The sequence below is a fragment of the Dryobates pubescens genome, chromosome 6, assembly GCF_014839835.1.
Source record: "Dryobates pubescens isolate bDryPub1 chromosome 6, bDryPub1.pri, whole genome shotgun sequence".
Lineage (NCBI taxonomy): Eukaryota > Metazoa > Chordata > Aves > Piciformes > Picidae > Dryobates > Dryobates pubescens.
Window position 1 is genome coordinate 32,778,664 of NC_071617.1, and position 144,179 is coordinate 32,922,842.

A 144,179-nucleotide genomic window follows, 5' to 3' on the forward strand; every position below is an offset into this window, starting at 1 on the left:
TGAGGGGTTGGTACTGGAATTGGTACTATTCAATATATTCATCAATGACCTGGATGAGGGAACAGAGTGCACTGTCAGCAATTTTGCTGATGACACAGAACTAGAGGAGTGGCTGACACACTGGAAGGCTGGGCTGCCATTTAGCGAGACCTGGACAGGCTGGAGAGTTGGGCAGGAAGAAATTTAAAGAAATGCAGCAAGGACAAGTGTAGATAGAGTGTTGCAGCTGGGAAAGAACAAGCCCATGTACCAGTATAGGTTGGGGACTGACTTGTTGAAGAGCAGCATAGGGAAAAGGGACATGGGGGTCCCGGTGGACAGAAGGATGACTGAGAACCAGCACCGTGCCCTTGTGGCTAAGAAGGCCAATGGCACCCTGGGGTGCATTAGAAGGGGTGTGGCTAGTAGGTTGAGAGAAGTTCTCCTCCCCCTCTGCTCTGCCGTGGTGAGGCTGCATCTGGAATATTGTGTACAGTTCTTGACCCCTTGGTTCAAGGACAGGGAACTGCTTGAACAAATCCAGCACAGAGCCACAAAGATGATTAAGGGAAAGGAACATCTCTCTTATGAGAGAAGGCTGAGAGACCTCGGTCGCCTGAGCCTGGGGGAGACAAAGGGGATGACCTCATTAATGTTTATAAATATGAAAAAGGTGAGTGTCACAGAGACAGTGCCAGGCCCTTCTCAGTGATGTCCAATGATAGGACAAGGGGCAGTGGGTGCAAGCCAGAGCATAGGAGGTTCCACAAGAACATAAGGAAAAGCTTTTTCACTGTGAGGGTGACATAGCACTAGAACAGGCTGACCAGAGAGGTTGTAAAGTCTTGTTCTCTGGAGACATTAAAAATCTACCTGGATGCGTTCCTGTGTGACCTACTCTATGTGATCCTTCTCTGGCAGGGGGTTTGGACTCAATCTTTTGGGGTCACTTCCATCCCCTTACATTTTGTGATTCTGTGGCTACAAAATAAAACCAAGGCAGTCACTGTCAACGGCACAGTCATCTTGTGGCATCATTCATTCACTGTTTCACTCCCTCTCCATAAACTTTGCTCTCTTAGGCACAAACATGTAGAGAGCAGCTTAGAAAATGTAACCCCCGCTCTGTACTGATCAGGGCAGATTCATACCCTCAACTAAGACTCTCATGAACAGCAGATATATCACAGTTCAGTTTACTTTCCAAACTAATTTAAATTATCATCATTCAAAACAAGATAAAAGCAGCCATGTTTTTCTAGTTTTATTGGTGCAGTCCTGCTGTTTAACTATACATCTTCATTTTGCTTGTAGTTACAGTGTTGCTTAACAAAGACTGGTTTTGTACTCAAGTTTATTAGAGTCTTCACAAAATCACTTACTGTATGACTAATCATTCCAAACACCATAAATCACTGGCATGTCTTCCTAAATAGTGCTAGTTAAGTTCCTACTATTCTTTTTAGATATAAATTTGTAAAGGCAAACAAATTAAATTCACCTTCCAAAGAAAAGAAGTGTGCTAAAAATAGTTTCAGAATGGGTAGAACTCATTTAGGTCTCAGAAAAATCTATGGCTGGCAAAGAGATCTACAATTTGATACTTTCATTAAGACCAAAACAAGCTTTATGAAGAGCTGAAATTATTGTGCAAAATTATTGTGCATTGGTCTGAAAGATTAGGATTGCCTTGATTTTTTTTTTTCTTGTATATATATATTTTAAAAAAAAAAGTTCCCCAGAAATTGGATCACCTTCTAAAAATATTGTACTTAGAGGTTAAGTATTTGTATCTGAACAAAAAGCACTAAAACTAAAAGCATGCAACACTGATACCAAATTGTAGCAGAATACATTTTTAATTGAAAACCAACTCAAAGGATAGTACAAAAGAGTTTCTTCTCCCTAAAGGGATTTTCAGATGCAGGTACTGGAATAATAAGGGGATCTTCTGCAATATGAGCATCACAATAAGCCAATAAATCTGCTGCAGCCTTGGATACCTAATAGGAATGAATAGAGAGAATTACTGTAACACTTAATTCCAAACAATCAGCATTGCACAAGTATTCTTCACGTAACATATGATAATAGGAGTAGATTGGCTTATTCTTTGAATCACTGCAGACTACAACTCTGAATTTACTCTTACTAGGCCTACTAATCCCTATATACATGTTATTTAACAGTGATGTGAGATGGCATCAATTATTATACTTCTAAACTGAACAATTCTAAAGTCTCCAAATTAAAATGTTGGTTTGTGCTTACTGAAAAGTCCTACAAAAATGTGGCAGTGTGTTGGCATACAAGATATTTTGCACAAAACAAAAAAATTAAATGCTAAACCATTTCAGCTGCAGCTGAAATCTTGTAACCTTTGCAGCTTTGTGCCATAAGAACATTGGTGATACTAGGTCCCTCCCACTTACTTATTTTTTCAAGAGTTAAGATTGCATATATGAAATATTTTTGTTCTGCTCAGCTAGCAAGTTATTTAGAACTATCTGTATCTCTTTGTTTAGTTTTTGTGTTTTCAATATTATAGTTAGGAAAGTGAAATAAGAAGTCTTTACAAATATGTCTTTTTTACTGAGCACCATGACAATCAAACACTGAGGTCATCATGTTTGAACAACTATGCAGAAGAGGAAAACCAAATCTGATTTCTGGTATTTTTTCTAGCAGGTGTGTCATCGCTGTTAGCTTTAGCTTACCCACACCCTGCTGGCTTTGGCATGAGTTCAGCCTGTAGTAGGCTTCAGGTTAGACCTATGAAGTCAATGGGTGCTGGGTCAGGATTCACTTGAAATTTAACTTCTGGAAGTAGACAATTATTTGTTTGTTTGGTTTTGTTACTAAATATCCAGGAAAATGTGTCTTTGTAGAATGTTTAAATATACGTAAAGTATTTATGGTTGACAAGCCAGTACAGACTATTTTCTCAGCAGAGGAAGTAAAAGTGCTCAGGTTACTTAGTTTTCTTTTGAATTGGCCTGTAAGACACAAGTGCAGAGACACTGTACGTGAACAACAGATTGCTGGGCCAATGCAAGCAGAATACTGAGCAAATCAGCAGAGATATCAGAAAGACCAGTGCTTCTCAAAAGAACAAACAAAAAACTTAGGAATCTTATCACATTCCAAATTTTCATTTAAATCATATTCTCCAAAGAAAGGCACAATATAGATGAACGATGACAATCCTATCAAGCCCCCAAAAAAGAACAAAATATATAAACCATACTTTTCCTAATGACTGTGCTGTACCTCAGTAAAGTATAAACTAGCAGAAAATGCATCCACTAAAGAGGAGGTTATCGTATTTCCAGTAATGTTAGGAGGAATGTTCCACCACAGCATTTTGGAGAAGCATTTTCAAGTAATGACAGTCATCAGTACAATCATAGTTATTTAACACTTTTCTGTTTTCCTTCAAGCTCAAATTAAGGTAGTTGTATGCTCTAATTAATTTAACACTGGGTCCTGAACTCTTGGATTCAAATAGCAGGTCTAACTCGGAGCCACAGGTGCACACAAAAAGCTCAATGACATTTTCAGTGCTATGGCATAATAAACATTACTGCCCTAAAACCGAATGGAGAGGTAATCTAATTATCTACATCCCAGAGACAGAGTTCATTAAAGATGTCCAGCACATTCCATCTTCAATTACTAGTGTTATGAATAAGAGCATTTTATTCAAGAAACTAACTTTTTTTTTTTAATAGACTGACTCAATAGGAGCAGAGAGCCAACACTAAACTTCAACAGACCCACCTTTTCAAAACTATTTTGTTTGTTCCATATATGGATAAGCTCAAGTGTGTTGCTTTTTATTGCATGGAAGTACATCTGCAACCATCATTCTTAGAAGGGGTAAACCCAGTAAACATAACTTTCTGTTTCTCTACATATTACTGTGCTTTGACATCACGTAACAAGAAAAAGGATTTTCACTAGCAGATAGACAACAACATTTTAATCTAGCTTGTCCTTTAATGCTGGTAGGAATGTCATGAAGCAGAGCAAGCACTTTCTTCAAAATCACAGTGCTTAAATCGCAAATTACTTTGCTTTCAGGCAAACCGTAGCACAATTTAGTAGAAAATAAACCTGCATCAAGGAGGTCTGGGGAGAAGAAAGCCTCCCATTGAGATCATAGTAGTTATAAAACTGAATTATGGCCATTTTTTCACTTAAATAGCTCAGTCTTGTGCAGTAGAACGCTGAGCATAGAGTAAGGGGTGCTAAGTCTGCTGATACATTCCAGAAGCAATGAAAACATTGGTTCCCGTGGCTATGAGCAGCGTCGGCAAAGTCAGAGCTGCGGCCAAAAAACCAGCAAAATACAATGTTGCCTCCAGCAAGTTTCCTGCTCGATGTTATTATTCAGAGCAACAGCAGCGTGAGACCTCTGCGTTGAGCATTGCATTAAGGTTACAGCAGAGATGACTGCTTTAGCCTATGTCAGCACACTGAGAATGCCTCCTAGTCCACACTGTGGTTTGTTACTATACAAAATAATCTACTGACCATCCTCTTTGTGCCACGGAGAAAGTTAAATGAAGGTCGCTTGACCATAGCTTTTATTCACCTTTAGATTTACGTGTAGCTGAATACTGCTGGACAGTTTCATAATAGCTTTTATTAAGAATTAAAATAAGCATATGTAATTTGAATATTCAAATAAAACAAACACATGATTTCAGCTCTCTTATGCAATACAGCTTGGTCTGCAGATTCAAAGTAACGCATACACACTGCAGAAGTGGCTAAAGAAAAAGATCATATTCCAGTTTGATGAATTCTAACAGAAAGTAGGTGGGGTTTTTTTGGTTTGGTTGTTTTGTTTGTTTATTTTAATCTTTTAAGGTGCATAGAGGAGATGGAATGTGCAAATACCACAGCAGTCTCACATTTTATACAATTATTTTAATGCCATAAAAAATACACCTGGTTGTCAAATGACCAAAAGGAAACAAACAAGCCAATAAAAAACAAAACAAACCCCCTTTCTCTCCTCCCTCCCCACCAAAACCCAATACCCCAAAACCAAAACCAAACCTACCAAACAAAAAAAAACCACAAACAAACAAAACCCCCCATCATCCAACCAAAAAACCTGAACCACTCAACTCTCAATGTAGTCTCAGGAGGACTGTGGAATTTACCATTATATTTCAGGATAACAAAGGTGATAAAAACATCCAAAGTAAGAACATAATCCTGTTAGCTGCACTAATAATTATAAGCTTCAATGACAGGGCAAAAAGCTGCAATTACTATGTCGTCTGTCTTGTCATGGATTGTGACTAATTACCATCCTTACTACAACACCCACTCTGCTTATCCTTTACATCTAAAACAAAGAGATTCACACACGTTTATTGGCAATCCCACTGCTTATCTCTCAACACTATTCAGAACCCAGTTAGGAATATTTTCTACCTTCTTATGAAAAAAAAAAAAAAGAAAAAAGAAAATAACCGATACACCAAGACTCTTAAATATCAGAACAGTCCTCCTTGCTTTTCTGCTTGCAGAGAGAAGATGAAGTAGTGATTCATTCTGGGGACAACGCTGATAAAGCGTCAATATTATCTTTGCTTTCTCAACTTTACAGGTAGCATCTTCAGGTGCTGCATTATTCCACTAGTCATAAGGCCACTGCTTGATTTCAGCTGATGTTTCCTAGCTTGGAATCTGCATCTTCTGCTTTCTACTTCTCCATTGTAATACTAGCTGTTACTTCTGCAGCAGAGTATGGCAGGTTCAATTTACAATCCTTCTGGGATTGTTTACAAAAACCCATCACAGTAATACTCCTTCCAACTACTGATCAATAAATCAGTAACTTCATCCTCCCATTTTACACTGTCCTGTTTCACACCTCAACAAGAGGTTGTCTTTGTGGAACATCAAAACACTGCACTGCTTGCTGCTCTGGTTACAGGACTTGATTTTTAAATCAGTTGAAAAACTGAAAACACAGTGGGGAATGTGCAACTATCAGCATACTTCTAACTACAAATTTTTAATTGAACAGACCAAACTCCTGATGGTTACAGCAGCTACTGTGCATAGAAAACAAAGCACCTCTGTAGTAGAAAAATTAGCTGGAATTTCTGATTTCCCTAGTCAATAAGGAAGGCACCTTTTCAATGTTAACAATGTGGTCTTGTGTGTTATAACTACCTGGCTATAGCTGTTTGCAAAACTGTTAAATTATTTGGAAAGCACTGCTCTTTTGTTTAATTAGATAGCTTTGGCAGATACAAAACATCAGAAAAAAATCAAGTTAATTTCTCTGCCTTTGCAGTTATGAACCAAGAACTCAAAATCTCCAGTTGAAACCACTGGGAAGTCTCTTGGTAAAATCTGTCTATACTGAAACACACTTAACTGCTTCAAGATTAGAAGGGAATAAAAGGACCACTAACCTCTTCTCACAATCCCTCATATACTTGTTCAAAGAAATTCTAGAAATCCAGACATAAATATTTTGCAGATTGGATCTGGTTTATGTTTGTACAGGAACCTTTAGAATACTAAAAGACATTAGATGTTCTTTAGTGTGTTTTTAATCCTAAGCTGTTTTGAAAGTTGAAACAATTGCCCTCTCAAGCTATCTGTTTTTTAGGTCTGCCATGCTTGCTAATAACTTTGGGGTTTTTTTAAGTAAACTAACTGTAAAAATAACCTATGTCCTTATTTATTAATTATTAACTTATATATAACATTCTTAATTACAGAAAGACGTCTAACTAATGAAGCTATCTGCATAACTGAGCTAAATATGTGGTATGTGAAAGTTACTGCTGTTTATATAAAAGCAATCTATTTAGTATCAACAATATCAAACCCCATAAACCAGGACCTGTTTTTTTCCAACCCTTTCCTCTGCCACTCATGCATGCGTGTTCCTTCTTGTCAGTTCTTTTTGTGCAGCTGCAGCCTTATTTGAATCAGGGGACTAACTGCATGGATCACTGAAAAGGCAAGCCCTTCCTTCATTGAAGGAAATGCCTGTCTCTGTGAACAGGCATCTATTACGTGCTGAATTTGCCAAGACGCTGTACAAGACAGAAACCATAGTTTTGCAAATGCAGTGGTCTTACAAGACATTGCTAAAAACTGTAACAAACCGCAGAAACTGAAATGTCTGTTTTCATATAGCAAAATAAGACTATTCAGGTGAATTTCACTAATGTTTCTGAATTATAAATACTATATTTCTGATTAACAAGTTTATGATACTATTAAAATCATAGTTATGCCCTCATGCCAACTGCAGGCAGAATTTCAGTGCAGACCAGGCAAAGAGACTTTAAGACTACATGAAGAATTTAATGTACAATATTTCTAAACTGTCTTACTGAGTTTATAACCTCAGCTACCAACAGTTTGTAGCAACTCAGTTACAGATGTTTGCATAAAAATGGCTTATTTAAATGGATTCCTTTTTCTAGTCATTCCATCTTTCAACTCCAAATAATTATTTGCTGTTTTCAGAGGCAGAGAGAAACCACACAAATGAGATGAGCATTGCTTCCTTAAAACTTTCTATTACAGTATTAGTATTTAGGTACTTGATTTATTCACAGAATTTTAGCCTAGTAGAAGGCAGAATGACAAGCAAGAATAATCCACAAGCATTTCTAGATAAAAATGTTGAGAACTTCTGTTTAATGGGGCCTTTAGTTAAAATATTTAATCCACATAGGCATGACAAACCCAAAATGTCACCTACAACAGGCTATGAAGTGTGAAGAACTGTAACTCTGTGTTGCAATCATACTTTTTGTGTGTGTGTGCATGCAATGACATCTATGCTATAGCAAAACAAATCAAAGCAATTCAGCTTGTTTCATCATTAGTCAAAAGTATTGTAATATCTTAAGACTTCTTCCAGTCCTTCAGGAAGTGTCAAGAAACCTTGGCTGCACTTTTATTCAACTACATGTGACAAAGAAGAGCACCTGTGGATCTGCCAGACCATTTAAAATATTTCACAACATACCACTTCTGACAGATGTAAAAGGCAGTATAGAAGCAGACTAGAAGCTCATCTTTTGAAATTGCTTCACTAGAATCAAGCAGTTAGTATGTAACTTATTCACAGTATTGAATATGGTTTTATAGCTCAAAATAATTTTTGTATTTCAGCTGATCAACTCTTTCTGCAGTATTAAAGGGAGGCTGTACCACAAACTAGTGAGTGAATTCAAAATATCAACAGTAAGTCTAAGTTTACCTTCATCCTATCCATGTATGCTTCCATTTTTAATTGCTCCACAGCTTTTCTGGCTTGAGATATATTGGTTGTACTGTTTGACACTAGTTCCTTCATTTTGTTTTTCCTAAAAGAGACAAAGTTGAGACAATTTACAAGTACAGGTAGCAAATACAGCAGTCAACGAGAGGACAGTGACCTGAAATCTAACCTCCAGCCATTGCATTGACACTACAGGTTGTAGGCTACAAATACAAACCAGGCACCACTTATTTCTGTTCTCTTGTTCAATAGCATCTCATCACATCAGAAATTTGCTCCCTTCACTGCCAGCGTTCAATCTAATTTCTGCAAACAACATACAAATGCGGAGTATGTGGCCATTATTTCAGAGTACCATGGCTGCCCCGGTTCAGACTGACAATGCAGAACAGCTGCTCACAAGCAGACCTTGCAGCCATTACCCAGTTACACCTAGTAATATTAAAACATGCTGAAACGTGCTGCACTCACCAAGCATCAGAAAAAGAGACTTTTTAAGACAGAGGATGAATAAAAATTCTGACTACAGATTTAAGGAGTTTAGAAGGGAAGTAATGAATTAAGAAATAATGTAGTGTTTTCCAACTTTTTACTTGTGCCTCCCCAGTGAAGTCTAAAGATGACTGAAAGCCAGTACACTATACTATACAGTATAGGAATGCCTTATTTTTTTTTTAAAGCTCTGCAGCTCATGGGAAAGGACATCTACTTAAGGTATGGCAGTGTTTGGTTTTCTTGTATTGCTACTCCCTGAGGTCTTAGGGGCATGTCAACTCATCATCATGCAGTTCCCAGCATTGTTACCAGATCAATCAAGATGACTACATTCAAACCTTGAATAAACTTGCAATGTATACGCCCTAGGTGGTACATATGTTAGGAGTTTGTGCTGACACTGTTACGCAGTGCTGGTCTAACACAAGTAACAGCTGCTATTTTGAAGTTGGTGGAAGCTGGGCTAAACCTGCATGAAGAAAGAGAAAAGAAGACACAGAGGACCTAGACTGGTCCTGGCCTAGGTAGGTGCTGAAGTTTGGATCGGCCAAAACATTGGTCTGTGGTTCTGTATATCTGCTATCCCACAAGTGCCACCTGAAGCAACATCAGTCTAGTATAGAGTGTTAGAAACCATAGTTAGGCAGTGCAAATGACACAGGGTGTGAGAAGCAGATGGGATGCAGAAGGAAACACATGAAAGCAGGCATTTTGCATTGCTACTGAAGTTTTAGGCTCAAGTCTTTCAAAATTAAGATCTATAGCTTATTTCTGGACAAGAAATGAACATCTTGAACTACACAGATTTAATTTCTTGAACCTCAGTAGCTTACCTGATAGCCAATTCCTGAAGCATAAAATAGAAACCAAAAATTTGGTAGGAGGTAGGAAATACATTTGTAAAAAACCCCAAAAAACAATATTAAAAAAATTTATATACCATGTCTTAAGCATGTTAGAGTCAATAGGAGTTCACAACCCAGGGCACAAAAAGGATGAAGGAGTAACTTTTAAATTCCTTTTATTGTGGAAAAAATGCAGATGCTCAAAACAAGGCAAAGACAGCTGTTTCTTCTCCTTTATAAAACTGGTCACCTGTGCTGCAAAATGGGATGGTGGAATACCAATACAATAGTGAGCCATGCACAACACCAATTTGAAAAAACAAACCAAACTTTTTCAGCATTTGAAGTGTAGGCAGGGGAAATGCTACCTTAAAATATTAATTCTGCCAAATAAAGCAAGAGCTTTCACGTATGCCAAGACAAATAAAAGGTTTTCTGTACGTGTATGTCATTTGAATGGAACACAAGTCTCCCACTTGCATGCACTCTGACTAATTAAAATCGTGTCAGAACACAGTAGCTTTTCTTGTTTGTCTTGGTTTACAATCTTTTAACTCAAAGTCCTCACAAGGGACAGGATTAAATACATGTGGAGGAACTGGCTTTTGTACAATACCATGTACAGTACAGTACAAAAACCCACCAGCAACCAGCAGGCTCCAAACAATTTCCAGACATGTTTTGACTTGCAGTGAACAAGTGTAAGGGATAAAAGGCATTCACATGAGCACGAGATTCTCAGCTCATCTCTGGACTTTTTGTTTAAAAACCCTAGTTTGTAAGTTTTGGCTTATTAATAAAGACATGAATAAACACATATGTCTTTGTTTACATAAAGATATCCCCACAAGTATGAATCATTTAGATTTTGTTATCATGTCCACAGAGCCAGAAAAGTCAAAGCTAAATGAAGTCACACAGCTATTTCTATGTTTGCCACAACCCAAGTCCAGAAGCAAATGAGAAATCTAATTTTGAATAATACATTTAAGTTAAAATGAGTTAAACAACTGAAACTTCATGAACAGTACAGAGAATCCCAAGCTATTGTGGCGATTAATTCACTCAAACCTTAAAAGTTGTAAACATTACAGATGGACAATTTGAACTGTCACTGACTGCATCAAAGCTAGCAAGAACACTTTTTCTAGTGCTTCCAGCTAGTTTTTAAGTACCTACTGAATAAGAGTTAAGATCATAATGGTGTTCTGAAAAGGCTACTAGGCATAAAAATGCTTTCAAAAAATTGTTTGTTTGTTTCTTAAAATCGACAACGCATTTCCAAACCAAACTCACCCCCACAGCATGTCTTTACCTATATTCTGAAGCAGCAAACAAGGGAAAAAAATTAAAAAATAAAAACGTGGTGTTCTTCTCTAGTGAACTAGTTCAAGGTGTCAGAAACAACCAGAACAAGAGGCTTCACACAATAAACATTTAAAAAAAAAAAAATCTAGCACAAGGTGTTTCAGCCACTGGAGAAAATTCCCACTTATCTGGAGGAAAAGATTTGTTCATACTCTGAAGCATAAACGTTCGTCCTGTTGCAAAATCCTGCTCCTTAAATACCTAACTACCGTATTTCTGAAAGCACTTTGCATCCATTTAATTATCTCATTTCTTGTTTTTATACAGACAGGCCTGGTTCCAGAACTTTTTAAGACAGATTTCTCCCGTTACACATTTCACTTCCTAAACTACATATATCCTTGCCTTATCTTACTCTCTGCAAATATAGTATGTATCATATTTGAACATCTGTTAAGGCTCTACTACCTAGGCAGTGATGTTGACAATCAGAATTGTACTCCCTTTCAAACCAGGCTGTGATAAGGTATTCCTCTTTGAAGACAATGCTTTGGTTGAGGCCTATTTCTGCTTTCCTGAAGACCTGTAATACCGTTTAATGTTACTAATGTTCTTTAATGATATAATATTGTTATTTAGAAATACAGCACTGGAGAAAATTTTAGTAAGAGAATCTATTACACATTCTCCTTGAACAAGCATCCCCTGAGATGTGAGGAAGTCTCCTCCCTCAAACATCCTCTTGTGGGGTCTCTCTCCAAGTCTCCTTTGTGGCTGCAGCCTGGTGAATGGCTCCAACTCACTCTCCAACAACAGCTCATTTTAAACAGTTGAGTATTTTCAAGGCCTTCAGGAACACAGAATTAGCTTTGTACTGTATCTTGCAGGGGGGGAGTGGGTGCAGCCTACAGAGTCATAGAATAATAGAATAAACTTGGTTGGAAGGGACCTTTAAACATCATCTAGTCAAAACTCCCTACAACAAGCAGGGCCACCATTAATGAGATGAAGCTGCACAGAGCCCTCTCCAACCTGACCTTGAATGTTTCCAGGGACAGGAGGCATCTACCACCCTCTGGGCAACTTGTTTCCCTGTTTCACCCTCATCATAAAAAAATTTCTTCTTCACATGCAGTCTAAATCTATTAGTTTAAAAACATTACCCCTTCTTCTGCCACTAAAGGCCCTACTAAAAAGACTGTCCTCATCTTTCTCATAGGCCCTCTAAGTATTGAAAAGGCCACAATAAGGTCTCCCTGGAGCCTTCTTTTCTCCAGGTTGAACAACCCTAACTCTCTCAGCTTGTCTTCACAGGAAAGGTGTTCCAGTCCTCTGATCATTGTCGAGACCCTCTTCTGGATGTGCTCCAATAGGTCCACATCCTCCTTGGGCTGAGAACTCCAGACACACACAGTACTCCAGGTGGGGACTTACCAGCATGGAGTAGATGAGGAGAGTCACCTCAATCTGCTGGCCAAACTTCTTTTGATGTTCAAAAGGAGTAATTTCTATCTTTTAAATTACCTAAAAAGCTTTGAATCGGAAACGACTTAGATGTGTTCACTACTGTCGATTCCTGGTTGTGTTTCCAGCAACCCCCTATTAAGTTAGGTTGATACAAATGTACAGAGATCCTGACAATCATCGATACAGTAACAGACTACATGCAATTTACACGTTACTGATGCACGCCAGCAGCCCTGGATTATATAGGAGCTCAATTATCCAGGGTATTTTTATGCAGCACAGTGAGCTAGTGTCTGTGACTCTTTACGGGGAAGGCTGATTGCATTATAATAAAACAGTGACAGCAGCTACATGGCCTTTTTCAGCCAAGTAGTTTCTGCTGACTGGTACACTATGCTAGCCAGCCATTTCCTAAAGTAATGGGCAGTGACAGCCTCCTGGGAAGCTGCACCCTTTTTCTGGGTGAAGCTAACACATTTTTGCCAATGATCTTAATGTCCAGCGCTCATAAAAGTGCTCTTGAAGAGCAACTTTTCTTTATTTGTTTTTAGGATAGATTAGGTTGTACCAAACAGCACTTCAAAGGCCAACTTATGATAACCCAGGAAGTTGCATAAATATTTGCAGGTACAGCTTGACCTTGCATAGGGTTAAGAAGTGCAACCTCCATTTACCAAACTTTATGAACATATGTTAGTCAAGTGCAGAAAAAGTCTGAAAATGTAAGTAACGTGGAAGCAAAATATATTCTTCAAGCTCTTCAATCCAGATTTCTACAAGCAAGAGAGATGAAAAGATGCACTGCAATTTTTTCCACTCCACTTCCAAGTACAACCTTAAAGTGCCATATCAAAAGAGTAACCTGTGGAATTCAATCTAAAAAGCCCTAAACTCAATTGTTGCCATCTATTTTATTTCAGCAATCTGAAGTGACGGGCCTGAAATTGCTAGACTAGTGAACCTGAGGTTCACAACTCTGAAGAACACCTTCCACACAAGCTACCACAATACAAAAGTTTAACCCCATCACAAAACTAGGTCCCAGAAACATTAGTGAAAATCATTCCTGGATAATGACCTGCAAGCCACATTCTCAATTGTGGAAAGATCCCCACATTTCATTATCCTCTTGCAAACACATCTCAAATATAAGCAGCAAAACTTACCACCTCACAGATGTTTGATGCCAAAGAGGCATATCAAAAGAATTTCAGGTGAACTTAAAAAAAGAATAATTAAAAAATTGTTCAGTTGCCATTGAGGTAAGAGAAACTTAAGAAATACCCTTGTGCTAAGAGCAGGAGCTATCTGAGCTAGCATCACTATCGCAGCTCTTACTCTTGAGATTTACCACACCTGATGTTGCACTGTAAACAGAGGGAGGCTAAGGAATCCCTTGGCTTTCTGTATACTAATGGCTGCAGAGATAATAGAAAACTGCCAGAGCTTTATACTCCATCCTCTAAGGAGAAGCTTAGTGGTAGAGAAGAAATGATTAAAGGCAAGAGTATTGTTCACGATAAGGAGACAGTATAATTTTCATTCCATAAATGGGGGGCCTTCAAAAATAACTGACCACAAAAACGGAAAACAGGCCAACTTACAGTTTGGTTTTCATCGTGTACTAGTCCAACTGTAAAGTTCCAAAAACTCTTGCCACTGTGCCTAAATCTTTTTATCAAAGAATATCACCTTGCTTCTCCACATTGAAAAATCTCAGGAAACAATGGCTGAACCAGTGTGACATTATACAAGGACACTCTTTGTATGCAATATATTTATCGTCAGCATACAGGTTATGTGCACGTACAGTCAAGCAAGCCGTAAGAGATCCAGAAAGCCTGAGCCAGAAAGATGATTCCTACTTACTATTTTACCTCTTTGACTCCAAAAAACAGTCCTGACCTCTTAAAAGGGGAAGTTTGATTATCCCATTTAAATTTTGTTTAAAGTACATTTGAACTGAATGGTAACATAAAAACTAGACAGAATACTTCTGAGACTCTTGGCACTTCTTTGCCTGCAGGCCAGTAACATTGTTGAAGTTATTACTCCAAGCTTTCTGTCTCACTGTGCTACCTTATTTTGCTGTGCAGTACTCTACAGCACCGCACCTTAACAATGATCGCCAGCAGCAGCTGGGCAGTAAGATTTATTATTCCCTCAGTGCAAACCAGTCAGCAGGAAGAAGCCACTTTCTCGCCTCTTCACACCAGCCTGCTGAAGGAGAAGGATGAATGAGCCGCCAGCGAGAAAGCGTACCTGCTGTTCCGGAGAAAGACGAACCCCTCGAAGCCAACAACAACGAAACCCAAAGCCCGACGCTGACTTTTGAGGACGATCGAGGAGCTTCACAACGCGCGGCCACCAGCGTATGAGCGCCGTTGTTTACCAACGGCCAGCGGGGCGGCGAGCCGGCGGCCGAAGGGAGCCGCGAGTTTCCCAGGACACCAGAGCCGTCGCAGACACAGAGAAAGCCTCGGTGCAGAGGTGTCGTTGCCAGCCCACCCGCCAGGCTTAACGCCCCGACCCGGTCTGCGCTGCGGTGCGCGCACCCGCGGCCGCCTTAACGGCCCTCATCCCGGCACCTGACACCTTCTCCCTCCTCCCGGTCAGAGGCGGGGTCTCGCCCGGCGCCGCCGGAGCGCTCACCGTAAGGCTACAGGCAGGGAGGGCAGCTGCTGGCAGCCCCGCTCGGCGCGCGGCGGCAGCACATGGCGCGGCCAGCGCTGACGGGCGGGGCGGCCGCGGCCAAGGCTACCACCACCCTCGCGCCAGCGCCCGACTCCTCGCGGCGGATGCGGCCGTTAACGGCCGTGAGGGACGCCTGAGGCACCGTCCTCCGTCCCGGGCAGCAGCACCTGTCGGCAGCGTCGATTTTACTGCGACAGCCACGTACGCCCCCACTTCCAGCAGACGGGGAATTCATAAAACATTGAGCCGGGAAAGCTTATGGACACAGGGAGTTGAGGTAAGAGCCCCTAGTCCCTTCCTCACACCGGACGAGTGAAGGAGGAAGTAAAACAGAAAGAGCTCTGTGAGAAAAAGGAACCACTGCTGCAAGAGGAGTGCTAGGATTCATCCACCTTGTCAAAGCTACTACGCCAGAACAGACTGATTTTTATATATTAATTATTTATAATATATCGATTTTTATATTTACTTATCCCTTAAACATTTGAGAGTCAACCATGAAGGTGAGCAGTGATTAAAGTGCCAATTACCGATTCTAAGTGAAAAAAATGTTTGCCCCAATAATTAACACGTGGGCATCACCAAAATTCCATTGATTCTGTCCATTGATTCCATTGATTTGTCACCTTTTTCCCCCCTCTTACCCTGCTCTCCGCACTTCTGTGCATTCCCTCTTGGCAAAAGCATTTCCACGTCGCATTTATATGCTAAATAAAGCGAAGAGGGAAGGGAGTCCCATTTTTAAAGGCGATTTGGGGCAAGAGCAGACACTTCAAAGACTGAGTCAATGGCTTTTGAGCTGGTTGCTAGAGAGAAGAAAATGTAGCAGTAAGCAGGTGAACATTGCTGAATATAAATGGGCAAGTCCATAAGCTCACCTTAACCTGCATTCCAGAAAATGACTGGAAACCTCACTGGCCCATGCTGCTGCTGTTTCATTCACATTTGATTGCATCATCATTTTACAAGAGGCTCTATTTACCAGACAAAGGATTTACATGCTATTACACAAAGAAAATGTACTATACACTTCAAATAATCCGACAGTTATCATTAATGCACACTATATTCTTATCACTGGCTTTTAACAGTTTTATTATTTAATCTAAAATATAAGGGGGAAAGGGATGTTTTAAAATGTATTTTTATCATGTATTATATAAACTTTTAATTTTTATTTTTTTTTTAATTTGCAAAATCACCTGTTCCACCACAACCAGGAGTTTCCTACCAGAGCTGGCCTAGATGCTCTGAATGTAGTATCTTTAGTATGGAGTTCTGTGTCTTGAATCTACATGAACTAGTCTCTAATGAGGCTTTTATAGGCTTTATTCAACTGCCTTAGAGAATCTCTGAGGTTGGTTTGGTTTTGGTTGGGTTTGTTTGGTTTTTTTGGTGGTTGTTGTTTCTTGTTTTGTTTTTAGGCATGCTAGGTCAAAGCTGGAAACACTGAACAAGCTTATGTTTTTATTCAACTACTTTCTGCTGGGCAGCCCAGGGTAGTTTCAGAGTCCGATTAGACTAGTCACACAGTTTTTAATTCTCCTTCATAAGTGACCTGCCCAAATTATGAAATATATGACACAGCCTATTACAGAAGTCCAGGTGACTCCACTCCAGAGCATTAATGGCAAGTAAACCTCTACACAGAAGTCATTTGTCACTAGTTTGTAACTTACTACAGCAGCAGGGCTGACTATACCTCTAGATCCTGGATATTACTTGGTTTCTATTTTTGTGCTTTAAGAAAACTAAGAGTTCATTGGCAGCAAAGCAGGTGATATATTCACCACAGAATCCTTGAAGTGGCGTAAATGCACCCATGAATGTCTCCCAAACCCTGACTTCTAACAGGAAGTGCTTTGTATCAGATGGCTTGCATTGATGCCAGTCATCCAATTACCACCCAGCACCTTTTTTGCTTCCTTCATAGAAACTAGAGTTGCTTTTCTGACTTTCCCCATCTTAGTCAAGTTTTCATTGAATCACACAATGGTAGGGGCTGGAAGGGACTTCTGGGGATCATCTAAGTCCAACTCCTCTACCAGAGCAGGTGCACCTAGAACAAGTTGCACAGGACTGGGTCCAGTCGGGTTTTGAATGACTCCAGAGATGGAGAATCCACCACCTCTTTGGGTAGCCCACTCCAGTGCCCCCAAAGTAAAGAAGTTCCTTCTCCTGTGTAGGTGGAACTTCCTATGTTCAAGTATGTGTCTGTTACATCCTGACCTGTCACTTGCCCTCACAGTATCACCAAGGTTGGAAGAGACCTCAAAGATCATCGAGTCCAACCTGTCACCACAGACCTCATAACTAGACCATGGCACCAAGTGCCATGTCCAATCTCCTCTTGAACAACTCCAGGGACGGTGACTTCACCACCTCCCTGGGCAGCCCATTCCAATGACGAACGACTCTCAGTGAAGAACTTTCTCCTCACCTCGAGCCTAAACCTCCCCTGGCACAGCTTGAGACTGTGTCCCCTTGTTCTGGTGCTGGTTGCCTGCAAGAAGAGACCAACCCCTTCCTGGCTACAATCACCTTTCAGGTAGTTGTAGAGGGCAGTGAGGTCACCCCTAAGCCTCCTCTTCTCCAGGTTAAACAATCCCAGCTCGCTCAGCCTCTCCTCATAGGGCTTGTGCTCAAGGCCTCTCCCCAGCCTTGTTGCCCTTCTCTGGACACGTTCAAGTGTCTCAATGTCCTTCTTAAACTGAGGGGCCCAGAACTGAACACAGTACTCAAGGTGTGGCCTAACCAATGCAGAGTACAGGGGCACAATGACCTCCCTGCTCCTTCTGGTCACACTATTCCTAATGCAGGCCAGGATGCCATTGGCCCTCTTGGCCACCTGGGCACACTGCTGGCTCATGTTTAGGTGGCTGTCAATCAGTACACCCCCAGGTCCCTGTCTGTTTGGCAGCTCTCCAGCCACTCCAACCCCAGCCTGTAGCTCTGCATAGGGTTGCCGTGGCCAAGTGCAGCACCCAGCACTTGGACTTGTTGAATGCCATCCCATTGGACTCTGCCCATCTGTCCAGTCGGTCGAGGTCCCTCTGCAGAGCCCTTCCACTCTCTAAATGACCAGCATCTGCTCCCAACTTGGTGTCATCTGCAAATTTGCTGATGACTGTCTCAATCCCCTCATCCAGATCATCGATGAAGATATTAAAGAGGATGGGGCCCAGCACTGATCCCTGGGCCCTGGTGACTGGCCGCCAGCTGGATGTGGCACCATTCACCACGACTCTCTGGGTTCGGCCCTCCAGCCAGTTCTCAACCCAGCAGAGTGCTGCTGTCCAAGCCATAAGCTGACAGCTTAGCCAGCAGTTTGCTGTGGGGGATGGTGTCAAAGGCCTTGCTGAAGTCGAGGTAGACCACATCCACAGGCTTCCCCCCTTCCACCACCCACTTCAGTGATGAGGCAGCTGTAGTCTAGCATCCTATGTGAAGAAAGGACATGTGCACAGTGGTATGCCTAGGGTTTCCCACTTTCAATCTTGTTATTTTCCCCTGCTCTCAGTTTGACAGCCACCTGATGTAGTCCATAAACAGAACTTCCTCGCTTCATGATTTAAAATACCGAAGAACCAGGAAAAACTGATCTGGAGTGAAGTGTACAAGATCTCTAAAAGAAGAAAAGTAACATTAACTCCAAAGCATGTTTATAATCATTCCAGTTTGGTACAAAGAGTTGTTTATTATGCAACAATGTGACAATGTATATACAAAGATAGTGTGGAATGTGACATTTACATGAAATTTCAGTACATCATGCACAGATACTTCTGCAATGTTATTTTAATAGTTCCAGAATGTTAAGCTGAATAAATATTCCTTGCCTCAAAAAATCTTTTACATAAAAATATAATATTGCACTCTTCACAAGGCCAGCAACTTGCATATTGGTTTGTAACAAGTGGAATTCTAATTTAGAAAAATAAGACTTTTTGAGCAACACCTTAAACCAGGCCCACAAAAGCACCCCAAACCAACAATATTTTTCATTTGTCTCTTACATAAAGCACATCAACACGAGCCAGGAAGCTTTCAGTTTGTATTTGGGCCTCACATTAACATTTAGACAATGAAAACATGACTAAAGCCATCCCATACAATGCTGCTACAAAATATGCAATTTGGAAGTCCTATAGTATGTAGCCACTTCCTTGGTTTAACCAAAGATCAGCCTCTGTGTCATGGACAATGAGAATATTTTTGAAAGGTTTCTCTAGTTTGAAATGTTCTCCAATCAGGAAGTTTCAACAATTTCTGAAAAGTGCTTGCAGTTTTCAAAACAGATATAATGATTTCTTGTGAGTGTGTCAGCTTCATCACAAGTTTACTCTCTTGTATACAGTGTTCTGAACACTTAAACATGAGAAAGACAGCAGTTTGTGTGTATGGCAGTAACAGAATGTTCCCAACATGAAAAAGCAAAGCAATTTAAAAGAACAATGTAACTGCATTTTGCTTGTGTAGCATTCCTGTTTGACCAGTCACATGACTAGTAGGCACTCATTCAATGGTGTCAGGTTAGAGGTTTTCAAAACCATTACCTGAAATGTTGATTTTTATTCTGGCCTAAGAATTTGAATTTAAGCCTTTCACAACAGAGGCTTATTTCTTTCCTCTCCAAAACAGCATCTAGGAATGAACAACAATTTATAAACCATAACTGTGCAAACTCTTCAAAATCATCTGATGCCTATAAACATTGATTATTCAAGCAGTCAGATTCCAGCATTTTACAGTGTATTGAACATCAATGACACTAGATCATGAGAACATCTGTGCCTTTATCAACTTACTTTAGAGCTCTGGAAGATAAGTTTTATGAGTATGTAACATTTATTCTGCTACAAAATGTTAGATGGTAAAAAGGGAGTGAATACCACAAAACTGAAACATGATCTAATTTGTTTCACTTTTGCTATGAGGTGTCTTTGAGTTTTGCCTGTTGTAAAGACCTGTACTACAGAAAAGATGGCAAAAGTTACAAATATAAATTCAATTTTTAGCATTACAATACCATAAAATGGTGCAAAAAGCACCTACTAAATTCTTTGCTCCTCAAAAAAAGCAATTTTAAGTGGTCTTGGATTTTTAAGTTTTGGGTTGCTTATCCCAGAGCTAACTATTTCATGCTCAGCTCCTCAGATATACATATGCTGACATTGTAGTACATATTTACAGAACTTTATGCTGCTGCTATTTTACAACACAAGAGGGTAAATACGCACGAGCCATCCGTTTTTAAAAATGCTTCATTCCATGAAGGGGTTTTGAAAAGAATGATTATGTTTTATATTGCAGCATTTTGACTTGTATGTTAGAGCATTTATGAGTCACTTTGCTGGTATTGGAGTATATGACCAGAGCTTCCTGGTGACCTGTATATGCTTCAAGTTTGTGCATGCACATATGCAATTTTACAACCAACTTAGACTGCTCTTAAAAAAACCCCAATCTGTTCAGTCATTCTAGAGACATTCAAACTACTTCAAAATCCAGTTAAATAAGAGATTCTAGAATCTATTTCAGATTTAAAGTGCATCAGAGACATGAGTTAGCAGCAAAAATAGTTGTCACCCAGCTGCATAGCTGCTAAGGAATGAATAGAACATGGGTAACTTCAGGCGCTGCTGGTCCTTACGACACCAAGCTATAACATTTCCATCACTATTAGCTGTGAACAAGTGATGACCATCACAGGAAAATGTAAGGCTGAAAAAGAAGATGACAATATATTTTCATATCATATTTGGCTATTTAAAATGCTAAAAAAACATTCAAACCCTGTAAGAGTCTAGCCAAAGATTAGCTCTCTTGTGAGCCCCACTGAGTACATTAACATAGTCATGTTTGCATATATCTTCTTACTCATTTTTGTAACAAAAGAGGCTGAACTACAGCTTTGTCTGGCACTTTGACATGCCATGCACTTTAGTACTCATTTCCTGCTACTTCAAAGAAAAGGGTAGGGCAAATATCAGCAGAAGCTGCCCCTTCCACTGAGAGGAAGACTTTCCAGCAATGCAACTCAGTGCCCTCTGAACTTGCTTGCTAACAAAGCAGAAACGAAATCCATCACATTTCAGGGCACATCACAGAACTTATGTTCAGCCATTTCTTGAGTTTTAATAATAGTAAAGCTCTTCATACATATCATGGGTAATGTTACAGAGCATGAAGGTCAGCATCCATTTTCTGTCTCATTTAAGCAGAAAACTTTAAATTACTCAATAGCTACTAAATCGTTATCAACAAGCTTTGTGAAATATGCTTCTTAAAGGATTTAGAGACAACAGCTGCTATCAGACAATGGTTTTTTAGTTCTAAAAATGGTGATTAGTGGCTTGGATACTAAATTATATTTCATCAATGGTCAAAAAAGATTTTCAGAGTGATTTGTTACTATGCTAACATGAAGATGATAACATCTTGGCATAACTGTAAGACCTCTGTGCGGACTGCTATATCACTGGGGATATGAAAGACTCAATCCTTTGTCTGTTTTCAAAATACAGAATTGAGATGGCTTAAGAATAATACTGCTTATATAAATCATCATGGTGACTCAAAATTAGACAAGCACTCCAAAACAGGAGCTTCCAGGCTCCTCGGCAGTCCTCTTTACTCCCTTCTCCACAGTTTCCCTCCAGCATGAGAAAGGAAAAAAAGTCATGGAAAATGCAGTGTTGTCGTTTACTTCTGAGAAAGGAAAAAACTATTTGAGTCTCACAAAGGTAAGATTATCCTATGATTTTTTTTCCTCGCAGACCCTGGGGAAAAATATTAAACTTAAGAAAAGTAGTTACTGTTCACTTCAAGGGAATCCTGCTAATTTCTATCTGCCAGCAGCAGAACCTAGTTATTACTGTCATTCCAAATACAGTACCCTTGTGCTCATTTTGCTTTCATGAATAATTAGTAGGATTGCATTTCTGTTTTTAGACATGGGTGTTTACCTCTTGTTCTCATGTCAAATCCACATTCAACACTGAAAGCTATTTTGTTGTGGTTTTGTTTTGTTGGTTTGTGAGTTGTGGTGGTGGTGGTAATTTTTTCTTTCAATTTTCTTTTTTGTTTATTTGTTTGGAGGGGGTTTTGTTGTTTGTTTTTGTTTGTGGTTTCCCCCCACCCCCCAAATTGAAAAATTCATTTTTTGTCTACTTGAGATCTTTTTACCTTATAATAGGTTTGGCTGACTTCGAAAATGTTATTTCTCGTACTGGTTTCAAGTCCCATGTACTCCAGAGTCTGAAAGAAAAAGGCATTTTTCTTACAATTTAATTTTACAAATATTTCAGTGATAAACATAACCTATTTACCAACTACTAAGATTGAAAACTGAACAACAGTTGCTCCACCTTCTGTATCTCAGCATATCTGGCTACATGCTCTCAAACTGTGAGCCTGAGTTATAAAGCATTTTAGTAAGTAAAAGTGTCAAAATACTTACCTTACAACTCCATTTTCAAGCCCCCCTGCAATCACGTTGACAGACACTCCTTCAGGCTGGTTAGAGAATGCAACAGAGCAAATACTTTCCCTGCAGTGTACATGTCCCACGAGATCACCATTAACTGTCCAGAGTCTCAAATCACTACCCCCTCCAACTGTAACAGAACACAATATGGGAGTATTAAAATGTAAACCTAGACCACAGCTAGGTCTACGCTGCAGAACCTTTCAGTGCTGAAGAGTTTCACCTCTTGAAAGATCAAAAGGTTTAAATAATGGAGTGATGTGTGCCCCAGGAAACAATTACTTCTTCCCTCCTTTTGTGACAGGGAATCTGCAAACCATGAAGCCGCTGCAGTGATTTAGAAGACATGCAATGTTATGGAACATTATACTTACAAAATGCTATACAAATTTACTCTTAAATGACCAATTTCCATGCACTAACAGGGAAGCACTAAGGGGCAATTCATACTATCAACTTTGAACAGCTGGTTCTTGTACTCTGGCTTGCATTTAAAGCAAAGTATTTCAAGTATCAAGCACAGTTAACCTTATTATCCAGGATTATTAGAGTCTATCAGACTTATACTCTAGCTACTGCTTTAAAACCCATTCCTTCCCACACAGTCAGTCTGGTCCTTTTGAGTATTTCAGAGCATTCTCAAATAGAATGCTCAAATAGATCTTTATGCTCTCATGCAGAAACAGTACTATGTGGAAAATACGATAGTATCAAAATTTGCTTTTAAGTAAGATGGAGGAGAATCTGTTTGCTTCTGGGGGTATGGAAGCATTTAAAGTGATAGAACCAGCAACAATAATTCTGTTGTCCTGTAATATACTGTACTCCTCAGAAGCACTGTAGCTTCAATAATTTCTGTTAAAATGAAAGCAGCCAGCTTCACGGAATTTGGGTCTCCCGGCAATCTGTTGAAAGTTCAAGTCCATTTATGAAGAGATCCAAGCTGTTAGCTTTTATATCTCTACATTTTACTCAAACATCTGCCTAATCATTTCCACAGAAATGTTTATGTTGCTAGGCAAGAACATTGACCAAACACATTCAGATGATCAGCACACACTCAGTAACTAATTTAATAGCAAGTCTCACAACTTATTTGGTTTGCAAGTCAAAACAGCTTTCTTGACTGCCAAATATACCTGAATCACAGACTGTTGCAATATCACCAGTTGTTTCGCTAGCTGAAACTGCAGTAACAGGACTCTTGTGTCCAGCCAGGCTCTGGACATAGCACAGCCTGAAAACAAAAAGAACAAGTTTGAAGTTCAGACTCAAATAGTTTCCTCCAGAACCTTTTCTAAGAGTTACATTGATTTCAGTCAACATTTTGCACAATGATGGTATTCTTCGTATTCCGGAATTTCAGTACCCTTCATGGAAGAAAAAAAAAATAGTAAGGGTTTGGACTTCACAGTAAGATATACATGGAACAAATTCAGTTAACTTTAAGAGGGTAAAGATACCCAAAAGCTGGAAAACATGTGCTTAAAAAAAGCCATTGGAAAATATTTGTACCTGTTACATGTATACTCGTACCTGTTCAAATCCCATATGATACAGGTTCCATCTTTGCTGACACTTATCATTATGCTGTATGGTTTGCACACAAACAAGCTTGTTATTTCTGCTGTGTGACCATACAGATGGACTTGAGACTCCATTTCGATTTCTGAAGGCTGAAAAACAGCAAGATGAAACATGAAGTTTAATTCTTAGATTCAAATAAATGGTTGCCACTGCTTTTAATGTTTTCCGTTTAGCAACATTGTTAATGCTTTATTATGTTTAATGCTCTATAATGCAATAAGGCATACATACTATTAATGTTCAACTTTTTGCTTCCAGTGCTTTAGTCTGAGCAAACATTTTGATGCTGTCCACTGAATTAAAATGAAGAGATTTGTACTTGTGTCTCAGTTACACATCTTGATACCAGCTGATTTGTTTTCTGCAGGACTGTTTTTATCACATGACAGCAAATTGACAGTCCTCAATATTTTTGCATTGAGAGGAAGCACTTGGAAACACAGAAGGAAAACTCAGCTCAGCAGTAATCACTGTGTACAATAAATCAGTGGGAATTCCTCAAGTTCATGCTCAGTCTTTTGGTGATACCAAATCAGAAAAATATGCAGCAAATCACATTTAAATATAGAAAATTCTGGATAAAAATGAAAGCAGCAAATGACACTTGAAATGATTCAGAACTTGCAAACTGCTTAATGAGAATATGCTTTAACTAAGACAACTCGCTGTACAGGAATTAGAATCATCTTTGTGAAAGAAATGAAAAGTTTTCTGCTTATTTCCTCACATGTCAGAGCACACTGTCTGCATTTTTATGAGGTGTGCATTTAGCAGGTCTACCATAAGTTTGGAAGCAGAAGTACATGTATATTTTTATCTTATCTGTTTAACTCTGTCAAAAATTTACATGCTTTCCTGCACTAAAAAGGACACTATAATCTATATAACGTTGCAAAGGTCAATATACTTTTTGGCAACAAGACGACCTGCTGCTTTGCTCTTGCTGCTAAGCATTTTGTCCAAGACAGATACACTTAAGTATCCAGATGTCATTCTCAGAACAGTGTGGCATCTCACACAGATGGCAGATACGTCTTTAATCCTTGCTCAGTTCAGTGAAAAATTATACCTTTTTTCCCCGTAAGAGTAACATGCAAGACGTCCAATTACCTGAAGACCTGACTTGGTAACTCTTTTAAAGGAAATGGGAGGAGCACTGTAAGTGTTTGCTGCTGTACTGCATTTCAACACTTGAACTGAAATTAGGATTCCCCTTCAACAGACTCTCTCAATAGTATTAATAGCAAAGGCTTATTGATTTTTTTCACTGTGTTACTGTAGTTTTGTAATGAGACAAACCAGAATTTTAGCACCAATTGTATTCAGGTCTAATAAGCTATGAAATAATTACCACATTACTAACATATCTTCCTCTTTATACTTCCCACTTGCTTTTAGATGCCAGCCCCTAAACCAGTATGTAGATGTGGAAGAACATGCAGGTATGTATGTATCTACCTTCTAAAGTAGTTCTTTCTGCTGGCTACTCCAAATGATCACCTACAGCACTTGAGCGGGGAATTTATCATCATTGCCCAATTTTACTCTAACAAATCATTACCTTAAAAACAGAACTGAGCACTGTAACTTTAGTAGTCAGCAAGTGAAGGCTGGAATAATTTTTACAACCAGAAACGCTTGGCTGAGGTTTTCATGAAGGTATGACTTATTTTTCAAGACAGATCACAGCAGTACTTTGTTTCCTGACTATCTTAAATAAAAGCTAGGAAAAACAGAGCATCTTAAGTACAACATGGAAGCATTTTTGAATTCTGACAGCATGCCAACAACATGGTAACTGGTTTATGCCTACACATTGAATTTACATAAATGGGAAACAAGGCAAAATACTCATGTTTCAAATACAGCATTATAACAAACTGTCCACTTTATCACCAAACAGCTGACAAGATGCATACAGAACAGATGCTAGGAAGCATGTTTGCATTCCCTGCAGCCCTAACTTGGGTAACTGACTCAACAGAAGCTACAAAAATTGGCATAAGGTCAGTCTGCCTGGGGCATGTAAAACTGACAGTGCTGAGAAATTCAGTTGTCTCAAAGACAACATCTGTGCAGTTGGGGGGAAAAAAAAAAATCACTTTTGTCTAGGAAATGCAGGGAACTTAATCAGAGCCCCAGTTTCTTTTTAGCACTACAGAAAGCAAGTATATTGTGTTTGTGTTTTAGCATCTCAGAAAAATTTAACCAGACTCCAGATCTCAGTACAGGTTATTTAAAAATTCACTATGCTGGGTAGCATTTAAGGTGCCTGACTTAAGACTCAACTGACAAGATTGCAGGCTTCAAGCTCTACTCCAAGTGCTGCTGAGCTAAGGAATTGAGTGGCAGAAACTGGAAGAAAGCCAAGGAGAAAAATCACTCTGTTTGTAGTATTTCCAGTCTAAGCACCAGGTGTATGCCACTGCTGGAAGCAGGAAACTGGGCAGGCATAGCAGGTCATGCCAAGGGTCCTCTAAGCCCATGCTAATGTAGTGATTCAAGAGCACCAAGGAGTGCAATACTAGAAATGCATTTACCAATACTCGTATCTGTAATCAAGTGAAACTTGAGAAATCAGTTCAGTTTAGTTGTTGTGATGGGTAATCCTGTAGACACAGGATGATTTGTCAACAAAGTTGCAAACTCTTAAAACTATGAGAAGCAAAAGTTACTGCTGGAGAAAGTTAGACTGAAAAGCCCAGAAATTCAGATAATGAATTTAAAGTTCTGTTTATACTTTCATACCATACACATTACCACATAGCATCAGGGCAGTTTCTACTAATAGCTCAGTATCTTTCAATCATGCATTAAACAAATGCATCTTACTTTTCTCCCTTCCTTCCTCACAACTTATTCCCTTGAGGAATAACACAAAGCAAAGAGGCTTAGTGGTTAATATACATACTGTGGAAGGTTTCATCCTAGTTCTCTGCAATATAAGTGCCTTCTGCATTTGAAGTGTTATTTACTTTGGGGCAATGCATTCCACAGATTCGGTTAAGGATTTGAAAGGCTCACTCATCACAGAAAGTTACTCTTTAATGAGGGGAGCTTCATTGTGTAAGAAAGCTTCAGTTCCAGGCAGTACTGAGTATAGTCAGAGCTCTATGTACCAAGGTGATGAGGGCTGACTAAAGGCTAGTAGTGTGTGCAGCAGCTTAATAACAAACAAATGAACATGCTGAGATAAATCTATTTAGCAATATCAAAGAGGATCCTTTGAAAATAAGCAGGAACTTGAAATTGTCCTGAGTCTAATATAACCCCCTTTGCTCACATTGCCTTTTTTAAACAAGATGACTAATAGTGAGTACAGTTGTTTAATACAAGTACTAACCAAAGGAACTTACTGTGTTGCTAGTGAATCTGTTCATATATGCTGTGATGACACCAGATTTACTCCCTGTGAACAGCTGACAACTGTCTGGCACCCAAGCACAACTTGTTACCTTGGAAAGACAAAGGCAGGGGAAAAACAAACAAACATTAGAACACATGTTTTTCTAAATAGGCCAGAGCTTTTGGTCAGACCAATTCTTTATTGGTTATCTTAAGATAGCCAATAGGTCATATTTTTTATCACTTAAGAAACAAAGTACAGGGAGAAATTCTGTGTAGCACAGAATTCAGAGCTAAAGAGAAGTAAACTACTGCAGACTTCTAGATCTACGGCCACATTACCAGTCAAAATAGTTTTGGTGGAATATCACCAGCCACTGGAATGTAATGGAGATTATGCAGTGTTCCATAACAACCTTTCAGGCAATCTTTTTCAGAAGAATCCTAAACTACAGTGCAGTTCTGCTTCTAATGCTAGGCATCTAGAGTTTTCAGGTATCCATTTTTCTTGGCCCAGAACATAAGCTTTTAGAAACCCATACCAATATTCCATAGGAAGGAAAAGCTACAAAAATCAAATACATTTGGTTGGGGTGTTAACCTGGTAGAGAAAAACATCCAGGAACAAGATACGCTGGAACAATAAGGTACACATTCCAAAGGAGAATCAAAGAGATTAAAACCAATTAATTGTTGGATGCTCATGTCCAAGATGAATGAACATACTGCCAAGTCAGGCCCCCACTTAAACTAGCAATATTAAATTGAAAACCAACAGCCTGATTTTTTTCACCTGATGGAACTGAGAACTCTGTATAAAATTTACTGGAGGTTCACTCTGCTTGCTTTTCAGTCGTAAAATGTTATCCGCATATCCCCAGCTCAGGATAGCTGACCACTGAATGTCAGTACTATGCATGCTTCTCACACCTGGAGGAAGGCATATAATATTGTGTCACATATGCACACTTCAACAGTCAACAAGAAACATTTCAGGTCCATGTTTTACTATAAGATATGATATAAAACCCCCTGAACTTTCAAAAGAAGGTATATTCTGTTAGGCTATGGCTTTAAACTGTTCATAATACATGACAGATTAAGAGCAGTGTTCTCCAGAGAGCTTACAAAAAATGTTTCATCTGTTGAGTGGAGAGAAGGGGAAGAAGCTGACAACATATCCCAGATAGAGAAATGACTGTTGATAATCGTGAAGAAGAATGTTACTTATTTTCATTGGCTAAAAGTGAAGCCATTTATTTTTAAAAAAACTTTCACTAGTACATATTATGAACAACCCAGGGGTATGAGAACCTGTTTCTACATTATCAATAGGAATCTCTCACAGTGTTTATCTGAGAGCAGAAGATCCTTCAACCTCTGCCTTTTACTGGTAACTTTCCTCATTCTTAGCCTCTGAAAAGAGTCCCTTTAATTTTCCTTTCTGTTGCCACATGTTCTTTTCATCTGTTCTTAGGTTCTTCTTGGACTGAAACCACTGGCAAATTCTGAAGTTGCATCCTCATGCTTCAGTCACTTTGATGAAAACCATCAACTTAATTACAGGATGCTGCCTCTATGTAGTTTTGTAATTTTCAAAGTACACAAAATCCAACCTCCAGGAAAGATACCACACATGTGGAAGCTGTTACTGGATTTATAAATCAGTCTTTAGCAAAAGTGGCTAAATGTGGCAAGTTTGCTGGAGAATAATAGTAGCATTTAATTTAGTTTTCACATGCATTGTGCATGTATAGAATAAACACAAATTCATACCTTGCTCCTTGCTGTATATCATCAAAAGGCAAAACTTGCGAGACAAACCACAGATAGCTTTAGTTGGTAAAGCCTGGAGAGAGCCAAACCTTTCTCCATGAGGCTGGCTAAAGCAGACAACAGGATCTGGAGCACTTGGGGAACCAACATATTCTCCCCACTTCAACCCTTTTATCCATGGTAATGGACTCTAAAACAAGCACAAACAAGGTTCAAATTAGAAGGTGGAAAAATACTTTTCAGAAAGTATAACCTCATTAGTAAGGGAAGTTTATATTCATATCAGTCCTATAAGGAGCCACAAGGTAAAGACTGCTGAAGCATTCTAAAAACACTACCAAATAAGAAGCACTGTAGTATTACCAACTAAACAATTAGTCTTAAGGACATTCTCACACTTTAAAGGTTGAGATAAGCTTGTAGTTCAGGCGGTTTAGTGAAAAATACAGGTTTCTTCTAAACACAAGAATTTAGTTTCTCACTGGACTTCAGGGAAAACAATTGTTTGAAGTAAAGAAAGTGGATCTGTCCTACGGACAATGAAATAGTTGAGGATGCAAGAAAGCATATTATGTGTTTACCTGCTACAGGTTTTCACACAAATGGCAGAATTCATCATTGAAAGGTGAAATGCCTTCCAAAACCTATTTGCTATAACTGGATGTATATGTCACTGTCACTTTAAGTGATAGTGAAACCACAAAATTTAATTCCAGTATCACTTTAATTATGATTGTGTGGCTTTTGTTCGCTTAGTACAATATAAGTAGTAAGTCCACTTTTAGGAAGGAAACTAAGCATAATGGTACAGTAATTACAGCATATGAATGTTAATGAAACCATCTTGCAAATCAAAAAGACGTACTGGATACATTATTTCTTTAGTGTGTTCTCTGGTTTCTCTGAAAGCAAATTGCACTAGTAATCCCATGGCAGCAGGAAGTTCGCCTTCCATGATAATCCTGGACCCAGGTCTGCTAACATGTGCAGCATGGAACAGCTGGCGAGGTGTTTGCCCATAGGTTTTTATCATTGTTTCAAGGGCTCTTCTCTGAACAGGATCCTCAACAGCAGAAACATCCATTCCAAAATAGGTCTATAGAGGAGAAAAAAAGAAAGGAGGATAAGCAAGAATAAGGTTGTCCAATTTGTCTTTGGGAAGATTTGTCAACATGTGCACGCAAATTTAGAGGCTAGACTCTTCGGTTTGGTTAAGGCTTGAGCCAGAAGCCATCCCACAATGGCTGTGCTAACTGGAGACCCACTGAGACCAGTAACTTTGTCACCCCTTCTTTATTTGTGATAAATATGACTAGGATTTATCATGGGAGCTGCTCCTACATATATTCCATGACTAGTTTCTGTCAAAGGGGTTTTCTTAGTAAACCTTTACTAACCTGTGCAAAAGCAGAAGGGCTGCTGATAATAATAAAAATCAAAAAAGGTTGTTTTCTCTATCTCTTTTTAATTAACATATTAAAGCACTGGTTTGGGGTGGAGAAGGAGGAAGCTTCATGTTTCAGGAGAGTGTAAATTCTTTCCTGTCACTGCTTATCATGCCTCCCTAATTGTGTACCACACATGTTTCCTCAGTTTCACTGAAAAATGCCTTGACTTGTCACTTACCAAAAAATTTAAAAATGAACACTCAAATATAATACTTGAAATTTAAGATATTAACTAAATCAATACTTAAGCACAAAGAAAGGAAAAAGAAAGCAAGCATTTGGGTGGCCTCTTGAAAAGGAAAAGGCACCACTACCAAAGACTGTTATAGCTCTTCCAGCTATAGAAAAAACACTAAATGCACAAAACGCATTTGAAACCAGGACCGCGTGGCTGAGCAATCCTTCTCATAGTAAGGATCAAAGCCATCCATGTTATAATCAAGTAGTTAAACTCCAGAAGTCTTTATGTTAAATGAAAGCTTGAAATTAAATTTACTGGAGGAGAAAATGCCCATTAGAGGAACAAAACAAGATGTATATGAAGGGAAGAATACAAATAATGAGCTTGGGACAAACTCAACTATTGTAAATCATATCAAAAGCTGCAACACAATCTAAATGCAAAGCTTCTTTTGAATAAGACAGACAAGTATGCACAAACACAATACCCATAACACCACTGAAATCAGCTACCCAGAAAATAAATTCCATAGCTAATCATCCATCATGCCGGTGTCAAGGGAAGAAAAACAAATTCACTAAGTTCCACAACAGTTCACTCCCTGGGAACTTATCAATTCTGCACTGAAATAGCAAAAGCCTTCAAGTAAGGGATCTTGCTCCAGGCTGGAAGTTTTCCAAGCAAGTCAGGCTGGACTTTTCCGTATTAAGTTACTAAGCAGGATGAACAAAAAGGTACTGCTTAACAAATACTTACTGCAGGATGGAAGACATTAATAGCCTGAACAGAGGCCTTCCCTTTTTGCTTATAACCAAACACTAAGTCAATCCAGTGACAGATTGTCTGGGAAACATGGTCAGACTCCAAAGCCTGACGATGAATCAAGATGAATAGACGAGGATCATTGCGGGCCCAAGGTGGAAGATTGACATGGTTAACTCTGTCACCATTTTGACGTACTCCAAAATCAAAGCCTAGAAAACAGGAGAGTAAACATTCCAACATTTTAGTTGACATTAAGCTCACAAAAAGATTTCAGAGTTCCGTGAAAGCTAACCACTAAGCACAGTGACTGCCAAAATGAACAAAGTAGCACCATTATGAAGTCCCCCTCAAACACATTGAAGCTGTGCATATTCAGACCACAGGAGGCTCCTTTGCACCTCTCTGACATCATTATGAAGAACCTTCTCTTAAGGCCTACATAACAACGCCAGATTTCTCCCATGCATCTACTACTTTAACATATTCAGTCAAGGGATATAAATAAGCCTATGGATTGAAACTGAGAAAAACTATAGAGATGTTTTTGACAGTTATCCTCTTAGTATACCTTCTCTGTTGACTAGAAAGTCGGGAAGGTAGAAAAATTCTGGGATAAGCTCCTTTACATCAGTCATTGATTCATACGAAGAAAGTCGCCAGGTTGTATTGGTAGAGTGAAAAGTTCTGTCTGGGATGTCAAAACTTTGATCTGGAAAGAAGTACAAACTGAATTTGTTACCTCGATGATGGTCACAATAACAGTTACACAGCTGCACCTTCAAGTAGTTAACTGCTCTCCAGTTAGCTGAGAACATTTAGAATTCTTCCGTCTCAATTACTGTGTTACACATGGACTTCAAGTCAAACATAGGTCAGCTTTTTATTCCACACAAACTGAGGTATAAATACAATCTGTACAGCTTTATGGTCTAGCTTGATAACTTCAGAATGGGTCTACTGTGAAAACATAACAGATTTAATTTTACTGAACTCAGCTATTTAATTGATAAACTATGCTAAATACAGTAACAGAGCATTCCTGGGTCACTGGGAAAAGCCCAATGGTGAAGTGCAGTGGAAGCAAAAGTAACATTACCTTGATAGGCTAAAAACATTTTAGTAAAAGGTGGCAGCCTAACTAGGAAATGAAGCACAGTTCCACTGTTGGAATAATGAGATCCATAGTGATATGGTTGTACAGGGGGCATTGGATCATCCTCCCGTGCTCCTTTACGATACTCTTCTTCCAAATACTAGAAAAATAGTAGGGGGGAAACAAACACAAGTTAAAAAAAAAAAATAAATCTTACTTAGCATTCCAGTAATGAAAATAAGAGCTTGCCTGAGTTTTTTAGGAATAAGCCCTCAAGTTTTTAGTTTAAAAGCAATTTGGAATCAAATACACTGTCTAAAGACAATCGCTTTTACAATGCAGTTAGGTATCAATCTTAAGCCAATTCAAATGACAGTCATTACATTGCCTTTTCAATACTAAATGGAAAAAAAAAAACACAACACTACTAGATCATGATGATACAGACATAAATTTGAAGGTCCAGCCGCATTCATTGCCCAGCATATAGCTATTTCCTACAACCTTTAAAACATTCCGAAGACAAAGAGGTTCTAAGTATGTTACAAAACAATTCCCAGGAAACACAGCATATGCAGAATGAAAATTCCATAGACATAACACACTGGATTTGTGGTTTCTCTTACACCACCACCCTGCCCCCCATCAATAGATGTTAAAGAAATTAAAGCCTCCATATCATTTACACACAGAAGAAATGCAAGAAGCAAAAACGTTATCCAGACTACCTTATAAGTATCCACATAACGATCTTCCTTTTCTTTAGACTGCACAGCTATTGGTTTGACCAGATTTCTGTAACAGAAATAGCACTTATAGCTTGTCATTTTTACAAAGATATTGCTTCACATCATTTAGTAATGCATTACTAAGAATAATGCCTTTAATATAATGAAAAGGGCAAGCAAAACTTAATAGCACTTTGCAAGAGAGTTCAGAAAATAAAAAGGCAAAAGGCCACTTTTAGTTAGTTCTATGGGCAAACTCCAATCCAAAAGCTACTCCACAGCCCAGTAACAGGCAAGCAAATGCAAAATGCCTTTGTCAAACACTTTATACATACAAGTGTTAAACTGGCTTAACGGAAATCTATCAAGGGGGGGGGCAAGTCACTTGGATCTGTCCACAATGGAGACAATATAATTTGTAACTGGACAAATAATTTATAATATTATTTTCTTTTGTATTTAACGTTCACTAATTGGCCTGGACATCTTTAACCACATGAATTTAAACATACATGTGGACTAGGCATTAAAGTCCAATTCCTAGCATCCTTTGAATATATACACTCAGTGCCAGCATTTTATTTGAACATCTGAGGTGAAGCAGCCACTTAATGTAAAATGCCCAAGTTACTCTGGATGAGAAATGCCCTTGAATAGTTCCATTCATGTATTATGTGGAGTTTAGTAGAATAAAGTTAAAAAGCTAAACTGGATGATCAGCTCAGTTATTTGGAAATAACCCATTCTAAATATTTCATATTACCTATATACTGATGGATCATTTAGGTCCAGCGTTTCACTGGTGTAGTCAGAAAGTATAAAAGGAAATACTGGATATTGCATGAGGTCATTGAAGGAACGGCCCGCGTGTTTGTTTAAATGAGTCAAGTATTCAAAGTTAGTAATCTGTCCTGTGCACCACAGGTGTGTCAAAGCAGTAATGTTTCCATATTCCAAAAGGTTAGGCAAATTGTTAGTTAAGATGTTGTGGTACACATCATCACGGACCTAGAAGAAAATACCATAGATTTAATCATATAATTTTAAAAGCTTCAAACTACCAAGACTCAGTAAGTTCCTCTCATTTCACTAATTTCCAGATATCTGCTGTAGGTGAAAAATGTTTAGCATCACTAAGATTCTGAATGAATTCATACAGAGATGTGTTTTACAACATGATTGTGTTTGTCTACAAACAAAAAATGCAGAAAGTTTTTTCAAATGTATTAGGCAGAACCTAAATTAGTCCATGCAACAAGTCTCCTTAAAGTAATACACGATTTCATATGTTGTGAAGACACAGCAAAATGCTTTGATATACTGTTATGCATCAGTGCCACATTACCTTTGTATTATCAAAAGCCAAGAGTAAAGTTCTGCCATTTGTTAGAAATATTTCCACAGCATTGTCTCTCAATTGCCACCAGCGCTTATGAACTTCCTTAATTTCCTCATAGGTCCAAGAAAATGATGCTGGTTCAGTTTCCCCATGAAAACTCTGCAGAATTTGCAATTGAAGAAGTTATTTTTAAATAATAGATTTTCTAAACAAACCCTTTGATGCAGCCAGTTTATAACCACAGAGCACACTGTAAAGCAAACCTTAATTTTGCTGTGATCTACAGATTGGATGGGGTTGGACCCTCAAAGGTCATCTTGTCCAACCACCCTGCAGTGAGCAGGGACACTTCCAACTAGATCAGGCTGCCCAGGGCCACATCGGGTCTTCAAGATGTGATTTTCTTCACATGTTTCCCCTATCTCCTTAAAGCTGTGGGCAGGACATCATCACATGCTCCTCCGCTGCTCCAGTTCCCCATCCAACACTAGCAAGCAATGCCATACTTTCACTGGCTCTTCAGCTAAAATACTGGACAGTCCATCAGAGCAACCAAAGTGTTGCCATGAATTCTAGTTCTGACAGTTCTACAAAGGACAAAGGAGCAGAACAGTTGTTAACATCTTAAACCACAGGAACTCTGTGTTTATTGGATGCAAGGAAGAACTCCCTGAAAATAGTTCACAACTTTCAGCAGTATAACCCCTATCTTAGTTATTTCTTTCTAAATGTCTTTTGATTGTATTAACATAATTAGTACATCAGAGTCTTTGCGTATCAGAAGGATTAGATCAATTCTAGTATCCCCCAGGGCACAGTCCTCTCTAGCATATGGTAAGGGGGAAGCTAGAACAATCCTACATAACAGCAAATCCAAGAATCAGATTCTGTGGAGTACACCACCATTCATACAGTTGTGGGTTTCTGTGCTTCCTAGTGCTCCGGCTTATCAGTAAGGCAAGTCATAGAATCAATAAGGTTGGAAGAGACCTCAAGGATCATCAAGTCCAACCTGTCACCACAGACCTCATGAATACTAAACCATGGCACCAAGTGCCATGTCCAATCCCCTCTTGAACATCTCCAGGGATGGTGACTTCCACCTCCCTGGGCAGCCCATTCCAACAGCTAACAACTCTCTCTGAAGAACTTTCTCCTCACCTTGAGCCTAAACTTTCCCCAGAGCAGCTTGAGACTGTGTCCTCTAAAGTCATTTCAGGTGAACATCAAAGCAAGCTCTGCACATGCAGATACCTGCCATACCACCCCTGCTCATTCCCTTGCAGCCCCAGGCCTGCATCTTTGTCTGCTGCTGTCACCACAGATTCCACCAACAGAGGAAAGAGAAGTAACACTGAACCCAAATTGATCAGTTTAGAGTTAGAGGTCCCTGGACAAGGCCAACTATTCTGGCAAATCTCAGTGACAGTAGACAAGTTACTTACGGTCATAGTTTGGAAAACTTAAAGCTGGACAAAATGCTTTTCAGGCTTACCGAATTTTCCATTGTGTCTGAAGCATTGTCTTCAACAAAATACATGCCACATTTTCCTGGAGGAAAAAACAGTTGCAAGAAAGTACATGATAATACTATTTGTATAACGCCTCTTATTGTTATATGAACAGTGTCCAGGAGTCAAGACTACCAAAGACTAGTACCGGAGGAAGACAGTGTTTGGAAGAATTTATCATACCACATATTTTAGCAAGTGCTCTGCAACTTTAAAACTTAACTACATTCCAAACACCTCTCATGTAAACAATGTGCAAGAAATACTTCCTATATCAGTCTGCCTAACACACTTAAGTCAGCCAACAGCATAATTGCTTGAAAAAACCCAACCCAAACAACAAAAAACCCTAAATCACACCAACCAAGTTTATATATACACAGCAAAATCTTTTTAAAAAGTGTATTAATAGGGACTGGGAATTCTTCTTACCTAGCAGCAGTTCACCAGCAGTCTCTCTAGAAGGTGCAACGCTTATACATCTTCTATTAACTCTGAAATATTTCAAAGTATTATAGCTTATGCATTTATGCACCTTTCACCATACATCTACAACTAACAGCCTCAAAGGCTAATGATGAAGAACAACTTTTTAACACCATAACTCCAAAGGTTCAAATGCCAAGAGAAAGAACATAGAACTTCAATTAGAACTTCAATTTTCTGGACTGGCACATTAGTGTATTTGTATTGATTTCTTTGTGTCCTCTGCAGTTATTTTAGGCAGTTCCTGTTGTAGGTGGTAAAGTGACACATCCACAGAGTTGAGTAAAACAATGGTAAGGGCAGAGGATGAAAACACTATCTGCTTTTGAACACTGATGGAAATACCTACCAGAATTGCATGTCTTAATTTCAGTAACCAAGGATAAAGAAATTCCATCAGATTATCCTACAGAAGTTCCACCCCTATATCACACCTGATAGTACTTCTTTTTACCAATTTTTGAAGTCACAGAGATAAGTCTTGTTTTAAGACTCCAAAAACATCCAGCTCTGAGTTTTTCCTTATGAGTACAGCAAAAAACCTATCATTTTTCATATTTGTCTCTTATGTCACTTGATATGCAAGTATTGTTTCATTTAAATGGGAAAGTGAGAAAGTGAGGGGTTAACCAAATCTTACCTTATATGTTCACTTGCAGCTTTGTCCTTTACAGTAGAAGAGTGAGAAGAATGTGTTTTGTCTTCAAATAGGTAAGACAGTGGAGTTTTTATCACACCTATTAAAAACACAAAGAATGCACTAGTAGTCATCATTACAATTCAGATATACTCTTAGAAGAGGTTATAATTACCTTCCTGTTTCTGCCTGTCAGGGAGAAGGTACTTATTTGGAATAGTAAGGTAGCACCTCTGCAAGCGGCGCCTCTCTCTGTTAGGGCCCTCTGTTGGATCCAGCTGCCAAGAAGTTGGGTAATAGACTGGATCATACCAGAGTGCTCTGAAAAAACAAACAAACAAACCCCACAAAATAGGTCAGAGTTTGGCAGCAGAGGCAGTATATATGCTTATTCCTTCTGGTTTTCTTTAAATAGTAGAAAGCTAGAAGTTTCACAGTAGTACTTCTTCAGAAGTAACTGCCCAGTGTATCAAAAGATTGAATTCTGTAGGTTATTTTCATGAGCTATCCCACTGACTACTCTAAAGCTGTTACTGTAGGACTGCTCTTGAAGTTATTAACTCTGATTAAAACAGCAATACTATGCACCCAGTCTTGAAAACTGCTGCTGCAAACATGACACAAACCCAGCTGTGCAGTGGTAAAAAGGATTTTGTTTTGTTTTGTTTTTTTTCTTGAGACTTAACATCTTTTACTGTATGCAGATCAGCCTGGATGCTAACATAACATTACAAAGTTTTGTTAGTCTGTCAATGCAAGATATTAAAAACTTTGTAACATTCTTCATTCTGTTAGGTACAGCAAAACACATCTGACAAAAAACCTGTCTAAAAAGGCTTAGAAATAGTACTTAGCTTGTCACCCTAGAAAATACAAGAATAAATCAAGCATATTTTTAACCATTGAATGATTAGCAAAACTAAGTCATCCTAATTTTAAAGAGGCACATGAAATGTAGATGGTAAGTAGCATGTGAAGTGCATGTCTGGCATTGATACTCTCCTGCTTTGTCACCAAGATGACAGAACAACTTACCGATCATGAGTAAGCTGCTGAACAAGTTCCTGCCAATGTCTGCTGGCACTTAGCTCTGCCTTATACAGCCCCCTGATGTGCTGAATTACTTTCTTCCTTTCCATTCCTTGTGACAGAGAGACAGCTTGTGTGATGTCTCCAGCTATTTTAGAGATGTCTTTAGATTTTATATCCAGACGTTGAAAGAGACTGAAAAAGAGGTGTGTTTTAAAATGTCCAATAAACACACTGAAAGGGTGTTTAAGACACCCAAAACTCTTACAAAACACATTATCATGCGTCAATATAAAATGTTTGGTGGTAGTTCTTGTTATAGCAGATGCAGAGCAACTTAGCCAACACAATTTTCACAAGAGACTCATGAACACCTTTTGCTTCTTATCCTTCAAAAAAGCTATTACTTGTGGCCAATCAGATGTATCAGCATACCTCACTAATTACTGAATACTCATGACAACAAAAATCTGAAGTAAGAACAGTAATTTATCAATACTCAAATCTCTTAAGTTAGCCAACATTTAGTTGTCTTATTGCATATCTGGACAGACTCGACTACACTGAACTTTTCAGCTACTACAGCTGCCTCCATTGAAGCAGCCTCTGTGTCTGTATTTCAGAGCTGACATTTCAGGGTTTGACATAAAAATAAGTTAATGGAAAGAACCTTTTAATCTACCACAGGCTACTGAAATTTACATTATGCCAAGCAGCATTGATTTCATGTACCTCATACAATGTTCAAACACTATGCTGAATATAATATTTTATTTGTTGAATAGCACAGTTAGTTGCAGGGACATTTGCCTTACATTGAATTGCCTGGACCACAGCAACAAAAGAAGTGACTGACCAGATACAACAGCTGTAAAACTGCATGGGAAATGCCAAAAAATTATTCAGTATTTTGAAGTTTACACAACGCCATTTATTATACAACTTATCCAAATGCATATACCTGCCATCAAGCTGTTTTTTAAATGGTAAAATAAAAACAATTCTGAAAGCTGAGTAATGCTGTTAGTTTGAAAAAGCATCCATAATATGGGCAGCTTGGAAGGGCCTATGCCAAACAGCTAACTCCTAGACTTCTTGCAGCCCCATTAAGAAGGCACTTACTTTTGGCGATTATTACTCATTGTCTTCTCCCATGCAGCTTTGTTTACCCCTTCTTCCATTTCATATTTCTTCTGATCCTGAATGGAAATTTTATATATTACTTTCCAAATGGAAAAAAATAAGCAAGCAGAGGTTAAAGGACATGCTAGTTAAAAAAAAAGAAGGCTAGCAAAACTGTTCAATTGATATCTTCACAGCATTTAAAACTATCAAGACATTTCAGTTAGTAAAGTTTTATCATTTTCAGATATATTTTTCTGCAAGGATCCATATAAGTTATTTTTCCTAACAATGCAACATACTAGTAGCTTATTATCAATTCTCACCTTTGCCAGGGTTAAGTAATATGCTTAACCAAGAAGCATTAATAACGAGTTTGCTGTGAAGTGCTGAGTGCACGTGACAGTCAGAACCCAAAGAGAATCCCCCTAAAGCATAAGCCATGCACTAACAAAGGAAAACAGATGTTTGCAGTAGAACTCTGACTCCATGTAACAGACAGTTGTCTCAGAAATACCCAGTTTTTGAAGTAGTATTTATTCACAAACCTCTTTCAAAGCTTTTATTAGATCTGGTTTTGGTTGTGGGCTCAGGGGAATGCATTTATAACCACAACATTTCAAGGTATTCACAAAGTCTCCTGCTACTGTTTGTTCTTCTTTGGTCATTTCATCACTGTGATTGTACATTAAGTCGTGTAAGTAGAGCATCAGTTTAGGTCCATGCTAAAGGAAGAAGAGAAGAGAAGAGGGGAAAACAGGTGCATGGCCATTCTCATTTCCACAATACAAAACTGAACAGGCTTTTTTCCTCCCTCCACCTTATTCCCTTTTCTTGTCAGACTGGACAGATTTCTTCTACTATTTTTTCTGTGATTTTAAAAAAAAAAAAAAAATGGTTGCGTTAAGATAAACTTTTACAAAACTAAAGAGATTATGATCAACTTAATCCTCCACTTGAAAAATTTCCCCCCAGCATCTTCTAACTTTTTTATGGCTTACAAGACAGCTGTATTTATCCTACAAGGACTCAGCTCCTGCAGCCTTGTTTCATACTTCAGGAAACATGTGCCAGAGACTCCTAATTTTGCCTGCCAAGAATGCCGCACCCTGTTTGATTAATCAAATTAAAGCTCACAGATAATGAAGTTAAGCAGACAGGTCATGAGTGTACTCAGCACCATACTCACCTAAAGAAGCAATTACTATTAGAGCAGCTCCTTCCTTACTGGTGAAAGTGTTAATTCAAATCAATAATGTATGTGATCAGAAACACCCAACTGTCATGTGTTCATTGACTAAGAACTTTCTCTCCGTAGTGTACAGTGACTGTGGCACACCTTACATAATTCATGTCATTCTTTCATTCCCTGAAGATCTCCAACAGCAACATTCCTACCCAATTTCTGATCATGGCTCTAAAGAAAAAAGTGTTCTCTCTAGCTTACAAAATACAGTTAAAGATTTTTTTTCTGAAAAGCCAGAAAAGCAGAAACTGATCAGCTACTTGAGATAAGAGCATAGGATATACAACCCAAATTTAAGAATTAATAAAGGCTAAAAAACAGAAGATAGAGTACTACTTGATTGAGAACTTGGCTGCCAATCAATTCTTCCAAGATTCAGGAAGTCTGCAGTTAGAGTCACAAGGCAAGAGTAGTTCCTTCACTAATCTGCTTTTTCAGGATACCGTAAGTTCTACTATGCTTGGTAAAATTCTTCATTTTAAAACTAGCACCAACTTTCGCTTTCATACTACACTGAAGATGTGATGCTTGATGTGCTACAGTCGGCATACCAGACACTCTTATCTTGCCTCTTACACAACACTGTCTACCCTCAGGATATGGCAATTGCAGGGCTACACACAGGCATTTGGTATGACATAACTTTGTCACTACAGTAAACACTTAAACCAGCAGTGAACAACTTGAGCCACACGCAGTTCTAAATAACTGTAAACTTTAAAGAGAAAACTTGAATGCAAGTGTTAAACTTCTTTCAAACTTTTGAGCTTACTTGCAAAGTTGGGCTAAGACACTCGCGCATAATCTCTTGATAGTTTACTTCATGTACCATCTCCAAAGCCTGCTTTCTCTCTTGAAGTCGCCTTGCTGGAGAGAAGTGGTGCACAAGAAGCCTCCCAAGTTGTGTACGGAATGTGTCCTTACAAGACACGAGGATTCTTTTCCACTGGTGCTTGGGTGTGTTCGTTCTGCTGGTGCCCTGAGTGAAACAGACAATTCTTTGATGTTATAGAGTTAGGGCTTCCTTTTTGCAAGTTTTTCACATTGCAAAATAAATCACAGATAATATGATTAAAAGGTAAGACAGACTTAATTTTAGTCTATTGATTATTTCTATAGATTAAAAAGCATTCTACTAAAACTGAAAGAAGGGTTGTTCATTCTACTAAAATAAGCATATTTTTCCCAATCTGCAAATATTAGGAATACAGCTTGTGGCTAAACTAGATATTCAGTTAGAGGGACTATGCAAAAATCCAGAAAGTGACAACTGATGCAGAGGGTTTAAAAACCAAAAGGTTGGTTTTGTTTGCTTACTTTAATGACTAGCCCTTCTAGATCAGCTAGTATTTCTGAATGGATTACCCTAAATCATGAAAAAACAGGCACTGGACTCACAAATAAACTGCCATCTTTGAGAATTACTTCAAGTATAGCATAATGGAAAGATAACAGACCCAACAAACTGAATTTTCCAGAGCTAGAAAGAAAATTAGGTCAAGCTACTTTTTGTAAAGAATTTAAGAGCAATAAAGAGACAAGAAGCTGTATAAAATCATCCAAGTGAAACCTGATCACCTTAGAAAAGTTGACAGGCTAGTACTTGTATGCCGAAAAAGAAAGCTCTCAGCCCTTTGGCAACAATTGAAACAAGACAATGTTCCCCTTCCCAACTCCAAAATATATTACAGATACGAATTGCTCAAGCTGTCCATCACCTGGGAATGCACAGTAGTTTTTTTGAGCTGCAAACATAAACCTTGAGATTTAAGAGGCAACACAAATTTGTGGACTGCACAGGAGTCTATTTAACATTTGTCTGCTTGTTAAAGAAGGAGAATTTTGCTAAACGTTAAGGTAAAAATCAGAACATATGCATTTATTGTTTTAAAACTGCAGAATAACTGGGAAGCTAAACAGAGATTTTAATGTCACAGCTGAATTAAAATGCAGTAAGAAAGGCATCTATGGACAGAAGACTATGTATGAAAACTTCCTAATAAGGGAGCCTTATGAAATATACTTTAAATGTGGACAGTATCTAATTACTTACAATGGATACTTTGATTCCTTCCACCAACATTTTGAACATTTCTTTAAGAAAAGGATTTCCTCTGCTAAGTAGTTCTTGCTGGCTTTCCTCTTCAGGAACATCCATCTGTGATGCTCCAAGTCTGCTCTGACTTCCATGTTCAGTTATACCCAGTACATCAAGGCACTCTTCGGTAGATGCTAGAAATTTAAAAGGCACATATGAATTAGTATCATCTCAAGTAAGACAATCCTATGATCCTTCAGTTGGCATTAAATCAAATACTGCCTTTCTTACTGTACTTTCTCTTGCCCCTGTAGAACCTGAACTAACCCCCCCAAATCATCACGTCTTGCTAACAAACACAGCCATTTTATAGAAACATGCAAACTAATGCATTGTGAGAGAGCAGATGCTCCCTTTGACAGACTTAAATCTTCAGGTAATAATTCAGGCAGTTAACACATGAATGGGCTAACAGAATTAAAACAACTTGTTCAGTTCAGATAACAACTGTATCGGTATTATGTAACTGAGAATCTGGAGAGACGAATCAGAGTTAAATTCATTAAACTGGTGTCAATGGTATTATTTTCCTCTCAAACATTTCATTAAAAGCAAGAATCCATTTTTCACATAGAATTCATATTTTCATATAGCATTCCATTAGCTTCATCCAAACAAACCAACCAACCCCAAAATACTACCTAAATATATGAGCCTGTTCACCGCTAGAACAGTCAGCCTCTGTAACCGTTGCACAAACTCAGCCTCAGTGGCTTGGACAGGATTTTCTTGGCTCATTCTCCGCTGCATCATCATGTTGAATTCCTCACTTGCTAGTGAGCGCATCTTCATCAGTAGAGCATCAGACTGAGCAAGTGAAAACCTTCTGGAGCCTTTAAGTAGAAAAGTATTAACAGCATACTGCTAAAATGCACAGAAAATTAATCAGCAACTGCTTTCATCCAAAGAGTCTTCATCATTTAAGGAAACCAAGCATTTTAAATACATTCATATTGAAGGGAACATAACTAGCATCTGGGTGCTTGTCTCTTAAAACTTTTCCTATTTGAAAATAAACGTATAAAATTCTAAGAGTCATACCATGAAACAAGTTCATCTCAGCATCAGATTTATTGTAGCATTTACATATTTGTGTAGATTCTTTGAAAGCTTTATTCCTGGTTTTACCGTATGATTAGGACAAAGTATTTAAAATTAATGATATAAAAATTATTGCATATCAGAAAGTAGCTTCAGTGGCACGAATGAGGAATCAATTACAATAACAGATTACAAATAAACAATAACTTTGTTGGAACTTACAAGCATAACCCTTAAAACTTCCTTGAAATTAACTGGTGAGCCTTAATGGTACCTAGTTTTATTTTTTTTTTCCCAGAGATAACTATTGTTATTTATTGGTAGTACCTTCCAGATTCAGTAATAAAAATATTTTCACTACATTTACTAGGCTGATGGAGAGTAGCCTCAAAAGCTGACCATATCAAGAGAAACATTCCCATAGTTAGCAGGAAATAAGCAGTTTGTTTGGGTTAAAACCAACCAAAAAACCCACCAACAAAAACAACCAAGTCAAATGAAAAAACAACCAACCAAAAACCCACCAGAAAATTCACATACATATCAGACTTGAAATTCTATCTTCTACAAAGTCTTAAATGAAGCCTCATTTATATGAGAGAGAAAAAAACATAAAAATCAGTGTCTAGCCAGAAGACTCCAGGCCTATTACAGAATGATTCACCAGCTATCATATACAGAACAGTATTACTGCTAAAGCTAGAACTTCTACAAATGTTTTACAAGCACAACTACAGTGGAAACTAGGTATCTCACATTTCCAATTACGGATTTGTAGTGCCGTGTATTTAGTTCATGATGATCAGTAACTAAAACTTGTGCGACAATGTAGTCCCCACTTCATAGCCTTATTAAGGTTACAAGTGCTAATTTTATTTGGCTACTTCTTTACTATGAAGTTGGCTTTTGAAACCACTATGAATTATTTAAAAACATCTTCACTAAGCAACTCATGAATCCCAAGAAGGTAATGTCTGGCTTTAGACACTGCAGGAAGAATAAGGTGACTGAGATGTTATTTTAATACCTCACTCCTTCCTCCAACACAAAAGCCCCACAAGTTCAAATATATTTATAAAGCAAATCCACAGAAACACCAAAGCAATAGGACCCATTTGTTGTATCACTGAAATTACAGTTTAAGTACCACATACAGCAGCGCTGCTACTCACCAGCAATGCCTTTCCGCTTTTGGAACATCGCGCGATGTGGCGCAGGTGATGGGACTGAACTGGCCTGCTCCTGAGCATCTTGGCTAGCTGTAGTTTTTATTAATTCAATAGCTGCTTGAAGAACTCTTAACTGCAGAACAACTGCCATATCTACAGGGAGAGGCAGACAAAGGATATGTGACATTCTTTACAGGTCTTCAAGAATGTTTTACCAGGTATATGTAAAAAGTAAAACACAAGATGTGTCAAAAGCCACAGAACTCTCAACTCCAATGTAGTCACACAGAGCATCACCTCACTATTCCACAGATACAGATAGCACACAAGGAAGTTCTCATGAGAAAGTCACTGAATTTGAGGATTCTAAAATGAGCTAAACTGAACTGCAGAGAACATTTCCATTTAAATTTCCTTATTGATCTTTTATGGTCACTGATCCGACTGGCAGTACACAATTCTTTACCATAAGGCAGACTCCTGAGGAAAACTAATACTTTGAGAATCATTTAGAAAAAGATGATCTATCACCAAGCAACTCCCCCTTCTCCCTTGGCAGGAATGTTAATTTAACCAAAAATCAGTGTTGATGGAATTTAGTCCTCCAGTCCCGTGACCCCAAGAATAAACAGGTAACTTACTTTGCATCCTTGCATTTTTACTATTTTGAAGATGACCCAGCAGCACAATGAGGTCTTCAATAACACGAAAATATTGAGAACCTGAGGAGCTGCAGGCATGAATTGCAACTGCTACCAGCAGCTGTTGTATATCGCATGCAAGTAACTTGTAGTCATTCAAGGGAATGCTGCAAACAAAGTTGTAGTTACCAGAAACATGACAACTCTTGCAGATTGTAATCCATAACAAGACCCATTTCTATTCCCCTTTCTACTTCTGTTAACCCTACCTAATGTAGTATTTCACTTAATAGAAAAAATGTTACTGCTGAAGGCTAGAAAAACTGTAATCAAAGACATCTCTTTAGTGTTATCTTTGGCAGATTGGATGCCTGCAAATCTTTGAGACATTCTAACATTATGATTTTAATGAAGCTCTATTGGAAGAGCAGAAATATATTATCACATTTATAAGAAGAGGTCTAAAATCCTGTATTGCTAAAAACAAAGGCTCAGGGTAATCTCATTTCATAGCCATGAAGCTATACAATACTGGAGTAAAAAGAAAAACTTTCTATTTCTTCAGAATATCAACTAATGAAATAAATTGACAAACCTCCAACTCTCCTTCCTCCATTATATAACTTTTCTTAAAGTACAGAATATTTGTAACTAAATCTTTTAAGTTACTCAAAATCTCAGCTATTAAATCACAGGCAGTACAGGAAAAGACCAGCTCCTGAACCTTTATCTCACTGTTCTAGTGAGCTTTATTAGAAAAAGCATTCAGAGTGCACAATGTGAAAAGCTTTCATTTTAAACTGTCATTTCACTTACAGATACAATTAAAGCTGAAAAACCCCAAGAACAGTGTTATGTACGTGCTCTCTGAAAACTTTACAAAGTAGAGCAAATAAATACAATAACTTTTGCTAGATTGAAGGTTGTGGCTGGACCATTGTATAACAAGTGATACGATACTCACTTTGTTTCCAGTCCATTGAGAGCAGCCAGTGTATTACACAGCACATAGAGCAAACCATTATCAAGTAGTAGGTCTGCAACTTTTGAGCAGGAATTTATGACTTGCAGCAGGAGACAGAAGCAGTTATGAAGCAGAACATTATCATACAGAGAGTTCTCTATAAGACCCAGAACAGGAACGACACACCATTTTTTAAATAGTCCAACATTCTTGACATCTTCCAGATCAAATCTATTAACAGAAACATAAGTGAGTAACATTCCTAAAATAGCAACCTGGTACACGCAACTGCAATACCAGTCTATGCCAGTATTGTGGCAAAAGTGTAGATGACAATTTACTACGTTTCACTGGAGTAACAGTGCCTGTCTACTCAGGAAAGAAGGGCAAAACAAACACCTCAAATACACTTTAGGCACTTCATTTCCTTGTGGCTAGCTGAAGTTTCAGCTAAATATCAGCAGTCTACATTACAGATTTCATTTAAACAGAGTTATTTTAAGTATCAAAAAATATGATGCAATCTTTCCTGTTGTAGTACTACTAGCACAGACAATCAATAAACCAGTTAAGTTTGTCATCAGTATAACATAATATTGACTGACAACAGATTTTATATTCTACACCCATTACTGCTGCAGTTTAAGTTTGCCAATTTCTGACTTACTGCAATTGCAGAATTCAGGACAATGTTTCAGACCCTGTATTACTTATGGATTAAGATAATGGATTACTATTAAAAGATTACCAGCCTAAGCCACAATGATTATATGCAATAAGAACCCCAAGACATCATAATTTCCTTTCCATCCCCATAAATCAGTCCTGAGGAAGCAACAGTTCTTGGCTTTGGGGCTATTTAAGCACCCTGGTTTAAGTCTTGCAGTTAAATGGGAGTATTTTTGGGGGGGATGAAGATCAGGCCAACAGGAAAAGTAATTTGACTACAAATCCTGCAGAGGCAACAACTGAGAAGGAGATTTTTGCAGGTGTTTTGCACTGTTAACTGCATCTTCTCTCTGCACAACTGTTAAGTAGTCAGATTACTACAAAAATCCCCCACACATTTACTTGGACAATTGTTTGCTTAGAGATAAGCTCCCTTCCTGTCAATATGAGGTGGCTCTTTGGCTCAAGGATAAGGCGTATCTGTGGATGGGAATCTAAAGTAATGGCCAAGCCAAAGAAGCAGCTGTGGCATCAAACTTTTTCCTTAATCACCTACCAAAATCCAGCAGCAGAAGTCTACTGAAAACTTCTAAGAACATACATCAGAGTTTCATGTAGAATAAAAAAGAACCAGGAAGAGTTAAACTGATAATTTGAAGTGCAAGTGTCTCAGAAGAGCTGAGGGTTTAGAAGAACCCAGCTGACAGCACCCATCAGACAACTCACTTACAAGCACCTTCAGGCACATACAACAGTCCTGGGAAGTTTAGCACATTTAAATGTTAAAGCTACAATCAAAACAGTTTGGAAAGCACTATCTTCATGCTTGTTGAGTAGTGCACTGCCTGCAGTTGCAATATTTAGTTACAGGATGTAAAAGCAAAGCATTACTTACTCTTCATCCAAGCCTACAGAGCGTCCAAAGAGCATTTCCAGAAAGCACTCTATGACTTCCTGAGTGCCCTGGTGAAGGTACAGCTGGTTGGCTAGCAAGGAGAAACCACGATTCTTTAAGAATTTCTCCTTCTGCTCCCTCCTTGCTCTGTTGAAATATGCATCCAACAGCTAAAAATAAATGCATAATTATGATGTAAGATTAAAACCTTGAAAGTTGTTGTCATTTGAAGAGTCTGAAAATTTATTTTCAAATTTCAGATTAAAACCATCAATTGCAGTATTGAAATTGTTATCTACACTGCCCTTGTTCCAACCAACAGCTGACTTTTAATGTGAAGACTCAGGTTTTTAGTGAAGTTTGGTGTAGATGGAATCACACACATCAGAATGCATTGAAAAATACATTTGATTTTATACTTGCTAAACTCAGCACTTTGGTGTGCATGCAGGACTTTTTGGATAATTGTGCTAACAAAGCTGTATAATTTTAAGCTTTCTTCAGAGAAACAGATTCTCAAAGCTTTTCATCTACATAATGTTATCATCAAGGAACACTGTATCTGAAAACATTTTGATGCCTCAAGTTCATTCTCAGGCCAGAAATATAGGAACAGCTCCCCAGAATAACTGAAAGTCAACCATACTGGAAGTCAAAACATAGTGCATTGTGTGTTTAACACTGAATATGTGGTTACCAACTTTATTCACGGTTGTCTCTATTTACATCAGTAATGCTCTCATATACCCCTAAGGCCTCTGACTTTGATCACAGACTATGTTTATATATTGAAAGATTCTACATTTGTGTGGTGATGTTTGGTGGGTTTTTTTAATGTCTGTGGGGGTAGAAACATCTTAAAACTCAGAAGTAAACCTAGAAAACTGAAGAACGCAAAATAAAGAAATATTACCAATACTTCATGTTTCCCCACACTTTAACTATGCTACTTCACAGCTTTTTAGCCAAAACCATTTTCTATAGCCTTACTTTAATGACTCCTTGTTGTATAAGAGGAGATGGGTGGTTCACAAGAACTATAAGATAATCTGGTTGGATAAGTTTGTCCATCACATCTTCTAGCATGATATCTGGTAGGATGAGGAGAACTCCACGCAAAAGATCATATAATCCACAACAGATAAGCACAAGACAGTCTTCTGTATGTCTGAAAACAGAGGAATGTTTTACCACAGTGTCTTGTTTAAAACAGGAAACATTAAAAAAAAAAAAAAAAAAGAGTATAATTGCTAGCTAATTTGGGGGATGGGAGGAAGAGGAAATCTCACAAATATTTCTCCAATACTCTTATTACAACTCTTCATTAACACTTGTTTGTGCATGCCAGATACCAAACAAAGATGACCTGACCAGATCTACTTCCTTGAGATGTTCTGTGAGCTACCATAATTTTATGACAGCCAAAGACAACTTCAGTTTTCAGACTTCCAGTTTTTGTAGAATAGTAAATCAAGATGAAGAACTGTGAAATTAAAGCTCATACTTAGCTACTGGTATTTTATTTATACGTTTACCCGTCATCAGGGCTTTCAAATGGATTTTGAGGATTCTCATCAGCTGAAGAGAAAGCAAGGTTCTCCCAGTCTTCGGGAAGTACATTCTTGTCAGCAAAGCTTGGCCAGCGAGCAACAGCTGATGATCCTCCATGAATGGAAAATGCCAAACCCAACCCTGCAAAATTACTCTGACCCTTCTGAAATGAAGGCACTCCTTTCAGGCTGTCTGGACGACGTAGTGATGACTCAGCTGCAGCGGCACCACCACCTTCACCACATTTCAGGTCTACATCTGCTTTCTTACACTCAAATGCATTTTCTGGTAACTCTTCTTTTGCACTTTCTTCAAATGTTTCAGCAGATGTTAACTCCGAGTCACAAACTGTCTTTGCTGACTCACAACTGCTAAGAAACATCTCTTCTTGTACTCTCTTCATGGTTTCAGAACTTCCTACAAAACCAGTTCTACCCTGGAGATCAATGTAGTCAAGCTTGCCAATAATCTGCAGGTCATCAACACTTGTTCCTATTCTTTCACTTAGTCTTTTTTTATGAACTTCAGGTGAGGAAGTAGGAGATGTTGGCAAACTTTTGCATAGCCTTTTAGGTGTCTGAGAGCTTATCTTCTGCTGTACAGTAGACTTGGAAATGTCCCCTAGAGAGATAAGATTATCTTTAGCATTCCATTTACACTAGAAACATGCTTTTCCCACAATGTTGCAGTCTACATATATTTAACACAGTGATGACCCAAGCTAATTTTGTGACTAAACTGATTCAACACCTGCAATAGTTCAGATTAGACCCACCAAGTAGAGATAGTAAAATATTGTGCAGCCATATATTTCACAAGTCACAAATATGAAAGATAAAAATTGCAAAATATTTTTAATGTATATATTGGAATTTCTAGATTTATATTATGATCTAACCCTAAGCAGGAATTTGTACAGAATCATAAAGTTACTGATGGTGGAAAGCACCTCTGGAAACTGACTACCCCAACCATCTTGCTCAAAGCATGGTCAGATAGATCAGGTTGCTCTGACTTGGCGCATTTGTGTAAGAGGTCCAATCTACCAACATGTTTCAGTGCAGATTGAAATACTATTCACTAACCCTTTTCTACAAAGGCTTTACATGTACTTAAGATTTATAACAAATCATTGCATATCTTATTTAACAGGGCTTCCTTTTATGCATAGCTTTTAACCTGAGACAGTCTAACCTTCACAACACATTGCAGATGCTTTACATAAAATACATTTTTAAGAGGGTAAGTATCTGACTGGTAGAAGATGACTGTGTTCCTTCAGAAGTATTTTGAAAACTATGTGCCAGTTAGTACTAATGCAATGATAATGCATCAGGAATATGTATTTTTTTTAAATGAGATATGTATAAAACATGTACATATATACACACACCTACACATGTGCAAACATAGCCAGAACAAGCTGGCCTTCAAACAACAGAAAGAACCTGTATAGCTGCAACCACCTTACAGCCATGCTTGCCCCCACACATTAGCAAGTAGTAAACCAAACTGTAAATCCACATGCAGGTAGCAAGTTACCTAATGAGTGTGTGATTTTAAATATTTATCCCAATTTAGAAATTCAAATTCAGAACCACAATACTCATCTATTTTCACAAAAAATTATGCTAAGTATTCCTCTGCAATACATGAATCCTCTTTTATCAAGAACAGTTTTACATTCTTGATAGAAAAAAAAGTACTCAGTTTGGAAGAGTAAAGTTTCACACACAATCCATGTGGGAAAATTACTAATTCCATACACAGTTCAGTACTGTGGTATGCTCTTCATATCACTGCTATGCTAAAAAGTACTTGAACTAACAGTTTCAACTGAAGTAGTGCTTGAAGACTCAGTTTGCCTTTCCTAAGCAGAGTAGCAAGATGATGTTAATTGTAAATGGAAGTACGTTGGTGATGCACAGAACATAGCCAAGTCATACACGGTCTGAAATATACAACAGCTCAATTACAGAATCAGGGTTGGAAGGGACCACAAGGATCATCTAATTCCAACCCCCCTGCCATGGGCAGGGACACCTCACACTAGATCAGGCTGGCCAGAACCAGATCACAGTAATTGGTTTCCACCCCAATTTTGCATATATTGGTTAACTTGCTTAGATTATGCATTTTTATTTAGATTTTATTTCTTATTGTCAATATGGTTAAATAAAGGGTGAGGCATAAGTGAAGTTTTAGATTGTGTCTTGCAGGTGATATTTGTTGATTGCCTATGCAAACATGTGTAAAAAGTGTGATTAAAAATCTAATTCTGTAATGATTCAAAAATTTCACACTTGCAGCACATCAACTGAAAAAAAGTTACCAGCTTGAATTAATAACTTCACAGCACTTCAGCTTCTATAGCAGAGGAATGCAAAACTGATTAAAGCAATTATCTTTATAGTCCCCAACTTGTTTATCATGCCATATAACGACACTTCCTAGAAAACCACTCAATTTTAATTTATATAAGCAAGCCTCGCTATTTCAACCACTGCCCAGTTAGGGCATTCTCACAGATCTCTAGCAGGTCTGTTTAATAAATGCCTTTGTTCAGCTATCTGGTCCACTTCACTGCCTGAGCCATCAGTGTGGAACTTTGTCCCAATTTGAGCACGGAGGACAATTAAGATAGCACATTCAATTCCATCCTTCTTACTCTGCTCTCAAGGGGTCAAGCTCCAAGGGGCAGAGAGAGCTTTGTAAGAAACTTCTGCAGGGAAATAACACTTTACAGCTCTCTATTCAGCTGCCAAAGCACTGTGTCTGTGCCTTAAGGTCTTGGTTTTTCCAGCATCATTTTACCTCCCAATGGTAAAGCTGTAAATCCAGTTGGAGTTGTAATCACAAATGCAGAGCTGTCTACTGACTTCCCACCACTGCTGGAATTTCTCAGGTATTTAAGTGATTCAACTTTCTCTTGAAAAATTTTGCCATCTAGAAAGAAAAGATAAGAAAAAAAGTTTTATAAAAGTTTAAGTCTTCATTTTTGACATACTCAGATTCACAGAAGCAAAGTTACATTTCAAGCCGATGGCTGAAGGCTCATGAGAAACACTCAACTCACAAACACGTGAGAAAAAGCACTTATGAACAAGTTTTTAGTGATGTATCTTTAACATTTACTTCAGAACACTGAAATTATGATGTTCTGAAGCAATTATATTTAAAGACAGTCATTCCCTTCAGGCATACAGGCAGTAGTACCTTGGACTTTCTGCCATGTCAAAAACAGGTGACTGTTCTCAAATTAAATCTAATAAGGCTCAAAGTATCAAAAAGTGCATTCCTACTCTTATTTGGAATTTTACATCTCTTAGTATTGGAGGACAGATACAGGTAAGCTGTATGGCCATTGCAACTATGGCCATTGCAACTGATCTGTGAAAAAAGAAAACATTTCACACTTGGATGATGCTTTCCATATTCCTGAGTTATGCCTAAGGTTGTACAATGCTAATATTGAAGCATGATACCAGTTTCTCATTTTTTTAGAGGAAGGAGAAACAAAATTCAAAGCTCACAGCACTCACTTCGCCAAAGTGATCATCTAGTACACGTATATTAAAGACAGTTGTCCTAGAGCTGCACTCCTCAAAGCACATACATACTTTCAGTAACTTGCATGCAATGCACTGATGGTGCTTGCCAATAGCATCTTGCAGTGCAACTGATCATTTGCTAAAAGTGCTCCTCAGGTCTTTCATTTTCCCAGGAATTCAGTAACAGGAAACAAGAAAGCAAGATGGAGACAGGACAATATACACATTTCTGAAGAAACTTCATTTATAGGCAAGTTATACAAAGTCTAACTATAATGTCTCTCAACACTGTAAATTACTTCTACTTTAAGTCCCAATAGTTTGATAATTTATATTTAGTTATCACAATACAGCAAAGATTATACTAATAGAATAATAATAATTTATAAGAGCAAAAGAGGGCAAGTCAATATTAATTTGTGACTAGATTGTCATGTTTACTTCTTGTTAACTGTGATATATGTACCTATGTGCAGGGAAAAGTAGAAATTGGTAGGATTGTGACAGACATATGTATTAGTGGGTGGGTGAACTGCTAGGAGGAAATTGAAGACCAGTGTCAGCAATTCCAGGTCTGGAGGAGATCCAAGTACTTCTTCAATTATTTTCACAAATGACCTGCAAACCTCCGGAGGCAGGGATGCAAAGTGGCCTTCTTTATGCTCCTAGAAAGGAAGAGCAGTACAAGTCTAAGTTATTTGTATTTTCAATTTGACAGAAATTGTCTATTTTTACTTTTTTTCAATTGTCATGCTAGTAGAACAAATAAGAAAAAAGCTTGAGTAGTAAAGTCTGTATTGAGAGGAGCTATTGTATCTCTTCAATGTTACTCAAGTCCAGCACACTCAACATTCAAGCACAGACCAAATATTGCAGATGTTATAGTTAATTTTCTAAAAGTAAATTGGATATCGGTCTGACTTGAGATGCTGGAGTCTTTAGACGTGATTCACAATTGAAAGCTTAGTTTACTGTAGTTGTATTACATATTTGGAGAGAAATTAAAATAGCTGCTGATACAAAGAAATAAAAAAAAAAATAGAGCAATGAGAACTATCAAAAGACTTTTGGGGAAAAAAAAAATCATTAGAAGACAGAAAAGCAATGAAATGCATTTGTGTTAGAGTGAAAAACCCCACATAAAATGGAACGTAAGCGAGAAAGGGAGGATTGCAACACCTATTTTCAAAAGCATATGTACTATGAACAGGAAACTGTTTCAAAACAGTGTTCCCAAGAAGTGTATGTCAAATGTCTGACGCTGCCCTCATAGCTCTCTTGAGACAAATGACAGTTTCTTCGTTTCTTCTACTTGCACAGTATCTCTGTTTTTCAGTAATGAAGACCTGAGCTAGAAAGAGACACACCAGTTCTTTTATAAAAGGGTCACAGTTCATTCATTTCAGCTTCTAGCCACATATGGATTGTACAAGTAAACGAGGTTTTCAAATAGTACCAAGTGGCTAAAATCACTTGCTCCTTCTGTCCAGCAGGAAATAGAGTGTCCAGTAGGGAACTGTCTACAGCAACAATGCCTGCCTACGGTAAAAGCACAGAGGAAGCACAGAGGACAACAACATCTACTGCACTAGCTTTCCCTATAGCATTTAGTCTCTTCCACACCACAAACAAAACTCAGTATTTGCCAAACAATGTGCAGTTTCAAAATGAAAGTACCTGCAGAACCTGACAAGTTAACAGGAAGTGATGTACCACTTGAGCTTTCAGTAGTTGTTTAATGTTAAACATCTGTTGGGGATGGTTAGCTCTGATAAGGATTTCTAGAGCTGCTAAGAGAGTTTCCCAAACACCTTGCTGAAAAATAAAGCAAAACAGGAATACGGCTTAAAAACTATACTTCTGGGTCCACATATTGATAATAAAACCCCCCAAATTCTTTAGGAACATAACCAAGTCATGGTAGTTTTGCATCTAAGAAAAAACACTAAATGACTGCAAATGGTCAGGTCAGATCCAAAAAATATCAGACAAAAAAACCTCATGCTTACACAACATGAAGAATAGTTCTATGATGAATCTACCCCCAAAAATGTTACTTTTCATCTAAAACTAGTTTTGCTGTATTAACACTGGACAGTTATTTTCAACAGTTCAACTGCAGAGGGAAGCAAATCTTCCTCAGTCTTAAAAAGTTGTCATTAAAAAAAATTCCATTCAACTAACAAATCCTTTATGCACGCTGCATTTACAGAACTTAAGACACTATGGCTACCTGTATCAGGTTGGACTTGAGGTCTTTGAGGTCTCTTGAGGTCTCTTCCAACCTTGGTGATTCTGTGATAATGGCAACTTGATGCCACTAACAGCTAATTACTGACCTCTAACTGGAAAAATTATTTTCTGACTGCGTAATACTTTACCACTTTCTAAAACAGAAAACATTTTACTGTTCAACTTAAAATCCAACATGAAAGTTATTACCTTTGCTTTAGACCATATCTTCCAGTCAAGCAGCAGCTTTTCTAACAACTGAACATCTTGGATAACTGCAGTAGAATCCGTGTCAAGCATGAATTGCCCATTTTCATTTATATAAAGGATCTCATCACTGCAGCACCCTTCAAGAAGAGTCTTAAAGGAAGGGGAAATTATTTTGAATGTCATATGCTCAAAGGAGTACAGTTGTCCTATCAAATTCATCAAAAATTTTTAAAGAGACATTGATAGATATCTATACTTTCCATCTTGTCAGCTTCAAATAGCTGCTGAATTTAGTAACCCCACTAGAAGCATTGGAGATGCTTCGTTCACTAGTATAAAAGTTTATTGGAAAAGGTTTGAGTGTATTCAAATTTTTACTAATTGCTTACGAGTTTAAAGCTTACTTAAGATCTTTCTCAGAAAAAAAGTTGCTCCCTTCTCTGCATCTCCCGTGAAATCAGGGTCTTTCAACACTTCCTTTTTCTCCCTTACCTATCAAGAATTTGTAGTTCAAGGCAAAAACACTTAGACCACAAATTTGCTCCAAATCACTGTTCTGCCTTTCTGAAGGCAGCTTTCAATATAGAATTAAAATTAGAGGCAAGCTAACTTAGAACAAAATATCAGGTTTAAAGAGCATTACCTTCAGCATGCGAAATCCAACAATGCATTTTGGTTTGATCAACACTCGATGAATCATAGAATAGCCATTACAACTGCCCATCTCCTGTATTCTCTGTTGATTGTATTTTGTTAAAGATAGTATAAGTTGTAGTGCTAAAGCTTGAGTGTCTTCACAGCTGCTAATCTCTACAACCTGGAGAAAAGGAAAATTTAATAAAGCAGTTTAAATGAGATAAATTTAGCAAAAAGCCTTAAAAATACTTTGTTATAGTCTTAAACTGTAATTTCTGGATTAAAACTGCTTTAAAAAATTTGAGATTATGTACATAGCCTTCATTTTGCCTAACTGTGTACATTCAGATATTTTATCTGAAATGATAAAACTTACTGTGCTAAGAAAGTAAAAGTTTGATTACAGGAATCCCTTTTTCACAAGAAAACTACAACAACCCTGTTATAAATAAAATTTAAGTAGAAGGCACCAATATATTCTCACTCTACTACAAAGTCACAAGTTCATGACACATGTAAACCACTAGTAAGGATCAACTCTAGTCTGCCTGGAAAAGTATGTTTCCTATAATGTTTAAGGGAAGCTTTAAATTAAGATCCCTGAAGGTCTAGACTATCTCTGCCTGTAAGCATCAAACATTAGTTTTATTTTGTCTATAAAGAGAGAAGCAATTTCATAGATGCAGACCATGGATCATTTTCCCTTTTTCCTTCCTAAAATTCCTGAATTATTATTTTTACCAAAAATGTACAAGGAGGAAATCTTATATTAATGGAATTTCAGTTTGTACAGGTTATCTTACTGTTCACCTGTTAATTCTGCTGCACTCAGTTATACACATGTATACCTGTATTTTTTGACAGTTCTAGTGTTTGCTTGCTTTACTAAAGAGTCTACAGCATGAAATGTAGCACATACTTAGCATAAATTTACATAATACAGTCACATGAATAAGGATTTTTTCCTCAGATCTCACTACTAATGTTAAAATTATAGCAGGCAGTGTCTTCATAACCAGATATCTGTACACTTGACTGTCTCTAGTCCACACACCTTTCAGAACACTACTGTTGCCAGAGACATACAAAACAAACACGTTTTAGGGTTATCAATACATTAATACTTTGAATTAACCGTAGCACTTCAGAGACTCCTAGCACAAATAGTAGCCTCTCCATGTAAAGATTACAGTTAAATAGTAACTAACTTAAGGCTCATACCCTTAATACTTTTGTAATTACAATTACCCTTAGACAGAATAAGCCTTTAAACATGGCTGAATATTTCTATCAGAAAAGCTCTATTTATTACACTATGTAGCTGAACATTTATTCATATTTGTGTTGTGAATATCCCCCATCTAGAGATATGCAGTGATATACAATGCCCCTAAAAATAAATCTTTTGACATTTAGAAACCCCATCTCTAAATCAGAATGCAACACAATTATGTAAGAACATTATATAATCCATTTCAAACAATCACAATTCTAACAGCATCTGTATGATGCAGTCTGTGTTATGCCACAGGTATTTTCCATAAATTGTCTTTTTCTTAAAGAAATCAATTGCTTACTACAGCAAGGCAGTCAGAATATGTGATTTTGTACTCAAGATCCAAGGAAAATATTACATGGGAGAACACATGCATACCGCCCTTCTTCAATCTCCTTACCCTAGCAAAGAGGAATACAAATGCACCAGTTCCTCCTATTTCATGCAGTACACCCTGGAGAGTTTTATATTCAACAGGCTGAAGTGTTTTCAGGTGATGAGAGTCCAACACATTGCTCTGAACTTCTTTTGAACTGAAAGGTCTTTGAGAAGGTACAGTTTTAACTTGACCTTTCAGTCTAATTACAGGTTCATATATGGTGTACTGACCAGGGCAGCATGTGGTATAAACAACAGCAAGATTCTCCTGAAAGAAAAGAAGTTTAATTTTTTTTCCTCCCCCCAAAAAAGTTAAACAAACCAATACCCCCACTGCAAAAGACTAAATGCCACACACAAGAGCCACCCAACAGCAAGTAGCAGCCACTTTGGCAGTTCAATTCTACTTTACCATCAGCATGCTCTGAAGTTTCATGTGGATGCCAAAGGATTCCTAATTTTTAGCAAATGATGGAATAGCTACAGGACAGAACGATAAGAACTAAAAATCCACCAAGGACCTCCCTCTCACCCCCCAAAGAACTGCAACTATTATGACTAAAAACAGAGTTACAGAAAATTTCAAAGAAAATGCGGTATTGACAAATGGTTTCTCTTTCTAGGTGGTGAAGCCAAAATGCTATGCTTTCCAGAGTTCTCTAATTTTTTAAGTCTATCCTTTAATGAGCTTTGTCATAAGAGGATCTCAATGGTAAGTTTGATTACCGATGAAGGGGCTTAGATAGGTCAAAAATCAAAGCTTCTACAGAAAGTAACAGACTTACTTTCATGGAAAAAATGCAAAATAGTAATATTTGGGAAGCTATTTAAAATAGAGAAGTAATTGTATTTAAGGTACTGTCATTCTACACAAAAGCACAGAGATTAAGTCATCACTCAAGCCCACAATTCTCTCAGGTTACTTGGTATTTTCTAAAGCAAAATAAGCTTAAATGTTGCATGAGGAATTTGTTGGGCTTTTTACTTGTTCTATTCCTTCCTTCTTAACCTATTCAAAACTTAGTACCATTGTTTACATGGACCATACCCAGCCAGAATGACCCTTTGACTACAGCTACAGAACTGTTGTAGGACAAGATCTCTCTAGTGGAAACAATTCATACAGCAGGAATTAGCAGTGCATGAAGGCAATTCCCCAAACACATCAGGCTCCACTGATAGGAGAGGTTTATTTTGTTTGGGTTTTTTTTTCATATTTACACCTGCATCTGGCATAGCTGTTTCAGTCAGGAATGATGAGAAAAGCTAAGGTCTGCCAGATGGAAGTCTTTTGCTTTATTAAAGCCAGGTGAAACCTTTCTCCTCTCAGTTTTAACATTAAAAGGTTAACTTAACTGTCCTTGGTTACCTTCACACTAATGCAGAAAATAGTTATATATTCATCCTACAGCATTTGGAGGTGTCTGCTTATCTGATGGATTGAATATGCAGCATGCTCAAATATCTAGAAGTTGTCAGAATCCAATGCAAAGCAGGTCGAAATGGCCACCCAGGATGGAGTTCAGCTACCACTGGGATAAGTGGTAAGAACCCTGCACTGATTATAATGAGAGCTGGATTTTCTCCTGCCTGGTTTGAGGAAGTGAACAACTTTGGAAGGCAGCAGGAAATGTCTTCCCAATTTCATAGTTCTAAGACATTTAAAACCATTTAAAAAGTAGAAGCTTACAATTAAAGGCCCAACATCCACTTCCTTTTTTGCCATGAAGAGCTCCTTAATTTGTTCACATTGTAGAATCTCTTTACTTATGTACTTAGAACAATCAGTCGATGTTTTGCCATATTTACAAGGCATTACAGATGTGAAGTCTGGCCCACACGTGTACAAGTAAAATGCTTCCTCTGGTCCAATCTTTGCACCTAAAAGCCAGCAAAGAAGCTGTTAACTGTTCAGTGCAACAGAGCAAAAAAATCACACATTGGCTAGTAGAGTGCATCAGAGATCACTGGCTGTTTTTCATAGTCCCTGCTGATGGAAAACAAGCCCAGTATTTTCTGTTAGCTGCTGTAGATCAGTGACTTCTGACATATCACAGGCCAAATCGATTCAGTGGCAACCAAGACCAAGTCAGGAGAATGATCTGTACCAACTGTACATGGAATGCAAAGTCAAGAGTGGTACACAGAAGGAGCCTAATCTGCAATGTACAGATATGTGACAAGTATAGAGCAGTAAATCATATGCCCTCTGGATATATCAATTATGCTGGCTGTAGGCACATGGCAATCAGACCATGTATATTCACCAGGTGGAGCTTACATTCATGACAAGTGCCTCACCTACAGCCTGCACAAATACACTGCATGTACACACACAATGCCTGCATGCACCACAGACTTGCAAACTGATTTCACTTCTGTAGTAGTGCTGAAGTTCTTCACCATGAGTGTGGTGAGACACTAGAACAGGTTGCCCAGGGAAGTGGTGGAAGCCCCATCCCTGGAGGTTTTTAAGGCCAGGCTGGATGTGGCACTGAGCAACCTGATCTAGTGTGAGGTGTCCCTGCCCATGTTAGGGGGGTTGGAACTAGATGATCCTTGAGGTCCCTTCCAACCCTGACAATTCTATGACAGGACCACTGCACATGAATAAATGCCTGATGACGACCAGCAATGTTCCAGCCTTCAGCACTAAGCAAACACTCAGAAGTCCTGGACAAAGCTTTCCAAAGAGGGAGGTGAACTATACCTCTAAGAAAACCCCAAAGTAACTCCATCAGTTTCAGGAACAAGCATGCTTAACTCAAGAGTATTCAGGAGTTAAGACATATTTTAAAGCACACACAAAATTTAAAGTAATTTGAAACTAGCAGTTTAGAAGCAGATATGTGAAATCAATTTTCCAGTTGGGAGAGATTAAGTCCTTAAGAAAAAAAACAGAATAAGTACACTCTCTCAGGTATTAGTTAAAAAAAAAAAAAAATTAAAAAATGAAAACAACAGTGAAATAACTGGAACTGCCAATCCCAGCACTGAAGAAAGCAGAAGGATAGTGCCAGAGGATCACACTCGAGAAGTGCCAAATAGTGAAACATTTGCCTACTTCTCCCTATATATTATGCTTGTAAGAGATGTACTGTTCCTTTCATTTTTTTAAAATAAGCTATTAGAGTAAAACCAAATTAAACCTTTGATTGTGAAGATGGAAGAGTAAATGAAGACTTATTCAAGGAAAAAAAGCATACAAAAGTACCATTAAATAGAAGCAGATTTCCAAGATCCCATCTACCCGATAACCGAAGCAGTTCTTCTTGAGATGTACAATGGCCAATCATACAAAAGGTTTTATTGCTGTCAGATGACAAGCTTGATTTCCTTGGTAGTGAGTAATCTAAATTAATCTCACATTTCCTAAAAACACACATAAAGAAACAAGTTTAAGAAGTGATCAGAAGAGCTACAGTAGTTATCTTAGACTTAGGATAGATTTCTATATTTAGTAGATAAGAGGCCATGCTGTACCAACATTAGATTAGTAATATCAACTTAAAGTCCTAGGCATCTTAAAACTCGGTTACATAATAATATATGTATTAAAATATTGAACAGAAGAGTCGCAACTAGCTTTGCCATACAGTGAAGATTTTCTGGATCTGAAGTTCCTGCATCCTTCCCTCCCTCCTCAAAGAAGAGGCTGTATATAACACTATGCACACTTCTAAAATATCATAAATCTTCAAGAATTTCTATTATTTCTAAAAAGCCTTTGACTATGCTAATGCACATCATGAAAACTGTTGGTAACGTATGCTGGAAAATACCATGCTGAGGATTTGCTCATACCAGGGAACATTGTCAGTAGGCATTTACATAAATAGACCAATTGTACTGTAAAGGCCATTTGAAGCTTCCTGGAAGACCCTAACTTGGTAAACTGGCAAATACCTCTCTTAGTATAAAGGGGCCTCATTAACTGCAAGGGTGGAGAACATTGTAGTAGTATTAGTTCCCCTTTTATCTCCATATTTGGATTTCATTGCATATCAGCATGCACAGGCAGGGCAGAAATCAAGTTGCTTAAACACTAACTCCACATAGTTTCCAGAACAAAGTGAAACGAGTTTTATACTTCATAATTCCAGCTTTAACTGATGGAAGAAAAACTGCACAACAGCTTTTTTCTGCCCCCTAGATGTAGCTTTAGGATTGCTTTTCATAATGTTGCCTGATTACTAACCAAATTCTAGAAGAATAGTAAAGAGTTTTGCATCTGATTGTTTTACCACATAGCATTTTGACCACCAGCTTCGTATCTGGGACACGAAGGAAGTCTTAGTCTGGACTCCAGCAACAAATGATAAAAACTGTGATATTGAATGAATTCCTTTTTCTCTAGCCAATTAGTATTTCATGCAGGCACAGGCCTGCCCAGCCTTGCATCAGGTACCTAATTTTTGAGCATGGACCTTAAGTTTTCAGTGGATGAAGTAGTACTTTCTTGTCCAAAATATTTTAACTTCTCCCTATTTCTCTCAGTGGAGCAAAACACCTGCCTTCTCTCCATCTCCTCTTCATTCCTACTTTTCAACAATATCTAGCTATATCATAATTCAGATTCTTAACCAGAAACATTGTGCCTACTACCAATTCATATCATAGCTTTATTTAGATCTTACCCAAAATAAAGAGAATTTCTACAATAATTTACATGTGATGGAAAAAAAACCCCACTGATGTCCATGGTATGAACTAAAGATTCTCCAAGCAATCACAACAATTCTGGATATTTCTAGGGAATTCTGGAGTAAGGCCCTTCCCCTACCCCCAGGAGACTACTCAACCATAACTTCAAATTGCACCAACACACTGCAGATGTTTTTCTACCACAGAACATCTTTTTTAAAAGGTAAGTACCTAGGTGCAACCAGTGTATACTTTACCTGTGACCAGAAATCCATAGCAACAGTTTTCCATGGATATTTTTCTTGCCTTCTGGCTGCTGCAGGTAGGTTACTGCCAAATGCTGCCACCTACCCACAAGGAAAACATTCTCTGGAGATTCAGCTTGTGCTAGTAGACCAGCTTTCATCTCATCATTTGGATCCATGCACATGCTATGAATACAACAGAGAAGGAAAAAAGCAGTTTGTGTGTGTTTCCAAATTTGCATTTTAAGCTCCAAACCTGATTTAAAAAAAAATTTTTTTTAAACCTCAGTGACCAAGACTGCATTCTTTAACTTACAGAGAAAATATTTTTTGTCACAATTTTATACATAGAGTGCTCAGCATAACCTAGGGAATTGCTCACATTAGCGTTTCAGCTTATTTAGTTTGTTTGCATGAATCTAATTACATTTAAGATACGGATATTAGCTTTGTTTTACAAAGAAGTTAATTTTCAGTTTATTGAAACAATGTTGTGAAACAGTGTTCTGAAGCTGCAGCTTTAGATGCATTTTATGAGAGCAAAATTTGGGCCAAAATATGTTCAGAAGATTAAAACTGAAATTGTCACTTACAGCAGATTCCACACCTGGGGTGTGAAAAAACTACGGCTACAAAAGCATTTATCTTCACACATTTGTGTTGTTTCATTAATACTTGAATTGCTACTTTGCATTGCTTTGGTTTTGACTGATCTTTCATCTTACTGCAGACAAGTGTTCATATACAGCTGCAGGAAACATCCAAGACTAGAGTCTAACATTTTAAGCAAGTACTCATGTAAAATGGTATGCAATAAACTTGCTTGATGTTGCCATAGCTGTACAAGCTGACTCAATTGAAAAAAGATTATTTCTCTGCTCTCCCCAGTATTATCTGTAAGCTGCTACTGGAAGTAACAATGCATATGTTCACAAGACTGCTTTTAGACTAATACACCATACCGAAATATGAACGCTCCAGTGTTCAAGTCTGCCCAGACTTGTATCATCAGTGCCTTGGAACCCAGTGAAATTATATGAACACAGCCATCTTTAACGAGTTTGTCTCCCAGGCTTAGGTATTCCATTCCTAGAGACTTCACTTCTTCTAGAAAAATAAACATGTTTATACAGAATTACAATCCAATAAAACAATGCCTATTCTACTAGCTATCAAGTTTGAAAAGAAATATTTCAGGTACTGCAAAGTATTGGTTGAGAATTGTTTTGTTTAGTTGGGAGGTTGTGGGTTGGGTTTTTTTGTTTGTTCATTTTGTACTGGGGAGGGGAGGAGGATTGTTTTTTGTGTTTTGGTTGGTTTTTTCCAAGTGAGCTGACTAAAGCCCCTCCTCTTACTCAAATACAGTAAAAAAGTACAGTAAAAGGTATTCCAAGTCTTGTCACTGGGAGGTATTTTAAGTAATTGAAGGAATTTTCCCTCCTGTGAATTCTAATCCAAAAGATTCTATTCAGAAGAGTTTGGGAGCAAGGAGGTCTCTACAAAAGCATAAGCAGAGAAACGTAAAGCTATTGACATAGACTGACACACACACAAGAAAAGTCACAGAGGATTTACACCGAGTCAGCCTCAGGCTCTGACTTGGTAGATTCAGAGCATCTTTAACTAGAGTTCCAAGACTTAAACCCTAAATCACAGAGATTTACTAGATCTGATAAAGAGAAAGAAAACGTAAACACTTCTTTCATCAATCAACAAGACCAATAAACTGGAGAGCAGTCTTGTTCCATGATCTTTCAGCTGCAGCATTTAATATTGTCTTCATCAAAAGAGGAAGTAGCATAAAAAGACATTCTATTTGTTCACAAATTAAATGAGAACACTAGATTTCTAAGGAAGTAGGAATTAATCTAACCTAAGGACAAAGGCTGGAAAATATTACCTTGAAAAAAAGATTACAACTCCTGTTTAATATCTTAAGAAAAAACAAGATGTTTGAAAAAAATAATAAATCAACCTTTCGCATATGGCACATCGATTAGTAATACTTGCAACCAGAATCCTCCAGTGCTGCCTAAATAGAAACAGGAACTTCTGTATCCTCACCTGTGCTGTCAAAGCTGTTCTCTCTTACAGTTATCACTCTGCTTTTTCTCTTGAATTTTTTCCCTTGTTCTGCTGTATTTTCTGTTTCATGAGCATACTCCAGATGAAACCACAGTGAGAAACTGAAGCCTTCAGACATGTGCGGCCAACAGTTTTGTCCAACTAAAGGTAAGTGAATTGGGGCTACATGCCAAGACGAAAGCAGCTGGTGACTCAAGTTTTCACCATCTGCCTCTTTCTTATTTTGTAAAAATTTAGTTTTTTTTAACAGTCCAGTAGTTTTGCTGTTGGAATTGCTAGCAGCTTTTTGTGATGAACTACTACTCAAGTTTGCGCCATGTAGCAAAGGAAAGGCAAGGTACTGTAATGGGTTCATATAAATATTAGCTTCTATGATCTTCAATACACCCTTGAGCAGTATCTCCTAGAAGAAATAAACAAATGAGAATAGAATAAAATAAAACAAACTGTTTATACAACGTAGTCAAATGTCATCTAACTGAACTGAACCCCAGTCTTCATTTGAGTTTGGAGGTTTTCCCAAGGGAGCGGGATTCCACATCCAAACATGCACAATTACAAAGTAGGGAGCAGCAACATTGACAGGCATAACCTAACAGTTCTGAGGATTTAGTCAGGGCAAATCAATCTTTAAGTCGCTATCCTTAGGAAGCAGCTCAACCACAGTAGGTGGTCGTTCCACAATCTCATCTCACATTTGTTATGTGCCAACAGATTAATTTACACCTCAGCAACAGACTACACCTTCTACCCCATGTTTGAGACTGGTCATGAATGCACACAGGCCAGCACTTTATTGCACCATCAGTAACAAAAACAGCTGAGCCCTTGAAATTAAATAAATAAGAGTCTCTAGCTACTTAACCACTTATTTCAAGAAACTTTGAAAGGCTGAATTCTGTCTCCTTGCTTGTTTTGGTACTATTTCAGACTTCACAGTATTATGGTTTTTATTTCCTTCCACTCTTTTTTTGAGTGTTTCTTACAGACTTACACACAAACCAACAGATAGATATTTCAGCAGCATATCCCACAACAGCAGTAGATTCCAGAATGACATAAACCAGCTTAAGAGTTTTGAAGTCATTCTTGCTGCTAAAGCATTGCTGAAACAGCACGATGCCTTATAACTTTGAAGGAATGACTTAGAATTCTACAATACTACAATGTTCTGTCATCAGAGGACACAGTCTCAGGCTGCACCAGGGGAGGTTTAGGTTGGATGTTAGTAAGAAGTTCTATACAGAGAGAGTGATTGCCCATTGGAATGGGCTTCCCGGCGAGCTGGTGGAGTCATCATCATTGGAGGTGTTCAGGAGGAGAGTTGATGGGGTGCTTGGTGCCATGGTTTAGTTGTTTAGGTGGGTTGGATGCGATGATCTTGAAGGTCTCTTCCAACCTGGTTTATTATTATTATTGTCCATAACCACAGTGCCAGTCTCCTCAATCAGAATCTTATTTTTCTGTGTTGTAAAGTGCCCAGGACTTTAAAGGCACTTCAAACCCCTCTCATCTCCTATGTTTTTTTTTTATACTTTAAGAATTATTTCAGAAACTAAGTTTTGTTTTGATCAGTTAGAATGTTGCTCTAGTATTGTCTTTATTTTTCTCAAATACTTAGATACAGAAGGATTCTTTTTTTTGCTTTTGTTTCAGTTTTCTCAGCGAGCCTCTGAGTTTTGCTATGTGCTACTCCATACATACCGTACAAGGTGTCTTCTCCAAAAATATCCTCAGAAGAAGAGTTAGCTCCTCTGAACTGGTCTGTGAACTCATCAATGAGACTAACAAATCTACCAGCACCATTTGACAGGCTAAAAGTAAGGAGACAAAATAATAATCTTGAAAAACATTTTTAAAAGTCTTCACACATAATACTAAAGAATATGATTTTTTAAAGACTAACTTTGAATTCAGAGTATTTATGAAAATATTTCAAATTCAGGAAGCAGTAGCAATTACAAGAGGAATTCTACAGAGATCCAACAGTAGACCCTGACACTGTAGTTCAAAATTTCTTTGAAAGCATCCAGATGGCTATACAAAGTCTGGCTCCTAGGTTTGCAAAGTGGAGTCTGAAAGTCTGGGAACCTAGCATCTGCATTGCAAAGGCTCTCCCCACAAAGCCAGAGATCAAAGTCCTGGAATGGGTTTACATCATCTGCTATGGAGCAACCTCATTATGTGAAGCTACCTTAGGGCAAGCTTTCATTTGCTTCCACATCCTTGGATTAGATAGCTGTTCTCTCTCGATGAGAAATAAGACATCACTAAGACTTCTGTCGCAAAGAAAATTTCAAATAGAAAGTTACATTGTGAGTCTGATGCTATCAGTGAGAAATGATACTTTTTAAGCCATGATTGTTAACATCGTCACCCTAGGGTTTACGATTTCAACTATCATTTTCAGATTTGCCAGTATGTGTTTAAATAGCAGATTTCCACTAGCTCAGAAATGTCTCCGTATTTACACATCAGTTGAGCCCTTGTCACAGGTTAAAGAAGCAGCTGCATAAATTCACACATGCCATTGTGTGTACACATTGAGTTATAAAAAACAGTATTTAAGTTGTTTAAACCTTTAACTCACCGTGAAAACTAGGCTCTGTTTGTGTCAATATATTCAGAAATCCTCCCAACAGATGTTTAACAGCTCCCTGTTAAAAACAGTACAGGGAAAATTATCTGAAGGATATACAGCAGCTCAAAGAATCAAGAAATATTTTCTTGCAAACTATTGTCTACTATCATGTTTTTTTAACATTTGCTAATGAATATTCTTTCATGTTCTGTACAATTCAGTTGCAGAAGAGACTTTGAAATCCAAATTATTCTAGAAAGAAACCTTTGAGCCATCATCAGTTCAGCAGCTGAGATCTCCCTCCTGCACTCTAACAAAATTACAGGATTTGACAGGTTGTGACAAAACAGAGCATGTTGGTATGTAGTGGTGCAATACTGAAAGAAAATTCTACCTTTTAACAAAGGATTACTTTAAAGAATAACTACCCAAAAAATAAAGAATAACCCCCCCACACACAAAAAAAATCATCCTGCCAAAAACACATCTTAGTTATGGGTAATTGGAGAAATCCTTAATTAAAGACATGCAAAATCTCTAAACTGATTGGTTTGATAGCTTGATCTCTCTAAATGATACTGAAGAACAATGAAAAGGAGATTATTTTGGCTGTAAGTAATTTCATGTGTTGAAATTCAGAAAAAAGGGAAGGTGTGCTAGTGATTAAAGCTAATAATTCACACAAAGAACTGAAGAACTAGAATAAAATAATGTTTTCCTTTCCTATCTTTAGTTTAGGCTGCAAAACACTAACTTTGCTTCCCAAATAACTGTATAAACAAGCCCCTCAAGCTTAGATTACTTAGCCATATTTTTCTCTTCTTCAAAAGAGGTATATGCAATTATTAAAAAGGAAAAGCCTACTAACCATGAGAAATTCTGAAGAAGGAAGATATCAACATATGCATAAATAATTTCTAATAGGAAGGATAAAAGCATGAAGTGTTTTTGAGGTACATCAGAGTTTTAAAAGGCACATCCTGAATACCTGTACATTTAGAATATTTACATATAAACATGCAGAAGGTGGTATGGGGTTTTTTTACTGTTGTTTGTTTGAGGTTTCTGGAGTGTGAGGTTTTTTTGTGTGTGTTTGAGGTTGTTTTTTTTTGCTGCAGTTGTTCTGGTTTATTGGTGTTTTTTCCAGTGGCCTGATGGTCATTAAATCTGTGTCTATAGATTTAGTGTTTGAACAGCCTCTGTAAGCTAAGCTAACTGTGAAACGCACAAGCTTTGCGGATCAGATATCTTTCAATACATTAGTTAACTGTAATGTCTGGAAATTATTGCCAGCTGCACTGCATTTATCAGTCATTTATATTTTTTTCAGGTCTTACCAAGTGTCGTACATACCAAGTGAGAATATTTCTGAGATCACTCTAGTAGGTATAATTTAAAACTAAAAGGTATACAAATGCTGTCCCCCTTGTTTAATATTTTTACCTGTTCTATAAGTAGAGTGGCGTTGCTCTCCTTCTGGGTGATGATTTTCAGGCAGCTTTGGAAGACGTGAGCAAGCACCTCTAAACTTGCATTACCAGCTGAAAGCAAGTTTAATTCTAGCATGCATATTTCAGGATACATTAATTCTCCTTGATTGATGTTTTCAGCTAGGTTATTAAAATAACCTGAAGGACCAGTACATCCTGGTTCTGCCTTTGTGTCTGCTCCTGAAAGAAGACGTTTGTCTCAGTGAAACTTACTCAGTTGAATACAGTTAGCATGATTAAAGTAGAATATCCAACAACATACTATCTTCAACTTTCTCACTGGTACTAAACAAAAACAGTCACTAGCTTCTAATCAGTTTTCAGAAGTTAGCATAATCTTCTATTCTGCTTTGGATTTTCAAGTTTTTTTCTGCTGATACAGAAGGGGAAGGATGCAGTTTCTCCCATTACATGCTCTTAAATTATGTGCCTTCATTTCCTGGGAACTGGAGACATGGTAACAGTGAAATATACAAATCTTGAAACATGACCCTAAAATCATTGTGATGGAGCCTCGAGCTTCTACACAAAAACTTTGAGCTTGCCAAGGAAAAAATAAAATAATTGAAGCTTTTCTCCTATGTAAAAAGGTTGGGGGAAACACTTGTCTACTTATTTGACTCAGAAAATGCATGTGATAGCATAGGATAGAATATCTGCGAGACAGTCAAAAAAAAGTCTACACCATTTAAGCCTCTCTTGTTACATCTTGGAAAGGCTTTAAAACACCAGTTACAAAATGTATTTGGTACAGACATGTCTTATGCAAACATTTCATGGGAGTATTTCAGGTTAAACTTCTAATTTAGAAATGCTTTTAAAATGTTTTATATCTGTTGATAAGGCCTAGTCAAACAGCAACAGATGAATTAAGCACTATTAAAGGCCGGTTTGGCTCATGCTGACCTCACACAAAAGTGTAAGTATCCAAATATTCATCACAAAGGAAAAAAAATTGAAACAAATCCATGCTCAAAATGAATTACATGAACAATACAGCAGGAGGTGTGCACATCAGTTGTTGAATGATTACAAGAGAGGTGTTTTCTATCACAAGGGTGCTATCACAAGTCAAACAAAGCACACAATTGGGAAAAGCCAGCACAGATTCACCAAAGGCAAATAGTGCTTGACAAACCTGATCATCTTCTACAACAAAGTCACCTTCTGAGCCGATGTGGAGGGGTGAACATCTACCTGGATTTCTCCACAGCCTCCCTCCACAGAAACTCACGTGTTAGTCTAGACAAGGGGTCTGCACAGTGGTTGGGGTTCTGGCAATCTGTCACAAATGTGGTCAGGGGATTAATAGTGTGCCCAACGATGTTTAATATCTTCAGAAGTGATCTGGATGATGGGATCAAGCGTACTTTGATGAAGTTTGACAATTATACTAAACAGTGGGGAAGTGAACGCTTTACAAGGGAAAGCCACCCTGCAGAAAGACCTAGATAGGTTGGAACAGTGGGCTAACAAGAACCTTATGAAGTTCAGTGAGAGCAAGAATAAAGTCTTGCACCTAGGAAGACATAATCCAAGAGTGTAGCACAGGCTGGAATCTACTTGCTTAGGAAGTCTAGAGAGCAGCTGTAGATAGGGACCTGAGGGTCCTGGAGGACAATGAACTCCAGGGAAAAGCATGTTGCTGCAGCAAAGAAAGCCAAAAAGCTGCCAAGAAACAAACAAAGACATGCTAGAGCGTGTAGAGAAATGCTATGTAAATGATCAAAGAATCAATGAACAGTAGAGGCTGGAAAGGACCTACAGAGACCATTTACTCAAACCCTTCTGCTAAAGCAAGGTCACCTAGATCAGGTTGCATAGGAACACAAACAAGTGGGTTGTGAAAGTCTCCAGAAAAAGGAGACTCCACAACCTCTCTATCATCCATTGCTCTGTAACCCTCAGTTAAAGTTTTTCCTTATGTTTAAGTGAAAAGGACTGGAAAGCCTGCTGAGAAAAGTGGATTTGTTCAACCCTGAGAAAAGGCTTAGCAGAGACCTTATGACCATGTTCCAGTATTTAAAGGGTGGTTACAAAGAAGATGGAGATAGCCTTTTTACAAGGAGTCACATAGCAAAGACAAAAGCTAATGGGTAAAAGTTACTCATGGAATAACTTGATTGGAGACAACAGGAAGGTTTTCCACAATGATAACAATCAGTTATTGAAACAATCTCTCCAGGGAAGTGGTGAATTCCCCAGCACTGGGCACTTTTACCAAGCAGCTGGACAGGGTGAGAGGCTACTATGTCTAGACCATCCTTTAGCCAAGAACAGTTGGTCCATATGATGCCAGTATTCTATAATGCCTTCCAACCTTACATTCTGTGATATAGTTAGACTTGTACTTTTTTTACAAGATTGTTACAATATTGAATATTAAATTCAGCATTGGTTTTCAAACAAACTACTAATAAGCAACACTGAAGAAAACTGCTGCCAGACCACAATAACACATTTGAGCTTCAGGACTTCAGAGCAGTCATAAGTCAAGACAACCAAGGCAGAACAGCTCCTGTAACACTCAGGAAGAATATTCTACATCTCTTTATCTGTAGCTGCATTTTACTGGAAGTAAAGAAGTTAAACTATTTCTATCTTTTATATGCCTCTGATGCTCACTTTATTTCTGTACATCTCAGAAGACAAGCAAGCTTTGCTATGTCATAAAGACAGCTTATTTATTTATTTGGAAAGTTCCTATTTACCTTCATTCTTGGTTTCACTGTCATCAGGGTTACTTTCACTATCTGCTTCATATCCTTCCTCTTCAGCAAAGAGTTTAAGACTACAGCATTGTGATTCTTCAGTTTCTTCGGAAATGTCTCCAGGCTGTAACACAGGCTCCTTTTCAGTGTAATGGCTCTGTATAACACATCAAGCATATTTACCACCTTCAGTCAGAAAAGCAACTAATTTAGAACCTTTCAGATCTCTATTTTCTCCAAATCTACAAACAACAAACCCAACTGAGCAAACAGTGAGGGTGGTAAGACACTGGAACAGGTTGCCCACATGTTCAAGGCCAGGTTGGACAGGGCCTTGAGCAACCTAGTCTAGTGAAAGGTGTCCCTGCCCACAGCAGGTGGGCTGGAACTATGTGACCTTTGAGGTCCCTTCCAACCCAAGCCATTCAAACATCCAGAATTCAACTAGTTGGTGCTTCATACCTTTTCTGGTTTTTCTTCAGAATGATCCAGATCATCAGCAAAAGAGCCCAATGCAACACGAAGTAATGAATCAAACAGAGGCTTTGCCAAGTCAGTTTCTATGACTTTTGATTGAGCAAGCTGCTCTCTTACTTGAAGCAAGATATCACTCACACTGGTATTCTGTATTTTGGAAGAGACAAACATTTTGATTCATGCTATTCTGTTTCGGCTACCACAAGTGATCTAATACTTGCATTTAAGACTTTCCCTCATCCACTCACACTAATCTGATTCCTCAGCTAGAACCATCAAATTTATCCAGTACCTTGCAATAAATGCTCTCTAGAACTACCTGAAAGGAAGCTGTAATGAGGTGGGGGTTGGTCTCTTCTTCCTTTCTCTCACTTGATACTAGGGAAAAAATGGCCTGAAATTATGGCAGGGATGGTTTAGATTTTGGATCAATAAAGTAAGCAAGGTAAAAATCTCATCCATCCTGGACCAATTTGTCCCTCTGGAAGGCTTTCTCCCAGCCTCCAAGAAGCAGGGAACTGACATAAATACAGATCCAGCCCAAAAGAACAGAAGACAAAGGTCATGTTGAAGAACAAGCAAAGGGGTCAAGATACTCACTAGCATCCTACTGAATATAAAATTGACAAGTGTGAAAATTCTTCTTCAGAAACAGCAGCTGCCAGTTTGTTTGTCCACCCATTTCCGCCTTTTCATGCCTGCTGACCACTACTAAACACGTCATTTAATTGTGTGCCTTCACTGCTACACAAAAAATATAGTACCTTAGCAACAGCATAAGCTTTTTCCATCTCAGAGAACTTTTGCCTAAGTTACTGTTAAAATAGTGCATGTAATAAATATGACTAAAGCAAACCAAGGGAAGTTGCACAGTACCTGGTGAAACGTCTCCACTTCCGTCTTCTGCTGCATGGTGCTTGCACTGTGCAAGCATATTGTCAGCAGGGCTTCTAGCAGTCTGATACCTTGAAGTGCCCACTCAGTCTCATCTCTTACAAAAGTCTTTATCCCTTCAAGATTGTCAACTGCAGTAAATGAAGAGTGTTCTCTACTCAAAGAGCTGTCACAGGAAACGCATTCAGGCACCAGCTGTTCTTCACCAGCAAGAATGTCAGAACTATCAAGTTCCAATTGTGTCACCTCTCCACTTTTAGCCAACTGAACAGAGTCATCCTTGCTGAGAAGATCACCATGTAAACTTCTGCTGCTTTCACTCAACACCTTCTTCTTTTCTAGTTCCACTTCCTTGCTTTTTGCAAGTTTCTGAATCACCAGAATTAGTAGTCTATAGCATGCTTGAAAGCCTCCAAGTCTATGGAACTGTCTCTGGAAAACTGAACTATACAAGTAGATGCGACGACACATGGTCCAAATATCTGCAGCCCTGTGAATATGTTCCAGAGAGGGCAAAGTGAGGCTTTCCAGGGACAGATATGGTAATTTGTGGCCTAATGGTTCGCTAGCTGTACTGTCATACCCTGAAGTATCCTCAGAGTCATTAGCTGAATCCAGGTCACCATCTGCTTCTTTACTGACACACAAAAAAGCAACACAGAGGAACAGGTTTATTGTGTTGATGTGTATATCTTGGCTTGCAAACTTTTTCTTTTTTGGGTAAGCCTCTTTCAATCCTGCATAAAACTTGCTTAGGCTTTGAGGAACTTCTGAAACAGCATGCTGGCTACAAAAAGAAGCAGGCAAGTCAGGCACAGACTCCTTTTGATCACTCTTCAGGTCTTCCAGTTCTGGTATCACTTGCTCTTTCTCCTGATCACCAAGGCAGAGCATCAGAGTCTCTAAGACTTTCAAAGAATGGCTCCTCAAAGCATCTATGTAGTTTAACTCAGTCATTTGGTTCACTCCATTACAACTCAGAAACAAGTCTCTAATCAGCCTGCAAGAGAAAGCAAATAAATTAGCCACAAATTGATATAGTTTAGACGACATACATTATTCAAAAATAACATTCTGTTGTACATACCTAAGTAACACCAAGGACTACAGTAAGTGCTATAAATTACTGTAAACTGTAAATTAAAGAGAGGAGGGACTTGTTTGTAGTACTCTAGATTCAAGTAAGCATCATCCAGCTGGTAGCAGAAATTCAAAATTCTACTTACTCAAGATATATGTAGGAAACACTAATTAAGCTCTAAAATGCAGACCATAGATGTATGGCATTCAAAACATTAAAAGTGTTCAAGCTTTGTGACACTCGTTAGCAGTACTTCTTTCCCCTACCTTCTTATGAACAATTAAAACCAGTAAACTTCTTTATTTCTCCCAGTTTTATGACTTCACCAGAAAGTGGAGATTCTTTTGCCAATAAACTCTTAAGTTTTAAGGCATTTTAATAGGTGCAGTATATTTCAGATGGAATTCAGGAATACCTTGCAAGCACAGATTTATTTGTGCAATTGTTATGCCAGGATGTCCAATGTTAAAAATAATTAAATCCATATTTGTTTCCAAGTATTTTTCCCTTATTTCTGCTCCTCAAAAAGAGTTAATACAGAATTTGGAGTATGGATGTGTAAGATTCTTAGTGTACTATGTTTGCTCGCAAGCATGCACACTCCTTACCCTTCCATCTCCTTCCCACAGGGTCAGCTTTTACTCTAGCAAAGTTACACACTCTAGAATGAAAGGAATCATGTATTTGTGAATTCCTATGTAAGCCAGTAGGAAACAGGATCTTAAGCTTTTTTCCTTGCCTCTCTGCCACTAAGTACACTTTCAAAAAATGAACTGCTTCTGATTTGGTCAGGTAGCATAAGAGTTAAAAAGTGTATTAACTATAGTGTATTGGATTGCCCAGGGAGGTGGTGGAGTCACCATCTCTGGAGATGTTCAAGAAACATGTGGACATGGCACTTCAGGATATGGTTTAACAGCCACGGTGGTGTTAACAGTTGGACTCCATGATCTTAGATGTCTTTTTTCCAATTGAAACAATTATATGATTATTCAGTTATGAATAGAAGAGATCAGAATCTTTCCTGGACAAAAAGACACATTCATATTCAGAACAAACTTCTATGTATTGTATTAAACCATTTCATCAATTCAGAAATAAACAGTAAAATTCGTTTCATGCCTTGGAATAATGCTTGTGGGTATGTTTCTTGGGGGTTTCCCCCCCCCTTTTTTTTATGCCTTGGAGGTGCTAACAGCTAACCCAAGCAACTAGGTATAAATGAACATGATTTAGTAACGTAGGAAAGTTATTTCAGGACAGGTAAATATCTTGAGCCTTATTTTTTAAATATGGTTTCTATGGAGAATATTTTTAGAACGAAAAGTGAAATTGTTCGGGAAACAAAGTAGTTTTATTTCCAAAGCAAAGTGACGTGTCAATCTGTTAAACACTCCTGAGAATAGAAAGGATGTCACATTGGACAAGGTTGGGGTTTTTTTAAATATCTGTTTCTACACACCTCAGCTACTTAAAGATCATCAGTAGGGAGCCCTCTCTTTCTAAAGTTTATGAACCCACGATTACATTTCACATTATTCAAGCATTTATATTGTTGCCAACCCTATAATATCCAAGTGCTGCCCAGAGTCCAAATAAAACTCATGTTCTGATTATTAAAAAATACACAAAGCTCTACACATAATTAGCATGCTTTTCATTAACAAGCAGAAAACCAACCAACCTGGATTTAAGCAACACAGGTAGCACTTGCAAGTAAGTCTGAAGTACTTCAGATGGCAAACCCTGGCTATGGTAACTGCATGTGTGTTTATCTGCTGTAGTTAGTCCGAGTTGTTGAGCATGGCAAGCTAGTTCAACTCCTCTCTGAAGAATTGGATTATAGATACAGTTATATAGTTTCCACTGGACCACAGCATTTCCCTTTTGAATTAAGTAATAAATATGGTTTGCAATCTGCACGCCACGTAGCTTGTCTTCTTCAAAAACGATGTCTTGATAAGCCTCCAATGCGTCCCATCGCAACAACATATCATCAGATCCACTGCTAGGCAGAATCCCCTGAGCTCTGCAAGAGGAATTCGATGCCAGACCAACATCACTAGAGTTGCCCTGCAAGGTATCCTCCAGCTGAGCGAGCTGATCACAGTCAACAGTACATATATTGCATGATGCCTGTATAATTTTTGGAGAAACTTCTGCTCCACCGAGTTGATCCAATATAAACTTGTTAAGGATGTTCAATATGTGCTGTTGGAAGTTTTTTAGTATTGGCAATTGGGAAGCATGAAGCAATGGGACAATCACAGACTTTGGATCCATGCAACAACATATGCCTACATTATGGACACCAGAGAGAATCTGAACACAGGTACTGCTCAAAGAAACTTTTAGTAACAAGTGCAAACACTGGTGTGCACAAACAGCAATGCAACAGCATCTGTCAGGATAATGAACTTCGCCATCAGCAGTTTCAAAAGGATTTTTTGAAGCTTGGTTTTTAAAAGCAGATACAGGAAGTCCAGAGAGATCTCTGTGGTGATGCATGAAGTGAGAGTATTCACATCGTCTGTGTCTCTTCCTTGTACACATTGATTGATGGAGCTGCTCTGATTTAACATTTTTGACGGAGCTGATTATTTTCATGATGCTGTTGATTAGGGCTTTCAGATGGTCTGAGGCTTCCCCAGCCACTCTCTCATTCTTTGTACACAGCCATTCCATTTGAAGCACTGTTACTTCAAACAGCTTAAATCCCTGATGCTGTATGAACTCATGAACCAGATCTATAGCTTGGCTAAAGTAGAATGGATTAGAGGCCGCACTCTGCAGGCAGCAGATCAAAATCTGCAAAATCCCTTCTATAACTTCAGGTAGAAGCAAGGCTCTGTGGTGATACCTGGAAAATATGTAGTCATCCTGAATGGGCTGCTGTAGTGTTCTCTCATGTCCTGCAGCAGAAGGATCAGGTTGCTTTTCCAAGTAAATTCTGATTTTCAGTGCTGCTTTAAGTAGATCAGTTAAATTTCTTCGCAAATTCTCAGGCATTGTTTCTGTATTGCTAATGTCTAAAGACATCAACTGCAGCACTGTTCGAAAAAGCATCCTTTGAATCAGAGCCACAGGTTCTTCTGTCCAGCCTGCAGAAACAACTTCACTTTCTGTGTTACCACTTACAGTGCAACAGTCTCCAAATCCTGTTAAGAATTCTGTTAATGTGGGCACCACACCAGCTGAAAGAGCAGAACTATGATTCAAAGTAATATCAAATCTGCACACTTTCTCTAGGAGAGACAGTAAGACATGGCATAAGTCAAAAGGAGAGTTATCTATGTTGCTCTCAGCAGTTCCTGCAGCTGGTTCATTCAAAATCTCTGGATTTAGCTCATGTGTTGGAATAATTTTGCTGGAGTTTTCCAGATCAGGGGCATCAGGATTGACATTTGGTACCACTTCTGCAGGTAGGGGATCAATTCTACCTATAGGGTAGGTGTCCCTAACTGGCTTTGTTAAAAAAGGCTGCAGTAACTGGGAGCATCTGTGTTTCATTACTACAGTAGTCTTATCATCAGAATTGCCTTCTGAATCTGAAGTGGAGAGCTGAGATCTTCTTGCATCTCGCACAGAATAGCGATGGGTGGGTTTGCGAAAGCGTCCGCCTTTTCGAGATCGAGGATGCAGCTTCACGGAAGTCTGCAGGGACGAACGAGTGCTTCCCTCCAAACCTAGCTTCTCCCGAGCACATTTCACGGAGCTGGAATTATTCTCTTTGGTCAGGCATATGTCTACTGTAAAGGGTATTTTGAAATCTGTTGAAGCAGAAAGATAACAAAGAAACATTACAATACACCGAAGGGTTTTTCCTAGTTGTAGTTTAATACTTCCAGCTCAACAATAACTGTTTAAAAAGTTGTATCTTAATAGGTCATGGGTTTGCCTGTATCAGATTCTGATACCAAACAATGTATTTGCTAAGGAATGCAGCCTGCTTCTATTCATAATCATCCAGTATTCTTTGATTTTACAGAGCCTGCCTCCCTGATAACACTGCATTTCTTTCATACTCTGCTGTTTACTGTTGGACTTTAAGCTCATTCTCTGCTTCCCATTGCTTCAATTTTTGGAAGAAAAAGTTTGACTAATCTCTTGGCAGCATGTATCACTTTTTGGTTTTGTTTTTAAAAGAATCAGTCAGTTTCCCCCTTCTACTCATCCCAAAACACATTAGCAGAAATACCACACAGTCTTTCAAATCACTTATCCCCCACAAGTCACCTGAAAGGAAATAAAAAGAAAATAAAGAAATCTTTCCACTAAGTTCAGCTATACAGAAGCAAGTGTTGCCCTTCACATTGATCAAGAGCCTTTACCTTCTCTATATAGTTTTGATCTTTGTCAGCTGACATAACATGGGTATTTTTGAGTTTAAATTTCTCTGCAGAATCTATATCTGCATTCCATGGTAACAGGATATGTATTACCATGAACTACTACTACTCTTTAGAGGAAGTCTTAGGTAAGTAACTTTTTATGCCCTTCATGCTGCAAGCAATAAAACATACCTATTGCTTTTTCTTCTTGGACAGGGATTTTCCACACCAGTGGCAGAAGTGACAGGAGGAGGGTCAGAAGTTCTTCCCGACACGTCAGCTCCTATGTTAAAAATTAAATTGAAACAAAAGTTTCCATGATTTTGATATCTTTGTTTTACAAAGCTATTCAGCATTTGTGGCACTGAAAAAAATGGCCTAACTGCAAAGAGTGCCATAATCATTAACAATAGCCAATCATAAAGTCTAAGATATTTATTACACTTCTGCAACTGTTTCTATATGAAACTCTCCTAATCCCTCTTACTGAAGGAATTCCTCACCCAAAGAGCAAATTAGAAGTCAAAAGCAAGTAAGCTGTTGATTCAGGCAAAGCTAACAAAGCCTGAGACAAGTCTGACATGTCTGTTACAAAATCGTAACTTCCAAGAACATTATGGGAAAGCTTCTACTTCCTCAAAAATGGCATCTTTAAGCAAATGAAAAAGCTTACATTTGCCAAACAATGAAGTTTTATGGAAGGAAGAGTGAAGGCCATTTCTATTTAAAAAAACAAACAAAACCATACAACCAAAAACCACAACAGAACAAACACTAAAACAACCTTAGTCCTACTAGGCTTGTAAGACTGCAACACTAAGAATTTCAGAGCAGAGAGGGACACAGAATTCAAACGCAGCTCTTTCACTGGGTGCTACGCAGCACTATCAGAATGATTTCACTCCTATGGATAAACTAACATGTAGTTTTCAAGCACATAATTAACTCAATACATTGTACCACAAAGGAAGACAAGAAAGCCAGCACCAAGAACAACATCAGCTGGACAAATGCACACAGTCAAAGGACAATATGAAAAATGATAGCCAGGTAAGAAAAACTATTACCTGATCAATAATGGAGTTCAGTGTGGTAAGCAAAACAAACCCACGGCCTTGAACCAAATATTGTCCCAGTGCTGCCATATGAGTTTCTTCCTCTTCATCTTCCCTGGCCTCTGCCCTCTGGACCACTGCATTGCACAGTCTGTTGACATCTGTCAAGAATTCTCGTGCCAGTGAGTTACTGGCACTGCTCATGTCTGAGCTGAGTAGAGGAAAATACAGAAATTAAACCCATCAGAAAATACATTCCTTATGGGAAAAAGAAGGGGAGAAAAAGAGCAATTTTTTCCCTGTATCACTCCCTCCCCTCTGCAAAGAACAGGGTGCCTGTAGGACTGAGAGATCAATCTATCAATCATGGGTGGAAGGGAATGAAGCAGACAAGCCCGGGGATGTCAGCTCATTTCACTTAAACTTTAACGACCCACAACCCCTAACACTCATTTTGTAAAGCTATCGGGTAAAAGCCCATGACACACATCATTCCCCACACTGCATAAACAAAAGCTAAGAACTTGATTTAGGCCTTTCTTTGTAACCTGGTTGTGAACAACCTCCATGGTGCTCTCTTTCAAGCAAGGTTGATCGGGTGGCAGTCACTACAGTAGTACAGTTAACACAAAATACAATTCTAGATGTATTCAGGAGAAAAATCATAGAATCAGTCAGGGTTGGAAGGGACCACAAGGATCATCTAGTTCCAACCCCCCTGCCATGGGCAGGGACACCTCACACTAGATCAGCCCGGCCAGAGCCTCATCCGGCCTGGTCTTAAAACACCTCCAGGGATGGGGCCTCAACCACCTCCCTGGACAACCCATTCCAGGGCTTCACCACTCTCATGGTGAAGAACTTCTTCCTCAGGTCCAGTCTGAAATGCCAAAAGCTGATTCCCAAACTGATTGATTTTACTTTAGATCATGCACACAAGGCACACTTTTTGTTTGTTCTTTCTTTCTTATAAACACACTTTTTTGTCTTCTCCGATGTTATACCACATTACACAGTCAGCACTAGCACATGCGGAAAACTTGAACAAATAAAATGAAAAGAAGACCCCACAAAAATGCATGTCAAGAAACACTAGAAAGCTGTCAAGAAGATCACTGAAGAAGACAAAACAAAACCAAGAATCAGTGATGGCAACTACACAAAGCAAACATTTAATCCACATAAAACCCACTTAATATTACATTATTAACTCTTTGTATAAACAGCTGAAGTAGCATGTTCCAAAGACAAGTATTTTCATCATGTCCAAGCACAGAACATGCAAAAAGGCAGCCAAATAGCTTTCCATATAATATTTAAATGTAACAGGTGGATTAATACTGCTTGAACAAGAAACATCTACATGATTATTTGGTAAAACAAATCAGATCTTGTGAGAAAGAGCAAGTTCAACATTAATGGTACTGAAAGCTCCTTTTAGTGTCAAGGCAGTGAGTACTGACATGTATAACAACATTCTCTGTAGGAGTAACAAGAATATTCTTACCAGAATTATTTTGCCAGTTTAACACATTTATCTTCTATTTGGAAGAAAAAGAAAATTCTGTTCTGGAAATACCACCTTTGGTTCACCTGTTTAAAAAAATAAAAAGGAGAAAAAAAAAATCATGGTTAATTAGCAATTCATTTGGTTTTAAAATTCATTTTCTGCTATCTCAAATTTATGAATAGTCTTTGAGAGGTTTAGGGATTTCTACTGAGTAAAGCTCTAGATTTCACTGTTAGCTGTAAGCTAAACTGTCAAAGGGTTTATTAATTTTTCATTTGAAAACTGAAGAGCTCCTAGTTATTACACTTCCCTTCTTTAGACTATATTCCATCTAAGAAAGAGAAAAGCTATTTTAATCCTCAAAAAATACTCTTAAGCATTTTTTGCTCTCATTTTCCAGTCTTGAACAAGTGGCCATTATTAAACCATTGAGTGTTACCAGGACTCTGCCAGTCTTCCTTACAGTTAATTTCCATTTTTTAAACTACTGTTAGAACATTTGTATTTGGTGCCATTGAGTACATCTTAGCTGAGTCCCGTTTCTAACAAAGTCCTAAAATTCACAGAAGCTATATCAACCGACACATACACAGAGATGAACTGTCCAAACCCATTTTTACTGAAGTGCCTGCAAATTGGGGCGCTTCAGTTGCAAGCTAATTTACATGCTAAAACTTCCTTCTCTAAACATGGTAAAGAGCCAAAAATGCATTTGCTATCAATGGGAATACAAAGCATGGTAGCCAAGACAAGCCTCAAACATCACACTACAAAGTCACTGGATGAGTGCTCATCCACAATTAATTGTGGGGAAAGATACAGGAAAGGAGAGAACAAAAAAAAAATTACTAAATTTATTATTTTAATCTTGTCAGAGGGCCAATTAAATAAACACTTCAACTTTAAACTTAAACTTGTGATGAGCATGAACATTACATGAAAGATCTCCTTAAGGAAGGAAACAGTAAGTTCCCAAATAGTGGCCCCGCTGATGCCACAGCCTCACAGAACAGTAACTTACCCACAGCGCTAACATTCGCAATTCATTGCAGCTGAACAGCTAAAGCAGCTAGTGTTTTTTCACCAACCTTTATTAGAACATGAAAATATACTATCCATCATGTTTTAGTGCCCTTCCAACTGAAACCTCATACCCAAGCTTTCCTGCATTGCTTGCACTTTTAGATGGACTTAACGTATATTGCCATATTCTAACAGAAGGGCAAATTCTCAACATCCACAATAAGAAAGTAGTATTTTCTTGATGCTAATGCAAAGAGACACCAAGCATGTCTTCTGAATGCAAGAATATATAATTGGTAAGGAATTAAGATGCTCTCATCCTCAGTGCAGAAAAAAATAAGGAGATACCATGCTGGATAATTAAGCACTGTGACCGTTTTAGGCTGTGCCTTTAAGAAAGGGACAGTTACTGGAACGCTCTGGCTGAATGTTTTGGTGTAAAAATGAAAACAAAGATACTCTAAATGAATTTCATTAGTAGATTGGTAGAATGCAACTTCAAATTTTTAGCTTTAGTTCAGTTTGAATCTCAGTCAGTTCAGTCTGTCTTTTTCAGTCTCTTTGAGCAGCTGCTGTCTTTCCTCTGTGCTGGCGGGAGTTGACCTTGAACTAACTGAGCTAACCAGTTAAAAAACTAATTCTTCCATATGCATTGAGCTAACAGAATTTCCTCCTTAATAATTACCTTTTCTCTTTCTAACCCTTTTTGGGAAAAAGGGAGGAAGGGGGATTGTGGGGATTGTGGGGACCCCTCCTCTCTGGAGGAAGGAAAGGTTTTGTGTGTTACATTCTTTGCTGTATATTTCTGTATATACATTTTAAATACTGTATATTGTGTATATATTCATCTGCACTTCATCCTGCTTGTAAATATAGCTTATCCATACTTTTGCTTCTCTGACTGAGTTAGCCATGGTTTCTTTGTGTGTGTGGGAGAACTGAACCTCTCACCACCACAAGCACTTAAAGGACTTGTTCCAAAAAGTGCTGGCTACTTCTCAGTCATACCTATTTCTTTTTCTGCAATTAACTTCTCAAGCAGACTGATAGCACAAATGTATCTTTGGAAACAGGATGAGTAACGAGGTTATCTGAACCTATCTTGAAGCTACAGACAGAGCAATACAAGAACTGAGAAATAATTATGATGCTTAGGGGGAAAAAAGCAAGCTCCATATGCACAGAACCTTCTTCCTTTTCATATTTGTTTCCCAAAAAGATTTTGAACATTTAAAGCCCACTGCTTTTCAAAAAAGCTAGTGAATAACTTGCTGATGCTGTAACAAACACTCTGCAGAGGTGTGGAGGTTTGTGGTTTGTTTTAACAACAACAAATCCACCCCCACTCTAAGGTTTCAGCTTGCTTGTCACCTCTTTCCATTGCAGGTTGAGGTATGCTGATACTACACTCTACACAGCATAGCATTTCATCTTACTTCAAGAAAGTATGCCAACCAATCTGACTGAAGCAGGAACTACTCTACAGCAGAATTTTCCTTTTTCTTTATAAGTAACATTCTTTAATTGCTGGGGTGCCTGGTAATCTGCAAACAGATGCTGCATGTAAGACCTTGGACTTCAGGGATGTCATCTTAACTATGGAGAAAACACACAAAAAAACCAACACAAACAAACAAAACAAAACCACCCAACCCTGCAGTATCACATTAACTAAGCCATAAGGGAGCAGAATCTCAATTCACCACTGCTGTGCAAAATCCCAATGGGGCAGTTACAGTTCTTGCAATGTACTAGGGCTTAAGACAGCTAGCCCTGAAAACTCACATTCTCGTATTCCATTTCACACCCTCTAGAAGAATGATTAGCATATTAAATAAAAATTACCTCAAATAGAATACTTACTTCTAAAATGAAAAAGAAAATATATCTATAAACTTTCTGAAAATAAATAAGTTACTGAACTATAAATGATCCAACATTCACATATAATCTGCTCTCTTCATGTCCATCTTTATGATCCTCAATTCAATTTGCATCATGTGTGTGTTCTGGCCCCTTTCTGCACCATCTCTTGAGGAACTTACATTTGCTGCTGTGGGATAAATCCATTTTCTGCACTTGAAACATCTATTTTGTCTGAACTTCTTTTATGAAGTTGTTCATCACCTGAGCATCTTTGAGCCTAGGAAAGTCTTTTACTTACTTCAGCAGACTAAGTCTTTAAAAGAAAATACCAATAGGCCAAAGTAGTGTTTGGATTAAAAAAAAAAGAAAGAAAGGAAAAAAGAAGAGTTGTGGGGAGCTAGGTTTAAGATTTTTTGGTTTAGAAATTTTATAGTAGTAGTGAAAAAGAAGCTACTTAAACCACCTCTATTTGTTGTGAAATGGATATCAAATTTCTTCCAATTTCTCATTAGTAAATAGTTATATCAGTCTAAAATGACTATGCTACTGAGTGCTGTTCATACAGCTGCTTATGCAGGCCTGCATGCCAGAGTAAAACAAAGGGGTAATGTACCTAAGAAGGTATGCATGGTACATGAAAGTCACCTGCAAGCCTTAATTTCTCATAGCTCACTATGCTATCTTCAGTAAAAGCAGTCTTGTCTACCAGGTTATGCAAGTATAACACTCCACTAATGGAGTGCTAGCCATACTCACAATAAAAATAAAATTACAAGAAGCTACTTTACAGATTATGTAGAGAGGAGTATAGAATGTGTATCTATATGAAGTTTGTTTACCTTCCCTCTTTTTCTGTTTCAGATAAGAGACAAATGTTGACCAGCTATGGCAAGTCCTTTTGAGTACAGAGTACAAGACAGCTGCATTTTCAGTGGATATTAAAACTGACACTTAAAGAAATCTTGTACTTTCTCTACACATCATTGTACAGTACAGTTATTCCTGGCCTCAAATTTAAAGCTTTCTACCCTTTCACCTCTTCTCTAGAGTAAAGTGTATGGGAAAACAAGTCACCACTGGCCAACAGAGGCTACACTTACTTTATACAGTATTAGTTCCACTTGGTAAATATTTGTCCCAGTCTCATTGCTAGTATATAACATTTATGCTCTGGAGAACATGCTTGCAACCTCTTCAATGACTGACATTAATGACTGCATCAACAATTACATGAATCAGATTTACTTTAGAGTTAAACTTTTGATTTACGTTCAGACTTCTGCTAGCAGAGGACAAGAAAGCAATGGCACATTATTAACACCAAAGGCACTCTGTTGCTTTTACAACTGTAGCGCAGACTGCAAGGTGTTATGGAAACTAAATTTATCTGTTTGTAATAAACAACAAATTCAACTGTCTTCTGTTTTGAAAAAAACCCCAGCTTGTTAACAATGAAATTAAGGGAATACTATGACCAGTTTCTCTGTGCAAACGGAGTAAGGGAAAGAAAGTAGAGCATGAGAGAATGCAAGGCAGAAATACAGACCAAGCATGGCCAGGAACAAAACTGGAACATATCTTACAGTGCTTCCTAGAAGTCTCTACTTGGTAGTAAAATCCAAGTATGTGCCTCAAACTAATGAGTCAACAAAGTCAGTATTATTCTTTTTTTTATCCTTTTGATATCATTCAAAGCTTCAAACAGGTTAGAAAGCAATACACAACTGACCTTGCCAAAATAGTTTACAGAGCAGGAGCAACACAAGTCTTTTAAGAAACCAGGAACCTGCGATTCAAGCAGAGCATCAACAAAACTTGGGACACTTTGATACCTTGTTTTATCAATGCAGGACAATCAGCCAAGAGCAATGCATATTTGTTAATCATCTAACAATTCTGATACTCAAAACATGAGCAAACAAGACACTTCAAGTTTGGTTCATTTTCAAAACAGACATACCAGACAATCAGCTTCACAGAAGACCTCTTATTTACTTTATCTCCATCCACTTTCTGATCTGTCCTTCACTACTACTTGTAAACTATTTAGGGTTACAGAAACAGACATCCTATTAAAATGTACTAAGGCAGCATCATTCCAGCCATTAGGCTGCAGATGAAAAGCAACTTCTTAACATAGAGAATTGATCACAAGACTGCTGGTAGATGCCAACTTTCTTAGCACAGCTCTATTTCTGACAGTCCTTAGTCTTCTGTGTAATCTACTAGATCAATATTATTTCCAAACAAGTTGTTCAGAGTCCCTCCCCAAAACAAAGGGAAAAAAAAACAAGTGCTTAGTAGTTCTGGAAAAAATAACACATACACTGTTGTTTTAACTGACTAAGATGACAAGATGGTAAACAAGTTATTTTAATGAACACTGAAGAGCATGTTAACTTTCAGAGCAATGGTCTTGCTGTTCATACAGGCATGTTTTTGTATGTATAACCTCAGTAATGCCACTTAAGTAAAATTAAAACTACATTTAACTCTCCTCACCTGTGAGGGATGCCTGTCTTGCAATACTCAAAGTCTGAAAGTCCTGCTTCTACAAGTATCTTAAGCCTCCTACAAGTGTGCAGTCTATTGATGTTTTACTGCCTAGGTATTACAGCAAAATTTAATCCATAAAGCTCAGTGTTTATATATAAAACCTGATAATTAGAAAGTTTCTGCCTTTAACTGGATGTTAAAGTTTTATATCCTACACTGAAAACAAGCGGCTGAATTTTAAGGAATTGTATTATTTGTGCTTTCTGGAAAAGCAAAGCAAAACAACAAAGATACAAAACCACAATACAAACCCCCGAACATATGTGTTTAACCTTTGGAATTACAGACCTCTAAAACATCACATGAGCTGCATATGTTCAGCTTCATTTGTAGGTCTCTGGTGCAGTGCTTATGTGGAAAAGTTTGCAGTTAGTGTGCTTTTGGGGCACTTGCATCCTGCATCACTTGCTCCTTTCTTACCAAGATCTATCTCCTGGGTTAACGCCTGACAGGGCTTTTACAAGTACAGCTTATGATATTGCTAGAATTTCCGAATGCTTAAAAATCAAACTTGTTAAACTTCAGCACAAATAGGTTTTGCTGGGTCTACATCTGTAAATATTTACTTCTTCAAAAGTACCCCAAGGTAACAGACCTTGGAGACTAGAATTAAATGCCAACTGGCTACTTCACCAACACACTGTCAAAAATCTTAATGACATGTTCTGTTATGTAAGAAAGCTGAAGGGAAAATCTGTTGGCAGAAAAATAGCACATTTTAGTTCCATGTCATCCTAGATTTTCAACATATAAACATCTGCTTGATATATCTGACCCTTATTTAGAAGAAATACTACATTAGATTAGAATTGCTTAGAGTCTTTAGTGCAAAGTTCTAAGAACTGTTTCCTACAAAGATTACCAATGCAAGCTGTTGTAATGAAACAGAGCAATGTAATACCAACTGTGTGCTAAGAAGCTGGCACCAAGGATTAAGTGATCAATGCTAGAAAAGTTCTTCTTGCTAAAGTTCAGCAGGTTATCAGGTTCTAGCTTGAGTTAAGATATGCATCCCCTTTAGAAATTAGCAGATCGTCAATGTTTTCTTCCTTAGGAGTCTGAATGAAATATCTTTGAGACAAATTTAATGGCAAAGAATCCCACAGGCTAGCTGCGCATTATACAAGTGCTTTAAGACAGCTTTTGAACATCAGATTTTGTTTAGTCAAACAATGTGAAACACCTGGGTAAGCCTTCTTGTTGAGCCCGCAATCAGCCTAAAAGATGAGACGATTCATCTACAAGACAAAGTACAGCACTAATGAAAGGTTCTCGAACACCTCCACTCAAGTAATGCATTAATTCTATACATATGCCATACTCCAGTACATTATGAATTATATTGTAGTTACTGGATTTTAGCAAGTAGTAACTACAGTATAATCAAGTACAGTATACAGTAACTACAATATAATCAAGTCAGTAACTACAATATAGTTGTTAGCCACACTAAATCCATCACATAAAGTTAAATTGTGCATATTTCAGATCTGTGCATGCAGACAGACAATAAACATTGTTTAGATTAGGCATGGGGAAAGCTGGAGACAGTCAAAGACAATCATTGCAACATTAACTGTGTTAGGAACAAATCTGCTTGCTGTCATGGAAATTAGCTAGAATACACCGAATACCACCAAGCTGTTAGCAATACTGTGAAAAGATCTGTTCCAGATCTTATCTGAAGTGCCAGAGGACACATTGAAGAAACACGGTACTAGAGAAAACACATACCGACAATATCCCACCATAGGACAGACCACATAGAAAAGCAGCTATGGAAGACCAGTACGTTATTCAAAAAGAAAAATGAAGGATTAAGATCACTTGCAAAATATTCAGCTGTGAAAAAACTGAAATAGAAGAGCTTCCAAGTGAGCTTTGTACTGAACACTTCTCACAAGTGCTAATAGGGTCTTCCCCCAAATTGAAACATGACTCCTAAATGTTCTTCTAAGCTTTAGATGTGATACTTGCAAAGCAAGCCTTGACAGTTATGGTTACACAGTAATCACTAGTAACAAACTCTAAAGATCAAGAATTACCTTCACAGACTCTGCAGAGCAAAGAAAACTACAGAAGGTAAGTCAGAAGCTCAGGACCTCTCCGATAACAAGCATACCCAGACTAGACCTTGCAAGACCAGGCAGACTTCATGAATACTCTTCCATCAGACTGCAGTATAGCAGATAGTGTCACTGGTGCATCTGGGAAATCACTGTAGTTGTGACCACCCTACAAGTATGCCTCTACTTGGAGGTTATTTTAACAACAAATGTACCACTCAAATCATGATCTGAAGAACCACACAAACCTTTCTGTAATGTATAAAATTACATTTTGATTGCAGAGAGATAGAATAGGTAAAAAGTTAAGCATTATCTTGAGGCACTCTTGCTGAGGGGATACAAACCAGTAAAAGCTATTCCTGAAACTGAAAGCTTAGTAATTACAGAATTAAAACTAGAAAGTCAAGCGGTGAAGATAAATTCTGGCATTGTGTCTAAAGTACCCAGTTACATAAGAGAGGAAGGTCAGTGATCAGAGTTAAAATAAGACACCATTAATAGGCAGAAAACCAGCTCTGCTTCTGGAAGTCCATAGTTTCCATTAGCAGCGAGATGCAGATGAGAGGGCAGGTAGTATTCTGAAAATCATAGTGAAAAATAAAATAAATGTACCTAAACATTTGAGAGTTTCATACACTTATTTCTGTTAAGCTCAGTCTCACAGCTTCTTCAGTTTTCATTGCTCTAGGAAGCAGACCCTGGATTTCTCCCAGGCCTTATAGCAGTTATTTGCTCCAGCTGTGCTGACACTTCTTGCACGTAAGTGGGCCCAGAAGGCCCAGTCAACAAATCAGGCAAAATGACTCACATAACCTCTCACTTCAGCTAGGTCTTCTCCAGTGGAAATGCAAATAAGGAACAGCTAGGATTTTTATTTTATACTTGAAGTTTAAACAGCACTCAAAATTAGTCAAGCGCCACAGATTCCAACAGAAAAACTATAATCAATAGCTATACTAAATTTCACATAATAAAGAGTAAAGCTATGAAGTTTCCCATTATACCTAGTAATAGAGGAATGGTAAAGAAAATCCCAAACCACTGGAGAAAAATCTAAATCCATACACAGTGCAAAAAAGTACCCAAATTGTTGAAGAAGTCCCCAAACTGCAGATGTCCATCACAGGTTGTGGTGGTGAGAGAAAGTTCATTTCTCCCCCACACACAAAGAAACCACATGCAAACAAGATTTTGCACTGCTGAGAATTAGTTGAGGCGTCTAAAATAATTCAAGGTTAATTAGGAGTTGAAAAGACATGACACACAGCATTTAATCTATATATCCAGACACAAAGGAAACTCTGCTTTTCTTTGATCTTTTGTTGGTGCTTACAAATCAAGAATTACAGTAACACTCTTCAGTGACTCAAATCTCCCTTACAATTGAAAGATATGAGTAATACAAACAGATACCTCAGGTAGCCCACGAACCTTTACACATTGAGGCTTTTGTTTTGATTTCTCAACAGCAAGCCCTAAGAATGTCTGCTCTCAATTCTTTGAAATCAGGGGGTTTAAACTCTCTTGCCTTCCATTAGAAAGGTAATAGGTTACATGATTTTGCCATTTATCACACAAAACACACAAATCTTCAGTAAACGCCTCCACAACGCTTAACAGGAAGTTGCCATTCATTTTAATGTTTCCAATGAAGCCTTGTATTTGGTACTACCTGGCAGTAATTCCTTCTGTTATTTCATCTTCCCAATTTTCTTTTTGTCAGAAGTTTGAAGAAGCAGCAACTCTCCTCACACCTCACATTTAGTACTTCATGCTCCCATACTTTTTCATGGAGCATGGTGATGCTTTTGACTGAAGTCAAGGAGCTCAGCTTTCTGGGTGCAGGAAAAGAAGGCAATGAACACATAAATGAAAGGATTATCTGAGACTGTCAGATGCTTGCTCAACCACTCTACAACAGATACAGGTACAGTTTAACAGGCATTCATCTTCCACAAACCACCATTCATCACTTTTGCCCTCTGCTTCCCCCTTTTTTGTTATCCAGAAAGCAGAGAAAAGCTCTTGCACAAAGCAATAGTAATTATCACAGTGCCTCAACTCCATACAGTTTAAAATCCCCAGAGAAACACAAGTGTCAAGAGGCAAGATCTAGATGCCTGCACTGAAGTACACAAGCACAGAAGACAGCTCTTTCAGTGCATATCCACTGTGTGGCCACTGCAAAATCCTACTCACAGTAATGATGGGGGGTAGCAAGTTATTTATGGGGGGAGAAGAGGACTAAGTAGTATCAGGCCAGAACAGTAGAATACCAGAAATCTTGGTCTTTTCCAACACACAAATATGCAGTGGTGATTGGAGGAAAAAAGAAAAGGGGGAAAAAAAGGCAAGCTAGTGGAATATAAGGGAAGTATCCAGAACAAAGACACAATAGAAGTTTCAGTATTTACAGGTACCAAGACACAGCACTACTCCAGGACTTCACTGCATTGATCGTAGCACTATACACCTATCCATCTTCAACATACATAAGCTAATGAATATTGTATTTATTTTTTCTGTCTTGCTCTTGCAGTCAACATCAGATTTAAGCTATAATCCTCACAGAGCATAGCACAGTTACCCAAGAATCACACTAGCAAGACTCACTTCTACTGTGTTAGTACCAAAAATCCCTGACTTCCCAGAGAAATGGGACCTTAATCACACTCCAGGCTGCAAACGTGAACTATCATGAGCTACTACCAAGAAAAACTTCAATGTACATAGCATCTTTTCCTCTGTTCCCTTCACACATTCCAGTATCACTTCTGTATGGAGTGCTTTATCTGGAGGCAAGACATTTCCATGTGCTTGTTTCCACAAGTCCTGAAAAATATGTTCAAATGCAAGACCTGTATGTGAACAGGGGAAAAGAAAATCTGGATCCAGGGCATACAAAAGGTATCAAATATAAGCAAAAGCCTCCACCTCCTGAGGAGTAGCTAGGGTACAGCTAAACAAGACAGCTCAGCTCACCTGACAACTCATGACCAGCAAGAAGGTGTCTCTGTTCCTTCCCAGCAACTATTCCCTTCCTTTTCCTTCAGCACTGTGCTCATTCAATTCCTTCCCAATGTGACTCACCTCCACAGGTTTACAGAAAGCTGTTTTTTTTCAGATGACTTTTTTTTTTTTTAATTGCTATGTTGAGGGAACAGGCAGTTATCACTGCCAGGAAACAGAAGACAGAAAAGAGATATCTCCCTCTTCAGCAGTAACATGCTGCTCAATCAGCTTAACCAGCTCAGACAAATCAGCCCAGGTTAAGGAACAGAAACAACCACAGATCTCTTGTACCTGATCTTGTCCAGGTAAAAAAAAAAAACAGGTAAATCATCTCCAGATCAGCGCTATCACAGGAGGTGATAGCTTTGATTGCACCAGCTCAATTACTTGCTATTGTCTAAAGGCCTGTAAATGTTCATCAAGCAGTAATTTGCCAGAGTAACTGACAGTCTCACAACTGTCTCTGAATTGAAAAGAAAACAAGAGTCAAAGTAATCCCAGACATGTACACAGAGCCCTCCCTCCATTGCACATTACAATTCTTGTCCAATATTATAACCCAATTTTCCAACAAACTAAAAAAAGATGACCTTAAAGTTAAATCAACAATATGAAGCAGTGACAATCTCAGGCAACAGCTACTTCAGTTCTTCATTAAGGAAACTCATGGAGCCTGATAATCCCCAAAGGAGTAAAACAGATATGAGTGAGGTCTTGTTGATGACAGCTATACATTCCAAAAGAACTTAAATTCGCCTGCAAAGGACAAGCAAGCATGTTCTGGACAGCAAGCACTTCCTAGTGTGACAGAATAATCATTTCATCCTACATTCCCTCTGCTCCCTTCTGCCTGCAAAAGGCAAGGATCAAATACAGTTTTGCTTTAGAATTCCTCTGCATGCAAGGCTATCTTATTTGAAAAGAGATCACCATGACAGTAGCAAAACTGTCAAATGCAAAGAATACAAATACAACAAGAAAAGAATCTAAGCATCTTGTCATTAACTGCACACACACACAGTTATGTGGAGGCACATGAAAAAAAATAAATCTGCCAGGGACTAAGAGAGAAGATGAAGCAAAAGAACTGCTTAAGAAGAATCTTAATTAAATGGTTACTAACCTAACAGAAAAACTTCTAATAAAGATTTTTGATTGAAAGTGGTCTTTGAGGACAGAAAACAAACAAACAAAAAAAAAGGACAGTGGGAAAGTAGGGAGACACTAAGAAATCTGCATACAGCCTTACAAACTAAGTGAGGACTGACTCCCTGAGGTCTCATTTACTGTTAACTTTGAGTTTAGAAGTAAGGCATTGAAAGTTACTTGCTTTCAGTTTGCTAGATCCTCTGTCTAAAGTATAAAGAGAAAGAAAGGAAAATAAAATTATGATACCTCAAAAAAAATTGGCCTTTTCTTATCTATGACAATATATGTAAGTATTCTCATGCTTCACTCACTTTTAAGCATCCACTAGAAACTCTCAGAGTGTCTGAACTACAGATTTTCTAAGGTATCTAAGAGGATGCCTTCCTTCTTTGTACTGTTGGTCTGTGAGCCTCGAGTTAAAGGCAAGAAAGACTCAGATTTTCCCAACTCCTCACCATACTACAGCGCCATTATGATAAAAACTCCATCCAGATTTTCTTTTCTAGCCAGCTCCAATTTATAACCACATTAAATATTTTTCCAACTCCTAGCTCACCACATTCAGTCACTTGACCCTCTTTATGAATTTCCTCAATTGGTCTGCTTTCTCTTATACAAGAAGTAATATTCTCAGTTCCAGTGATGCACCTGTTTTCCCTGACTTCTCACTGACTGCACAGGTAAGTAAAAGGGAGCTCTTCAGTTCATTTGGGGATAACAGGATTTAGTCTTTTTTTTTTTTTTTTTTTTTCCTTTGGAAGAGCATCTTTCACACATTTCCCCGTGCTCTGAGCATATCTGAAAGAGTTCTCATTGCTCCTCTGTCCACTCCTTTTAATAGATTAAAATAGGTGCTAAAGTGCTGCGACTTGCACTCCACATCCATCGACACTATTGCATTTCCGTGAACAGCCCACATTTGCTTTTCTTCAGACCTTATCTCCTATCTTCAACAAACGGCTTGTTGACAGCGAGGCTTTGTGCTCCAGTTTTGCACAAAAACCTCACAAAGCACAGCCTAGCACAGCCTACCGTAACACACAGCCCACAGCATCCCGGTATCACATAAAGGAACGGAAAACAACCTCGCACGCACCATCTGTACACGCACACCGAGTATTAAATGTAGCCTTTCGGTAAAAGCAGAGGCCACAAGTTAGGAAGAAGCACTCCGGGCTACAAACCGCCCCATACAAAGCCACCGAGCGCACGGAGCCAGCCTCTCCACTTCCCGACTTCTGCCTCTCCGAACACGCGGGCCCTGAGCGCACATCCACCCTCCTGCCGCCGCCGTCACTAGCCACCAAGGCCCGGTCCGGTCCTTGCCCACGGAGGCCCGCGGCGAAGAGGGCCACGCCTGCGCCATCGGCGGCTGCTTCTTCCGCCTCCCACAGCCTCCACCGCCAAGCCCGTCAACCTGCCCTGAGCCACCAGCAGCGATCAGCGGGTATCTTCACACCACCGAAAAGGCAGGCGTCGGGTGACAGCTCGCCCCGGCCCACGCACTGCGGCTCCCGGCGCCGGGCTCGGTCCACGGCGGGGAGCCCCCACGCCGAAACGTGCCGCAGAGTCCTATGCCCACCGAGCTGCCCGCCTCCCCCCCAACCCGGCGCTGCCCGGTGGGCCTTCCAAAACCCTAGAATGGAAGCAGCCGTGCGATGGAGTGCCTTCCCCGCCCTTACCCGTTCCTCGCCCGGCAGGAACGGGCATACCTGGCAGCCCGCTCCGCTCTTATCCCCCTGACAGCGTCCCGGTAGCCCATGACGGGAGGGCCCGGCCCGGCCCGGCCCCACCGCGCCGCCCGCCCGCCCCTGTCGTCCGGGTAACGCAGCGCCCGCCCCGTCCCGCCTCTCTCCCCACCTGACTCCTCCGCTCCCGCCGCCACCGGCACCGGCGCGAGGCTGAGAGGCGGGCGGTATCACGCGCGCACCCCCAGCCAATCGGCAGCGCCGCCTGGCCGAGCGGGGGCGGGGCACCGCCCCTGGGCGGCCCCGTGCTATCCCTGGGCAGCTTCGTGCCCGCCCCATGCCACGGCGGCCGGGCGGAGTGGGAGAGGGACGTGAGTGGGGGGCAGCAGCAGATGGGTTCTCTTGGAAGCACTACTGTGTGCCTGGGACTGGCGGCGCCGTTTGCTCCTGAGGTCAGGTTGTTACAGTGCGTGCGGCCGGTGAGTGCTACCTGGGCAGCCCGCCTGCCCGCAGCTCCTGCTCAGAAGCCCAGAGGGCAGGGGTCCGCACCTGGTGGCTCAGCCTGTTCAGACCACCTCCATCCGTACTCCCCCAGCTGTAAAGCCAACATATTAGAACGCCGTTTGCACATGTGTCACGTATTTATACCCAAAGCGCACGCTGGCGTCTGTACCAGCGCTGCCCGTGCCACGTACCAGGTATTGCCTAGGTACTCTGGCCCCCTTCCCGAGTTACCAGTATTGGGTTATTTATTTCATGATGAAGGGACCTGGATGTAAAGGGATTTGCAAGCAGCAGGAGAGCTTGCTTTCCACTTTGCTATTTGCTCTCAGTAAATTCTTGTAGCCGATTTACAACTTCAGAGCTAGGCTTTGGCATTTGGCTGAGGTGCCTGGAAGAAAGGATTGTCCCAAATGCTGCTCAATCAGCTCCCTGTCAGAGCTGGCTTGTGTGTGCAAATAAATCAATAATGTGTCTGGACTCCATGTCACTGTTCTTACTCTCTCCAGTAGTTCACCTTGCCTGGCCGGGGCACACACATATTTTCTGAAAGCAACAGTGATGTTAAAAAGCATGCACTTCATACACCCACGTGTCATGGTTTAGCATAACCTTACTGATTCTTATGAAAAGGTATGCAGGGTGCACAAATGTCCTTGCATTAGGGCATCCTGCTCACACCCTTACACCTCTTCCTGGTGCATTGTTGTCCTACTCCCTGCCCGCTCTGTGCGTGCTCTGTGATTACATCTCAGCTATTATACCCAGTGGCTACCTCAGTGGCATGTTGAGATTGTGAAGCTTAAGCCAGGCTGCCTACAAGAGCCAAATCCTGGGAATGCTTCAGACTGCAGGATCCCAGGACCCGCCTGCCAAAGTAAGTTTAGATACACACGAGGTAGCAGTGGTTAAGTCTTTTGCAAATATAAACTTAGATCTGCCTGTACACCCTGTGTCTTTTACTCTTTCCCATGGCATCTATCTATGGTGGTGTTTCCTATTTTTTCCCTTGGCACCTGCTTTTGGCTGTTGTTCATTCTGGTGCTCACCTTATCAACAGGAAGCAACTTCTCTCTGTCAGATGGATACTGTGCAAAATGGACCTCTGGTCCAAGCCAAGAGAGCAACTTCCCTTCAAAGGCCAACTGTGCCCCAAGATGGTGCCTTTCTCTGAAAGTTAGGCACCTAGACAACTCTCCTGAACTTAAAATTTCTTAAATCCTTGAAAAAAATTATAGTCCTAGGCAAGTGACGCTGGTATTTTACTAAAACCTGAAAGGGCAAGGAGTCCACCATGCCACCATACTGGAGCTGCAGGCATGGGAGCCCCAGTGGCACCCCTGGTTAGATGCTCACCCTTTGGAATGCCAGCTCTCATCTCAGAGAGACAAGTTGCTTTCAAAGGCACTCAGCTTTCTTCAGTGGCTACAGATAACTCAGGGACTTCAGGAAAACTATTTATTTCACTTGATGCCCTGAAGTATAGATGCCCAGTAGTTGCTAATTCAGGCAGACTAGTTCCTACTTTCAAGCCAGTTTATTTTAGATTCTTGGAGAACATGGTAAGATTTGGTCCAGCCAAGAGTTAACACTATTTTATCTTTCTTTCAGATCTTCCAGCTGCCAAAGGATGACTATATGTACATGTCCTTCCTCACTGCTGGCAGCAGCAGGAAAATTGAGGTTTCTGCTGGCCTCTTCTATATATGGTTTTCTCAAAGAGACCAGTGAAACTAAGCAGCCTATACATTTCCTTGTCTGGTTGTATGGCAGAACTGAAACAGCAGCCGTGAAAACAAAGTCAACAGCCTAGAGTACATCAACTCACCCTTGGAATGTTAGCTTTTAAAGTGCAATGAACAGGAGCATTTCAGATTGACAATGTACATTTTACTGAAACAGATGAGAATTAGCCATCACATGCAAATTTTTGCAAGGTGCCTGTTAAAACCTTTGGAAGGGAAGTTACCCTTAGCCTAAATTGAAATGCACAGAAGCAGCTGTGATTGTGCATGCTTAAAAATAAACAAACCATTAACTGTTTGGATCACAAAATGTTGAGAAAGGTAAGAAGGTGCAAGTAAAGATTTGATGAGAACAGTAATGTTCTCTCTTGAATGCTTAAAAGTGCAACTTGTGCTTCAGGTCATGAGGATTTTCTTCAATCATAGTAACTAAAGCTCCTGCTAAAGATATGACTGCATGCCTGTCGTTAATTTTAAATGTGAGTTTTTCATAAAGTACTATTCATTCTGAATTCATGTACATCAGTATAAATTTATAGCAGCTCCATGAAAGTGAGTAGTATGGTACTGGTTCATGCCATAGTAGCTTTATGTCTGGTTCTTCATCTCAACATTGGCTCACTGATAAGTGTTTTTATTCTACATACAGTATCTGAGTCTCACTTGGATGTTTTCCAGCAGAATTCTTCTTGAATTTCTACTACAATTTGCTCTCTTCTGCATACATGTAGAAGGCAGTAAGATGGAAAACAAGCAAGAAAAAAGGATACAAATGGTATTTCCCTACTGTTCTCCTGGACTATAGAACAAGACCAAAGCACTGAGGCCTGCAGAGGTCACACTGATAGTCAGATTCTTCAGCATGTTCACACACATTCAGCATTCACAGACACAGGATTTAGATCAGTGGTTCCAAAATTTTAAGGGTCATTGAGCCACTGTCCATTCCCAGAACTTCTTAAGTACTACTGCACATTTTTCACAAGTCTCCGTCTACATTCATGAAAGTTTCATCTGAAAGCATTACAAAGATAATGTAAGGCCTAGATTTTGCAGGCCACTTTTCACAGTCTCATTCTCTCTCCTTTCCAGTGTTTATTTACCTGGCTAGCAAAATGTGCCTATGTTTAATTGGTATAGTAAGGTCAATGATAAAAACTATGGAGTAATACATACAATACATGAGCTGTCTCAAATCCATGATCTTAAATTAGAGAGGTTTGTGAAAAGGGCATCCTTTGTCAGCTGAGATTACAGTATTTCAGTGGGGAATGAATAGAGGTCTGTTTTCCCATGGAAGCACTTAAATTCATTTTTTCCCTGTGCTACTATAAAATATCTGAAAGAGTGAATAAAATAGCAGAACAGTTTTGTGCTTATGGAATCAATGACTGGTCTGAATAATTCATTAAAAAAACCCACCATACTAGTTTAGACATGGGTCTATTCTATATCAGGAGGAGAAAAAGTGTGTGAGTAGATGCATCTCCAGATCCATGCTGGAGGAGAATAAATTCAAGGAAAACCTAATTCAGGCTGGTCACACTTCATGTCTGCATTTTTCATGTTTGACTAGTTGACTACAGTGGTATAGAAAGACCGGAGAGAAAACGGAAACATAATTCAGCATCTAGACCCAAAGGTGGCATAAAATGCTTCTAAAAGGAAGTTGAAGCACAGGAGTTGTGGGAAGCCTTCCCTAGTTATGTGTAATGCTTGTTTAGGCTTGACTACTGCAAGCAGGGCTTGATTCCCAGTGATGCTTGATTTTTCATTGCAGTAATTACTGGTCAGCACTCAGTGATACAAGGATGTATTTATTTACTGATTATTCTAGTTTCTCTTTGCATAATAGAACAGGTAGTGATATAGCCAGGCTGTAACACATTGCATGACTCCTAAATTTGTCCAGTGTCTAATCTAGATGAGAGAATTGAAGAAGAATGACATCATCAGTTTTAAGTCTGCTTTGACCAGCCTTGGTTTTCCCATTTGGAAGGAATTAATCTAGTTTAAAGTTAACGCAAAGCCAATTAAGATAAATTACTAGGTGCAGTGTATGATGATATGATGAACTGAAAGTACATTGGGTTTAGTGCAGTGAGTTTGGAAGACATAACAACATGACTGAAGTTGATTTCTATAGAAGTGATTGAAACTAGAATAATTCTCACTACAAAGAATGAAAGAAGCATGAGAATGAGAAATACAAATGGTATAAAAAATAGTTACAAGACTTTGAGCTGTAATTTGCACCTTCTTATGGCTCTCAAATGTATGAATTACACCAGATCATAGTCAGTTACACATTGTCATGTGTCTGCAATAATGTCATAGAAACAGAAACATTCAGGTTGGAAAAGACCCTCAGGATCAACAAGTCCAACTGATAGCCCTACACTACAAGGTTCACTCTTAAACCATATCCCCAAGCACCACATCCAAACTACCCTTAAACACATCTTGGGTTGGTGACTCAATCACCTCCCTGGGCAGCACATTCCAATGCCTGACCACTCTTTCCATGAAAAAAATTTCCTGATATCCAGTCTAAACCTACCCAGTCACAGCTGGAGGCCATTCCCTCTTGTTCTATCACTAATTACCTTAGAGAAGAGACCAGCACCAGCCTCTCTAAAATGTCCCTTCAGGCACTTGTAGAGAGTGATGAAGTCTCTCCTCAGCCTCCTCTTTTTCCAACTAAACAGCCCCTGCTCCTTCAGTTGCTCTTCACAAGATTTAGTCTCCAGGCCCTTCTCCAGCTCCATTGCCCTCCTCTGCACTCACTCCAGCACCTTCACATCTTTCTTGTGTTGAGGTGCCCAAAACTGAACACAGTACTCAACGTGTGGCCTCACCAGTGCTGAGTACAAGGGGACAATCACCTCCCTACTCCTGCTGGACACAGCATTTCTGATACAAGCCAGGATGCCATTGGCTTTCTTGGCCTCCTGGGCACACTGCTCATATTCTGTTGCTTGTCAATCAGAACCCCCAGGTCACTTTCTGCCAGACAGCTTTCCAGCCACACTTCCCCAAGCCTGTAGCATTGCTTGGGGTTGTTGTGACCCAAGTGCAGGACCTGGCATTTAGCCTTGTTGAAGCTCATCCCATTAACGTTGGTCTATTGATCCAATCTATCCAAGTCCCTCTGGAGAGCCTCCTTACCCCTGTGCACATCAACACTCCCACCTAACTTGGTCTCATTTGCAAACTTACTGATAATGCTCCATGTTTTCATCAAGGTCATCAATAAAGATGTTAAACAGAAGTGGTCCCAACCCTGAGCCCTGAGGAACACCACTTGTGACTGGCTGCCAGCTGGATTTAACTCCATTGACCACCGCTCTTTGGGCCCTTTCACCCAGCCAGTGCTTTATCCAGCAGAGTGTGTGCTCATCCAAGCCAAGAGCAGCCAGTTTGTCCATGAGAATTCTGTGGGGAACAGTGTCAAAGGCTTACCAAAAGTCTAGGTAGACAATATCCACGGTCAAATAATTTGTCATAGTGTCCCTGTGATTAGTCATCTTGTCATAGAAAGAGATCAGGTTGGTCAGGCAGGACCTGCCCTTCATAAATCCATGCTGACTGGGCCTGATCCTCTGGTTGTTCTCTGTATGGCATGTAATGGGGCTTGAGATGATCTGGTCCCTGACCTTCCCTGGTACTGACGTCAGACTGACAGGTCTATAGTTTCCTGGATCTTCCTTTCTTCCTTTCTTGTTGATTGGTGTTACATTTGCTACCCTCCGAACCATTGGACCACCCCCAGGTAGCCAGGACTGCAGGAAAGTAATGGAAAGTGGCTTGGCAAGCACATTGGCCAACAACCTCAGCACCCTTGGCTGTAGCCCATCTGGCCCCATGACTTGTGTGCCTGTAAGTGGCATAGCAGATCACTGACCACTGCCTCACTTATTGTGATGACCTCATTCTGATTCCCCTTCCGGACTCCCATGAGGCTGGGTGTCCAGGGAACAGCTGGTTTCAGTGCTAAAGACTGAGGCAAAGTAGGCATTGAGCACCTCAGCCTTCTCCTTATCCTCAGTCACTATGTTTCCCTCTGTATCTAAGAAAGGATGAAGCTTTTCCCTAGTCCTCCTTTTGTTGTTAATGGGTTTATAGAAACATTTTTTATTATCCTTAACAGCTGTAGCTAGGCTGAGCTCTAGCTGTGCTTTGGCTTTCCTAATTTTCTCTGTGCATATCTTCACTACATCATTACAGTCCTCATAAGAGACCTGTCCCCTTTTCCAAAGGCCATAGATTCTCCTTTTGTTCTTGAGGTCCAGCCAAAGGTCCCTATTCAGCCAGGCTGGATGCCTTCCCCACCGACTCGTTTTTCAGCACACAGGGACATCCTGGACCTGTCCCTTTAGGACCTCCCTCTTGAAGGATGTCCTGCCTTCCTGGACTCCTAAATCCTTCATGGTGGCCTCCCACCTGCAATTCATAATAACAAACACTTTATATTTAACTTTTCCTGACAAAAGCTAGGAAATCAGCACTCATAGGAAGGGGAGTGGTGGTGTAAGTGTGTCATTTTGCTGTTCATTGTTGTTTGTTTTAAACATTTTTGTTCATAGGAGAAGCTCTAGTAGATTTTTATATATACCATTTCTGAATGTTTTGCTGTGTCAATGACTGTGTACCATTTGCATTGGCTTTCTTGCCCTTCTGTGAACCTCTTCTTGTTCTTTCCAGTATGAGAGAACTGGAGCTGCAGACAACATTCACCATACATTTCCTGCATACTACACTTATGCTTTCCTCCCTGTTCTTTCCTTAATAATTCCTAATGTTATAGTCCCTTTCCTCCTGCACCCCTGAGCCCTGGTCTGACAATTTCATAAAACTGTGTGTCATAACTCAGGGTTCTCTTCTACCCAAGTAATAGGATTTCTCTCTTCAGCACTTCTCTCTCTGCATGAAGTTAGGGTTGTTTTAAATGGAGTGCATTCCTTTGCAGTTATCAGCATTGATGTTTTTCCCTGACATTTCATCCCATCAGCTTGTAGCTTGAAAACCTTTTCCTGGCTGACTTTCAGTTTTTCTACCTAGAATAACTCGCCACCAGGAAATTCTCTCACCACAAATTATACTTTTTGCAGATAATATCTATGTCTATGTTAGTTTTTGTTAGTTTTTGTTTGTAAAGGAAAACAGATAAACCAGATCAACAACACAGAGTTGTTAATCACACAACACTGCAAATAAATTATGACATAAACACAATCATTTTCTGGCAACCTGACCATGATTTTTACAACTATACTAATGCTACATAACAATACACAAGCCAACCCATTTAAAACATTTATGCTCCTGCATGGGGCTCATATCACATTTCTCCCTGTGATTAGCAATCTAGTAGTTTTGTTTCCAGCCCAACCATTAATTCATTAATTAATTATCTTTTCTGAAAGGGAATTCAGCAAAGGAAAATGTTCAATATTTACAAACACTACTTGTTTTGTTTTGTTTTGTGTTTTGTTTTTTGTTTCCTTCCTGGTTAGAGAATTGTCTCAATCTTCAGAAGCAGTAAGCTACATCCATGCATAGAATGCTAAGGAACATTTGGGGTGCTCCCCATCTGTCAGTAAAGGACTCACAAAGCAATCACATGGCTGCCCTCGAATCTCCAATACTGTGTAGCTGTTCCCCCCCCATACAGGAGGTACTGGCATGATGTCAGGGGGAGGTGAGGAGCAGGTTCAGTGCCTATTCCCCACCTGTCATTGTGTTCATTGAAGCATGTGTCAATGCTCAAAATGGGACATTTCCTTAGGGCTGCTCTACTGGGGACAAACTGCTCCTCGCAGACTGGTGGGTCCAGAGAATGGGCGTTTGAGGCACTTTGTTCCCTGTTGGTACACATACTAGCTTCAGCTCTGGCACAGTGCGAGGATCTGACAAGAGGAATGATGATGCTGAGCAAGCAAAAGGGTGCAAGAGAGAGCCTATATGATATGCAGGGTTTACATTGCCTGCTTTGGTATAAGCTAAGCACATGAACTAATGACTGCAAGAACACCTAGCCTCTATGCTCTTCTGCTTTTCTTTAGGTGCTGTCTCCAAATCAGCAATTTTTACCAGCACTCTCTGAAGACTCAATGGGGGAGAAAGCCAACTGTTTTTTCCAGACACCACCATTTCCCCATAACCAGCAGCAGTCCATGCTTTGGACTGACCCTGACTGTGTGGTCAGTTGCCTTCTGTGCTCAGGTTACTACATTTTCTATTTTTCACCAAGTTTCTTGAGGATTGCTCCAAACCACACATTTGATGCTATAATACAGCGTTCATAAAGAAAAAATAGCGTTGCTTCAATGCAAGGGAAGGAGCTACTTTTGCAGTTTTATGCAGCTCCTCAGAGCTTACTTAGTTGCATTGAATAATTCAGTGGGGAGGCTGACTGAAACACAACAGCCTCTTTGTTTTTTGTGAAAGTTGATGCGTGCTTGCAGAGCATCAGACATCTATCCAGCAACCAGCATAGGCTTCTTTAGAAACACATGCATTTATGCATTCAGAGACTAGCTCCCAGCACTCCTCCTGGCCCTCTGCCAAATCTTCTCTTTTTCATATTGTAAGGACAAATCCTGTTTATATTTTGTCAGCATTACTATACTACTTTCAGCAGTTAACCTCAGATTCACAAATGCGTTTCCTGTAATCTTCAGTGTTTCCCCAACCCAGCACACACCATCCTAAAGCCTCTCCCTGAACTGGCCAGTAGCACTCCCCTCTCTGTTGACCTCACACACAAGCTGATGCACAGGTACCAAATCATAAATATCAGTCCTCAGTTCTGAACAGTTCCCAGACAAGCACTAAAACTTGTACAGCTTCTACTCACTCCTGAGCCCTTACACCAGACCTCACTCACAACCTGCACCCTATCCAAATGCTCCAGGCTAGCTCTGCTCAGGCTAGCTTTCCTGCACCTCCTCTCACAGGAAACTTGACTGCTACTACTCCACAGCAAGGTGAATGGCCCACCATGGGGACCTTTCTTTCTCTCACCAATCTTCCCCATTTCCATGCAGCTTACCCTTCTGTTGGAAATCAGGCATTACCCAAAGAAATGAAAACAATTAAAAAACCTGTAGAGCATACCTGGTTTCCCCAGAGTTGCAACTAAAAAGCAAGGGGGCAGTGACACAGAATTACATGGGCATCCTCCTTCTGAGGACTCTTCTGCTAGCATTTGACACAGACCTCGTCAAAGGGATGCTGCTGCATCTACACAGATTGCTGCAATGAAGCCTTGGAATTTCTGTCAGGCTGATGTCAGCTTTCTTCCTGGTATGCATTGGCTCATTTTCAGCTTCACCCAAGGAGCCTGTCCTGAAGAGGTTTGGAATTTGAAGGTTGATTTAGTTTGTTTTGATTTGAGTTGGTTTTGCTGCTATGTCTGCAGTGCTGCAGAAAAGGGGGGGGAGGGGGGAAGGGGGAGGGAGAAAAGAAAGAAATTCATGCAGGCTTTTAACTGTCTGCTGCAGGAGGATAAGTAAACAATGCAGAGGGCTAAAAAAAGATGTTGCTAAGTGTTGCAAGAGACTAAAAGCTTTCCAATATGCCATTCCATTGTGTTTGCTTGAGTACTGTATTTAAGTATATAAAAAGGGAACACTTCAGCTTTAGGGCCACATTCACGAACAGAGATGACTATGTGAAGAACTTGAAACTGTCTGTTCCAAAAAAACCAAAACCAACCAACCAAACAAAAAGAACAAACCCAATGCACTGTCAGTGAGCAAATCTGAGCTGATTGAATTAAAAAAAACGTTAAAAAAGTCCTGGTCATCAACTGATGCTGTTTCTCTAAGCACAACCTTAATAAAAGGGTGATCAAACCATGTAATCCCCTTATTCTAGTCGCAGATAAAATATATATGTATATATTTGTTCTGAAATACTAAATTACTTGATCTAAATGTGAGTGATCATAACTTCATAGGCACCAAGTCTCATGGCTAACTGGTGTGCTGAAGAAGAGATCTAGAGACAGGAGCCTTTTATGACAGGGATCTGCCTTTGCTCTGTGAACACACTGCAGCAGCCAGGAGCCAAAGCACAGCTAGAACTGGAAGTCACTAACTCTTGATGAACCTCCCAGAGCACTGAGCTGAGCTGTCAATGTAGTATTTGTGTTTCCTTTGAAAAATTGATAGTTTGGGCTGTTTCTTTGAGCTTCCCTGCCACATATCACCATGCCACTTTACTCATTAGTCTTAATATACTGAATTACCTTTATGGCTTCTCCTGACAGTACAATATAGTCTTGGGATTTGACTCAAATATTTGCTGGGCACATTAATTTTTTACTTTATGTCTAGTCACAGCTACATCTCAAGGCACAGTTTCATAAAGCCCAGGCACTGAAAAGGGAATGGTTCTGTTTGTCAGATGTTGCAATCAGCTGGAGAAGCCCACTGACCTAGCTGGAAAAAAATCCACTCTTTTTCTAGGGCAAGGTTTCACCCAGATCAGCTTGCTGACCTATTTGATGGCATAGTCACGAGTACTGTGACAACACAAGGGAGAAGGGGGACATGAACCTGCAAGATAATAGGTAGCAGCCTCCATTTTGATTTGTCTTCATGTTAGTGTCTTAAGGCTCACTATGAAGGCAAAGTTTAGCATACACTCACTGAATGTCTGGATGTGTTCCTGTACAACCCAATCTAGGTGAACCTGTTTTAGCAGTGTGGTTGGACTAGATGATCCTCAGAGGTTCCTTCCAACCCCTACCTAGTATTCTGTGATTATGTGAACAACACAGGTGCTGCCTACACACATTTATATTATGCTTGAGTCTTTATTTATAGTCACCAGACAACTACTGAGGGATCTACTCCACATTTATGGTTTTCTGAAGGTTAATTCAGACAATCTCTGTGGATCATGGTTTGTCAGGGTGTCTTTAAAAAAACCCAAAAACACAGAGTTGAGACCTCCAGGAGGTCCAGGGAGACAGTCCAGCCCAGTGGGTGGACACAGGAAATTATGTTATTTCATTCTCATAAAGCCCTGCATCTCCAATATAAAAATGGCTTCAATGACAGTCTCTACCCCTTCTCTTCTCCCTTGTTCCCCTTTTCCCTTTTTCCCTTTCCTCTCTCTCTCCCTTCCCAATGCTTCTCCCTTATCATTGCAGGGGAGTGAGGCCTAGAGCAGCCTTGGCAGGGGCCTGAAGCTGATGAGATGAATGTTAGCTGCATCACAAAGGTTCAGTAATGGGGGTGCAGAGAGGCTTGATATGGGGGGTGTTTGAGACCTGAATTTTTCGCCTGGTTGGTGGAGGTTTGGAGAAGACTTTGGCCTAATGAGGTTCTGTGTATGGATTCTGACTATGGATTTGGTGTATTTTATATACTTTGTACCACAGATTGTAGTTATGAATAGCACTTCCATTTAACCTTCCAATATATTATGTATGTCTATCCAATCCATGTACAGAGTCTTCTTTAACCACTTTGAGAGTAGTTTCAGAGCCTGTCTTCCTCCACTGCCTAAACAAAGACACTGTGCAAGGAGCAGCTTGTATGAAGGAAGAAGATAGAGATCACTGCCAGTGCAATGTTGCTGAAAACAAGTAATCACTACTTAATTTGACTTCTCGGTTATTGCAGACTCTTGGAATTTCTCCAGACATAGAAGTCCTTCCTATTCCTATATTCCTATACTAAGAGAAAGCTGCTTCACAATTTCAAGAAGGCAAAATCTGTCATAGGAGGCTATGAAATAGTACAATGGAATTTTCTGTCTGACACAGAAACTTAAAAACAATTCCTGCATTTGTGCTGTAATACCTCTGTGTCGTAAGATGACCGGGAAATCTGTTTGTGCATCTGCCTGGACAATTATAACAGTTTTGATGACTCTTCTGAGTTTTACTTGGAAGTTGGACTCCTGCAATAGGCAGATGAGGCTTGAGGTTTGTTTCATCTAACTTCTCCCCCCAATAAATTAGATTGTTGTTTTAAACAAAATTCTTACATTGTCAGTGGGAAGAGATAGGAACCTCCAGAAGAAAAATTAGTCCATCCTACCTAACACAGGTAGGCTACAGAAATGGGGTGAAAGTGCCCTTCTCTTTCCCTTTCTTGATGATGGAAGAAATCATCTACCCTAAACTGATGAGGGAAGGGAACTTCTCTGGGATCACTAAAGGACTGGTGTGAACCAAAGAAAACTCATTCATGAGGGTGAAGTGGGTTGTGAGGGTAATCTAGAGGTGTGTCCTTCAGGTGCTAAGCTGCACAGAGGTTTGTCAGAAACTCGTAGAAGCCTATTTTCTTCTAACTTCTTGAAATATCATTTTTCTATGAAACAGTAAAACAGAACATCCATAGGGTTTGTGTTCTGGTACAGGGTGTATTTAGGCCACTGGGAAGTCCCAGCATCCATGCAGTTATACTAGGGTGGGAAGTAGGGGCCTGCTCTCTCGCATATGATTGCTGTGGGCAAAAGAACTACATAGATCATAGAACAGTCTGGGTTGGAAGGGACCTCCAAAGGTCATCTAGTCCAACTCCCTCTGCAGTAAGCAGGGGCACCCTTCACTAGATCAGTTTCCCCAAAGCTCTGTCCAGCATCACCTTGAATATCTCCAGGGATGGGGCCTCAACTACATCCCTAGAAAACCTGTTACAGTGTTCCACAACCCTCATGGTAAAGAACTTGCTCCTAACATCCAGTCTAAATCGACTCTTCTCTAGTTTGAAACCATTGCCCCTCATCCTATCACTACAGGCCTTTATAAACAGTCTCTGTCCATCCTTCTTGTAAGCCCCCTTCAGATACTGGGTGGTCATTATTAGGTGTCTCTGAAGCCTTCTCTTCTCCAGGCTGAACCCCAGCTCCCTCAGGCTGTCTTTATAGTAGAGGTGCTCCAGAACCCTGATCATTATTGTGGCCCTCCTCTGGACCTGCTCCATCAGGTCCATGTCCTTCCTGTGTTGAGGGCTCCAGAGCTCGATGAAGTACTCCAGGTGACGTCTTACCAGAGCAGAGCAAAGTGGCAGAATCACCTCTTTCAATCTGCTGGTCATGCTTCTTTTGATGCAGCCCAGGATACAATTTCCTTCTGGGCTGCAAGCACACACTGTCTACTACATGCCAAGTTGGAGTGCAGAGGTCAGAAGCCAAGGTAGAGCTCAGATACTGCTCACCCTGAGGTTGTGCCCAACATACTGAGAGACAAGCTCCAGAAGTCTGCAGCACCTTTAAGTCTGGAAATGCTCTTCTGGCAGAGTGAGAACATCAGGCCTTCAAGCCTATATGCATGCTGTACAAAGTCAATTTGTCACTTGCTGGATACAGTCCAGATAGGACCTAAATCCTTCCATGAATACAATTTTAAACAGACACTTCTTGTTGGGTCATATTGCAAGTATGTGTAATTTTGGAACAGAAGAGCCTAAACACTCACACACTCAGCACTAAAACACTACCATTTCCACATCCTGCCTGTGCTGCAGCTGATGGCAATGGATTCTTAAGTGAAGGAAATGGCTTCCTCCAGGCAGAGCAGGTTTGTTGCTGTGCTACTTCTGAGCCCTCTGCTTACTTCTCTTACTGGAAATCATTTATGTTAGTTTCTAAATCTGTTTGTATTGATTAACACTTAGTAAGTGGCTTCATGGTTTAATATAATGATCATAGCTCTTGCTCCTTTTGTTATTCCTGATGCGCAGAAGACTGTTGTTTCTATTTTTAGTTGCAGGATGTTCTCTTTAGCTCGGCTTAGCACTGTGTGTACTTTATAGCCCAGGGTATTTGGGATTTTCTTTTGAAATATTTTACACTGGCAATAAACAGAAAATGAAGTGTGTATTACACATTTTAAATGAAACTATGACTGTCCACCAAAACATTAATGAGGTATATAATATTACATAGGACGTCAGGTTTTATTTGCTAGGTATTTTGTTGGCTGTCTTTATTACAGAAAATGCTTGGGTTTCCCACAAGTATATTATTTACACTCAGAAATATTTTTGGTTCATACTACTTGTAAGTCTACACTTCAACTGAAAAATAAAGTTGATCTTTTATTAGAGGAGTCCACTAATATTTACCTTTAAATGCATTCATTATAAGTATCACATTATACAATTATTATTACCTGGCAAGCTGCTGGATTCTCTATGTACTGGTTTTCTGACTGTGGCACTACAATTTTTGTGATTGTATCTCTAAATAACCTTTACTTAACTCATGCATTCCAGGTCATTTCCTGAAAAGAAACACAAACCCTTGTATTAGATTTTAGTTATTGATTATAGACATTTATTCGGTCATTTTCTTCAGCACTTAGTACTAGTAAGAGGGTTACTTGAAAACCCAAGTAAAATTATATGTGGTTACACAAGTGGTCAAAAGTAATTCTCATCAATTTTTGTTGTATATGTTCAGTCAGATGCTCAGCAAGATGGTAACAACAGCTTCAGTGTAGTTCAGTGGAAAGACAGTATATGGGTTATTATTGTATGCAGCATGTCCAGTCATGTGATATTCATGTCCTAGTCCTTTCCACAATAGCCCTCTAACATCTGCGTCACCACAGATCAGTTTAAGTTATGATTCTCCAGGGTCTGTTGGGAAGAGGATCAAAGATGAAAGAGATGGTTTAAGTTCTTGTTGAGGTTTCTTAGGGAACTCTCCTACCTGCATTTTCCAGGAGCGCTACTGTATTGTTCACCTCTGCCTTCAAACACTGCAGCAGTGCCTGCTGAATGTTTCTGAGACACAACCCACTGCTTGTGCTAAGGGGAAAAGAGAAATTTCAAGGCGGCCACCACTGTGATCCATTTCAAACTGGTAGAGCTGAGAAGCAGTAGTGCCAAGCTCCTGATGGGGACACAGATAGACTTCTTTCCCCATCTTAAAGTTCTGCAGTGGCTATTCTTCATTTTGGGACCCAGGAACATCACTTTAGGGTCAGAGTCTGGATCTAAAACAGGTTGCAAAGACCTGTTTTAGGTGCAGCATGGAGGCAGCCTGTCAGGATGCTGCTCAAAGGTGTTTAACAATATAATGAATTTTCAGAGCCATCTTTGAGTCTTTGGCTCTCCCTGTGCAGTTCTGGCATGTCCTGAAATAAACACAGCTATTTCTCAGCTATTCATGAGAGCAGGAAATGAAAGCTGATCATTTACCTTCATCTCTCTTCTGAGAAAAGGACTTTAAACTCATGCTCGCATGGCGGGGACTGAGTTGGGTAGCCTAGCAGATTATAATAGTGCTTCATTCTCTCTCATTGTACAACAGGGCTCCTGTTTGAAAACTCACAAGAAGTTACTGCTTCAGGTAACTGAGATTGGTGTCCAGGTCACCATGACTACAGATAGAACTGATATGAACATTGTGGAGATGGAAGGAAGGCCCTTGCACCTGAAATAATGTCTTTACAGTGCATAAGTGAGGCCAATTTTGCTTATGCTGAAGGTGATCTATCTACCAGATCAATTCTGGAATATCTCTTTTTCACAAGGCAATAGTGGAGACAGGGGCCATGTGGAGAGCAGTCTGTGCCAGCTGCTTTAATATACCCACCTTTTACTGAACACATTCAGTAACACTTCAGATGTCACAGGGAGCATCACCTCAGTAGCACTAATGCTGTCCCAACCAGTGACAGCAATGCTTAAGAAAGCTAAATACCAGTTTATGTTAACACAAGATCTCTAAGAGATGAATGAGATTACAAAAATTAGAAGGTTACACACATAGACAGCTGGTGCTGGTTTAGCTGCACCATAGGACAATTTTTAGTCATCCTTCAAAGGATGCTAATCTTTATCTTGGCAGGCTGATAAATTAAACCACAATCACAGGATACACAAATGACTCATCCCAGAGGACTCTGCTTCTTCAGTGCCAGTGTGATGTTCCACCTAAACCACGTAAATGCAGAAAGCCATTTAAGAGTCAAAAAAGGCTGGGGGTAATAGCCTTAGCTCTATGTTCTGCTGCTGTCACAGCAGCCTCCCCCCGGTCCTGTGTAAAGTGTAACAGCCCTATTTTCTGCTGAGAAAACTGTAAAAGCAGCACAATGAATCTCAGTCACAGGTGGAGGCTGTCATTTTGATAATTAAATCATGCATGTACATTCAAAGATATATCTCCTTTTGAAAGGAGATGCTAATAAAGGTCCCTTCCTTAACTTCACTCTGATCTAAAATAAAAACAGACAGCAACCTATTCCTAATCTTAATGTTTAAGTGTGTTCCCATGAAAGAGAGGCATTTTTGTCTCATTTCATTCTGGTTTTGTTTTCTGATTTTTATTACTACAATGGGAGGAGGGACAGTCTTGTGATTATAGTCTCAGGCTACAAGTCAGGAGATCAGCATTCGGCTTTTCAAACTTTTCCTCAGTAGCTTTGGTCTCTGTTCACCCTCAGGAGGAGTGAGTGACATGATTCCTTAACTTACAGGATTGTAAGAACTTTTTAAGAGAAAAAAAAAAGTGCTTTCAAGGTCTCTGTCTACAATGCTATGTCTTTAATGTGGTAAAGCCCTTGGTTTCATAAGCAAAGTTTTCACAAACAAACTACTTTGGTCTGAAAAGTCAAGCCTGTAACACAAAAATGAAATGCTAGTGATCCAGGGGAAAGCCTGTTCTTTGACTGCATCACAGATGTTCCAGAAGAGTTAGTTGATGAAAACATCATCAGTGATTCTACCACCAAAATCAGAGTCAAAAATGATGAAGACATTGTGATCAACACTAGGGAAACTAGATTATATACAAGATCTATCCACAAACTCTTTGGAGCCAGCATGGTGTAATGTTATTACCTGTTATTAATCTGCTCAGACAAGCCAAAACCTGCCATGTGTTTGGAGACATGTATCCCAAGGGATACAAAACATGCCCTTGTCCTCCAAGGTTTGCCTCACATACTTACAAAGAAATATGCACCATCATGCAGGATCCCCTCTTGTCCATCCCTGTCTTGTCCCCTGCTACATGTGCAGTGCGTCTGTGCTGTTATAAAGCAGCAGTTTCATGCAAAAGGTGAGCCTGGTACGTAAACCTTAACTACAACTGATGCAAGATAAGAAGTCACTGGACACTGTACAACAATCAGCTTTTTTCCTGCTTTCTGTAATAATGGCCATTGTTGGCCAAACTGTTCTTTGAAGAGATCTTTAAATCATTCTTTCAATTGAGCTGCAAAAGGTCAGGAGCCATTTTGATATAAAAAAATGCTGGCTTTAAAGAGTGATGATTGGATCAAATTTTGGGTAAGTAGATCTAATTACATTTCCAGAAGAAAATTTGGCTAAATGAATGTTCTGTTTGCAGCTAAATCACTGTGGCTGCTCATCTTGCAAGCACACTTGGAGTAAGCATTCTGCAGCATACCAACTGATGCATCTCAAGGTCTCATTGTGCCAGGTGTGGTACAAAGGAATGACCTCCTTCCTTAAAGCAGGTTGCAATGTTTGGAGGCAGGGGAAATCTTACTGTATTCCCTGTAGAATTATATGCTCTGTCTGACAATGTTCATCACTTTGTGGGAAATTTACAAATAGAGCCACCTAAAGGGCTGCTGCTTATAAAAAAACATTGCAAGCCAGAAATGAGACAGCCCTGCGAGTGAATTCTGGCTGCCTCAAGCTGTTGGAAACTTCTGAGAGGGCAGGCTGTGGCAGGAAATAAAAAAGCACATTGAATAAATCACTTGATGCTCTGATTAAGAGGCATGGGACTGTGTATCATGTGATAGTTAAAGCCATAAGCTCCAGCCTTCAAGATATTATTTGGTACACGAGCAGTCTGAATGGGCAGATGGCATTCATGAGCAGGATTACTATTTCTAGCAAAACAGGTCAAGCCAAGTCATTTAGAAATGAAATTAAAATTTAAAGATTGCTATCTCTGAAGGTGTATGACTTTAAAAGAGAGAACTAATGAATCAAGCTCATTATAACTGTGTCATTTTAAACAACAAAATAATTCTGTGTAATAGAGAAAAGCTTTGCTGTTGTTTCCTTTCTGTCAGCTAACCACACACGCATTTTCCAGCATGAAATTTGCCTCCACATAGGGCTGGTACTAACCAAAAGTATTCATTTTCCTGAACTACCCAATAAGGCCACAGGCTGAGTGACACTGTGTCATGAGTAAAAGCAAACACACAGGTAGAGTGTGGCTCAGACACAGTAATGCCTGCCTCAAGCAAAACCCAGCCTCACTTTCCCATGGATTTTCTGTAAGCAGGCTCATTGATGGCCAGCTGGTCTGAAGCAGGGGTTAAAGCGGGGCACACAGGCAGCTCAGGGACAAGACTCTGCCCCACTGAGGTGCAGAATCATTAAGATCAACCACGTGGAAGCAGTGCAAGACAGGCACAGGGCTCACATTAATTCTTATGGCAGCAAGGGGACAACTTTGCTACCACTGGCTGCTGGCTAGTCTGGAGCCACAGGTAAAAGGAACTGCTTTTGCATGCAGAGGTTTGCAAATATAGGTTTGAAGTCCAGTAGCCCCTCAAAAAAAAACAGTCTCTTCACACTGAGGCATGAGAAATGACAGAGATCTTGGGCATCAAGAGCCAGGCAGCTGCTTACAGAGGGGCAGGATGACAAGCAAAGTCCCTGCAAAGGACTGGAAGGTACTTTGAAAAGGTGACATCCTTCTGACTTCTGCCTTTTCTGTATGGCATCATCAATCTGGGACCATTTCTTATAGATTAATTTCCACAATTTTCTTTACTGTAAGACTCCCCAAATCTCAGAACATTAATAGAGTATTAGCAGGAAATCAGTATCTTGATTAATTTTAATGAACCCCAAACACCTGGGCATTTTAATCCCTCTGCTTTGCTTTCCTGAGCCTGGGTGCATGAGACCCTGCTCAGTGCCTCTTCTCCCCTGGGGGAATCTTCAAAACTCTTTGGCATCATCTGACATTAGGCTCCTGAGGCAAGCCTGGGAATTCTTGTCTGAGCCCATGTCTTGCCCCAGAAGCCTGCAGATGGGCAGTGAGTGGCAGCCAGCACTGTCACAGGGTGCTGGGGGTTGAGAGGCAGAGCTGGCCCCACAGCTTGCAGGCAAAGGCACTGCTGGCCCCTGTCTCCCAGCACTGCTCTGGCAGGTTGGGCTAGTCAGGGCTGTTGAAGCAGGCAGGCAGCTCCCTTGCCTCTGGCTGGGGAGGAGGCAGTAGGCCACAGCCTTCCAAGCCTAAGCAGAAAGACACCACCAGCCTGGGACAGTCTGCTGCTTGTGAGAAACAGCGTGGCTTATCCCCATTCTTTCCATGTAATATCCATCACCAGTCCTAGGAGTGTGAGGAAACTAGATCTGGGGCTGTCACCAAGCCTGTGAAGACTTGAGGAAGGAAACAGAATGCACCTTGCTCCACTAGCTGTGGGAGGTATGGTATGGAAAAGCCATGGAGTTGCAGGAGAGCAGAGGTGGGGTAAAAGAGAGACTTAAAGGAGTTGTTACAGATTTAATTCTTGCTTGAAGAAGATGCTCACCATATAGCAGCTCATGTATGAGCCATCAAAGACAGCATTTGCAGCAGGGGACAAAATTACCTTGTTACATCCATGCAGGAGGGAGGGCACTACCATCTTTACACAGCAAATGGGCTGGTTAGGCAACACCAAGAAGGCCCAGACTGCACTGGGATATTTGCATGCCAGGCAGTGCACAAACTCACAGGAAGGCAGCCATTCCTCCAAGAGGCTTACACTGCAGATAGGTCCAATAGTAGAAAGATGAAGGAAAGAGGTGACAACAGCCTATCACAATTTTATCTCTGTGAGGAAAGGAAGTACAGGCAGAAAGGGACCTGGGGGTACTGGTCAATGGTAAGCTGAACATGAGCCAGCAGTCTGCCCAGTTGGCCAAGAAGGCCTGGATCAGGAATAGTGCGGCCAGCAGGAGCAGGGAGGTCATTGTACCCCTGTACTCAGAACTGGTTAGGCCACACCTTGAATACTGTGTCCAGTTCTGGGCCCCTCAGTTTAGGAAGGATGTTGACTTGCTGGAACGCATCCAGAGAAGGGCAACAAAGCTGGTGAGGGGTTTGGAGCACAAGCCTTATGAGGAGAGGCTGAGGGAGCTGGGGTTGCTTAGCCTGGAGAGGAGAAGGCTCAGAGGAGACCTTATTGCTGTCTACAACTACATGAAGGGAGGTTGTAGCCAGGTGGGGGTTGGTCTCTTCTCCCAGGCAAACAGCACCAGAACAAGAGGACACAGTCTCAAGCTGTGCCAGAGGTGTTTTAGGCTGGATGTTAGGAAGTTCTATACAGAGAGAGTGATTGGCCATTGGAATTGACTGCCCAGGGAGGTCGTGGAGTCACCATCACTGGAGGTGTTTAGGCGTTTAGGAAGAGACTGGATGGGGCGCTTGGTGCCATGGTTTAGTTCACTAGATGGTGTTGGATGATAGGTAGGACTCGATGATCTTGAAAGTCTATTCTATTCTATTCTATTCTATTCTATTCTATTCTATTCTACAGTGGGAAACAAAGGCTGAAGGTCGTAAGACATGGATGAAGGACAGGAGGAATAACAGGAAGTGAAGCTGGCAGAAAGTGAAGGGAGTAGGAGGAAGGGATTGCAAAGAGTTTGGCTCAAGAGCTGATCTGCAGACATGACAGGTAGGGACACAGCACAGTTCAAGCACAATGTCAGATGGTTGTGCCTCTCTGCCTTTTCTTAAATTAATTCCCTGTATTGGCCAGCTCTTCCCCTGCAAGAGTGCAAGAGAGACAGAGATTGGTATGTGCACAACAGATGAGGGGCAGCGTGACCCTGAAGAGAAAGATTGTGTTAGATCACATCTATTTCTGTGCCAGAAGGTGCAAAGCAAACTACATATTTTGGCTGATTGCTATATATAAAAGGTTTTTATATATGGAAGGTTTTACATATGTATAAAACCTTGGTCCCAAAGTAGGGGTACAGCTCATTCTGCAGTGACACTTTTATTCCAAGCCTCAGCCTCTTCTGCAACTAATTAAAGTGTGCTTTTTGTTTCTTCTACCCATGCTCACATACAAATTTGTGAAAGCAAAGCTATTTGTTTAACCACAAGATACCTTCAGCATAAGGTGGCCCTTTAACATGCCTCATACACCTATTTGGCCCATGGAGTATGGGGACAAAGGCACTGCAGCAGTTTACCTCTTACAGGCACCCTTTATTTCTCTGTGCTGAGCTCTGGTGGTGCCTCTGCAGCATCCATTGATCAATGGCTGTTTTTATTTTAAAGTTCCAGCTAAAGGACATTTATTGATTCTTTGGTTTTTATGTCTTTCTGTTTTTTTAAATTTTTTTTTTTCTCCTTTGCTTTTTCATAGATATGGAGAACAAGAACTAGTAAATGGACATCGGTGACATTCCTTTCTGGCTCCTGGAAATCTGAAAAGTTTCCAATTGGTAGGTAAATATGCAAAGAACTGAACCTAAGCACCCCTATTTGAAGCTGTAGACAGGATTTAAATACTGTATTGGCCTTGTGACTTCTCTTTGGACTTCTATCCATGCATATCCATATGCATTACTCCTGCCATGTACTTGCCTTCTAGCGAGTTTATCTTAAACTTGTCTGTGAAAAAGCCCTCCCTGAAGTATGAGTAAAAGGAGACCCTTCTGAAAAGGAAAACAGAATTAGTATGTAGGAGCAAAGATAGCTTTTGGATGGGTAACATACTTGGAAATAGTTTCTTTCTTTTTTCATTCATATTCTGTTGAGCTATGCCAATTCACCCAGAGAGAGGCTGGGCACAGCAGATGCAAAGGTTATGTCTGATTCAGATAAACTTTTCTCTTATCACATGATGTGGTCACTTTCTGAGCTGTAATTTGACCCATGGATCAAGTAAACGTAACAAAGACACAAAGCATTAGTCAGACTTCAGTAGGCACAGGTCCTGAGATTCAGTTTCCAAATGTTCCAGTGTGTGGCAAGCATCAGATATCATAAACCTGACATCTATTCTTTTAAAAGGATTCAGTTGTCTGAAGGCAACATAAGAATGACAGTGACCAATTACAGTAAGCAGTTAAATAGGTTTGCTTGCTCTTTTTTGCCTCATTCCTCCATTTATCAGATTTTGTTGCAAATTCTTGCTTGTCATTTCACAAGCACCTTTATTTGACAGAAAAGAAGCAGCGTATGATGGTTTGGCACTAGCCTTTCAGAATGATAAAGAGTATTTGGGCTTTGCATATCATATGTTCGTTACACAGATGCACCTTCATTTAGGGTGAGGTGTCGTCATCCCATCTTAATGCTGCAGTTATTCAGAGAGGCCTTAGTGTAAGTAAGCACCAGATTAGATTCCTTTCAGCAAGAGGACCAACATGCAAATGAAAAACAAATAAATGACTAATTGTTACAGTTTCCTCTTACAGTGTCAAGTAACTCTTGGAAAGTGTTTAGCACTTTCCACTTCAGTTAATTTCCACAGACGCTGAGAGATTTCAGCATGGCCAGAGTTGCTCCATCACTTTGTAATACTGAGTCTTAGAGAATGAAAGGATTGAAGAGCTGCAGAGCTCTGGGAGTGTGGGGCTTTACCTGTGTGACAGCTACATGCTTGGCAAACACAGCTCTAGCCATGACTCCTGTTGTCTTGTTATGGCAGTTAAATGGAAGTCCCAGGCACTCAAGCTTCTGGAGCATTACTGAACAAATCCAAGGCCATCTTAGTCTTGTTTAAGGATTAAATTATTATTTTTAAGTCTATGTGTCCTGAGAAAAACCCTCCTTTCCTCCATCTCCACAGAACAGGCAACGTACTAGCCTGAGGATCACTTACAGTATAGGTGTCATTATCATGGCAAAGACAAGAAGTTTACTGGCATCTACTATAAACAAAAAAGGGGAGAAATCCTTGATTTTAATATCTGCTAATTTATGCTAGTTTTTCAGGTTCATTGAGAAGAGGTGCTTTATCAAAGCTGGTATATTTACTTATTTTAGTGAATATTTACATATCTATTCCTACAGAAGCTGTGTACATGACAGACTAAGTATAACCACCCTAATAGCCCAAACAGAGCATGACAGGCAGCAGAATCCACATCACCTCCTTTAGTCACTCTGATACTTAGTAACTTTCTAGCTTTGTTATGCAATTAATGTACAGAGGTGCTTTTGTGTTGTTTCTCTTCAAAAGGCCAGTGTGTGTCTCTCAGGCTAAGACTCACCCATGTGCTTCTGTGCCCACAGATCTTCAGGGGTATGGAGCCACCGCAGGATCTGGATTCAGATATAGAAGCGGTGGGCTGTGTGGTCAACCTCTGATTAGAACACTCCTCTGCGCTACTGCATTCTGTAAGTGCTGTGTGCTACTCTTCAGGCTGGGATTTCACTAAAAGGACTTGCAGAGACAGGAGAAAATAATCATTAAGCATAAGGAGTGCTGTCAAGAGAGACAGATTTAGTAGCGCTCAGTGGAGATGCCTCATTAAACTGATACAAACCTAATAAACAGAAGAGCTGCTAATTATCAAAGGGAGTTAAGTAATGAAATGTGGCAGAAAGCCAAGCAACAATATTGAGTCTCCTTAGTGCAAAGGGAAACTGGCCAGTAAATCTGCAGCTTGTGATACAAGAGGGAGGAAGATGATTTGCTTTGTATTAGTAATCATTCATGTTTTGTTTTGTTTTTTTACTGAAGCTACTGAAGCTTAGAATTTGTATTGTTTTAAAAATACCATTTGAGAGCCAAGTGATTCTCATTTGGAAATAAAAAAGAGACTCTAAAAGTAGTTTTAAAATTACAGGGGGAACTACTGTCTGTAATTCTGCTGTACTCCATGGCTGTAGAAGGAGGAGTAGCAGATATTTTCAGGAAAGGAAGAAGATGTCACAGAAGAGAAACATTACATATGTCTTCACAGTTTTAGCTCCTGGAAATCCAAAACGCTGGGATGGAGTTGATCACCATGGTTACAGACCTTTGAATAGACTATTAGCTGCTGTTGCTGAGTGAAGTCCAAGACAAGTATTTTAAGATGAGAGCCACAGCCCTTCCCCAGCCTACAGAAGAGGATGTCCATGGTGTTCAGAGGTCTCTCAAAAGCATGCCCTGCTAATTAGACAAAATACTGCTGTAATGTTCAGTTTGTAGCAGGACTAGCATAAATATGGCACAGACAGTGGAATTGCCTCTGAGAAACTGATCTGCCACTCTGGTGCAAAGACAGGAAACAAAGTGGACATTAACATGCAACCACCAGCATTTATGCAGTGGTCATAAGCAAAGCAGCAACCTTCTTCAGAGGTAGGGCTGAAATGAAAATAATTACTGAATGCCACAGGGCCACATTCCAGTGCAAAATAGATCTCCCCTTTGCCTGTACTCCATATGATTTAGTGTTTGCATAATAAGAGTGTTCAGTCAACACAACAACATGCAGGGGACCTGGATGTTTTTGAGTCTGGGACTCTCTGGCACAACTTTTGCTCTCACCCCAAGTGTGGACAGGCAAAGATGTAATCAAACCTACGATGGCTGGAATGAATTTTACCCTTTTATGACACTGTTTTTTGGTTTTTTTTGGAAGGAATCATTCTAGACCCTATTCTCCTGACTGTATTATTTGTGCAGTGTGCCAGGAAGTCTTGTACACTGTGAAACTCTGCTCATTTCTCTTTGGAATGTTTGTATGTGCATGTAGATATCACACATCATTTTACAATTTGTTCTAGTTGCACTTTCAGGGAAATATATCATTAACAGTCTTGTTACTGACTTGGTTAACCATTAACAGAATCAGTCCTTTTACTGAGTCCTCACAAAGTCCATAAAATGTACATACGCACAAGCGCCAGCGCCCTCAGCAGATCAGGCTATTGCTTTCAAGGATGCAGGTGATCAGTTGCAGTCTTCTGAAATATTGTTTCATTTGCACACGTGAACTGGAAACATTTAATTTGCTGCTTCATGCAAACCTTCACGAGCCCTTGGGCAATCCCATGTACCCCTGCATGAACCCTCAATGAGGAATGAGGGCCTTTGTGTATTATTTCTATAAACTATGTTTGTGCTTTTCTAGCTTCCTGTGAGCTGCTGGGCAGGGGAGAGAGGCGGGAAAATAGTTAATCACTAGTCTTGATTGTAGAAAGCAAAATGTGGGCAAACAGTACCCAGCGCAGGCTGGTATGAAATCATCTGTCAAGGACTGAAGAAGCTATTTTCCTGAAGGAAAAACATCATGGTGATGATAACAGAAGGTCCTATAGTTGAGTAATTTGTGTAATTAAAATTCTAACAGGACGTAGCATAGGAGGTAAAGATGCGTAAGAGGAAGCAGAGAGAGGGAGAGAAAGCAGTAAGACATTTTCTAGGAAAAGCAAAGCCTGTTGCATGACTGCTTCTGCATCTGTAGGCATAATCTGAATTTTGTCTCAACCCTCTAATCAAAGGACATTGCCAACTATATCCAGTGAACTAACAAACACTGGCTTGTTTTGAAGGGAGAGCTGTGTCACTACAATTATTTCTGATAGCACTACTTTTCTGGAAGTCATGTGCCTTAGGAAACAGACTCCATGGTATGTCAACAGAATCAAATAAAAGCTTGATTCACAGAGTTTGTCTTGAGTGATCTGTCGAGCCCATTCCATGAAGGAGCTACACTGTTTCTTGCTTTAGGGTATATTTAGGGAGACTGTAAAAAAGGCTTGGATCTTGAGAAGACACTGTGACAACTTCTTCTCTGAGGAGGAACTTATCACATGCCTTCAAATCTCATTATCATCCATTTGCATTTCCCAAGTCTTCAAAATCTTTTTCTGTATTGTGTGGCAATATGAAGGGCTCATTAATTAACCACCCACAGGATGAAAAAAAGTGAAACTGTGGATGATGCTTTATGGCTTTGACATGAACTAATCTGAGAACCATCAAAAAGGGATGACATCTTCTTCCCTGCCCCAGCTTTCCCTTCCTTCCACCTCTTCTGGCCCTGTCCTGCCAAGTGTCCAGGCTCCCCAGGTCCCTGACTGGTCCCGTAAGTAGCAGCAGGCAGATGGGAAAGCTGGAGACTGAGCAGTGGGAGCATGTGGAGAGGAAGAAAGACCTCTCCTTCTCCTGGAAGGCAGGTGTTGTAACATCATAGTCACAATGTGCAGCTCTGCTTGCTTAGAAATGTACAAACACCTTGGTAAATGTATGAAATAAAGAGGGTCATGGAGAAATCACTTCTTCCTCCAGCTGCCTTCAGTTGCCACACTCTAAAGCAGCATATGAATTATTGTGAGAGAAAGCTGACTTTTAAGCTGTGGGCTCCATTTCAAGACCAAAGTGATAAACCTCCATATAATTTGGAAACAGAAATTATGCCATAGGGAGGAGGCTGTTCTGCCACTGGGAGACCATGGCACACATGCTTCCTGTTCCCTGCACTGCTCGGCCAGGCCACAAGCCACAGCTGGACCTCCATTACTCCAGGGGAGCTCTCCCTGCTTTGTAAGGTGTGCACAAGCCACCTTGAGACTTCATGAAAAATACCAAGAAAGACTCTCCTTGCATTAATATAATGTATATTGAAGGGAGGAAGGAAGGGAGGGAGGGAGAGTTAGGTTTCACAGGGAGTAGTGACCAAATACTATTAAAAATGCAGATTAAACCCAGAGAAAGCAGGTGTCTTTTTCATACAATATGCCTTCCTAGCCATAAACCAGACAAGGCATCTGTCATTTAGGGCAGAATAATGATTGGAGGAAAAAATAATTAATAGAAAGCCACAAAAATCCATTTTGCATCTAGAATATGCAGGCAATAAAGTTGTGACTCACCCTTAACAAGTTCACCTGTTATTTTGTGACTGATGCATTAAATTATATACTTCACCATGTCTTAGTCTTTAGGATTTTACAAAAAGCTGTTTGCTGAATTAGAGTTAGAGACAGCAAAATGAAGTGAAAAAGCAGAGCCTTTTAGAGAAAGGGAAGCAATCAGCGCTAATGGATTTATTGTGCAAATGCCCAAGTGGTTGAAAAACCACACACGTACACACACATCTGGCTGCTTCAGCTGTTGGTAGTCATGAATATAGATGACTGATGCCAAACAAATTCCACATCATTACAATTGTTTATTCCTTTTTATAATGTAAATCTCAAGATATTAGCCAGAACTGTGAAACAACAGAAAATAATCAGCTAGATTTTCCAAGAGAAAGTTAAATTTGAACGGAAGTTAATCAAAGTCCATGATGAGCAACTTAACTAAGAGAAGGGCAGAGCTCACCTACTGAATTGCACAGGCACAGCTTCAATGGTTGCAGTGAAAATAACAGAGATATCATAGAATCATAGAATTGTTAGGGTTGGAAGGAATGTCAAGGATCATCCAGTTCCACCCCCCTGCCATGGGGAGGGACATCTCACACTAGGTCAGGTTGCTCAGAGCCACATCCACCCCAGCCTTAAAAACCTCCAGGGATGGGGCTTCCATCACCTCCCTGGGCAACCTCTTCCAGTGTCTCACCACCCTCATGGTGAAGAATTTCTTCCTGACATCCAGTCTGAATCTACCCATTTCTATTTTTGTTTCATTCCCCCTAGTCCTATCATTAAATGACACACTAAATAGTTCCTCCCCAGCTTTCTTATATCATTTCCAAAAGAAAGGAAAAGCTCTTTTGCTTTCTGATACACAACTCTGGCCTCTGCACATAGGTCAGAACCTTGTTACAGCATATACTCATTATGTTGTCATACCAACAGCATATTTAAGGAGAATATAACCTTAGAGAACATAAGTACCAAATCTTTATCTCCAAGACCATGAAAATAAATGTTTTGAGGAGGGTACAGGTGGTAAGTGAATAGAAATCATCAGACAGACTCACTTTAGGTAAATAAACTAAATCTCTGCCCAGTGATATAGATAAACCAATCATGTCTAAAAGGGTGCATAGGAAAACACTTGCATGATGCAAAGGAAAGGAACAAGCTGAACTCCAGATGCAGATACTTAGTTGTTGGGATACAATGGCAGAGCTCAGAATTATTTATCTTCCCTTCACTGTTCATTACCACCTGGTACTTCTCACGTTCTAAATCTGTCCTCTCAGCCATGCCAAATCTAATGGGTTCATCACTAGTTTCAACATATTGAATTAGGTTTCATAAAAGCCCAGCACTTGCACTTACGTGGTCATCACAGAAACTCTACTTCCCTTTTAAAAATTACTGATATCCCCAGAGATGCATGGAGAATGCAAGTGCTAAAGTCGCAGAAAACAGAAGGCTAAAAAATAATTTAATATTCAGTATTTTCAGAAACATTATGAATTCTAAACCAAATGTTATTTCTGTAGAGAGACTGATTTATAGCTCCTGGGCCACTGGTATGGTAAGCAGCAGCTTATGTAGCCCTCCTCCCCCAGCAGTGGAGAGGCTAAATGATTCCCTATTCTGAGGCCTGCTACCACCACACACAATACAGCAGGACTTTTCCATGAGAAAGATAACTGATGACACATGTTCATTTCATCAAAAAATAAAATTTACCATCATAATCTATTTCCTTTAAAAATCCATATTACTGAATAAGTTAGGCTCATTTACAATTCAGGCTGTTAAATATTTAGTTGTTTTAAAAATCTGCAGGGTTTCCATTTCCACACCCCCCCCCCCTACTTACCAGCACTGCTTGATAGAGGTTGTCAGAGTTGTTTTCAGGTTTCGACCTCTGGTTAGTTATTCTTAAATATAACACTCTATCTTTAAAAATATCTTTCCTATAAAACCCCAAGAGTTGGGGGGGAAATCCTGGAAAAAAAAATAACAGCTTGCTTTAAAAAATAATGCTGTGAGGTGATCCTGAATAGCAGGGGAGTTTTAAAGTAATGATTTCCAACTCATATCCAAGTCATTCCCTGATTAACTGTGATCACACCTTGAACAAATTAGAAAACATTAAAGATGAGTAATAGATGATCAGCTTTAACTGGAAAATTTTATTTTCAATTATTTCATTGCAAGGGAAGAGATTAGAAACTTGTTTTGAAAGCACAAGTGAGATAATTTTACACATTTCTTTTTCTCCTGACTAGAGGATCTGCGTGAAGGCTTGTCTTGCAAGCATGCAGTGTCTAGCTCTGATAACAACTGTGGGCACCCACAGAATTTGCATTTTTAGCTCACTATGGTACATTTAGCACAACAGATTACGTCAAATGAAAAGCAGAATATATTAATTTCAGTGCAAAGTCGGTAGGTTGAAGCGATTTAAAAGAAGCTATGATTCCATCCATTGAACATTTCAACTGTGTGCTATGCTTTGGACGTAGCACTTGGTGCCATGGTCTAGTTATGAGGTCTGTGGTGACAGGTTGGATGTGGGAACACCAGTTATGAGTGGTGTGAGCAATCTGGCAGTTCAGGCCTAAGAGCCTGACATGGTGGTAGGCCATGCTCAGCAGAAGTGCAGAGCCAGCTACCAGTATGCCAAAACAGTGCTGTGCCTGCAGCACTGTAACTAAAACAAGACGCTGGTAGCTAGAAACATAGTGAGTTATCTCGGGACAACAGGACATGCACCTGCATCAACAAACCTCGTGTGTCATCCATAGTTGGACCAATAATCTACGATAGTGTGGTTTGTGGTCACTCCTAGGGGACCAATGAGTCCATGCCAACAAGGCATACCAAGGTTTCCTTGCTATGCACTTCTTTTTCTGCCTGTCCTGTCTCCTCTCCTTCCATGCTTTACTGTGCCATGCTTTCACCACAGGCCTGAGCCATAGGCCTGTAATACTGGAACAATAAAAGATCAATACCGATCATATTGGTCAGCCGTATTGATTCCAAGAACCTCCATCGTCACCATATCTGGCTAAAGTTGGACTCGATGATCTCTGAGGTCTCTTCCAACCTTTGTGATACTGTGATAAGGGAAGACCTAGTTTAGCCAACATTTATTTATGAAACATTCTTCCTCACTGAGAATTTTTGAACAGTGTGATTGACAGTGAAATCATAAGAAGGAGAGGGGGAAACAAAACCAAAACCCAAAGAAGGCCATTTAAAACCATTAATTAGCTAGGCAATCTGATTCATAACAGATGTTGCCTTCTTGGCATTTCAGTGATCAGCTGTAGAAACAAATGCCACTGGAACATATTAAAAGAAGAAACAAGCTGCTTTTTTGCCTTTTCTTTTTTTTTTTTTTTTTGAGATAAAAGAAAACAAAACATTAACAGCTCAAGGCTGGAAAAATTCCATGAAGGCACAGAGTGCATAAACCTGCACTGTGAAAACTGTGTTTAGTTTTCCTGAGGAGCATATAAAATCTTCAAAGTGTCTCCTGCTGCTACATGATTTACTCCCCTGAGAAAGAACACTGAGTGCTTTCCTGAATCACAGCCACGCAGGGTTTTACTGCATACTGCCACTCTTTGTTTCACTTATAATTATCCAATAGGATTTGCAGCTTTGGCCTCTGTTCCCCCAAAGACAATGGGAGCCATCTTATTGATTTCAAGGAGACACAAGTGTCAGCAGCTTTTTCATCCACCCTAAATCCATACGTGCAAGTAAGCTACCTTGGGCTCCAATTATATAGTTAAATGTACAGGAAAAGACAGCTGCTGGTAACATTGACTCTGATTTCCCTTGTTGTCTTAAGATCACTGTGCTACTGCCTAGATTAGGAGGACTTTTTATCCAGAAAGATTTAAAACCTGAGGTGCTACGAAGGGCAATGAATTTCCTTAATTTTCCCTTGAATAGAGTGCAACTGGGTCAATTAATTCTTATACTGTGTTTGAGGATAAGTAGTAAATGAAGCCAAAACCCATAATGCAGCTAACGTAAATCTCCCAATGCTGATACAATATGTAGCTTTTAAGGTCGGTTCATGCTATAACAGTGCTCATGCCTTAGATGTTGCAGGATGTAGTTCCTCATAGATTTACAGTGTGAACATGAGTCACTATAATAAGATTGAAGCCCTCCTTCCCTCCCATCACATGATCACATTTTCTAAGAAATCCTTTTCACAGAAATCACAGAATCACAGAAACATTCAGGTTGGAAAAGACCCTCAGGATCAACAAGTCCAACTGATAACCCTACTCTGCAAGGTTCATTCCTAAACCATGCACTCAAGCACTACATCCAAACAACCTTTGAACACATCCAGGGTTGGTGACTCACTCACCTCCCTGGGCAGCCCATTCCAATGCCTGAACACTCCTTCCATGAAAAAAAAATTTCCTAATGTCCAGTCTAAACCTACAGAGTCACAGCTGGAGGCTGTTCCATCTTGTTCTGTGTGAGAAGAGACCAGCACCAGTCTCTCCAACAATGTCCTTTCAGGCAGCTGTAGCGAGAGATGAGGTCTCCCTTCAGCCTCCTCTTTTTCAAACTAAACAGCCCCTGCTCCTTCAGATTTATTCCCCAGGCCCTTCCCCAGCTTCATTGCCCTCCTCTGCACTCACTCCAGCACCTCCACTTCTCTCTTGTATTGAGGTGCCCCAAACTGGACACAATACTCAACGTGTGGCCTCTCCAGTGCTGAGTACAAGGGGACAATCACCTCCCTACTCCTGCTGGACACAGCATTTCTGATACAAGCCAGGATGCCATTGGCTTTCTTGGCCTCCTGGGCACACTGTTTGCTCATATTCTGTTGCTTATCGATCAGAACCCCCAGGTCCCTTTCTGCCAGACAGCTTTCCAGCCACACTTCCCCAAGCCTGTAGCATTGCTTGGGGTTGCTGTGACCCAAGTGCAGGACCTGGCATTTAGCCTTGTTGAAGCTCATCCCATTAACGTTGGCCCATTGACCCAATCTATCCAAGTCCCTCTGGAGAACCTCCTTACCCCTGTGCACATCAACACTCCCACCTAACTTGGTCTCATTTGCAAACTTACTGATAATGCTCCATGTTTTCATCAAGGTCATCAATAAAGATGTTAAACAGAAGTGGTCCCAACCCTGAGCCCTGAGGAACACCACTTGTGACTGGCTGCCAGCTGGATTTAACTCCATTGACCACCACTCTTTGGGCCTTTTTGCCCAGCCAGTGCTTTATCTGGCAGTGCCTGTACTCATCCAAGCCATGAGCAGCCAGTTTGTCCATGAGAATTCTGTGGGGAGCAGTGTCAAAGGCTTACCAAAAGTCTAGGTAGACAACATCCACAGCCTTTCCCTCATCCAATAGAAAGAGATCAGGTTGGTCAGGCAGGACCTACCCTTCATAAACCCATGCTGACTGGGCCTGATCCTCTGGTTGTTCTTTGTATGGCGTGTAATGGGGCTTGAGATGATCTGGTCCATGACCTTCCCTGGTACTGAGGTCAGACTGACAGGTCTATAGTTTCCGGGATCCTCCTTTCTTGCTGATGGGTGTTACACTTCACAGTATCACAGTATCACTAAGGTTGGAAGAGACCCTGAGGAGTATCAAGTCCAACCTGTCACCACAAACCTCATGACTAGACCATGGCACCAAGTGCCACGTCCAATCTCCTCTTGAACACCTCCAGGGACGGTGACTCCACCACCTCCCCAGGCAGCCCATTCCAATGATGAATGACTCTCTCGGTGAAGAACTTTCTCCTCACCTCGAGCCTAAACTTCCCCTGGTGCAGCAGTAACTCTGCCTTCTCTGTGTCCTCCATCACCAAGGCATCCATCTCATTCAGCGTTGGGCCTGTGCTGCCTCTGGTGTTAGCTTATTTTGCAACATACTTGAAGAAGCCCTTCCTGTTGTCCCTGGCCTCCCTGGCAAGGTTGAATTCCAGTGATGCCTTAGCCTTCCTAGTAGCCTCCCTACATCCTCTGACAACAGTCTTACAGTCTTCCCAAGTGGCCAGCCCCTCCTTCCATGACCTGAGTTTGGTTAGCAGTTCCCTACTTAACCATGCAGATCTTCTGGCTCCGTTCCTCAATTTCCTACCCTTTGGGATGCTCTGATCTTGAGCTTGAAAGAAGAGGTCCTTGAATGTTAACTGTCTTGGGCCCCTCTGCCCTCTAATACCCTGCCCCATGAGATTTCCCTTAGCAATCGCTTGAAAAGGCCAAGGTTGGCCCTGCTGAAGTCCAGTGTTGTGATCTTCACTGGTACTTGGTTCCTACCACACAAGATCCTGAACTCTACCATCTCATGGTCACTGCAGCCAAGGCTGCCCTCAACCTTCACTGCTTCAACCAGTCCCTTCTTGTTAGTGAGTACCAGATCCAGCAGCACTCCTCTCCTAGTGGGCACATCCACCATTTGCATCATGAAGTTATCACCAATGCACTGGAGGAACCTCCTGGACTGTGGCTGGCTGGCTGAGTAGGCCTTCCACCAAATATCTGGGTAGTTAAAGTCCCCCATGGCAACCAGGGCCCGTGATTGTGAGGCTGCTGTCAGCTGCCTGTAGAAGGCCTCAGTGACTTCATCAACCCGATCAGATGGTCTGCAATAAATACCCACAACAGTATCACCCATGCTGGCCTGCCCCTTAATCGTTCACCTGCTCACATCTAATACAGGAGGGGTCTCCGTCACCCTCTGCTGCAAGTGCCAGGCTCCAGCGCTCTCCACAGCCAGGGGCCTGGACACCTACATGACTGTGCAGAGCCTCTGTCTGGGTACACACAGTTCTGCTGACAACAGCCCTCAGCCTGGTTGTAGCCATGGCTGGATCTCTGCAGCTGACTGACTCCACAGGCTGCCAGGACATGCCCAGATAACTCACATCGCTTGTTGATTGACCTTGCTCCTGGGGTGTTTAAATAGCCTGCAGGGGCTGCAGCTCTGCCCAGGTCTTTCCCTGCCTCCCTTGTGACAAAAACTGGAACCCCTTACTAGTAACTAGACTTTAGCCACTGAAAAATTATGAAATTTCAGCTCTTCAGGCAAGGCAATACAACTGGTCACTCTAATTAATGAGCAGAGTTAGAATCCAGTAAACATATAACAAAGGAAAATAAGTTCCAAAACTACATCTCTAACCACTGATCTAACTTCTGTGACAGCTTCCACAGGGAAAATGCACCCACTCATTTCTCATTCTTCATGGAGAAAACAGAAATAATGGTGCTTCAGTGTTCAAAAGAGTCATGTTATGTCTCAAAAAAACAAGTGTGTGAAAGAGTTTGGCATTTATTGATGCTATCTCATTTGTTATATATTAACATCAGATTCTCAGAGAGCTTGTCAGTCTATGGGGTTTCTTTACCAGTTCATTCTACAAGCAGAAAAAATAATTAAGTGGTAGGTTTTTATATAAAAAAGTTTCCTGATTACTTCTGGAATGGAAGTTTTGGGTTACTTTCAAACAGAGAATAGAAATACCTGTGAACATTATTGTATGTTCTGTACCTGAAAGATTTAGCATCCCTGTCTAATAATGCAAATAAATATTTGGCTTGGATCTCTTTTCTGTTGCTCTGCAGGTAATGATGTTGGGTGTCTTCATTGATAGCACATGAAATCTGCAAGCCTGTTTTTGCAAAGCAGAAAGCAGTTAATTAGGACATTGGTGACTTTCACATTTGCTTGGTTTTCAGTTCTGAAATGTCAATTTGCTTGAAATAAAGCAACCTGTGCTAAGACCTGTTCTGTACAGGGAAAACCTACAGACAGGCTAGCTGTAGATGACTGTCCTGACCCTGAGACTTTCTAGAACAACTGCCTCATCTCCAGTCCCCTTATTTTTTGTCAATAGTGGGGAGGAAGGAGACCTACATCTTATCTGAAAGGGAAATAAACTGATCTAAAATGCTTTAAAAACTACTGCTGCTTTTGGTTGTGAAGAACTCGGTGTTGTTACTGGTATTTCTTGTGCTCTGATATTGGTACCACACTTCTGTTACAAACTCATCAGGAAAAGAGAGAAAGAAGGAAGAAGAAAGAAAAAAGAAAAGGAAAAAGAGGGAAAAAAGAAAAACAGAAAACAAGCAAAGATGGCATTTTGGAGTCAAACAAAGTGATCACTATGTATTAACTTGTGTGAGAAATTTTATCATTGAAAAATCAGTCATTCAAACTGAAAAACAACATCATTTCATAATCAGGGTTAAAATTCTCTGGGACATTGAAGAAACAAAACAAGACATATTGTTTTGTCTAGAACACTGTCTCCTGATTGTGCCCAATAATTTGTGGCCAGTGGAAGTGGCTTTGGACTGTTAAATATAAATGCACAGGCAGGTGCACCAGTAAGTCATGCACTACTTTAATGTGATCTTCTTTCACAACTTATCAGGTCAATAGTATTTGAACCATGCCTGGGTGACATGAGACCACCATGGCCCATGAGTCCACAGATATTGCTCAAGCATGCAGTTAATCTTGGCATTTAAGTCAAAATTCCCAGAGGTTGGAATCCAGACCTGACTAACAACAGCAGTTTGGAGGTCCCTAGGAGAAAAAATAAAGCACGACTGAAGTCGGCGAGCCTTATAAGATACTGAGGGGAAATCTAAGTAGTATGAAAGCCATCTGGAGGTGCAAAGTTTTGTTCATGATTTTCACTACAGTGAATATCTTAACATATCTTCTTGAACAATTAATTACATACATATCCCTTAACGAGGAGGAATAAAAATCATAGCATTTTGGTGGAAAAAAGATAATAATAAAAACATAATCACAGAGCAGTTTGGCAATGAATGAATCAATTAAAAAACCCACCTGTTCCACAGCCACAAGCCTGTAATGGTGCAATCTCTCCTGGAGATTGATATGTTATACTGTATATAGGAGAAACAAGATAACAATAAAAAAGTGAGTAAGCACAAGATTTTACCAGTCAAAGTTTCTAGAAGACTGTTGGTGAGATATGAGATCTTTGACTGTGAGCTGATCCTTTCAGTCCAGCATAAGTAATGGACACAATTTTGCTTTTCTGTGCACCAGCTAAACAGGAAATCACTACCTTTCACTTCACTGATTTAGACTATCTCTGCAGAGCACAGGGGTTGATCAAATGTCAGTTTGTCTGTTGCTGTTAGTCCTAGAAGGAAAATCTTCTAGATGCTTGTGGCAGTTTAGGCTGGGTGCCTCCTGTTCCTGCCACATAAGTTACACCTCCAATGTCCCAAGGGTCCAACCCAGTAGGTGGACACAGGAAGCTGCGTATTTCACACCCATAATATCCTGTGCCCTATATATCCATCTGCAAAGTCATTCTCTTTCTCTTTCTTCCCTCTCTGCTCCCATGGGAGATGCACTCTATTGGGTAATGGTGTGGGAGTATCTCAAGGCCTCTTGGGCCTGGCTAGACCTAATGCCAGGAGGAGAAGGGGCAGGGGACAGTCTCAGACCTGGCCAGCCTGAGACTAGCCTAGCAGGAGAGTGGGGGGGAGAGGGGGCAGGGAAGAAAGAGCCCTGGGAGTCTGGGGCACCCTCAGGTGGGGAGAAGGGAAGTGTTGGGGACCTTTGGGTGTGCTAGAAGGGACTCTGTACGCTTTGGGGTATTTTTGTCACCATGCTTTGTAGTTTCTGTAAAATACTAATTGCTTTTCCATTTAAACTTTCCATCACTCTTGTAATCTATTTGTGAGAGTGTCATTCTTTTGCCCCTTTTAGGGGCAATAGAGGATCTGTCCAGACTCAAATCAGGACAATGCTGAACTACTGGAGCTTCTGAAAAGTCATAGTTAGACGTTTTGAAACTTAGAAACACAAAAGTGGTTGATCTTGGGATTTCACACAAGAGGGAAAGAGCAGTACAATCCTTAGGGTCAGCAAGAAGCAAAGATGTGGATGTGCTAATAATGATCTTCCCACCAGGGAAGGATCAGACCAGCAGTACAGAGTATAGAAGCTCATTTTGCAATTATCTATGAGCTCTCAGGCTTGTCCTCACTGACCCACAGTCCAGTGGTTCCATGACACTACTCCATCACCAGAAGATCCAGCTGAAGAGGTTTCCACCTCCAGTCATGCCTTTCTCTCCTGTAGAAGTTGAACCATGTCACCAGTACAGGTTCTCTCAGACACAGTGTAGAATTCAATCATACAAACAGTTAAATCATCTGTAGCAGTCAGGAGTATTTTAAGGCAGATTTGTCATTACATGTCTGCAGCATGAGAGTAGAATCTTAGCTACTCTGAAGTGTAATTCTGTGCAGCTCTGGAGTCTTACTGTGTCAATGCTCATGCTTGACAAGCTAACTCGAGAAGAGTTTGCCAGGATAGCAGCTTATTTGAATTAGTGCTGCAATAAAAGCAAGCATTTAAGTGCTATCAATGAGCTTTCATTATCCAGCATGAAGCACACCATCAGGAGTACACATATTTTATCAAAGCTTAAGACTCTTCCTCTATTCCATGAAATGTATTTGCTTTACCCACAGGCTTTGGGTTATTTATTGTGGGCTATTAACACTTCAGGTTTTTCTTACTGCACAACAGATGATACTATTAAATGTGTTATGCCTAATAGCCTGAGTACTGATAGATAAAATTACAAAGACCTCAGAAAAAAACCCTGGTTAAATAGTCATGGTAGTTAATGCTGTTAAACTATTTGATGTGAGCTGATAACTACAAGTAGAGTTAAGTAGTTAAAACATGTAAAGAAGTAGAGTAACAAACTTACTCTGCTAATCACTCTATTTCCATTACGTATGGAAGTAGCTGCAGTTTTGTACTCCTGCTTTTATAAAGGAACCTACTTGCAACATATTGTTGCATCAAAAGAAAGTATCATGATGTATGACCTATAGCACTATATATAACTTGCCATGAATGAGCAGAAAGTGATTTCCATCTATAACAAATAGCTTCAAAGCATGACTCATGTGTGAACAACTCTTGAAATCATCATAAATATATTCAATATTCAAATATCCAATATTCAATATTCAAATAATCATAAATATATTCAATATATATGAAACTAACCACCATCTCCTAGGAGTTGCCTTCAGAATCTTTTCAGGCAGACAAATGTCAGGCCATTAGAAATTAGTGTTTCTCTATTCTGGTGAAAGCACACAGGGGCCACAGCTTGACTGAAAAATAGAGGAAATCTTCTTCAAGCTCTCTACCATATGCTACAATGTAGACAGGAAAAGAAATCACAAAAAATCACAATTGTTGGAAAAATATGAATGAATCTTTGAAATGTTCAAAAGATACTGCTTCCACATCATGCGATGTGCTATACCTGTAAACATAACCCTGGAACATTCAGGTGGGAAAAGACCCTCAGGATCAACAAGTCCAACTGATAACCCTACTCTGCAAGGTTCGCTCCTAAACCATGCACTCAAGCACTACATCCAAACAACCTTTGAACACATCCAGGGTTGGTGACTCACTCACCACCCTGGGCAGCCCATTCCAATGCCTGAACACTCTTTCCACGAAAAAAAAATTCCTAATGTCCAGTCTAAACCTACAGAGTCACAGCTGGAGGCTGTTCCATCTTGTTCTGTGTGAGAAGAGACCAGCACCAGCCTCTCCAACAATGTCCTTTCAGGCAGCTGTAGCGAGAGATGAGGCCTCCCTTCAGCCTCCTCTTTTTCAAACTAAACAGCCCCTGCTCCTTCAGATTTATTCCCCAGGCCCTTCCCCAGCTTCATTGTCCTCCTCTGAACTTCTATGTGTGGTAGCTTTAGGATGTGCCTTTAAAAAAATTTTCACAGATCTTGAACAGAAAGTGGTAGAATGTAAATAAATCACTATTGGGTGTAAAAAGGAAAGTAATGATAAGTTCTAAACAATTCCATTGGAAGAGATAACGGACTTAAGCTGGCAATGAAAACAATATTTCTCTCTCTTTGCTTCTTCATCTCAGGCTAATGCTTTTCCTGGCTTTACTGACCTTGACTGCATCACTTTTGTTGTGACTGGTATTAAGAACAACTTCTCTGTTTTTTTCTCTTGTCCCTTTTGTGTACAGGGGGGTAAGGAGGGGGCAGGGAGGGAGAAGCTATTAGCAGCTCCCTTGGTCTTTGGCCAGGGGGGTTCTTGTGCTGTTAATTGGAAATGTCTGTAAATATTGTATATTTTTTACATAATCATTGCATTTCATTGTAGATTGCAGTTTTGCTTGTAAATATAGCTTCATTTGGTTCTAACTGAGCTGGTCTGGCAAATTTAACACTGGGGGCAATTTTCAACCTACCACACTATGAGAAGGGTCTGAACAGCTCATATGAGCTAAAGGGGCCACTTTTGTCTGGTTTTATTTCAGGGTGTCCAAACGGAGAAGTGCAGCTAGAGGACAGTAACCTGTTCCTGTCTGAGCTCGGTAGTTCTCTTAACCCATAAAACACAGATCATGTGCGCACGACATGCAAGGCCTCCTTCCAGGACACTTCGGGGTTCTGCATGCCAAAAGTCTTGCTGTACTGCTCACTAGTTCTATCGGCTGACAGTCAGACTGTTCGCAGTTACCTGTGAGACAGATGCAGAAAGAGGTGGGCTGCAAATGTCTCAGCTGCACTTGTCAGTCCCCTGCAAGAACCACAGGACTTAGCAATTTGTCAGGCAGAGCTTTGCATGCTTTAATTACTGCTTAGATGTTAGATAAGATAAATAGTTTTCAGCAAGGAAAAAAAGTCAGTTTTGCAGGGATTTTTTTTTAAATAGAGCTTGGCCCAATTACCCTTTCTGAAGGAGGCTACTGAAGTAGCCTTCTTCTACAAATGCAGTCAAAGGCAAAATAAAATATTGGCAGTGTAGTGTCTCCTGCAGAAAGGAGTGCTGCAGCAGAGCTCCCCTCAAGGACTGCCAAGGGTCTGCTCTGCTGGCAAGTGACAAGCTCAGTAGAGTTTATTCTGCAATTATCTTCTGGCCATAATGTTTCTGTCATGTGAACATCTGCATGTTAACTACTAACTCATTTTGTGCCATTGAACAGAAAGAAGCAGGGAAAACCTCTCATCTTTTTCACTCTTTATCTCTACAAATGGGAATGCAGAGGTAGACATCTCTGAGCCAGCTTGTTTTCAGCCACAAGTGGAAGAAATGGAACAGGGAACATACATATATATATATATATCAAACCTCCGCCTGCTGCTATAAGCAAAATGTACCTTGATGTAAGAACTTATTTCTGAAGAGATCCCCCAAGGCAATGTTTTAAATGAAGAAGTGTGAGTTCACAAAGTGTAACTCTTTTTTTCCTCTCTCTGCTTGCCCCATAATTGTGTGCCACCAGTTGACACTGACTATCTAGAAGCAGATTTGCTTGTGGAGCACTTTCTAAACTGAGGTTTTAGATGAATATCATAGGAAATGTTCTTTTTCAGATCAGAAGCAATAAATCAGATTTAAAGCAATGTATGAGAAATTCTAAAACTTCAGTAACTGGCAAAACACAATACTACTCAAGAAGGATTTTTTTCCCATAAGGTACCAAGTCAAATTTGTAATGCCATGCATAGATGAAGGGAAGAACCTGATGCAATTCAGTACAGCACTACTACATTATAACATCTCTGGCAGCATGTATGCAGACAGATACACTGTTGTTCAAAACCAGCGTTTCCTGTTAAATTTCCTTGCTTTCTGTAAGAACAACAAACTGAAAAAATGTCTGACTTGTTGCAAACTTTAATTCTAAGTAGTTCTACTTAGTAAAAAATATAATCCAAAGCCAATAAAAACCATCAACTGTTTTCTTCCCTAAAGATAATAATCACTATATTAGTATTTGGGAGAGCACAAGGTAAAAATTAACTGATTTCTTTTAAATATTAGAAATACATCAGAATCTGTGAAGACTTCTCTTTCTAAAACTGGTGGTGACTTAAATCCTGATTTTTTTCATCATATCTCACAGTTTATTAGAGACATACAAATAGTTTCCCCCTCTCATCATCACCATGCTAAATGAACAGTCCACACTCCTAGCTGCAGTGGAGCAGGCTGTAAACAAAGCAGAGAAAGCTGTTGGCAGTGGCTGACCTGACCAGAGGAGAAAGTCATAGAGTCTTTGTTGATTTGGAGATTAAGTTTGTACTCTTGGCAAGAAGGATTCTCCTCTATTGTTTGCTCCAGGAGGAAAACTAAGACATGGGAATTCCTCATGAAAGCGGCTGTTTTAAAAAGAAGAGAAACTGTGTGAAAGTGTTTGATCACAATGAACATTTTGTTAAACCAGAACTTGCTTTTTGCTGCTTGGTAACATGGCTGGTTTTAGTTTGATACCTCCATTCACTTTCAGAAACTTTAAATATAGAGATTTCCATTTTCACTCTTGCATTCTACATCTTGACAGCTGGTTCTATTTATTTTTTTTTTCAGACTAAAAGTTGCTCCGTTTCATTCTCAGTGAAAATTACAAGCTCAGTAAAGTATCTGTAACATTACAGTATAGAAGGCAGGACAGAAAAGCTCTCTGATTCTTGCCAGGTGGTAGAAACAGAGTTTGTCCTCCTGACGCTTTGCCATCACATTAGCCTGGGGGTTAGTAGGTCCTGCAAACAAAGCCAGAACTAGAGAAACCCTCAACTAGCCAAACTAAGAAGTGATGACATTCATCACCCTTTCTGAATTTTAGTGGACAAGAAGCAATTAGAATAACACAGCAAAAAAAGAAGTGATCATGGCAAGTACTGTCAAAGAATCAGCAACTCTATCTGTAGACTGCCTGAAGATACAGGACTTTACAGGAGATTGCTGTATGATTCACCTTCTGCCAACTCTTCGGATGAGACCATAATAAACAGGAGTAGTTTTATATCTACACAGACAAGAAATATCTGGTCATATTTCCATGACTGTTAGATGTTTTTCAGTACCCCAAACCACTCATTTTAGGCTGCTGCCCTCTACCACAGGAAGACTTCAGAAAGCTTGTGTTGTTGGTAAACAGAATTTTGCTGTACTACCTTTGAAGTCAATGTTGTCCATTTGTCTCTGGAGAAATGTCAGCAAATTTTTAGTAAACCACTTCATCCAAGCTGAATGTTTTAAAAACAAGTGCTAAAATATGAAAAGGTCAAAAAGGCCCACTCTTTAAGGACTAAGCCAATCCCAGTTTCCTGTGCTAAAGAGAGAAGATTGTAATAGAAGTGGGTTACCTCACACCTTTCTGTTGCTGCTTTGCCACTTGCAGTCCTCACTGTCAGGGATGGAATGACAGAATAAAGGGGCAACAGGACTGGACTAACTATGCCAACTCTCAGAAAAGGCTTTCTACAGGTACGAAGCATTGTTTCACTAACATCTGGTGTAAATTTGTGTCAGTGACATCATACAACAGCAAATTATGTCTGTCAGGCTGTCTGCTCTCCTGCTGATGTAACGATCTGTTTCAGTCAAGGGTTCTGGAGGCACAAGTCAAAAGCCGTTGAAGTTACTGTAAAGATTTCCATGAACCTCTGACTTTGTGACTCATCTGTAACTTATACAATGCAGAAAATGTCAGCCTCACTAACTGCGCCGTGCAAGCATGACAGCTAAGGCTTAAGCAAAACAAAAAGCAGCACTCAGCTCTCTCATCCCAGCATATGCCAGGATTTGATCTGCTGAGCTACTGCAGCTTCAGTGATGTACAGCAGGAGCAGTCAAGAGGACAAAAGTCTGAACTGATACCTTTCACTGTGATGACTTCAGGGGATAAGAGAACTCTCAGAACCAAAGCAATTAGTTCTATTTTCATATATCTGAGGCGATACTACCATCAGTGGTGATGGTGCACCTAAAAAAGAAAAACGTGGGCCAGAATGTTTGAGCAAATCAAACATCACTGGAGAAGTGGGAGGAAAGAATCTCTGAAAGAACATTAGGAGTAGACAGAATTCTGTGGTAGTGAGTAAAATGGAAGGATGATATAAAAATAGCCAGCTATATCTACTAATTCAAGTTGCCTTCCTGAAGTAAAGATGAGAGCACTTACAGCACTTTTCTTTTTCATGATTATATAAAAGGAACCAGTTTTCTGCATGGAGCTCACACTGAAGTCAGTGTGAGTCACTTGTGCAGGCTGCTGGGAAGTAGATCCCCAGGAGAGCTAATTACTGCATATATCATAATGAGCTTGCAGAAGAGGTTTTATAAACACCTGCTAGTGTTTCATTATCTGTACTGTTCAGGAAACAGAACAACCGTCAGCCTAAATGGCATGGTTTGGTATTTTCCACTAATTCTAAAAATAAAGAACCAAGTCTGTGTTGCAGACCCTTCTTTTACATACTTTCCTTCAAATGTATCAGAGGAAGATGCAGCTACATACCTGTCCCCTGTACAGCTGCATTTTAGGCCGTATAGCCTCACACATGCAAAGTAGTCCCCATTCGGCAAAGCTAGGTAACAGCACAAATTGACTGGCTCAATAACTATTAACAACAACAAAAATCAAGCTCATCTATTAGGTGTCATGGAGCTTCAACACCTGGAGACTTTTATGTTTTCAACACTTCATTGACTTTTATACAATAGCAAAACAATTCAAGAAGAAATGCAGCAAAACTGGAACTTGGTACCTAAATGAAACAGAAAACAGTCAAGGGCTAGCATGGCTGTGGATACCATGTTTTACTGATGGTTGCTTTAGACTGAAACACAACACTGAACTGAACAAAGTACACTGTTTGCCTTTTGTGCTGTACAAATGCTCTTTGGAGTCTTTCCTGTATCCTTACATTCTGACCATGTACTGGTGTAAATGAGAAGTTACTCCAAATAAATAAATGGACATCAACTGGAACAGGCAAAAAGAGAATTAGGCTGCAAAACCTAGTAGCTTAATGTACACTTAGAGCATCTCTAACGCATGAACATATAGTATCCTTCCAAACACCATTCATGGGCAAGAGTTCCTCCCTATTTCCATTTTGTCACAGACTCGGAACCCAGTGTTTACCCAGTTCCAGGAAACTCACTGGTTATAGCAGGGTTGAGCATAATTAAAATCAGATTTTCTACTTTAAATTATATTAGTAGGCCTAAAATACATTAATTTCAAAAGATTCCAGAATAGAAGTCTCATTCTGCACTGGGTAGCATGGATTTGAGACCCTCCATTTTATTTATTACTGCTTACCCAATCCATGTGCCTCAGATTACCTGGGAAAGCATTGGCATCAGACATTATCTGGACAAACTGGAATAACTCCAGGTCCTATCAAACATACAACACTGGCTGCACCTAGTATTTTGTGACTGTATTTATAGAACAGGAACATGGAAACATTTAATAAAGGAAAAAGCACCCTTTCATTATGGCTTGACCAAGTCAGAAATTATAAAGTCTATATTTACAGTGCTCAAAGGATTGTCTGATGTGGTCTGAGGGCAGATGCCTGGAGCTAAATGTCCCCTTAGTCCCAGTTCTTTTAATTTTTTTTCCACCCCTCCAGTTTGCTTCCTCAGCAAAAGGAATGCAATGACATAGGACACTCAGCTCAGCTGAGCTGGGTATGCCAAGGATGATGGCACTAGTTGCCAAAAGCTTGCATGCACTGCAGCAAACTTGCAGAAAAGCTCTCTAATGAACGCCATGGTGTGAGGCATTGCCTGGATGAGGTTTTTTCAGAGCAAAGTACAGCATCATGGCCCTCCATGTTCATGAAAAATGAGTTCATTTTGAAAGGGACAGAATCACAGAATCATAGAATTGTTTCAGTTGGAAGAGACCTCTAAGATCAGTGACCAAATAGATGCAAAGAAAGATGTTTGGAATCTAAAACTATCTTGAAAGGATTGACTAAACCAGCTAATTTGGTTTTGTTTAACAAAGTCTGGGAGGGCATATGATCACTTTATTTAAAACCACTGGGAAGAAACACAAAGAAAGGGAAAGAGCAGTTTAAGTAATGGAATAATGTTGGCACAAGAACACATGGCTGTGAACAAGCCACATAAAAATTTAGATTATTATTTCTATCCATCAATAAACTAATTCTCTGGAACAGACCTCCAGGCAGGAACAGTGGCTGGCCCTAATCAGGTTTACATTGGAGCCTAATAAATCTGATAAAAGGCATAATAGGACAAGGCTGCCTGCAACAATAGACAACTGGACTCCCTATTTTAGAAGATCTTTTAAGTGCTACGTTCCCAGACAAATGTGGCAGTAGTTTCTTATGCTATGGCTAAACAGTAGATTGAGTCCACAAAACTCTCTGCAGTATTTGGGCTAGAAATGTATACTTAATTCAGGTTTCAGCTTTAAAATATTGTTATTTCAAAGTGCCACATGTAAAAGGCCTTTTGAGGGTTCCTTAGAATAGCTGTTTTCCATAAACCTAGACAATCTCTTTGGCACAGTGCCATCGTGAGGGGTACACTTCACCACACTTGGCCAGATTATGGCTCATCTCTGTTCTGTGTTTATTTTTAATGGGAGGAAAATGGTTCCACTCCCAGAGCTGGCTCCTTATAATTTTTGTTCCATTTCCTACTAACACTTTAGTTACTGAACCTTCTGTACCCCTTGGTGCTATGGCTCAAATTCCCAGTCATCACATGGTTTTCAGGGAACTTGCAAAATTACAGTCCTTTGTAGTCTAGGCATCACGGCAGAAATTCTGCAGGTCCAAGCCCTGCCCCAATTCTACCCTGATTGCCTCTGCTTCCAGTTTGGTAGGCTCACAGCTGGGGGAAAAGACATGTTGTGTTGATAGACTACCATCTAGTGGTACTAATTGCTTTCACCCAGACTTCTGTGGGACAGTTCCCTATAGCATGCAGCATTTGCAGTCTCCTGAACTTAATCTGACGGCATTAGGGTGAAATCCCTATCATTGCTCATCCTGTGCACAGGCATCGTTCATGTAGCAATTTCAGGCTGCTGCTCAGTTGCAGTTAGTATGGCACTGGCTACCATGCACAATTCCCACCACTGCATTTTGGGTTTTGTGGTTGGTTGGTTGTTGGGGGTGTTTTTTTGTGAATTGGCTGTCAGTGCTATAGAGAGCTCTGCCCAATCCATCAGTCCTTCCATCACAGACCTGCAGCAGACAGGGCTAAACCTGTGTTTAAGCAGAGGAGTGTAAACACTGCCTGAGTAGAAACTGGAGCGGTCTGGAGCTCAGCTCTCCCTTCCTACGGTTAAGTAGGCAGCTGAGCTGTTGATCTGCAAGATGGATCCAACCTTTCAAAGAGACTGGTTCTTTTAGGCAAACTCCATCTGCAGCAATCAACCTCCCAGGCAGATGCCCTGTGCTTGCCTTCAGGAACAGGCACATTTAGTCACTGGCTGCAAATCTAATGCCACCTAGATTCAGAAGGTGTAAAGAGACACTAGGAAACACCTTTATCTGAAGAAAAGCTCCATATTTCAGACCTTGCTACAGAAGATGTGGGAAACATTAAGCTAAAAGCTGACAATTTAACCATTACAAATTTGTGAAGATTTCAAAATGCTGTGCATTCTTCTGATACTGTGCAGGCCCTGAGAAACTAGAGAATAGGAAATGCCTGAAAATGCCTTCCCAAAATGCAGAAATTAAGGACATCCTACCAAAACCACAAGTGTCACAGGAGAATGAAACATTAGATCAGATTCTGCTCCCCTGACTTACCAGTGTGAATACACAGTTGCAAGGCACTCACATTTGCTGCCGAGATGAGGCATAAAACTACCGGCCTTAAATATTTCCTCTCTGACTAAAATTCACCCACTTTGCTTTCTGTTTGTCAGTTCATAGATTTTAAAATTCAAAGTTTTAACTCTCCCACCAGCCAAAATATGTGGTGAAAACATGCAATAGCACAGAGCTCTACCCTCAGCATTCCTTGGAATGAAACTAGAGAATTCTTTGCAAAAGCTCTTGACATTTTGTTTTAGCTGATTATGCAACTTGGCAATTTTTCTTCATTCTTTATCCAAGGATCACTACTTGGTGATTGTAGTGAAGTATGGGACAATTTTCTTCAGCAGTTTTTTATATAAACTATTTCTAAAACTGACAGACTGCCTTTTCCATACACTGTGCAGGAAGACTTCCACTTGTGGAACCGTTTGTAATGGTGAATACTTTTCACGTTGTCAGAGATTGGCTGTACAGGAGTTGGGGGGGGGAGGGAAGAGAAACAGCACTTCACATTTGAAATGCTATACCGACCTTAGTTGTAGTGCATTCTAAACACATGAACAGATAGCTAGCTTTCTCCATCACTTAGCAAACTGTAACATTCCAGATGAAACTTATTATTTGTGTCTTTGTCCTATGGCCACTATGCAGGTTATGAGTTCCTTTAGTATTGCTTATGTGATTTTTACTGTTAGACTAAGGCAACCTCACAATGCTTGTTCTTGCCTGCTACAAGAACAATGCCTGCAGACCTCATACAAAAAGCAAAACACCAGTTACTGAGAAGTGTTGCTAAACCCTTTCACTGTGTGCTATTGAGTCAAAACACAACACCCAACCTCCCTTCTGAAAAATCCACTTTTTTTCTGTCCAGTCAAACACCTCTTCCAGACAGCTATATCACCATTCAATTCCATAATTAGTGCTGCTAAACTTGTCACCCACCCTGTTAGCTTCCTGCATTGGCAACTCATCTGCTCCTTGCTGATCCAGATCTGGGTGGTCTGAACTGTTACGGATAGTCTCCTTCATTTCTCCTTTTATCATCCTCAACTTTAATCCTTTCCTTTGTCCTTTCTTCAAAAGCTTTCACAGTCTAGTTCTACCCAAACAACAAGGGTAATTTTCTACTTTCTCACTGACTCCCATGTTACCTCAAAAAAAATCTTCCCTTTTCAAGACACTAAACCCACCACTGGTACACTACAGCATTCCTTTTCAAAAGCATGCTCTTCCCTGACACATCTTGGTAACTCCAACCCATTCAACACGTGTAAGCAGAGAGTCTTATGGATGCAATTTATGTCAGACCGTTTCTTTTTATTTGCCCCAGACTCAGCCTACTCTTTGGGCTCATCCACATATCACAGTCTGTAGCCCTCCAGGAATGGAGTTGCAATTTTTCTGATGCATTTTTTTTCTCTCTCACATGCGTATTCACAGGACAGAATCTAAATCAAACCAAAGAAAAAACAGTCCTCATTGCTTTAAGTTTGATAATGTTTTCAATAGGCAACAAAGATATGCTGACAAAGCATGTTTTCAGTCTTTTCTTTAGAGAAGGGTTGTGAAGAGTTCCACTTGTTTAAAAACACATAATTTCCATCATCATCTCATCCTGCATCTTCATGAATGTGGCTTTACCCTCACGTTAGGTACTTCAGTGAATAGCTCATTCACTGGAGTAAAGTTTTTGCACTGTGATGTAAGTGATGAACAGACAGATTTACTCAGTGGGCAGCAGAGCTGTGGCCCACTACTGTCACTGTCAGCATAGCAGCAAACATATTCAGATCTATGCAGCCTTCCCCTTCATCCACCTTCCCACATTAGATCAAAGCTGCAACTGCTCTGGTTTTGTCAAATGACAATTCTGTGAACCACCTCATACTCATGGTCTAAAGTTGATCCTGACAGCAAAACCCTGAGGTGAGAAGCTATTTTGTCCCCACTTTTATAGCAAAAGAACTTAGCAACTCATGTTATCTCTCTGTCACAAAACTGCCAACAGAAAAAAAATTGAACACAGAGCTTTGTGTTCAAGGTTTGAACACTGGATGCTCAGCCTTCTCTTTCAAACTTGACTTACACAAAACCTAATACACCTAGGAGTTCTGAAATTGTCAGTTGTTTCTTCTCAGGCCTGTAAAAGTTCTACCATGCACAGCCTGCAATTCTGCACAATATTCAAGCAGAATACACACCCACAGCAAACCACAGAACAAAGCACAAATATTAGACAGGCCCCTATGCCAGCCTCCAGAAAATGCTATAAAGCCTTTACCAACTCACTGACTCCCTGACCTCTCACTCCAACAGGCTCTAACCCCTGAGCCTCACACTTTTCTCCTGTCTAAGGACCTGTGCTCATTTGGTGCCAAATGTTCTTTTAAATTCAGAGCAGCTGCCTTTAATCCATAGTTGATGTATGTCACTCCTATTTCACACCTGTGCTTTGAAAAAATTTCTCTCATAGCTGTTTAATAAATCAAGGCTTCCCACTCATCTGACTTCTTTCAAATGAGGACTTCAGTCATTTCATTTCTGTATCAGATCAGTACATTCACTGAGTTCCTCAGCCAAAAGTAGCATCAAAGACAACTTCCTGGAGCTGTGCAAAATCAGGCAGCTGCTAGTGAGATTGTGAAAGGAAGAAGGGTCTTGGGAGTTTGATGTTGGGCCAGAGAGAGAGAACTGGTAGTTGCTGTGTGGGCTTTCATGAGTGCCTGTTAGGAAACAGTAAGGGAGCATAGTAGCATCTTTGGGTTGTTTGCCACTCAATGTTTCAGATATTTTTTTCTAGTGATAATGAGACTGATTAATAGCAGGTTAAGTTAATCAGTTTGTGTTTTCCATATGACGAA

At 39.8% G+C, this 144,179-nt stretch overlaps 2 protein-coding genes across 3 annotated transcripts; both read right to left on the reverse strand.

The window, feature by feature from the left end:
- Positions 1-1,722: 1,722 nt before the first annotated feature.
- Positions 1,723-15,048, reverse strand: GNG4 (G protein subunit gamma 4). 2 transcript variants are annotated; one of them, XM_054162482.1, is made up of 3 exons: positions 15,025-15,048; positions 8,237-8,342; positions 1,723-1,982 (listed from the first exon to the last, which is right to left on the reverse strand). In XM_054162482.1, the coding sequence occupies exons 2-3, from the start codon at positions 8,330-8,332 to the stop codon at positions 1,854-1,856; spliced, it is 225 nt and encodes a 74-aa protein (XP_054018457.1). In that variant the 5' UTR covers positions 8,333-8,342; positions 15,025-15,048; the 3' UTR covers positions 1,723-1,853. The 2 variants fall into 2 exon arrangements, with proteins under 2 accessions (XP_054018457.1, XP_054018455.1); XM_054162480.1 differs by lacking the exon at positions 15,025-15,048 and adding an exon at positions 13,539-13,583.
- A 5,269-nt stretch (positions 15,049-20,317) lies between these two features.
- LYST (lysosomal trafficking regulator) lies at positions 20,318-94,720 on the reverse strand. The gene is made up of 53 exons (XM_054162276.1): positions 94,621-94,720; positions 81,261-81,346; positions 79,766-79,964; positions 78,891-78,981; positions 76,052-78,137; positions 73,269-74,286; positions 72,378-72,539; positions 71,916-72,072; positions 69,158-69,384; positions 67,724-67,790; positions 66,838-66,947; positions 65,113-65,536; positions 64,011-64,155; positions 63,061-63,234; positions 61,374-61,531; positions 59,850-60,040; positions 58,182-58,427; positions 56,513-56,686; positions 55,870-56,019; positions 55,105-55,242; positions 53,894-54,092; positions 52,691-52,822; positions 49,861-50,497; positions 49,316-49,493; positions 48,326-48,495; positions 46,762-46,992; positions 45,798-45,964; positions 45,160-45,309; positions 43,588-43,779; positions 42,902-43,080; positions 41,621-41,827; positions 40,151-40,327; positions 39,603-39,679; positions 38,487-38,675; positions 37,627-37,772; positions 37,455-37,551; positions 36,761-36,822; positions 36,313-36,368; positions 34,824-34,976; positions 34,242-34,486; positions 33,479-33,545; positions 32,754-32,910; positions 32,226-32,366; positions 31,649-31,866; positions 30,129-30,359; positions 29,264-29,453; positions 28,281-28,417; positions 27,499-27,597; positions 24,092-24,231; positions 23,695-23,792; positions 22,529-22,685; positions 22,255-22,326; positions 20,318-20,790 (listed from the first exon to the last, which is right to left on the reverse strand). The coding sequence occupies exons 3-53, from the start codon at positions 79,955-79,957 to the stop codon at positions 20,652-20,654; spliced, it is 11,400 nt and encodes a 3,799-aa protein (XP_054018251.1). The 5' UTR covers positions 79,958-79,964; positions 81,261-81,346; positions 94,621-94,720; the 3' UTR covers positions 20,318-20,651.
- Positions 94,721-144,179: the final 49,459 nt, after the last annotated feature.

What these genes read in the sequence shown, in the direction of transcription:
- LYST (XM_054162276.1), bottom strand. Translation starts at nt 79,957, where the DNA reads ATGAGCAGTGCCAGTAACTCACTGGCACGAGAATTCTTGACAGATGTC. An exon ending in TAACTTGTCAGGTTCTGCAG is followed by an intron (nt 54,093 to 55,104) that starts GTACTTTCATTT and finishes CTTCCTTTCTAG; the next exon opens with GAGCATAAAGAAGGCCACTT. An exon ending in AATGATCCATCAGTATATAG is followed by an intron (nt 33,546 to 34,241) that starts GTAATATGAAAT and finishes TTTCTGTTACAG; the next exon opens with AAATCTGGTCAAACCAATAG.
- GNG4 (XM_054162480.1), bottom strand. Translation starts at nt 13,570, where the DNA reads ATGCCTCTTTGGCATCAAACATCTGTGAGGTG. An exon ending in CATCAAACATCTGTGAGGTG is followed by an intron (nt 8,343 to 13,538) that starts GTAAGTTTTGCT and finishes TGTCTCTTTTAG; the next exon opens with GAAAAACAAAATGAAGGAAC. An exon ending in CATACATGGATAGGATGAAG is followed by an intron (nt 1,983 to 8,236) that starts GTAAACTTAGAC and finishes CATTCCTATTAG; the next exon opens with GTATCCAAGGCTGCAGCAGA.